This window comes from Quercus robur, chromosome 2 (assembly GCF_932294415.1).
Source record: "Quercus robur chromosome 2, dhQueRobu3.1, whole genome shotgun sequence".
Lineage (NCBI taxonomy): Eukaryota > Viridiplantae > Streptophyta > Magnoliopsida > Fagales > Fagaceae > Quercus > Quercus robur.
In genome coordinates this window covers 1,511,381-1,641,650 of record NC_065535.1, presented here as the reverse complement: position 1 = coordinate 1,641,650, position 130,270 = coordinate 1,511,381, and the positions used below count along the sequence as shown (strand labels likewise).

The 130,270-nt window shown below is 37.8% G+C and overlaps 5 protein-coding genes and 4 pseudogenes across 5 annotated transcripts; 2 read left to right on the top strand and 7 right to left on the bottom strand.

The window, feature by feature from the left end:
• Positions 1-4,735: 4,735 nt before the first annotated feature.
• LOC126716165 (uncharacterized) lies at positions 4,736-13,945 on the bottom strand. The gene is made up of 3 exons (XM_050417195.1): positions 12,686-13,945; positions 10,555-10,605; positions 4,736-5,128 (listed from the first exon to the last, which is right to left on the bottom strand). The coding sequence occupies exons 1-3, from the start codon at positions 13,943-13,945 to the stop codon at positions 4,736-4,738; spliced, it is 1,704 nt and encodes a 567-aa protein (XP_050273152.1).
• Positions 13,946-30,701: 16,756 nt separating this feature from the next.
• On the bottom strand, positions 30,702-32,833 carry LOC126716164 (probable serine/threonine-protein kinase SIS8; annotated as a pseudogene).
• An 11,704-nt stretch (positions 32,834-44,537) lies between these two features.
• On the bottom strand, positions 44,538-45,797 carry LOC126716163 (uncharacterized). Its single transcript, XM_050417193.1, has one exon. The coding sequence runs from the start codon at positions 45,795-45,797 to the stop codon at positions 44,538-44,540; it is 1,260 nt and encodes a 419-aa protein (XP_050273150.1).
• A 5,399-nt stretch (positions 45,798-51,196) lies between these two features.
• Positions 51,197-52,929, top strand: LOC126708785 (uncharacterized). Its single transcript, XM_050408723.1, has 2 exons — positions 51,197-51,441; positions 52,307-52,929. The coding sequence occupies exons 1-2, from the start codon at positions 51,238-51,240 to the stop codon at positions 52,595-52,597; spliced, it is 495 nt and encodes a 164-aa protein (XP_050264680.1). The 5' UTR covers positions 51,197-51,237; the 3' UTR covers positions 52,598-52,929.
• Positions 52,930-56,091: 3,162 nt separating this feature from the next.
• LOC126708774 (glycine dehydrogenase (decarboxylating) 1, mitochondrial-like) lies at positions 56,092-68,394 on the bottom strand. Its single transcript, XM_050408711.1, has 7 exons — positions 68,329-68,394; positions 67,408-67,526; positions 66,766-66,961; positions 57,506-57,583; positions 57,300-57,425; positions 57,105-57,211; positions 56,092-56,457 (listed from the first exon to the last, which is right to left on the bottom strand). The coding sequence occupies exons 2-6, from the start codon at positions 67,470-67,472 to the stop codon at positions 57,107-57,109; spliced, it is 570 nt and encodes a 189-aa protein (XP_050264668.1). The 5' UTR covers positions 67,473-67,526; positions 68,329-68,394; the 3' UTR covers positions 56,092-56,457; positions 57,105-57,106.
• A 1,619-nt stretch (positions 68,395-70,013) lies between these two features.
• Positions 70,014-78,261, bottom strand: LOC126708753 (vacuolar-processing enzyme-like; annotated as a pseudogene).
• Positions 78,262-83,982: 5,721 nt separating this feature from the next.
• LOC126716162 (vacuolar-processing enzyme-like) lies at positions 83,983-102,657 on the bottom strand (annotated as a pseudogene).
• A 6,082-nt stretch (positions 102,658-108,739) lies between these two features.
• Positions 108,740-115,266, bottom strand: LOC126708747 (vacuolar-processing enzyme-like). The gene is made up of 9 exons (XM_050408666.1): positions 114,954-115,266; positions 112,695-112,859; positions 112,451-112,607; positions 111,278-111,363; positions 110,990-111,189; positions 110,525-110,573; positions 109,911-110,120; positions 109,457-109,663; positions 108,740-109,150 (listed from the first exon to the last, which is right to left on the bottom strand). The coding sequence occupies exons 1-9, from the start codon at positions 115,191-115,193 to the stop codon at positions 108,968-108,970; spliced, it is 1,497 nt and encodes a 498-aa protein (XP_050264623.1). The 5' UTR covers positions 115,194-115,266; the 3' UTR covers positions 108,740-108,967.
• A 4,171-nt stretch (positions 115,267-119,437) lies between these two features.
• On the top strand, positions 119,438-120,890 carry LOC126716161 (uncharacterized; annotated as a pseudogene).
• The last annotated feature ends 9,380 nt before the right edge of the window (positions 120,891-130,270 follow it).

The following is a 130,270-nucleotide window of genomic DNA, read 5'->3' as shown; positions in this document are numbered from 1 at the left end:
ATTTGAAAATGTGAATATAAGAAAATTTGAGCTCAAATGGAACTCATAAATTATCTGACATGAATGGAAAGAAAATGATGAGTAAATACCTTTTTGAGTGGCTTCCTCTAGCACGTAGTCACCTATTACTATTATTGCTCTAAGTATAAAAAGCAGGGACTTGAGGGTGGACGGTGGAGATGGGAAGTATTTTCTTTTTTATGGAAGAGATGGGAAGTAATTTGATAACATTATAACTGCTTAATGATAATGGAGAGATTTAAATTTGTTAGGTAGAAGTTTGGAGTTGTGTGTGACTAAAATGTGGGTGTACTTTTTAATAAATGTAGAAGTTTGGAGTTGTAGTTTTTCTTGACCCTCCGCCGAGGTGTCCTTTTGAATTTAAATTCGGCTGAAACTTTGTATGATCGCAGCATTGCTGCTTCTATTTTCTCTGCTTAGTTGCTTTTAATAAAACTCCAATTTACCCAAAAAAGAAAAGAAAAAAGATGTGTTTAAACACCCACATTTTATCAGTACTTGACAACTTTTGTTAGTTTTTTAATCAGTACGTGTGTTAGCTTTTTATTTTTTATTTTTTTATAACTATTTAGTTTATTTTTTATAATAATTATCAGTACGTGGGGTGTTTTTTTAAAAAAAAAAATAATAATAGTATTTAAAAAAAAATAAACGTGTAGTTGCTTTGAAAAAGTGGGTTAGTGGGAGAATATTCCTATTTTGTAGGCAATATTTTAGTACAAGTTAGAAATGTATTTTTACTAAATTATCCTTTAATTTTATCTCTACTTAAACTTAGAAAAATAGGGATATTTTGAAACCCAAAAAAAAAAAAAAAAAATCCGGTCCAAACAAGTGCAGCCCTTTAAACAGTAGTATAGATTTGCTTTTAATAAAACTCCAGTTTACCCAAAAAAGAAAAGAAAAAAGATGTGTTTAAACACCCACATTTTATTAGTACTTGACAACTTGTGTTAGTTTTTTAATCAATATGTGTGTTAGCTTTTTTTTTTTTTTTTTTTTTTTTTTATAACTATTTAGTTTTTTTTTTAAATAATTATCAATACGTGGGGTGTTTTTTTTTTAAATAATAATAGTATTTTAAAAAAAAAAAATGTGTAGTTGCTTTGAAAAAGTGGGTTAGTGGGAGAATATTCCTATTTTGTAGGCAATATTTTAGTACAAGTTAGAAATGTATTTTTACTAAATTATCTTTTAGTTTTATCTCTACTTAAACTTAAAAAAATAGGGGTATTTTGATTAAAAAAAAAAATATCCAGTCCAAACAGGTGCAGTCCTTCAAATAGTAGTATAGATAAAGAAAGAGGGCCATGGCCCAATTACTAAAGTGAAATTTTATTTGAATGAGGTAATTAAGTTTTGGAATAGGGAGGCCCAAAAAAGGGAGCATAAGTGAATAAATGGGCCTTGGTTTGCATAAAAAGTAAAAACCCTAAATATGCTAGGGTAAAACCGTACTTTGACATAAGCTAGCCAACCGACGGTATATAGGGCTCTCTTTCTCTCATTCAACAATTCGACACATCTCTCTCTCTCTCGCTCTCGCTCTCAGGTACGTTTGTCTCTCTTTCTCGAAAATGATGTGTGCATATACGTGCTCTTGTGATAAAATCTGTACATATATATAGGTGATAAAGAGGGACTTGTAACTATATGTATGTTTTTGCTGCTGGAATACAAACTTTATTTAACCCCTCTCCCTTTTGGGTTTCGAAGTTAGGAATCATGGCAGATGTGAAGTATGAGGACTATGGGATTGTAACGTTTCCATTCTACGACGAAAACTTTCCTGAAACGCTAACTGAAATAGACGAGGACTATGTGGAGCTACCTACCCTTAAATTCACTGACTTTGGCTACCCTGACATAGATATTAGAGGTTGCCCTCCACCAGCATGGACCCTCGCCTCGGAGGTATATATGTACTGCTGTGCTACTACATTGTGCGTTGTGAGTGTAGTGTATGTCTTTCTTTCTTTTTTTTTTTTTTTTTTTTTTTTTTTAATGAGGAAATAATTTGCTTTTTCCTCAGCTTTCTGAGCAGAAAAGAATTGAATTTACCTCCCATGCACAGTCGATGTTAGATCATTACAACAAAATTAAGGTTTATTTCTTCTTCTTCTTCTTCTTAATATCCATCATCTATATATGCTTTATTTATATCTCTTCTTAATTCTTTGATTTTGTACAATTGTTGTAGGATACAAATTTTGAATTTGTGAGACTTGTGAGGGTGCAGACATACCTTGGCAGAGGAGATGATCATTATATTCAATTCGAGGTCAAGCCCAGGGGTGCTGCTGACCACACTTTGAAAACATTTGAAGCTGTAGTATACGAGCAGTCTTATCCTACTCCTGAAGTTTTTCCCCTTACTTGTCGACTAGTTGACCCCAATTATGGACGCGATGTGGAGTATGAGGACAATGGGTTCATAACGTTTCCATTCTACGACCAAGACTTTCCTGATATGCAAAGTGAACCAGTGCAGCTACCTGTCAAAAAATTTACTGACTTTGGCTTACCTGACTTGGATATCGGAGTTCGCCCTCCACCAACATGGACCCTCGCCTCGGAGGTATATATGTACTGCTGTGCTACTACATTGTGCGTTGTGAGTGTAGTGTATGTCTTTTTTTTTTTTCTTTTTTTTATGAGGAAATAATTTGCTTTTTCCTCAGCTTTCTGAGCAGAAAAGAATTGAATTTACCTCCCATGCACAGTCGATGTTAGATCATTACAACAAAATTAAGGTTTATTTCTTCTTCTTCTTCTTCTTAATATCCATCATCTATATATGCTTTATTTATATCTCTTCTTAATTCTTTGATTTTGTACAATTGTTGTAGGATACAAATTTTGAATTTGTGAGACTTGTGAGGGTGCAGACATACCTTGGCAGAGGAGATGATCATTATATTCAATTCGAGGCCAAGCCCAGCGGTGCTGCTGACCACACTCTGAAAACATTTGAAGCTGCAATATACGAGCAGTTTTATCCTACTCTTGAAGTTTTTCCCGTTACTTGTGGACTAGTTGTCCCCAAGCGATGAGTAGTTGTATCCTACTCCACTTCTCTCTAAATAAATTCAAGATTAGCTTAATTTTTGTGCTTGGGTCTGTTGGATCTTATTTTATTGTAGTGACGTTCTGTTTTCTGGTTTTATTCCAGTGTATAATATAATATAACATTGCAAATTTGAATATAATCAAAATTATTTGTGTCTCTATCTTTCACACGTATTCAATTGGCTGTTTATCTGATTGTTTGATTCATTTGACTCGAGCATATCTAATTTTTTGGAAAGTGGTATTCAATGTGTTGTTTGTTTGTCACTACCTCTATGTCAGGTTGGTTAAGGGGGAGTTCATGGCTTTCTCCCATTACACACGGAGATATAGCTCTCTTTGAATGAAATTAGTAGGCAATGTTTGCATGCTTTACTCAATTGCACTTGCCTTGCCTTAAGCTACCATAATTGTAAAGGACTGCATGATCAACTAGATTTATTCCTGGTTGAATCGTTGTTCTTACTAGATCTATTAGTCACCGGAGTTCCATTTAAAACCCAAAATTATGGACAGATGGATATCAAAGAAGGTGATGCATCAGATTTAGGAGCTAGATTTAGGAAAATATTCATTCCTTGATGACAATTGAAAACATTTTGTGCATCAGTAAAAACCTGGGATGCACGGACGCGGCTCCCAGGCCAGCGCACCCGCGTCCGACGCGGCGGGACGCGGCGACGCGGGAGGGATGCCGCAGACCGCGCGTCCGTGCCGCATCGTGCCACGTGGCCGTTCCCGAATCGAGCTGACGCGGCTGAAATCAGCGTCGACGCGGCTGAAATCGGGCCAACTCGGTCCATATCGGCCGTATCGGCCTGTATCGGCCGAAACGGCCGAGTCAGGCCGAAATTCAAAAAAAAAAAAAAAAAAAAGGTGCAAAATGCACCGTTTGACTTAACCTAAATACCCAGACCCCCTCAGACCCTCACACGTCGTCCAAAACTCCCAAAGACCCTCTCTCACTCCGTCCCTCATCTCCCTTCTCTGTGTGCTCCGTCCCTCATCTCTCTTCTCTGTGTGCTCCGTCCCTCATCTCTCTTCTCTGTGTTCTGAGCTCTCTGTGAGTGCTGTATGCACACTGCACTGCTTCAGCCTTCAGCCTTCAATCTTGTGGATTATATTTAATTTATGAACATCATGTTTTAGTTATTATCTACTATTGCTCTTAAATTTGGTATTTGTTTATATAATGTGAAAAAGTAAAAGTATGCTTAGCAATATATTAAACATATATTGTAAAAATATTTTTAATAATTTTTTAATCGCCGAGTCCTACCGCACCCGCACCCACCTTTTTCAAAAATTGCCGAGTCCCGCACCCGCACCTGCACCCGAGTCCCGAAACGCACCCGTGCTTCATACTAAAAACTAGAAGGTAAGTTTGTGAGTTCTTATGAAGCGTGGCAACAATTGCTTTTGAGAAACTCTTTCCTGGCTGAGTATCCTTCACAAAGGTGTTGTTGCATCATAAAAATACATCAGTGCCCTGATAATAGAGCTCAGAAGTGTAGGAAAATTAGATAGTGATGCCCAAAAACCTAAACCAACAACAGAAAAGGCTCTTTGGAGTAAAAATAAAACCAGGATAGACCCAATCTCAGAGTAAAGTGCAATGAATCTGCTTACATTAGAATCCTCAATTTCAGCAGCAAACCAATAGTTTTGTATCAACTGCATAGCTAAGAATGTGAAGTGGCATATAGTTGCCTAGAAGAGACAAGAAGCCCTTGCTCTTACTCATACACAGTATGTAAGGATGTAGACCAGTGTTTCCTGTTTCCCTTTCTTCTTGCTTAATCAATTGATATAAAGTCAATATTAACTGTTCCTCACAAGTTTTTAAAATTTCCCATGTAGAGGTTTTGGACTGTTGAAAAGAAGCATACTTGGCATGTTTCTGGAAACCAACAATGTCATTGTGTGCATTGACAAGGTTCTGAAAGTCTTGACTTGAAGGTAGCAGCTGATGCCATGTGGAAGCTATTAGAAATTTCCCTTCAGACATGAATTGCCAAAAATTTATGTTAGATTTCTCCTAGAAAAGGCAATATTAGTAGCACAAATTGCATCTTTAAGAGACGTCATTACATTAAATAGACTAGTTGCAGTATGTGCATCAACATCACTGAATGGATCGGATCATCCAAGAGATAAATATCTGCATCCTGATGGAGTGCAGGGGCAAGTTTAACCTGTTGCTTCTGGTCACCACTTAGAGTAACACAACTTTCTCTTATATCTTTTTTATCACCAACTGGAAGCATCTCAAGGTCTTATATAGGAGAACACTTTCTAATTACTTCTTGGTATCTTTGTGAATCGAAGGGGGCCCAAAAAGAATATTTTCAATTTTATTAATATTATCAATTTTATAAACACTTACAAAGTGTCATGATGATAAATTTAATTGAGGTCCCACCAATAATATAATATATAATCACATTTTTTTTTTTTTTGGCTTTATGTCTAAAGGTTAACCTATTAGAGCATCTCCAATAAATACTCTATATCTATTTTTTGGAGCAAAAACACCACTGTTCACACTCCAACAGATTCTCCATCTCCATTTTTTAGATTAGATTTGCTACAGTGCTTCTCTACAAATAGAGAACACTGTAGCTTCTACTATTTGTACTTTAAATGTTTTTTTCTATTATAATAAACAAGTATTGAATAAAAAAATGTTGGAAAATGTGTAGTTGTTAAAAAAAGAATAAAGAATAAATGAAGAAATAATATTTAAATGGGATGGAGAAAAGGATAGAGAATCTGTTGGAAAGTGCATTTGAAAAAATAGGTAGGTAAAAACTAAATGTTACTGTTCATTATCCAAACAGTACAAAAATTTGGCTAATCTGCTAGAGATGCTCTTAGCTTATAAGGTTTATGTAATGAAAATCGTGTCATCCTTAATAATACTCCAATTTTTTATTTTTTATTTTTATTTTTTTATATATATATACAAGATATAGAAATTTTACTCTAACCTAATCTAATGGTCCATTTGGATTGAGGGGGAGTAGAGTATATTTGGCCTAAAATTAGCCTATTTTCAGTCAACTTTACTTTACTCCTCTCCATTTCCCCTCAATCTAAACAAGCCTTAAGTGTATATGTGTGTAAAACTCTCTCTTGGAGACTTGAACCCCAACCCTTGCCCCCATCACCCCCACAAACACTTATACTTGTGAAGTGACCACTACATCAAAGGTATGCGATGGTATAATACTCCAAATTTTAAGTCATGAAAAACATATACTAATTGAGATGGTATGAATTCATAAATGCTAGTTTTTATGTCACAACTCACAAGTTAAAAGATTGGTTTAGGTTAACGCTAGGCTTGATTTTTTGAATTATTGAAAATTTAGAGAAATGATAAAGATTCTTTAGAGCTATTAGGATAATTCTACAATGGAGCTCCTCAAATATTATCCATTCATTTTGAAGTCAATAAGATTAATTTTGTCATATTATCAACATTTAAGCAAATATTGACTATCATTGTTTCTATATTTATTTAAACTAGCTGTAAACCCGCGCGATGCGCGGGAAATTTTGACGTTTTTATTTATTGATAAGTGAAAGAAGAAATAAGTACATGGAACTTGTAAGTGTTAGTCTTAAACTCAAAATTATATAATTATTTTTCTAATGGAGTATAATTTATGAGTAATGCTACATCTACAAACTATTTTACAATATTTTTACAAAATGTTGATGTGGCCAATCTCTTATTGATTTTTATCTAAGCCAATCATTAATATCACTTTTTCATTTACCAATAATTACTCACAATATTAGCAATTTGTAAAAAAATTTATAAAATAGTTTGTATCTCTAGCGTTATTCATAATTGGTATAATGTAATATATATTTGTAAGCTAAGCGGTTAATAATTGTTAACCTGCATAATAAACAATTTGCTTTTATAAACTCCATTTATAAACAGTTTACTTTTATAAAATGCAAACTTATTCAAGACAAAATTGTTTATAAATGTCCATTTTTTTAACCTGAATTGTTCTAGGAAAGAGAAATGACACCATGGTCAAAGTAACATTTAGATGTGTACATTTGAACATGATTTAGTTTGCAATTTATCATACAGTCTATGCTTTTGTAAAAAAGTTATGTAAATTATCTAAATATCTAGATCATGCATATGCTTAATGCTCATATGCTAAATCTGGTTTGACACCAACGTTTGTTTTTGTGATACCATGGAATAATGAAGAATCACTTCATTATGCTGAGGTACTGATTGGATTATCATCTTAATTTCAAAAAAATCACATAATTGGAATATCATACATGTGCAATATGGAAATGACAACTCTTAGTGGGCTAATTTTCCTGGAAAATTTGTAACTATATGCCAAATTCCCATCTCACAGAGAAGTCAGAGGGAAAAATATGAAACACCTATGAGCAAAAAAATTTATACATTTTACTCATTGCTTATTGAAATTTAGTTACATGGACATTGATTGATTTTAATAAAATCATGGTTCTTCCAAAGCAACCTTACTACTCTTGTTCTCTGAAGATTCATTTAGTAGCTTTGGAACCGCCTACCTCTTCAAGGTATTCGGCTTTCACCCAAAGCACAACATTTAAACCTGTGATCATAGAAAAGGAACCTAGCAACTTAGCAAGCTAAAGACAAACACGTCTTTTACTACATAAAAGGAAAATGGTTACATTGATTGTGAATAGAGAGTTGGACATTGTTAAGAAGAGGGGACCTCTTTGTGATGCACCAAGCCTAAACAAAAAAGTTAACTACAGATCCAATTCAACATCTGTAAGAATAATTTTAAGTAATCAAAATGTGTACATTGCAAAGAGTCATCAGAAAACATCCAAGTGTGGCCATGAAAAACTTATTCCTTACTTCACATCAAAATTCCTACCAAAAAAAAATAAAAAAGAGTTATATGCATATACCATTTTTCTGAGTCATACCCCAAGAGTAATGCAGTATTGACTGATTTGCTAAAACTAAAGATCGTCCCTATTATCTTGGCAACACTTCTTGAGCTTCATGTATTAACCTTCTCCATTTTAATCAATTTAAAGAGTTTTTTAGAACATTTAAAATGTTTATATAATTGAATATAAAGAGAGACACAAAAGAAATATGCATAAACATTGACATTTTATAAAATAAATCAACATGGTCTAGTTGCTTTCCTATTTTATCTATCTATGTTATTTTTATAAAAAATTTTAATATTCCAAATGAATCAGGAATTGAACAATAATATATCATGCCGTGAGCCTTGTAAAACAATAATAATATATTTTTGAAAGACCCATTACACAAAAAGCCACCTACAAACGCTTTACACTTGCATCCTCTGTATTACCGCAACACTTTCCTTTGTCTAGAAGCGAGCAATTAGAGTTTTTTTATAATGTTAAAATCAAACATTTAATCTTCTGCATAATGGGCGGAAATGCAATTTGTACCAAACAAACCAATGAAGATGGAGGGGAAAACAGAAAGGCAAAACCCACCTCAAAGGGACTTTTCAACTCTGCTTGTACTTTGGCGACTTCTGTAGGGGTGGAGAGAGAACTGGAAATCTATATATAAATAAATAAATAAAAACAAATGAATGGGTTTTAATTCCAAAGGGGCAGACATTGAAGGTTTTGATAAGGATAGGAAGAGCCCGAGTTAAAGGAGGGCCAAAATGATGAATGTGATTTAATGGGAAAGTAAATAAAGGGAGAATTGTTAACCATTTTGTGTTTTGATAAGGAGATGAGAAGTCTTGTGAGTGGATGGATAGTATATAATACGTAGGACACTTGAACAGAATTAATAGAGAGTTGAAGTAATAAATGAGGAAGTAGAGTTTATTGGAAATATTAGAGGGAAATACTTCAAAAGTAGAGTGTCAATTTGATCTCCATTAAAAAAAAGTTGAAAATCTGAAGAATGATGAGACCCTTAGCTATAGTATTACCCAAAAGCTGCACCAAAATTTTGGGTGCAAGCAAACAAAAAGGCAGACAAAAAGAAAAGCTGTTGAGTGAGTTAAGCCAGCAATAAGAAACCTCGAAAAAGACCACGACCACCCACTATATACTTTCCATTTCTTCCCACCACTTCTCTTTCTCTTTCTCTCTTCCAAGATCTTTCTTATTTAATTATTTATATCATCTTTTATTTTTCTCTCACAACCATACAATACTGGACAAAAACTACCAAACAATTAGCGCCTTTTTTCTTCTCAAATTCCCGGTGGGGTTGTTGAGGAAAATAGCGGGCTTCTTAGGGTTTGCTAAAGACGACAATCACGAATCCAAAGACAAAGACGACGGCACAGAAAATTTACAGAGTTATACCTCTCCAGTATGAGCGAAGTAGCTGTGGAGGTAATTCTCTTTCACGGAGTGTATGGACTGAACATTTTTCTCTCTACTTCTGATTGCTTCCTTCTTTCTCATCTGCCTATTTTTGGAACTTTCTCTCACGCTTGAATTATCCTAATCAAATACCTTGTCTGAATATTGGAAAAAAAAAAAGGAGAGAAGAAATTAAAGCCCTCTAATACATGATTAGTTTCAGCCTTTGTGTGTTTTAGAGTTTGAGAGAGGAGTAGAGGAGATATAGATGAGAGAAAAATATCCAAGTTTCTAAGTCCATGAAACAAAGAAACTATCCTCATCAATTACCTTGCATATTGAATTACTGGGTTGAAAGCTAATGAAACAATCTATGCTTGATTTGCCAAAAAAAGAGAGAGAAAATTAGAGGAGCAGTGAAGCGTGACTGGAGATATAGATGAAAGAAGTGGATGATAGATGGGTGAGGAAATACCATTTGATGTGAATGTCATAGGCAACAGAGAAGATTATAATTTTTATATATGTGTGAAAAAAAAAAGTAAACTTTCTTTAATTGCTAAGATTAGCATTATTTTTCTTCTTCTTTTTTTGATGAAAACATTCCTAAGATAAGTATTTGAATTATAATAATATATATATAAAAAAAAAAAAAAGGTCGCATCAAATACCAAGCATAAAATTTTAAATAAGAACAATAGTAAAAGCCCTAATATTGTTCACATTTATTTTTTTCCAGTACAATTCCAGCAACAAATGAAGCATCAAATTAATAACCTTTCACACATTTTTTTACTGTTTAGTTTCTAACAAAACCAAAAACTCAAACTTTGCTCATTCAATCAGTCCCCAAATGAACAACAAACAAATTCCAATTTCCCTCATCATTCCCTCACTTAATCCTCCATTTTCTCAACAACCAATCAAAAACCATATTGTTTCTAATTATGCAAACTGAATAATCCCTTGAGTTATATACTCTTTAAAGAAAAATAACAAATAACAAAGCATATATAATCACAACTTTCTAGGGAAAGAAACAGAGATGGAAAGCAAGAGAGAAAAAGTGAGTTAGGGCAAGAAGGAAAGAACCAAACAAACAATGTCAAAATCTGAAATCCTTGGATGGCTTCCAAGGATTTGCCTATCCACCTGCAAACCCAGAAAAAGAAAAGTTAAAGAAAAACCCTTTAATTTTTTATTACATAGATTTGAAATTGAAACCAATCATTTACAAATGAAATCTACAATTGAATCCAAGAGAGAGTTAAATAAATCCAAAGCAACACATATACCCTACCCATAAACCAAATTTAATCCTATAACCTTGAACAAAACCAAATCTAACCCAAATACCTAAATCAAAACACTCAAATATAAATCATAGTTATCTCTTTAAAAAGAATAAAGAAAACCTTCACCGGTAACGGTTCCGATTGCATGACGGTGGTGGCTGCCTTGAAATTTATCTCTTTGTCGATCTCTGTTCTACATTTGTTTAAACGGGTTCATTATCTCGACTGAAGGCGCTTTCGATCTCTCTTTCAATCTTTGTTCTTCTGCAGTTTACGAAATCTGTCTCTCTCTGCTCTTTACTTCTTTTGTGTTTTTCCTCTTTTAGCAAACCGTCTCTGTAACTTTAAAACCCTATTGGTGTGAGAAATGGATGGCTTTTATTATGTTTGTTTTGGCTGAACAGGTGTAACATGCGGGCCAATTAGTGGCTTTTATTATTATTTTTTTTTTGATAAGCAGGTTACTGTCTGAAGATGAACCACTCCAAACGCACCGTCCGGTTTTTTTTAAGTTTAAACTCTATATGTGTCATTTTTTTAGATAGGCATTTTTCCTAACGTGTCAGCACCTCATTAAAGGCTTCTGCTATTATATATAGTATTAGATTAGATTAGATTAGATTTTGGATGATATGGCAAAATACAACTTGCTAGTTTCATATGGATAGTGAGATTTTAGAAACTACATGGTCAGTTACCTTACAAAGTCTAGATAATCTTCATCCCATGAGAACTAGTTTTAGAAACCCTATAAAAGTCTAAGTTTATTGGGAAGAAAACGACCAATGTGACCATTTATAGTAAGTGAAATCTAATACAAATTTTTAACTTTGTTCCAATTGTAATTAGTGCAAGATGTATTCCTAAATTTTAGCTGAGATTTTAGGACTTCATTAATTGAAGTATATTGAGATTTTCAAACCCCTACAAATATAACATAAGTCAACTGATCATCTATACTTTTTGGTGACTTTAAAAAATTTTCAATTCTCAACTTAAATTTATACCAAATTAACACAATATATATATAAATATATATATATATATATATATATATATATATTTATATTTATGAAATTATTAACACAACAATAATAAACTTCATGCAAGCAACCAAGCTCATCTTAATAAACTTCATAGTCTCCTCCTTTATCATTTAGGAAAAAATTTATATATAGACAATACTCGAGAGGTAAAATTTTGAAGTATTGTTCGGCACATAACAACTTTTACAATTGTTGATGTGATGGATTTTGATTCGAATAATATCACTTTCACATAAAATCAACCATTTTTTTTTTTTTGATAAGTAACGAAAATTTTATTAAAAAAAGAAAAACAGCCAACCCGAGTACATTGGGAATGTACTATGGGGGCATAAATCAAAAACCAAGATTACAACGATCAAGTAAAGCAGGAAGGGAAGAACAAGAAAAATGACAAAAAACCACACTCCAATCGAGTAGAGTGTGTAAAAAAAAAAACTTAATCTCTAACATAGATCGTTCACAACCCTCAAAACTTCTAGCATTCCTTTCTCGCCAAAGACACCATAACAAGCAATGAGGCACAATTCTCCATAACTCTATGTTTCTATGTCGACCAAACTTCCCCTGCCAAGAGTCAAACAACTCAATAACCTTCTGAGGCATAACCCAATGAATTCCAAACAAACAAAACACCAACGACCACAACTCACAAGCAATGGGGCAATGAAGAAGAAGATGATCCACTGACTCCCCACAATTCTTACACATATAGCACCAATCAAGAACGAGCACATGTCGTTTGCGAAGGTTATCTGTTGTTAAAATCTTACCTAAGGAAGCAGACCATGAAAAGAAAGCTACCCTTGGAGGAACCTTCGATTTCCAAATCATCTTCCAAGGGAAGGATAAGATGGTAGGAGGGTAGAAGGAAAGATAGAATCCTCTAACCTCAAAACCTTTACTCCTTGCTGGCTTCCAACACACTTGATCCGGACCCAAACCCCGTACTGTTGAAGAGTACACCATATCCATAAACAGATCAAAGGATTCTTGTTCCCAATCTTGTGGAGGACGACGAAATTTGGCATCCCAATGAATCCTCCCACCTGACCAACACATAACCTCCGCTACTGAAGAATCCTTTGTTCTACTAATACAATAAAGTTCCGGAAAAGCCTCTTGCAGAGTACGATCTCCACACCACACATGCTTCCAAAACTTCACTCTAGTACCATTCCCCACATCATACAGAAGTAATTTAGAAAAACTCATCCAACCACTCCTAATATGTCTCCACAAACTAACACCATAAGCACTGGTCACTTTTTTCGTGCACCAACCACCCCAATCATTCCCATATTTCACCTCGATAACCCTCCTCCAAAGAGCATTAGTCTCCATGCCATACCTCCATAACCATTTTCCTAACAAGGCAGAATTAAAACTCCTCAATCGTCTAATACCCAACCCTCCAACCTGCAGCAGCTTACAAACCTGAGCCCAACTGACTAAATGTAATTTAGAATCACCATTAATACCACTCCACAAAAAATCTCGTTGTAACTTCTCGATACGATTTGCCACCTTCCCAGGTAAAGGCAGAAGGGAAAGGAAGTATGTAGGTAAGGAGGAAAGAGTACTTTTAATAAGAGTTACCTTACCCCCCTTAGATAGATACAACCTCTTCCACCCTGCTAATCTCCTTTCCATCTTCTCCAAAATAGGATTCCAAATTGATAACTCCTTAAATTTAGCTCCTAGCGGTAGCCCCAAATATCTCAATGGAAGAGAGGATTGCCTACACCCCAACATCCCCACCAGAACATCCATATTGTGCACCACCCCTATAGGAACCAACTCAGATTTCCCTAAATTAATCCTTAAACCTGATACCTCCTCAAATCTAGCAAGAATTGCTCTCAAACAAGCTATTTGTGTAGGAACAGCATCACAAAAAATAAGAGTGTCATCAGCAAATAAAAGATGAGACACCATCACCGAGTTATCAGCCGTACTACCTACAGAGAAGCCTGATAACTGACTAGTAGTGGCAGCCACATCCAACATACGACTCAAACCCTCCATAACAATATCAAATAGCAACGGAGACAAGGGGTCCCCTTGCCGAATCCCCCTAGAACTACCAAAGAAATCAGAAGGACTACCATTAATCAAAATGGAGAATTTAACCGTAGAGATGCAACACATTATCCATTTTCTCCATTTCTCAGAAAACCCACAGCGTTGCAGCATATACATTAAAAAAACCCCAACTCACATGGTCATATGCCTTCTCCACATCCAACTTACACAGCACTCCAGGAACACCTGACTTCAATCTACTATCAATACATTCTGAAGCAACTAAAAAAGAGTCCAAAATCTGTCTACCTTTCACAAATGCATTTTGAGAATCTGAAATAAGCCCATGTGCCACCCTTCTAAGACGATTGGCCAACACCTTAGAAATAATCTTATAAATCCCACCAACTAAGCTAATAGGCCGAAAATCCTTAATCTCCACAGCATCCACCTTTTTGGGAATAAGAGCAAGGAAAGAAGCATTAAGACTCTTCTCAAAGACAGCCTGAGTATGAAAATTTTGAAACACTGCCATAATTTCAGCCTTCAAAATACACCAGCAAGACTGAAATAACGCCATAGAAAAGCCATCCGGGCCAGGAGCCTTATCACCCTTAAAATCACTAATCACCCCAAACACCTCTTCCTCATCAAATGGCCTATCTAGCCAAAGTGCATCTTCCTTCGAGATACAAGAGAACTCCACATCATCTAATAAAGGTCTATGATCCACAGTTTCAGCATATAGTTGCCTATAAAAATGAGAAATACAACCTGCTATAGCCTCTGGATCTGAAGACAATTCTCCATCCACCATAAGCCTATCAATGGAATTAAATCTTCTGTGAGAATTAGCTATACGATGAAAAAATCTAGTATTCCTGTCTCCTTCCCTAATACAAAGGACTCTAGACTTCTGCCTCCAACAGATTTCCTCCATCAAAGTAACTTTTTCTAATTCACTTCGAACTCTCTCCAACTCCAGCCTTTCCTCCTCCAATAAAGCTCGACTATCCTCCATCATCTCTAAATCACTGAGCTCTTGCCACAATTTTCTCACCCGATCTTCAACATTTCCAAAGACCTCCACATTCCATTTCTTCAAATCATTTTTCAAGAGCTTCAATTTATTGGCCAGAACAAAACTCGGAGCTCCTATGATATTATAAGATTCCCACCAAGACCGCACCCTCTCCACAAAACCCTCATCTTGAAGCCACATATTCTCAAATCTAAATGGCCTCCTACCTCTCTGAAAGGAACCCCCCTCCAGAACAATCGGGAAGTGATCAGATAACAGCCTAGGCAAGCGTTTTTTAGAAACAGATGGAAACTTATCCTCCCAATCTGCCGAAAACAAAAATCTATCCAGCCTAGCCTTCGAAGCAACTTCACGAGTATTAGACCAAGTGAAAGATCCCCCTTGAAGCGGAATATCAATGAGGCCTTGCTCAGAAATAAAATTGGAAAACTCCCGCATAGCAGCAGTAAAGGAGGTAGAACCAGAACGCTCGGATGGAAACCTTACCACATTAAAGTCACCACCCACACACCATGGAACATTCCACCAACTATTCAAACCAAACAATTCCTCCCATAATAACCTTCTGTCTCTCACAGAATTAGGACCATAAACACCTGTAACTGCCCAGACAAACTGATCTGACACATTTGTAAATCTACAAGAAACCGAAAATCGCCCCACAGCTTCCTCCACTTTATTAACAACCCGTGTATCCCACATCAGTAACACCCCTCCAGAAGCTCCACAAGAGCCTAGATAAGACCAATCAACATGTTGACCCCTCCACAAACTGCGAATCACAGCTCTAGTTATCAACTCCATTTTAGTTTCTTGAAGACAAATAACATCTGGCCCCCATCTCCTGACCATATTACGAACCCGAAGCCTTTTATCCCTATCATTCAGCCCTCGAACATTCCAGGAAATAATCTTCAAATTCATTGATGAACCACCACAGCCCGCTCCTTACTTGCAATCCTTGATTTCATTGAACCAACCTCAACATTCATAGAGGTCAATAAATTTTTCAACTCCCGCTGACCTTTCTGCCCCGACTTGCCATGCTTCATTTGATCATCTACTGCCTTGAGCTTTTTATTCTTTTTCCTAGCCTCTATAGCTAGCAGTAGTCCCGTAATCTGCTCCTCAAAACCTTCCAAAGAAGTGCCCACTGATTTTCTAAAAGCCTTAATCCGATTTGTTACCCATTGTGATAAATTATTCCCATCAACTGACTCCTTACACCCAACCCCCAGCTCAGAACTACACTCCAACTCCAAAGGAGCTTCTGTGGCCAAAGGTACCACAACTAAAGGCTTGCCACTACACTCCCAAATCATCGACCTCTCATCAAAATCACACAACTCCTCCTCTGCCTCATTAACAATAGACAACGAATCAACTAACCCATCACAGTCCTCTGCCCAGCTAACCATCTGATCGTCATTGCTAAAAGAATCATTGTCTGTTCCAGTCTCTAGATCAGTAACTGAGCAATCCGACACACTCTCTGGAGATCGATATAGAGATAGCGGAATCACTATTTGTCGACCATCCCGCAATTGTAGCATCCACTCTTTGGAATTACCCCATGATTTATCCAACTCACTGACCAATTCCCTAATAGTAGGAGAGGCATTAAATACCACCTTACAGTCAGAATCCTCATGCCCCGTCACCCTTACCTCCTTACCCAATAATTCATCAGCCTCAACTATCGTCGCCGCCGGAGATGACAACTTCTCCACTAGCTTCGTCACCGCCGGAGATGACGAGTTCTCCACCATCTTATCTACCGGGTCCCCTGAAGGCAACACCCTCGTCTCCGCCGGCTCCAACGAAGGGCATATCGGAGCTAAAGGTGAAGAACCCAGCTCGTCAGTGGCCTGGACCACTTCCGTTGCCGTTACCGGCAAGGTGGGGGACTGGGTAAGCCAGCTCGGGCTCACCTGAATGCTAGACCCACTCCCGCCAGGAACTACCGGTGTCGATACGGAACAGCTCGAACCCAATTCACCCATCGGAGCCATTGCCGTCGACCTTGGTGGTAGGGACTCAAGCACCGAGCTCGCCAGAAACATACTATCACTCGCACCAACCGAGATTGAGCTCAGGTCTGAGGATCTTGACTCTACCTTACCATCCTCAACAATTGGGCCCGTAGAACCTGGGCTGGGCTTATATTGGGAATGCTTGGAGCAAGCCCCTGCCTCAAAAGAAAAAGGGCTATGCAACAGTGGGCCTGAGCAACCCAACCCAGGAGTATGGGCTTCAGAAAGCCCATTTCCCGTTCCCTTAATACCAACCTGGGCAGAAAGTTCCTCACGTGCCACCCACTTTACAGCTTGCTTATCACCCTTGTAACGTTGCCAAGACACCCGCCTCTTACCAAATTCATTTACTTCCACAATCAAACCTTTCCTTAACCAGCTAGACCTCCTAATTTGATGCTCCCTACCAGAACCAAACTCTTTCAAATTCAAATTATTCAATCTGAAATTATTTTGTTCCGGGATTTTCTCCTTAAACTTAGCATCTCCATTAATACCACGGTGGCTCCCCTCCTCACCACCCATGGCAATCGGTATAGTATTATCAACCGGAACTTCAAAAGCCACCACCTGCATCCCAGCTTCGTCTGTCGGAGGCGGCGTTGTGTTCTCCACTACTTTAATCTCCTCTGTCTCTCTAATGGAGGGCTGGTACAAATGCTTCCTTCCTTGCATAGACGCTTTAACCGTTTCAACAAAAGACCGAGAAGGGTGAACCTCTGAACCCAACTTAGACTTGTACGGGAAAGCTTTTGAACCACCCAACGCATAATGAGAAGGTTCCAACATTCTCCTTAATTCAATTCCAAAGGCCCTCCAACCTTGTTGTGCCTTGCCTGCAGGAATAATGATCGATCTTCTCCTCCCGCCAACTTTTAACTCTGTTACTAACAAGTATTGCCCAAACGAGTTAAAGCCCCGTTGCACTGTGTATGCAACGTCTCCTTCCCTGAACGTGAAGAAGTGTTTGGGGTTGACCCCAATCACCGTGTGTTCCAAGCTTTGCATTAACCAACGTGCTGCATTCCTACCCATAAAAACTGATTGCATGAAATACTTCCCCCTTTCAACAATCTTAAGGCAAAAAAAGTTCCCCCCTTCCTCAACCACCAAATGAAACAACTTCGATTCAATAAAAAAACTACGAAATCCACCCATGTCGATCTAAAACAACAATAAAAATTAACCGGAAACAATATTTCTGACTAATTTGAGGTAGCCGGGCCTCTCTTCTTCATTGAAATCTTTAATAAGTGCTTAAACAAGGTGGGACACAGGCAGATATGAGTGCTTGTCCTCAAGCCCTAAACCAGTTAGGAGCATCCTCTTTTTCATTTCAATAAAAGTTTTACTCCAACCATTAATATCATTTGAGAAAAGGTTTCCTTAATGTGGGTCCCACTTAATAAAAAAAATTAGATAAATGAAAAAAAAGGACATAAAGTAGCTCCACAATTTATTTTAATATTTTTTTTTCTCCCTATGAAGCTGGCATCACAGTTTCTAAAGTTCAAAAAAAAATAACATAAAGCTGTAAAAAAGATATAAAAAAAAATTGCCAAAAAAAAGTCAAAAAAGTTGTTGTTAGCGGGCACTTTACGGTGCCTGTCAACGCAACCTCATATAATTTTTAGTAAGTTGCCTGTTAACACAACCCATTAGCACAAAACACAACATGTCACTTTAAAAATCATGAAACTTTTTGCATTCCTAAAGTTATTGGTGCATTTTTAGTCATGGAGATGCATAAAAGAGGAAACCAAACAAGAAAAAGAAAAAGATGAGGGGGGAGGTGATGTTAGGTATGCAAAAAAAAAAAAAAAAAGTTGTGTAGTATGAAGTACCACATCCAAGTTTGTATGTGGAAAAATCAAGATGTATGGCTATACATAGTAGTCTAGTAGAGAGAGCACATTGTGAGTTGTGAATATTTATTTATTTTTAATTTTATGGAAATTGTGAGTTGTGAATTGTCTTTTGAATTGATTGTACCTTCCCATTTTTGTTTTGATTTTATAATTTTTTTCCCTTGAATTGTGTCGCGCAACCACAGGTCCACAGCTAATTGTTATTGTATTTATATGAATTCTAAAAATATTTTAGAGGAAACAATGGACTAAACCAACTAGAAGTTGGTACCATTTTTTAATACATAATTCTTGTAACAATATAATTATCACAGAACTATGAGATATCTTCCCTACTCTACAAGGTTGATAATATGATTATCACCCAGTTTAGTTTTCCAATGAGCTCTAACTCAAATCGCACTTCCTAGCCCTCCAAAAATTGGGGGTGTGGTCAAGGGTTCAAGGGGAGAGAGAGAGAGAGAGATGAGAGATCTATTAGAAATACAACCAGATCTGTGAGAGATCTAAAGCAATTAATTTAACACTGACTTTTTGATAAATAATTGATGTAAAACTAACTTATAGGTTAAGATGGCAATTCCACCATTTTAGTCGCAGTTTGTTTAAAGCATACACATGTATCAATATTTGTCTAGGACTAGGATTTGAACTTTCACTTGGAGAGTTCAAAAGTAGTTAATTGTTTCGACCAAGAGAGCAATAAGTAGCCAGAGAAGATCTAAAAGCAAAAGCAACACCCTTTCAGCCACTGGTTTTGATTACATCCAACATTCCCATGTGGACTGATCTTCACATATTGCATAAAGTTGAGTTTGGTATCATTAATTAGAGACTAGCTTTAAAAAAAAAACAATTATGTTCTTTTATCGCAATGGTGATTTGGCTCAACTGGTTGGGTAGGTCTTTGGTTCAAATCCTAACGAGTGTGCAAGAGAGAGAGAGAGAGAAGTATCCTAAAATTGGTCCTCTAACCAAAAAGTTTGTAAAAGGATGCATCTATATATTACTAAAAGCTGAAGCGTGGCATTTATTGTTGTTGAGCTCCTATTGCGCCACCTCATCGCCACGACATTCACCATATAATTATTATTTATTATTTATTCCTTTTTTTTTTACAAAAAATATATATATAAATAGATTATTGACTTTACATATTCATCTTTGTCGGTTTTAACATCTATATATATATTTTCCAATTTTCCTATAATTTTTTTTACATTCACTTATTTTTTAAATATTTACACTTTCTACAACTTTTCTTCTTTTCTTACCTTTTCATCTCCCCACTACCCAATACTTTAATATTGCTATTCATCTTTCCCTTCATCTTCCTTTATTTGTCTTTTCTTATCTCTTCCCTCTTACTATAAATTTGTCACTCTTTTCCATTTTTTGCATAGTTTTCTCTCACAAAAATGTTCTCTCTCTCTCTCTCTCTCTCTCTCAATGTTTTGGTGGATTTTTATTTTTTTTATTGCATCTCCGCTTTAAGTTGATAAATTTTTGTGTTGTTAAGAACTCTAATATAGGTTGATACGATTTAGTTTTGTGTTTTACGCTATTATTATTATTATTATTTTGCTCTTTGATTGTTAAATTTTATCCGATTACATTATAAAAAATTAAAGATAGTAGATACAAATAAAATAGTATTCCATTACATAGCATAATTTGGATGATTTAGTGTTTATTGTTATATCTTTTAATTTTTTTTTTCTTCTCTTCTATTTTACTCAATATTGAAATTCAACCACATCCTCCTTATCATTAAATTATTTATATTTTCTCACTCTTTTTGCTTTAAAAAAAAATGTAATATCTCACTTAAATTCAAATAAAAGAAAATTGTGCTCATCAAATTGTACTCATTTTTTTTTAACATTTACACTTTTTCCAACCTTTCTCCTTCTCTTTACCTTTTCATCTCCCCAAACATTCTACCTTGATATCACTCTTCCTCTTTCCTTTTATCTTCCTTTATTTTGTTTTTTTTATTATCATCCTCTTAGTATAAATTTGTCATTCACTCTTCCATTCTTTACATAATTTTCTCTCACAAAAAAGTGGTTATTTCCCACTCTTTCTCTCTCAATTTTTTGGTGGATTTTTATTTTTCTTGCATCTCTTTTTTAGCTTGATAAAGTTTTGTATTCTTTAAAAATCTATTTTGGTTGATGGGATTTAGTTTTGTGTTTTAAGTTTTATATTTTATTTTTTTATGACTTTAATTGTTAAATATTATCATATTGCATTATAAATAATTAAAAATAGTATATAAGAATGTACTATTATTATATTACATAGAATTATTTGGATAAGTTAGTGTTTATTGTTATTGTGAGGGCCAGTTAATCAGGAGGTACTGTTAAGGCTGTACTAACTGGACCTATGGCCCAATCCGATGACATTAGACCATCCAAGGATGACCAGATAAGATTTTAAGGGGAGCGGAGTAAAGAGAAAAGTAGAGATAATATGAGATAAGTCTAACGAATGTCTGAGGAGAAAAGTCATCTCGGCAACGAGGGTCCGAGGTCAGTAAGAGTGTCATATCATCATGGACTTTCTTCGAAGTTACATCACAACTAAGAGTTAGATGTTGGACAAGGGGTAAGAAAGGAGAAGGGCAACAAATATCTTCAAAAGCTACTACATCCGCATTAAATGCCTCTCAACCAACTCTTTGGCCGCATTAATGTGGAGGTGATGCCTGAACAGTGGTCAAGCAGCCTTATAGCTATTAGTTGATGGTTCTGGGAGGTGTTGAATGGGACAGGAAAAAGTTCCCAGAATCTGACCTACACGTGTATGGTAGGGATGATACCAAGATTGTAGTATATAACATGGAAAGATGTACTAAAAAAGGGATCAGAGGAGAAATCAAGCCAATTTTGACAATAAAACTGTGAACTCTTGTAACTTTGTTGATAAACAAGACAATATAATATAAGCTCCTCAGGCCGCTCCAAGGACAGACTTTCTCATCTTACTTGTGTTTAATAACCTTAAATTAGCAAATTTTATCGTTTTTCTTCTGGAGTAGATCTAGTTCTTTCATCCACGCTCTACAAATTTATTGTTTGGGCTTCTTGGGCTTAAACCCAATCCTATATTGGGTCCAATCCAATTTCAGTCCTTACAGTTATGTATTTTTTTTTTTTTTTTCTCATATCATTTTATTTAACATTTAAATTCAGTCACATCCACCATATATATCATTAAATTATTTATATTTCCACTCCTTTTTTATTTTAAAAAATTTAAAATATAATATTTTGCCAAAATTAAAAAAATAAAATTGTCCACATTAAGTGGAGTAATGCTAGGGAAACACTCATTCTCACACCCAATGCATCAAAGAAAGAATGAGATACAAAACAAATCAATTTAGAAACACTAAATTAAAAAAAAAAAAAAAAAAACTAATAATGCATATTTAATGTCATAGAATCATCGTCAAATTTTGGAAAACGATAGGTTGCCAATGGAGAGAGAGAGAGAGAGAGAGAGAGAGAGATGGTATAGAAAAAAACCAATACAAAGTAATAAAGAGTAGATAAAGAAAAAAAACTAAACGTCAATTAGTAATTGTTGATTGGAAAACAAAGAGGTTGTAAGGAGAAGTAAAAAATAAAATAGAGATTACCGTGTGGAGAACATTAAAAACTTTACAGTGTAGTAACATAAACCATTAAATTCACTTAAGAAATTAAATCAACAATCAACAATTAAATACAGTCATAGTACTAAATTTAAATTTAAAACTAATCAAACTCTAACTATGGAAACCATATTAATCATAACTAAAAAAGAGGTGTTCTCTGATAGTAGTAGAAATTAGGCGAAACTACACTATTGGTCCTTGAAGTTTGCCCTGTGTGCACAATTGGCCCCTTAAGTTTGAAGCGAGCACAATTAGTTCCTTAAGTTTTAAAACTGAGTTGTATTAGTCATTTTACTAACTGCTATTAGTGGTGTTACTTATGTGGTTAACGGAACAATGACTTGGAATTTTTTTAACGATGTGGCATGTTTTTAATTAAATAGTTAAAAAAAATAGTTTCCACATTAGATGAAATTGAAATCATATTGACCCGATTAAAAACAAATCCGATATTTATTTTTCCACAAAAATTTAAAAAAAAAATAGTTGATATTTAAAATCAACTAGGTGTTCATGGCTAACGGAACTCTCTGTTTTTTAATAAAAATACACCAATCCTACCATTCAATATGAAAATTTGGCAACTGGGTGTTCATCAATAACTGGGATAGTAATTGAGAAAGAGTCAAAAGGGCATCACAAAATTCATCTTGATAATTATTCACCAATCCTATGATTCAATATTAAAATCTGACAAATGGGTGTTCATCAAAAACTAGCAGAGTAATAGAGAAAAGGCCAAATGGGCATGGAGTACGTACCCATGTTGATCGTAGCCCACACCCATTTCCACGAACAAGAGATTCATGGGTGGGCAAGAGCCGCTACTGCTTGTGCTTGTGCTGGTGCTCGTGGAGGTACTTTGGTCGACTTCCATGGCTACTGATGTGGCTTTGGATTGCGGAGTTGGAGGAGGTTGGATTTTAATTTTGGAAACTATTTTTTTTTTTAATTTTTTAATTAAAAACATGCCACATCATTAAAAAAAAAATGTCAAGTCATTGTTCCGTTAGCCACGTACGTAACACTGTTAACAACAGTAATTAGTAAAAGAACCAATACAACTCAGTTTTAAAACTTAAGAGACTAATTGTCAGTTTTAAAACTTAAGAGACTAATTGTGCTCATTTCAAACTTAAGGGACTAATTGTGCACACAGGGCAAACTTCAGGGACTAATAGTGTAGTTTCACCTAGAAATTACATAAGAAATAAAGTTAGAAAATTTAAAAATCCTTTTTTTGACATTTCATTTAACCTTATTTATAATATATATATATATATATATATATATATAATTTTCATACACTATTACTTTCGAAAATCTAATGAACAATGCTACCTCTCATTTATCGTCTTTGTTATGCAGATCATCAGTTAGTAAATATAAGATAATAGAAAGAAGCGTTATAAATGAGATCACTAAAAAATATATATATAATTAATTAGCTACTATCATTATGGAGTAGTAGTCTATAATTTTACTCATCCAAAAAATGGAATATATAGAGTTTTCTTAAAGGTATGTGTAAAGATTCATTATGTGTGTGTAAAGGTAAAAAAAAAAAAGAAGAAGGTATATTTAAGGTTTTTATTAACTTAAAAATTAATGAAAAACTAATGGTTAATAGCTAAAATTATAGTATTAATAAAATATTTAATGAGACCATCCTAAAAAAATTATCACGCGCAACGCGCAGGTATGTGACTAGTTTTAATTATTCTGGGAAAAAATTAGCTAAAGAATAAAGACATTAGGTCAACATCAGTACCAACTAAAATGAAAAAGATCATATATAAACCTACACATAAATGCCCTCAAGGCTTCTTCCAAAATGTAATGTCTAACATGATAATACATTGTCTAAATTAACAATTCACTGTCTTTTTCCTTCTATGAAATAGAACAAATTAAGATAAAGAAAATCTTACCAATACCAATTCGTTCACCAATCCGTAGATCCTCCCGTGGAATTTCCCATTCTGCAACCTCCCTGAGCACTGGGTTAACACCCTCGCTGTGAGTATCACATGCAATGCGGAGGCAACTGCTGGCCATTTCTATTGCAGATTCTTCGCCTGATTCAATGTCATTAAATAATCCTCCAATATTATCCTGAAAACACTGTTTATCATCACTCGATGGTGCAATATTACGTTGTCTTTTGCAAGATTCAGCTGCAGTGGCCAAAAAGATTCATGAATTTGTCAAAGGCCAAGTTTTAATTATTCAAGAGAAAAAGAATCAAGATATTCAGTCAACTTCACTACCAATGAAAATGGAGGAAACACACACACACGTAACAGTAACATGTCTTCATGGAAAAAGTGAGAAAACATGATATTTTTTTTCTTATTCCAAAACTCCATGTCTACCATGATAATTCATCATCTAAATTACCAATTCACCCTTTTTTTCTCCTCTATTAAACTAAATAATTCAGATAAAGCAAAATCTTACCAATACCAATTCGTTCACCATTTCGTATATCCTCCCATGGAAAATCCCATACTAGAACCCCCCTGAGCACTGGGTTAATACCCTCACTATGACTATGAGCATCAACACGGGTACCACTGTTGGCCTTTTCAATGAATTTCGTAGCAGATTCATTTCCCAAATCAATGTCATTAGAAAATCCTCCAATCTTATCCTGAAAGCAGCGTTTTTCAGTATTGTCACTGAATGGGGCTGCAGTGTCCAAAAATGATTCAAGAATGCGTTCCTCATTCAAAGCTCTTGCATCCATTTGAAACGGATTAGAAGTAACCATATTTACACCTGTAGCATCGGTCCGGAATTTTTCATTAGTTCCAGTACCAACAAGCACATATCCCTCAGATGTAAATTCAGAGTCGGATGGAATGGTATTTGTCTCCAATTCTTTATTTTGTTTGGCTAACCTCTCTGCAGACAGTTTTTGTTTCCCATCACAATTAACATTGTTCAAAGGCTCCAGCTCATGGCTTGACAAAACCTTATAAGGATTATTATCTACATTTTTACCAATTGCCATATCAATATGTTCAAGCATTTCCTGCTCACCCAGATCATGTGGATTTATGTCCAAAAACAAATCTGGAGGAGGAGACGCACCACTCTCTAACAGAACTGCATGTAGTTTCTGTTGAAATATCAGTCAAGCTGTCAAGCTGTTCAGTCAAGTTGCAAGTCGTTTAGGTGTTTTTTTTTTGTTGTCACTACTATGCTACATGCAGTTTTATATTTACTGTTATTTGTTGCTTAATTCATCACGTGTTGATCATGTGAATTAGTTATTAATTTGTTAAGTAATTAATGACTCAATGTATATAAACTAATCAATTCTTAATAATATTCAAGCAGAGCATTATTCATTCAGTTCTCTCTCTTCCAAACTTCTCTCTCTCTCCCAATTTCAATATGGTATCAGAGCGAGTTGGCTCGGTGTTTTCCATCGATTCCTAACTCATCCTCCATTGTTGGGCTTTTCTTGAAGCTTTCTTCACTCTGTATTTCCTTATTCTTTCATTGATCTCTCTTGCAAAGTTTCTTTAATTCTTTGCTTTCTCTGATTCTTGAAACTGAGTTCTCTGTAAAACCTAGTTCAAGCTTCTTCAATGGCTTCCGCATCTGCCAATACAGATTCTGTATCATCAACCATGGATTCAATCGATCCAATTTTCCCTGCTTGGAAGAAATGCAACAAAATGGTCCTTTCTTGGTTGATCAATTCGATGTCCAAGGATTTGATTTCAAGTGTGATTTACTTGAATACTGCGCAAGAAGTTTGGACAAATCTCAAAAACCGATTCTCTCAGAGCAATGGCCCTAGGGTTTTTGAATTGCGAAGAATGGTGAGTACTCTCTCTCAGGATAATCTCTCTGTGAGTAGTTATTACACGAAATTCAAGGTAATCTGGGATGAATTGGTCAATTATAAGCCAATTCCCTCATGTTCTTGTGGTATTTGCACCTATGGTTCAATGGTTGCTCGGGTTGAGTATTAAGAAGAGGAGTGTACTATGAATTTTCTGATGGGGCTTAATGATTCTTTTGCAACTGTTAGGGGACAGATCCTACTGATGAAGCCCTTACTTTCACTGAATCAAGTCTTCTCTCTCATCACTCAAGAAGAGAAGCAAAGAAGAGTTGGTTCCAATGCCATTGCAGTTGAATTTGCTGCACTCTTCTCTAGAGGTCCTAATAATTCATCTAACAAGGGCAATTATACCAACAAGCCTAATAGAAAAAGGGAAAGACCAATGTGTTCACACTGTGGGATTCTTGGCCATGTGGTGGACAAATGCTACAAGATTCATGGTTACCCTCCTGGGTATAAGAACAAAGGCAAGGGGCACTTAGCCAACCAGGTTTCAATGGGTTCCAATCTAAATCACACAGATACTATGGAGGAGTTGACCACAGTGGCGCTCACTTCTTCTCAATGTCACCAGCTCATGTCCATGTTGCAAGCCCATACCTTGGGATCACAAGGAAATCAAGATTCTTCTCTTGGAACTCATCAAGCTACCACACTCATCAGTCATACTGCTCCTATCACCAAGTCCTTGCCACGTGGTACTTTTCACACTGCAGGTATTTTACCTACACCTAATAGTGACATTTTAGATAAACCTGAATGCTTAGACTCTATTAATTCCCTGCCTCTTTGTTTGCATTCATCCACCAACTTAGATCACTAAATTTTTTCTTCCAATCTTGTCATTCCACCTACCTTGTTACCTAATGAATGGATTATTGATAGTGGTGCTACTGACCACATGGTACATTCCATTTCATATCTTACCAAAATTACTTCTGTAGCTCACATCTCTGTCAAACTTCCTAATGGTGAATCTATCTTAGTCACTCATGTTGGTCAAGTGCAGTTATCATGTGATTTGGTCCTTGACAATGTCTTGTGTGTTCCTTCCTTTTCATTCAATCTTATTTCCATTGGGAAATTAACACATTATCTGAGGTGTTGTTGCATTTTTCTCTCTCAATTCTGCTTTATACAAGACTTACTCCAGTGGAAGACGATTGGTTTGGGTAGAAAGCATGGTGGCCTATACATACTACAGCAAACCAACTCTGCCAAACTTTCTATCCCAATTCAATTTTCCAATTTCACGCCCACTGTTCTCTCACATCCTGGTGTTTACTCTCCTTCCTCTGTTGTTGCTGATTGTAGTCTTGTCTCATGTAATAACACTAATGTTTCAAATTCTTTTTTGTGGCATAATAGAATGGGTCATCCTTCTTCATCTAGGTTGCACTTGATTAGCTCAATAATTCATGATGTAATTTTTTGTGATAAAGAGCTTCCTGTTTGCACTATTTGTCCTTTAGCCAAACAAAAAAGGCTTCCTTTTCCTAATGAGAATAACATTTGTTCTTCCATTTTTTATCTTGTTCATTGTGATATTTGGGGACCATTTTCTGTTCCTTCTATTAATGGTTTTAAATACTTTCTGACCATTGTTGATGATTGTAGTAGATATACTTGGGTATATTTGCTGAAATTCAAATCTGATGCTAGAACTGTTATTCAGTCCTTCTTTTCTTTTGTTGAAACTCAATTTCACCTCAAAATTAAAACCTTGAGATCAGATAATGGTCCTGAATTTCATATGCCTCAATTTTTCTCTTCCAAGGGTACCTTACATCAACTGAGTTGTGTAGATACACCTCAACAGAACTCAGTTGCTGAAAGGAAACACCAACATATTCTAAGTGTTGCTAGAGCCCTTAGGTTTCAAGCTAATCTGCCTTTGAAGTTCTGGGGAGATTGCATCCTTACAGCAGTTTACCTTATTAATAGGTTACCTAGTCCTTTGTTGAATAATTAAACTCCCTATGAAATCCTTTTAGGTACTGTTCCTTCTTACTCTCATCTTAAAGTCCTAGGTTGTCTGTGCTTTGCATCTACTCTCTCTAGGAATAGATCTAAATTTAATCCTAGAGCCCCTCCCTGTGTCTTTCTTGGTTATCCCTATGGTGTCAAGGGATATAAATTGTTCAATCTTGACACCAAATCCATTTTCTTGTCCAAAGATGTTGTCTTCCATGAACACATTTTTCCTTTTCATTCCATGGATTTTCATCTTAACTATGCTTCTAACTCTCAACCACTTTTTGGTGGTTCTTTGTTTCCACCTCCCACCTTCATTTTTGATGATTCACCAATGGAAGTTTCTGACACAATAATTGACACTTATACACCTCACATACCTCCACATGCAATACCAGACCATCCTATCAATCCTAACCCTAGTCTAGTCACACTTGCTCCACCTGACCAGCCTGTACAACCTATCCAATCTATCCAGTCTATCCAACCTGCCCAACCAACACCCAAAAAATTCTCCAGACCTCATAAAGCACCTGCTTACCTTCAGGATTTCCATTGTCAACTTGCCTCAACCAAACCCCTACCCTTACCTACTACCCCTTTCCCTATTGAATCTGTCCTTTCCTATGATAGGCTATCTACCCCTCATAGAGCTTTCACTATTGCTCTCTCTGTTTGTGATGAGCTTAAGTCCTATGCTGAGGTTGCAAGAGATCCTACGTGGCAGGTAGCCATGTCTGATGAGATACAGGCACTTGAAATAAACAATACTTGGCAGCTTACACCTTTGCCAGCTAGTAAGGTTCCTATAGGTTGCAAATGGGTCTATAAAGTCAAACATAGAGCTGATGGGAGTATTGAAAGGTTTAAGGCTAGACTGGTAGCAAAAGGTACACTCAACAGGAGGGTTTGGATTACTATGAAACCTTTAGTCCAGTTGTGAAGTTTGTCACTGTTAGGACTATACTGGCTGTTGCAGCTGCTCTTAATTGGCATTTGGTCCAGTTGGATGTTAATAATGCTTTTTTGCATGGAGACCTTGATGAGGAAGTATACATGCTACCTCCACCTGGTTTTGGTAGCAAAGGGGAGCCTAATTTAGTCTGCAAACTCACCAAGTCCTTGTATGGACTAAAGCAGGCCAGCAGACAATGGTTTTCAAAGCTCTCAATCACAATCATCAACCATGGATTCACTCAGTCCAAATCTGATTACTCTATGTTTACAAGAGTTCATAATGATGTTATCATTGTTATCTTAGTGTATGTTGATGATATTTTGGTAGCTAGCAACAACCTTGAAGCTGTTTCAGAGTTCAAACAATTTCTTCATGATCAATTTAAGCAAAAGGATCTTGGTCCTTTGAAATATTTTCTGGGATTAAAGGTGGCTCGATCCTCCACAGGCATAAGTGTTTGCCAAAGAAAATATGTTTTAGAGCTTCTAGCAGAAACTAGACAACTAGCAGCCAAGCCTATTAAATCACCTATGGAGCAACAAACCAAGCTGTCAAACTATCATGGAGACTTGTTAACAGATCCTTCTCAATATAGGAGACTTGTTGGGAAACTGTTGTATCTAACACTGACCAGACTAGATATTTCATATAGTGTGCATCAACTGAGTTAGTTTCTTGCATAGCCTAGACAACCACATCTCCAAGCAGCCAACAAAATCCTTAAGTATCTAAAAGGGACTCTTGGACAAGGTCTCTTTTTCTCAACAAACTTAGATTTACACTTGAAAGGTTACTGTGATGCTGATTGGGCCAGCTGTCCTGATACAAGGAGGTCTATCACTGGATTTTGTGTATTTTTGGGTGAGTCCTTAATTGCTTGGAAGTCCAAGAAATAGCACACTGTGTCCAAGTCCTCTGCAAAATCGGAGTACAGATCTATGGCTGTTGTTGTCAGTGAGTTTGTATGGTTAAAAGGCTTGCTTAAAGACCTGTCAATCAACCATGATCATCTTGCTCTTCTGTACTGTGACAGTAAAGTTGCAATCCACATAGCAACCAACCCGGTCTATCATGAGAGGACTAAGCAAATAGAGCTTGACTGCCATTTTGTGAGGGAGAAGATACAAGATGGTTTAGTCAAGACCTTTCATGTTTCAACTAAGCACCAATTGGCTGATTTACTTACAAAACCTCTGGGACATCAACAGTTTAGCAACTTACTATGCAAGATGGGCATGAGCAACATATATGCTCCATCTTAAGGGGGAGTGTTGAAATATCAATCAAGCTGTCAAGCTGTTCAGCCAAGCTGCAAGTCATTTAGGTGTTTTTTTTTTTTGTTGTCACTGCTGTGCTACATGCAGTTTTATATTTACTGTTATTTGTCGCTTAATTCATCACATGTTGATCATGTGAGTTAGTTATTAGTTTGTTAAGTTTGTTAATGACTCAATGTATATAAACTAATCAGTTCTTAATAATATTCAAGCAAAGCATTATTCATTCAGTTCTCTCTCTTCCAAACTTCTCTCTCTCTCTCCCAATTTCAATAGTTTCTGCGCAAATTCTGGGTTCTTTGCTGCACTAATTACATACTTTGAGACATTCTTAACTTTCTTTTTTTGTGCACACGATGCTTTTCCATATTTGCCAGATAAGCTTTCACATGATTAATGCGGTGATGGAAGAAGCTTCTCACACTGGTGTTCAAATCCCTCACTTTGGTTTTCTTTTGTTTGGAAGCCTACAACAGAAGCTTCATCTGACTTTGAACTGCCATCTTTGAAAACTCTATCAAGATCAGGTGGTACAGCTAGTGTTCTAATTCCTTCATCATTCACTGAACATATATCTTTGCGTGTTCCTATGACATCTGCAAAGCTCCTTACAGCAAAGCCTGGATTTGGAAGATGACTGCTCAGTACTTCAGCAGGAATTAGGGCGCCAGGAGCACCCATGAGATCAATAATATATTCACTGCATTGAATCAGCAAATTAATTACATACTGACAAATTGTTCCCTAACATCTTAAAGCTTGTTGTATTTTCTTTAGTTAGGCAGCATATATGCCTGAATTGGTTGGAGAAAAATGGAAAACATAGAGCATACACCTTTTGAAATCAAGAGTTCAAATCGAACAACTTAAGAAGAGTCAACAATCTGAACCCGAATCACTGCAGTTAAAATACACAACTGGTAGATGAATGTAATTTGCCAGAAATATTTATTGGTGCTTTGTACTGTATGAGAAACAGCAGCAGCATGTATCAAAGGAGTAATGTCAATAGTAATTTTGAAGGGACCATCTAAAAGGTGTGCAGCTACTATCCAAAATCTAGATGTTAGCTTGTATAGGGATGCATGTGCTACTTCATTGCCTCATTTACCCCTTTCTTTTCCTGTTTTGACCCTAAAGCACAATTGGGTACAAAATAGGGAGGAGCAGTCACATGCCTATAAGCCCTCTGCCACCCCCACCCCAATGAACATGGGCTTCATCCCTTGCCCCAAGTACAACCCCCCCAAAACCACCCTAAAGATTTTACCTGCACCTTATGCAGTCACTCTTGTTCAAGTTTGACACAGCATTATGGGTTTAATAACTATAACAAAAACAAAATAACAAAAAAAAAAAACATGCATAACATATGTGATACCAATTTAAAGTGCCCACATCAAAAAAAAAAAAAAAAAAAAAAAAAAAAAAAAAAAAAAAAACTTTATCTTAATCCTCAGAAAATTTTATATTTGAAGAATTGAAACATCATGACTGGAGGTTATCACCTTCCATCATCAATTTTGACGAATCACAACTCCATCATCAGTGCCAGTGTAGTAGCTTCCTTTGACCCGCATACATGGAAGATTAATCCTATCAGCTAGTACCTGGCACCACAAGCATCAAATAAATAACTTCTTGCCAAAATTCTTTCCCAGAAGATGAGACACATTCTATAATCTTAAAAAAACAAGTAGTAACTAAACAGGGAGCATTTTCCAAATAAAAGAAGAGGGCAATTTTGATAAAAATTAAGCAATCAAGAGCCTAAGGTTAGTTAACAGGTGCAAATATTTTATTCATAATTCAGTAAATATAAGGTAAGTCCATGAATTCATTAAAAAAATAAAAGGTAAGTCCATGATGTTTAACCTTAAATAGCAAGGCCCTGTGGCGGGAAAGTCCAATATCAAGACGTCCAAGGGGAAGAATAATAGTGTTAGAGAATTCCGCAACTCATAACTTCTCATGATCCACCTTCTCAACATTTGATCAGCATCGCCAACCGGACCACCCATTCTATCAACAACAAGATCAGCAATTTTCTGAATTAGGCCACTTAATATCAGACCATGTTTAGAAACTTGACACTCCAGGGATATGGCATATGCTGTCTTCTCAAGCTTTTGAAGTTCAAGATCAACCAAGCGGTTTACTAAAATAACTTCATAGTCAACATTATCTGAAATGTTTATTGCTTGAAGATCCACCAACAACGGCATCGTCCCTTGTGTGTCCAAATTTGAGGTAATGCCATATACATCATAAAATCCATCCATCACTTTTTCATGATAATTTACAACATTATTGCTCTGCAATGCAATAGATATAAAAATTTAGTAAAAACCTCTCCCCACTTATCAAAAAACAATATTGAAAATGAACCATCCAATCACATGGGAAAGTCATGACAAGACATTGATATTTGACTAAGATTTTCACAATCCAAGTTCCTATAAGGCAAGAACTCCACTGAAATAGGTGCAAAAGGCAAGCATATTTATAATGAAGAAGCCACATCAATGCGAAACTCAACCTCAACTTCTCAGTGACCAAAGTTTAGAAAAAAGAAAACAACGAGCCCATTGAAAAAAGCTTCAGTTACCATAACCAATCTTTTCCCGAATACGGATATGACGAATTTTTTTACCAAGGTTTCTCTTGCGGCTAGGGTTAGGGCTCCTCACCCTGTCGCTTGTAGAATTTGTCCCTAACGCCGTTTAGGTTTCTTGTTCCCTTCAGTCCCCTGGTCTGGTAGGACGGTGAGTTCCGTTGTGTTAGTGGGTTTCTCTCTTTGTTCTAATTCTTGTTTCCCTCATGGCAACTATGGAAGACCTGTGGGTTTGTTTTTCCCTGACAGAGGAAGAGGAGGGTGGTGCTGAAGTACCAAGACAGAAAGAGGAAGTAGTGCATCGACTGGCTGGAAAATTCTTCACGAAGCGGGTGTTGAACGTAGACGCGGTGGCTCGGACTTTCAAACCGCTGTGGAGAGTTAGTGGTGAACTTAAGATTAGAGACTTGGGTGAGAATATACTGCTGTTTGAGTTTAATGATAATTTAGACATGGAGCGCGTACTTGAGTTCAAACCATGGTCCTACGACAAAAGTATTGTGGCGTTTCAACGAGTTCAGAGTATGGAGTCAATACCTTTTCTTGAATATGCCAATGTCAATATTTGGGTGCAATTCCATAATATCCCATTGAAGAACCTAACGTATGAAACCGATGAACTGATTGGTAGGACGATTGGAACAGTGATGGCAGTGGCTGACCCGGAGGATGACAGGTTCGGTGGGGAGTTTTTGAGAGCTCGTATAACCATGGACATAACAAAATCGCTCCCTCGATGCTTAAAACTGAGGTCTGAGGGCAAGCAACGGCAACTGGTGGGCATTGTAAGGTTGAATTTTATCAACCATTTTGTTGGCTTTATTCCGTGCCAAATTTGCTTGTATTTCAGCAATTAGTAACCCTGTATTTAGGTGGGAATCATGTAAGGGTAGTGAGTGAGAGAGTGTGAAGAAATGCTCAAGATTGTGCAAGGATACAGAGACTCACGGCTGGACTCGCGAGTGACTCGTGACTGGCAAGCCGCCAAAGTTGGCACACGTGTGAAGCATGCAGGGGAGTTGAAGAGTCATGCCAGCTATTGCACTACAAGACAAAAGTTCCAGGCTGGCCAGGCCGTTAGCTCACGGCTTGAACTCACGACTCAGCCCAGTCGCGAGGCCAAGTTGCCAAACCACCCAGTTTGGGAAAAACTAACTCTTCGCATTCCTTTCTCACCCTACTATATATAGACCCTTATACCCACGAAATATAGAGAGCTTCCAGAGAGAATTTTGAGAGAGAAACCCTAGAGAAAAACAAGATTGATTCATCCACAATCTTCACATAGAGACTCTTCAAATTCCTCTACTCTCTTCCTCTCCATTGTTAAATCCTTGAGAGGTACATTACCAAAACCTTTTCTTACCATACCCATATCTATGAGAAAGCTATTTGGTGCTTTGGGAAGCAGTTAAGAAGGGACCAATTTCATATTGGTAGATACTATGGTCAAGTAGCGGAATCCGGTAAGTTAAAGAAGAAAGAGGTTCGGCGTAACCTCGTTGGAGTAGGAGCTTGGAGGACTTAGGTACATTGGGTAGATTAGGCTTGGAGGGTCTTCTGCTGTTCATATATTCCAAACTACATTCTTTAGTGGATTATTTACTGTTTAGAGGGCGGCGGAGAGGTTTTACGCCGAGGGCTTCGGTTTCCTCTTCGATAACATATCATGTGTTGTCCTTGTGTTTACATCTCTCTTCCCTTAATCTTTGCCATTTAATTTCTGCTGTGGATGTGATTTTAATTGGTTTAGATTGTTTATCAATTCTATATTAAGCTTATGTTCATATTCCGCACATTAATTGTTTAATATTAAGCTTAAATTGGTAATTTGTTAATTGGGGGTCTAAACGTTCATAGTGTTTTATACACTAATTGAAATTTCAAGCATCAAATATGAAAGGTTGCCCAACTTTTGTTATTGGTGCAGCCGGGTTACGCATGGAGAACGGGACTGCGATGTTTGGCTCTGTGGTAAAAATAAACTTCATCGAGAGGACCAACAATATGGAGAATGGCTGCGAGCCGACCCCATCCGCCCAAGCCAAAAAACAGTGGCAGTGATTTCAGGTGTAGTCCGCAACCGAGCTCCATGGTGGAGAAAAAATACTTAACATGATCTACCAAGTCGCCAAGCTGACACTAAGGGTTCTGGGTCGATGGGTAATGATCAGCAAAGAGATGGTGATTCGAAAACTGGGTAAGAAAAATCAATGAGTAATCTTGAAGTGATGAAAAATAATGCTCCCATTGAGGATCAGGTGGTGCACCAAGCCAGCGATACAGATTCTACCAGACAGCAAGGTGAAAAAAGGGGGGTGGGGCCACATGTGAATTGTATTTGGGGTTTGAAAATAACTCTGTTATGGAGCAAGGAATTCCAACTATCCTAACTACCAAGGTGCCAAGTGCTTCCCCAAAGCCACAGAGTGATTTCTTGATTGAGAATAGTTCATCCCTTAGCCCAAGAAAATGGAAGAGACTAACTCGTCAAGTGGGCACCCCTAACACAGACAGTGATCCTATGCGTATTGATAGATGCCTTACTCTTGACGTGAATGAGGTATCTGGAGGTAAAAAACAATGCATGGCTTTTAGTAGCAGTTTTGATAACGAAAACTTTGAGTTGTTTAAGCTGGAACTGTTGTGGGCTTGGGAACCCATAGACAGAAAATGAAATCATTGCTCTAGTTCGCAACAAAGATCCCAGGTTGGTTTTTTTGATGGAAACAAAGGTAGATAAAGCTATCTTAGGAAGAGTTGGTAGAAAAATTCAATTTCCTAATCTTTTTGTGGTTCCTCATCATAATTTAGGGGGCGGTTTAGCCTTGTTTTGGCCAGAAAATATGAAAGTTGATGTGCAATCCTTCTCGAATCACCATATTGATGCTATTATTGACCTTGGAGAGGATGACGCCTGGCGGTTTACGGGTTTCTATGGAGATCCTGACACTGCCAACCAGGAAGACTCCTGGTCGTTGCTTAGAACCTTAAGTACTCGGTTTAGTTTTCCATGGATTTATATTGGTGATTTTAATGAGATTTTGTTTGCATACGAAAAACAGGGGTAGCTAGATAGACCAGAGAGATAAATGCATGGATTCCGGGATGCTTTTGATTTTTGCAAACTAAAGGATTTGGGGTATTCTGGTTTCCCTTTTACTTGGTGCAATAGGCGACCTGGTGACCAAAATGTTTGAATTCCCTTAGATAGAGGGGTTGCCTTGGTGGAGTGGATTTTGTGGTTCCCTTCTTCTCGTATCCACCATCTGGATGCTTTTCACTCTGATCATAAACCTTTGTTATTATGTTCTGACTCTGAGTTTAACAGGTTTTATAAAAAAGGCAGGCCTTTCCAGTTCGAAGCCATGTGGTTGAAAGAAATTTTTTGTGAAACTGTGATCCGGGAATCTTGGGGGGTAGTGCAACATGCAGCCACGGCTAGAGATTTTATCCAAAAAATTGATGCTTGTTAGGAAAATCTTAAAGTTTGGAACAGGAAGACTTTCAGCCATGTCCGAAACACACAAAGGATGAAATTGGCTCAATTGAAGGAAGCCGAGGAGGGTGGGCTGTATAAAAGCTGTCCAAGTCAGATTCAGGTGTTGAGAGAAGAAATTCAAAGATTACAGTTTAGGGAGGAATGTATATGGAAGCAAAGATCTCGAAATGATTGGCTGAAAGAGGGCGACAGAAATACTAAGTTCTTCCATTGTAGAGCAAATCAGAAGAATCGACATAACTTGATCTTAGGATTGGAGGATGAGGATGGCAATTGGCTTGAAAGGGAGACCAACTTGGGGGGGCGGGGTATTGGAAAGGTATTTTAAAAATATTTTTACCTGTACAAACCCTTCAGATTTTGACTAGATTCTCAATGGCATTCGCATCAACCGCCGGGGGGGGGGGGGGGCGGGTGGGAGAGGAATCCAATGGTAGTATGAGAAGAGAATTTCATGCTAGTGAGGTTCAACAAGCACTAAAGCAAATGGCATCACTCACTGCTCCAGGTCCGAATGGTATGTCGCTTATTTTTTATAAAACTTTTTGGCATATTGTGGGTGATGATGCCACTACAGTTGTTCTTAATGCGCTAAATTCTGGTGTAGTGCCCGAAGCTATTAATACCACTTTTATCTCTTTAATACCAAAAATTAAAAAACCAAGGAAAGCCACTGATTTTAGACCTATTAGTTTATGCAATGTTATTTATAAACTAATTGCTAAAGTAGTGGCTAACCCTCTAAAGGAGTTTTTGATGAATACAATTCCAGACTCTCAAAGTGCATTCCTGTCAGGGCGACTTATCATTGATAATATTTTGGTGGCTTTTGAGACCCTTCATTACCTGAAATAGAGAACCGAAGGGAAGGAGGGGTACATGGCCCTTAAATTGAACATGAGCAAGGCTTACGACAGGGTGGAATGGAGTTTCTTGGAGAAATTAATGGTCCATGTGGGTTTGGATAGAAAGATGGTCTGTATTATCATGTCATGCTTGCAAACTATATCCTATTTTGTGCTTCTTAATGGTCAACCGGTGGAAAATATCAAACCTTCAAGGGGTCTCCGCCAAGGTGACCCCTTATCATCCTACTTGTTCCTTTTGTGTGCCATGGGTCTTCAAAGCTTGATTCAATAGGCGAAGGTTGATGGGAGTATTAGGGGGGTTGCTATATGTAGAAATTGCCCTCGAGTTTCTCACTTATTTTTTGCAAATGATAGTGTGCTATTCTGTAGGGCTTCAAAAACAGAATGCCAACGAGTTTTGAACATCTTGGCTACCTATGAGAGAGGGTCAGGCCAAAAGATTAACCAGGAGAAAACCAATAGGAGTTCGAGCAATTAGGCAATATGAGAAATATTTGGGGTTGCCAGCTTTAGTGGGAAGGGCGAAGAAGAGAAGCTTCATCTACATTAAAGAGAGGGTGTGGAAAAAGCTTTAAGGATGGATGGAAAAATTGTTATCTCAAGCAGGGAGGGAAGTACTCATTAAGTCAGTCATCCAAGCCATCCCAACTTATACAATGAGTTGCTTTAAACTTCCAAAAGGTTTGATTAAAGAAATTGAAGTTCTCATTCACAAATTTTGGTGGGGCTATAGTGGAGACGCTAGAAAAGTGCATTGGGTGAGTTGGGAAAGATTATGTGAAGCAAAGGAAGTGGGAGGTATAGGGTTCAAAGATATTGAAAATTTTAATAATGCTCTCTTGGCAAAACAAGTGTGGAGAAAGATGAATAATCCAGATTCTGTGTTTTTGAGTTTTCATACGCGTTTCTTTCCCAATTGCTCTATTCTTGACGTGGATGAAAAGGCCTCGGGGTCCTATGCATGGAAGAGTATCCTAAGTGCGAGAGATGTCATTAGGAAAGGCATGGTCTGGCGAATTGGGGATGGTCAGTCGGTGTAGATTAAGGAGGATAAATGGATTCCAACAAGGCCTGGTAGTGTCCCTGCCTCACCGCTGTCTGCTGCGCTACGTAATCCTATGGTTGGTGGTTTAATTAATCATGATCTGGGCATATGGAAATCTGATTTGGTGCATCAACATTTCCTTCCCCATGAAGCACGGATGATTATAGGCATTCCTCTTAGCCCTAGATTTCCATCTGACCGTATGGCTTGGTCCCTCACGCCCTCTAGTAAATTCTCCACTAACAGTGCTTACAAATTATTGGCTGCCACGGCTTCAACTAGCCAAGCAGGGAGCTCCAGTTCTGAATAGCTACATCTCTTTTGGAGAAGAATTTGGTGGTTACGTGTCCCTAATAAAATAATAAACTTTATTTGGAGAGCTTGTAACAATGCTCTGCCAACCAAGTGTAATTCAAGGAGACGGTAAATCATTAGCTCGGATACCTGTGAGCTGTGCCACAGTGCTGCCGAGGATGCCCTCCATGCGCTCTGGCTTTGCAAAGGGGTAAAGGAAGTGCGGAAAGATTTCCACTGGGCTCAATCCGCGGCATCTGCCCCTCCCCTGAATTTTTGCGAACTAATGAATTGGTTTTTGCAGGTACAAGATGACTATCGTAAGGAAATTTTTGCAATTTCTACTTGGCTAATATGGAATAGGCGTAATGCCTCTCATTTTGGTCGTCCTTCTCAACCTCTAGAGTCGGTCAGCATCAGAGTTGGTGCCTTGCTGCAGGAATTCATAACGGTCCAAGAAGATGATCTCAGCTTGCCCCAATTAGCTGTGATGCACCAGTGGCGCCCTTTGAAACATGGAACCTATAAAGTGAATTTCGATGCAACGGTCTTCAAGTCTTTGAATTCAGCTGGAATAGGAGTCATTATTCGTGATTGGGGCGGCCAAGCCATTGGAGCATTATCCATGTCAATGTTGTTGGCTAACTCAGTCTCGGAAATGGAAGCCTTAGCGTGCCGTCGGGCGGTTCAATTCGCTGTAGATCTTGGTCTTCACAGAGTTATCTTCGAAGGAGATTCGGCGATTGTTATCAATGCGGTTTCTCAGGAAAATGCAGCATTGTCTTCGTATGGTTTTATTGTGGAGGATATTCTTAGTCTTGTTTCTTCTTTTTTGTCCTTTGAGTTTGTTCATGTACCTCATAGTGGTAATATTGTTGCTGATGCCTTGGCTAAAAAAGCCAAGGAGTTGGTTGGTTATCAGGTATGGTCTGCTGTTATGCCTGCTGACAATCTGACATTGCCCCTCTGGTGGGTTTTGATGTTCATTAACTATTTGTTTTTAATATATGCCCAGACTGAGGGTCTGGTTTCTCAAAAAAAAAAAAAATCTTTTCCCGAATACGAAACATGAGGCAACATGGAATTAACCTACAACCTATGATGCACCAACGCAGCAAAATGGCCACCAAACCCGTGTCCACGCAAACACAAACACAAACACAAGTTGAAAGACTTAAATTAACCGCTCACCCATTCCCTCCAATACACTGTTGTGTATATCTTCTTCTCTTCTCCCAAAAAAAAAAATTTTTATTATAAAATATTACTAAATAACAATGTTTATATTGGATTATTATAGTATAAAAAACTATATAATATAAATAATTTTGCTAAAGTAAAGGCACCAAAACATTAATTCTAGTGTACGACTAAGTCACATTTTTTTTTTTGGGTAAAAAAAAAAAAAAAAAAACTTCTTATCAACTGCACTTAATCTTTGCCGTTTGATTAATGTGGTAAAGATTTAAAAAATGTTGATGTGCATTTCTATCCATATTTGAATGGATAAATCCTAATATGTATCGGATATATCTAACCACCCTCTTATACATAATCCATTAGAGTTATCTTTTTTTTTTTTTTTTTTTTTTTTGAGAAGCCCCTAACAGTGGGGATTGTTATTGATTAATAAAATGGAGATCAAAATTGTAAACATCGTTCGTGTCTGGAGGAACAGACTCCATCCAAACGTCTAAGGGATTTGTAATAGCTCGTCTAGCAAGTCTATGAGCTACGCCATTACCTTGTCTCTTAACATGCTGAAAGGATACAAAATTAAATAAAGAACAAAGGGAAATAATGTCTTGCAAGATATGCCCAAACGCGGAGTGAGACATATTGCCTTCCTTGATAGAGTTAATAATCACTTCGGAATCACCTTCAACTACCAATCTGTCAAATTCCAGCTCCATAGCAAACCAAAGAGCTCGGCGTGCTGCTAACACTTCCACCATCTCCACCGAAGCGGGTAGCGGAATCTGCTGTGTCATAGCAGCCATAACTAATCCGACATCGTTACGGATTATAATGCCAAGGCCAGCCTTGTTATCTTCTGCAAAGGAAGCTCCATCAAAATTAATTTTGAGAAAACCTGTCGGAGGAGGCCGCCATCTCACAGACCTCGCTGTGCGTGGAAGCTTCATGTGAATAGGACGCAGCTGCTGATATTCTTGTAAGCCGTCACTAGCCAAGGAACTGATCTTAGCCAACGGGAAGGTCTCCTCCTCTGCCCGTAGCTTGTTTCTTCGCATCCAGATGAAAGAAAGCGTCCAAGCAAACAGAGCAAAACGTGATCTGTCCTGCTGGGCAAGCTGAATCACGTCCAGGAAAGTTGAGACGGCGTTAGTTCCAGCCACCAAGTCAGCGAAGGATACCTGCCAAACCGTTGAGAGATGTGGGCACTTCCATAGGGCATGTAGTGTATCTTCAGGTTCCAACTTACACAGTGGACAAGTGGTCTCTATTAACAACTTACGGCGGGCCAGATTGACTCTTGTAGGCAAGGAGTCATTCCCAGCACGCCACAGTAACAGTCGAAGACGGTTTGGAACCTCCAACTTCCAGATTCCACTCCATATACTCTTCATTGGACCCATGTTAGACGAAGTAGCAGTAGCACCATTTCCACACTCCATCTCCATGATCAGCTTGTATCCTGACTTGACGGAATAGACCCCATCATGGTTCCTCGGCCAGAAAATTTTATCACATCTATTAGAGAAACTCAAGGGAATAGCTTTAATAGTTGAAGCTTCCATGGGCAGAAAAATCCTATCAACCTCTGCCTCTTTCCAACTAGACATTTCATGATCAATCAAAGTGGACACCAAAGCTTCTGAGTTGGAGTCCGAATAGGGAGACATGACTCTGCCACTATCACTACCTGGTAGCCATCTATCATGAAATATCCTTACTGCAGCACCGTCACCAATCCTCCATCTCATACCTCGCAAAATGACATCCCGGCCTTTAAGTATACTTCGCCAAGCATAGGAACCATTTTTTTCCTTAGCTTCAAAAATTGATCCAGTAGGAAAAAATTTTGCTTTAAAGAACCTATAAAATAGGGAGTCTTGGTTTAAAGCCAATCTCCAAATTTGCTTGGCCAACATAGCCTCATTAAACTTCTCCAACTCGCGAAAGCCCATGCCACCTTCGCTCTTAGGCTTACAAAGTTTAGACCATTTCACCCAGTGAATCTTCCTTCTATTACCTCTTTGTCCCCACCAAAACCTCCGCGTCATGGATTCAAGCTCATTACATAATGATGTTGGAAGCTTAAAACAACTCATAGAATATGCGGGAATGGCTTGTACCACCGCCTTCAAAAGAATTTCCTTACCAGCTTGAGATAGGAGCTTCTCCTTCCATCCCCTAATTTTAGACCACACACGCTCCTTAATATAGAGAAGGCTAGCTCTTTTGCTTCGACCCACAAAGGAAGGGAGACCCAAATACTTCTCATATTGCTTGATTTCAGGCACACCTATCATAGAAATAATTGTGTCTTGCATCTCTTGGGGAACGGCCTTACTGAAGAATAGAGTTGTTTTATCTCTATTAAGTTGTTGACCGGAAGCTTTCTCATATGCCATAAGGATGTTTAAAACATGTTGGCACTCTTGGCTAGTGGCCCTGCAAAACAATAGACTGTCGTCTGCAAAAAATAAGTGGGTAAGTCTTGGGCCATTCCTGCAAATGGAGATACCCCTTATTTGCCCTGCTGTTACAGCTTGATTGATCAGGCCATGGAGTCCTTCGGTGCAAAGGAGAAAAAGATAAGGTGAAAGAGGGTCACCTTGTCTTATCCCTCTGCTAGGATAAATGGTACCTGTAGGCTCACCATTGATTAAAATCGAGTAAGAGACAGTTGTAATGCACATCATCATCAAAGCAACCCACTTCTCATGAAATCCCATCTTCTGTAATAACCCTTCCATAAAACCCCATTCCACTCGGTCATAAGCCTTGCTCATGTCGAGTTTCAAGGCCATAAACCCTGTTTTGCCGGATTGGTGATGTTTCATATAATGGAGAGTTTCAAAGGCCATCAAAATATTATCTGTAATAACCTTTCCTGCTTGGAAAGCACTTTGGTTTTCAGAAACAAGATAAGGTAACACTTTTTTCAAGCGATTAGCTAGAACCTTAGACATCAGTTTGTAAATGACATTGCACAAACTAATCGGTCTAAATTCCGAAATAAATTCCGGGCATTTAACTTTAGGGATGAGGGTAACATACGTATGATTAAGATCATGTGGGATATAACAATTATTAAGACAGTCAAGCACAGCAAAAGAAACATCATCACCCACCACAGACCAAAAGGATTGGAAAAAGAGTGGAGGCATACTGTCCGGGCCCGGTGCCTTCAATGGTTCCATATGCTTTAGGGCAACTTCAACCTCCTCCCTAGTGAAGTCTTTAATGAGCTCCTGATTCATAGCTGCTGACACCTTGGGTTCTATTGTCTCCAAAACTACATGCATATCAGAAGGTTGCGATGAAGTAAATAAAGATTCATAGAACCTGACTACTATCTCCTCGACTTGGCTTTCTGATGTGCACCACTCATTGTGATTATTCTTGAGTCCATAGATTCTGTTCCGCTTGTACCTGTGAGAAGCACGGCAGTGGAAATACCGAGTGTTTCGGTCCCCAGATTTTAAGAACAAGGATCTTTCCCGCTGCTGCCACATCAAACTCTCTTTATCAAGTAACTCATTGACCTCCATTTGAATTGTTCTTACTGCATTAGTATCACTCCCCCTAGCTGCTTCACTTTCGGCCCTAATCAACTCCTTTGTTTTTTCCTCCAATTGACGTCTAATGCTCCCAAAAGACTGTTTGCTCCATTCCGTCAACCGAGTCCCACACTCCTTAATTTTTTGCTCTACCAACGGCATGGACCTTACTACCGAACCAGCTTCCCAAACCTCCTTAACTGTTTCACCACATCCACTCTCTTTCAACCACATTTGTTCAAAGCGAAACGGTTTATTCCGGCGTGCCAAAATACCTTCCGGTTTAATAATGATAGGGTTATGGTCGGATGAGTGGGCTCTAATGTGTTGCACTCTAGTTGCTGGATTATTCAGCAGCCAAGAATCACTTGCAAAAGCCCGGTCAAGTCTCTCTAATACTACACCACCAGCTCGTCTTCCTCTCCATGTGAACTTATGACCAACAAATCCCAGGTCTACAAGCCCGCACTCATCAACCACATCACGGAAAGGATTCATCTCCGATTCTCTCCTTGGTGCTCCACCAATTTTTTCATGGCTTCTAAGTATCTCATTAAAATCTCCGGCGCAAATCCACGGTAAGTTAAACTTTTGGTTCAGACTTCTCAACAATTCCCATGTTTCACCTTTTCTCCCAACTTCAAGAAAACCATATATGCCGGTGAATCTCCATGCATCAGCCTTCCCTTTATTAATGATGGCGTCGATATGATTAAGTGACGCCGAATCAACCTCCATGTCCACTGAGTTCTTCCAAAAAAGAGCTAAACCGCCTGCTCTCGTCACCCGCCTTACCACCCACACTTCATCAAATTGTAAATCATTACACAGTCGTTTCAGCCTCGCTTCATCCGCCCAAGTCTCGGCCAAAAACAGGACGGAAGGATCTTGCGCCCGCACGAACTTTGCAAGCTCCCGAACAGTGCGTTGGTTCCCAAGCCCCCGCACGTTCCAGCACATGAGACTCATAGTTCTCGGCGGGGCTGAATAACAGCCTCCACCGTTGAATGATCACCACCATAGCTCTGTGTATCTTCTGAAGTTTTACGCTTCTGTATCGGGTTTGTCTCTGCTGGAGTTGTGTTGAAGCGCTTTCCCAGTTTTACTACAAGCTCAGACTCCTCTTGGAACGTAACAGGCCTAGCAACTCTTTTCCATTTTGTGGGCTTGCTAGAAGCAATGTTGGGCTTATTAAGAACTTTAGTTGGGTCCACATTCGGCCCATCAGGGACAGGATCTACTGTCTCATTAGTGACTATAGTAACGTCTTCCTCTGTTAGCTCAACACTCTGCATACCCATATCAATGCCCTTAAATTTCTCCCTATAATTCTCTTGACCGTTGTCCACCGTTGCAGGAATAGCGCCAAACACGGGATTACAATCTTCTGTAATTGGTAAATCATTAACTGCTGCCTTTCCGTTACCTCCTGGATTCACGCTATCCTTCTCCGGCGATACCGGAGTTGATGGCCGTGAGATTGGTGGATGCCTCGGGGCTGTTGTTCCACTGCTTCTGTAAGTTACCGATTTTTCTGGTACCTTTTTCCTCCCCTCAAAGTATCCTGGAACATGAACCACATGCCTGCTCGAAGGGAAAACTGGTTTCGCCCGTATACTGGAGTCATATTTCTTGTTGCTCTGGTCCAAGCTTCCTTCACTTTGGAGCCAAATCTCGCAATTTTTATCGTCGTGATCTAGGCAGCCACACCAATAACACAGGTTCGGAAGTCTTTCGTACCTGAATGAAACCCATGTTTTCGTACCATTTTCAAGGGTCACCACTCTTCCTCGACACAGCGGCTGGGTAACATTCACTATCACTCTGACCCTAATGAAGCCTTCCCCCCCCCCCGTCTCTTTAGACCCGGCAGACTGCACCACCTTACCCACCGTCGAGCATATTTCTTCTGCTGTCTCTCTATCCATATAAGCCAACGGTATGTTATGGACTTGCACCCACAATGCAGCTTTGTTCAGATTATAATCGTCAAGGACCTTATCCTTATTGAAGCGTTGGAACACAATAAGGTGTTTATCAAAACTCCACGGCTCATTTTGCAGCACCCTCTCTGCATCTGATTCATTATCAAAAACGAAAAGGAATTTATGGTCACCCAGATTCCGTATCTGGAAGCCATTGCGTGTTTTCCAAATGGGGGTGAACGTTCTTGCTACCGCATCTATACTCAATGCTCTACTAGTTACAGGGGCGGCTTGATGCATTTGGGGGCCTAAAGCGGAAATTGATCATCTTATTTAGATGCAAAATTACTACTAATTAACATGAACTACATAGAATTTTTTTTTTTTTTTTTGAATTTTTAAGACAAAAAAAATTTGACAAAATTTTTCATACTTGTTGATATGGTAGATTGATAGTGGTAAGTAAAACAACGGTGTTAGTGGTAGATTTAGATGAAAACTAGTAAAAGTTTGCTAATTAAACTCTTATTATTATTCTTTTTTTTTTTAGAAGTGCAACATTCACAATATTTTTTACAACAAATTCTAGATTTTAAACTGCTTTTTGTTTTTTATTTGAAAATATCACTATAATTATTTTTTTGCCATCAACAATAGGCTGTAATAACTTGCTACTTAGCATTAGTTGTAAAAGTGTTGTGAAAAATATTGTGGACGACGTTGCATTTTTCTCTATTTTTTTATTTGTTTTTCATCTAATAAAAAAAATTATTTTATTTATTGATTATAAATAATCCTTTTGGTTAAAATTTAGGGGCCTTTTTTTTACTTGGGGCCTTAAGCGGTTGCATTTTTTGCTCCACCATAGAGCCGGCCCTGACTAGTTAAGAATCTAGCCACCAGCGAGAATTCTTGTATAGGGCACCTCTTCTTCAATTTCATATCATCACCCTCTCTATCCAGGAGAGAAAGGTTATTCCATCCATGAGTGATCTCGTCCATGACTGAGGGACGGCGAGAGACCTCACCTATTTTCTCACTCTGTTTCCCTTACCCCAAAAAAAGGAACCCAACAAGCCCTACCAATACACTTGGTATTGCAGGGAACAAACAAATGCCTTCTGTCGAAGGTACTTCAATTCTACAGTCGCACAGTAAGCAGGAAGCAACGCCCTAGCTTGCTAGACGAGAGAGAAACCACTACCTAAGGAAAATTACCTAGATTAGAGTTATCTTTATATGAGAGGGTGATTATTTATATCGGATATACTATATATATCATCTAATTTGAATGCTTATAGAAGCGTATATAAGGAAATAAGCTTAAAGGTTTTTTACTACCTTATTAGGTATTCCACTTATTTGCGGTAAAGTCTTTTATAGTACAACTTATTTAAACCTCAATCATTATATAGGGTTTTTTTTTTTTTTTTTTTAGTGATTGGATGGTTACGGTAATGAGTGACGAAAGACAGATTCGAACTTTAGTTGTGCTAATAAAGGAGACCAAGCTATGTTACTGAGTTACAAGGTTGTTGACTATTATATAGGACCTAAACAAGTTGCTTCTAGAGTTTGATTTGTTTGGATAAGTATGTAATTTTAGAAAAAGTGTTGAATATATTATCAATTTTTTTTTTTTTTGAGAAAGTTATCAATTTTATTATAAACACTTACAAAGTGACATGATGATAAATTTAATTGAGGTCGCACCAATAATATAATATATAATCACTTCTTTTTTTCTTTTTCTTTTTTGCTTTATGTCTAAAAGTTAACATATTAGTTTATAAAGTTTATGTAATGAAAATTGTAGCATCCCTAATAATACTCCAAATTTTAAGTCATGCGAAACAGATACTAATTGAGATGGTATGAATTCATAAATGCTAATTATTATGTCACAACTCACAAGTTAAAAGATTGGTTTAGGTTAACGCTAGGCTTGGTTTTTTGAATTATTGAGAATTTAGATCCTAGTGTTCAATAGGTCATAGGAAATGATAAAGATTCTTTAGAGCTATTAGGATAATTCTACAATGGAGCTCCTCAAATATTATCCATTCATTTTGAAGTGAATAAGATTAATTTTGTCATATTATCAACATTTAAGCAAACATTGACTATCATTGTTTCTATATTTATTTTATTTAAATTTTGGATGATATGGCAAAATACAACTTGCTAGCTTCATATGGATAGTGAGATTTTAGAAACTATATGGTCAGTTACCTTACAAAGTCTAGATAATCTTTATCCCAATTATAGTAAGTGAAATCTAACACAAATTTTTAACTTTGTTCCAATTCTAATTAGTGCAAGATGTATTCCTAAATTCTAGTTGAGATTTTAGGACTGCATTAATTGAGGGAATTGAGGTATATTGAGATTTTCAAACCCCTACAAATACAATATAAGTCAACCGATCATCTATACTTTTTGGTAACTCTAAAAAATTTTCAATTCTCAACTTAAATTTATACCAAATTAACGCAATATTTTCTTTATGAAATTATTAACACAATATTAATAAACTACATGCAAGCAACCAAGCTCATCTTAATAAACTTCATAATCTCCTCCTTTATCATTTAGGAAAAAAATTATACATAAACAAAACTCGAGAGGTACAATTTTGAATTATTGTTCGGCACATAACAACTTTTACAATTGTTGATGTGACGGATTTTGATTTGAATAATATCACTTTCACATAAAATCAACCATTAATATCATTTGAGAAAATGTTTTCCCAATGTGGGTCCCACTTAATAAAAAAGTTAGATAAATGAAAGAAAAAGACATGAAAGTAGCCCCACAGTTTATTTTAATATATTTTTTCTCTCTATAAAACTAGCCCCACAGCTTAGAAAGTTGAAAAAAATGACATAAAATTGCAAGAAGACAAAAAATTGCCAAAAAAATTGTTGTAAAGGGGCACCGCAAAGTGCCCATTAACGCAACCTCATATCATTTTTAGTAAGTTGTCTATTAACACAACCAATATCATTCTTAGTAGCACAAAACACAACATGTCACTTTAAACATCATGAAATTTTTTGCATTCCTAAAGTTATTGGTGCATTTTTTGTCATGGAGATGAATTAAAAGGGGAAACCAAACGAGAAAAAGAAAAAGATGAGGGGGGGAGGTGATGTTAGGTATGCCAAAAAAAAAAGGGGGTTGTGTAGTATGAAGTATCACATCCAAGGGTGTATGTGGAAAAATCAAGATGTATGGCTATACATAGTAGTCTAGTAGAGAAAGCATATAGTGAGTTGTGAATTTTTTTTTTTTTTTTTTTTTTTTTTTTGGATGGAAATTGTGAGTTATGAATTGTCTTTCAAATTGACTATACCTTCCATTTTTGTTTTGATTTTATAATTTCTTCCCTTCAATTCTGTCACGGCGCGCGCAGCCTGGCCTAGGTCGCGCACGGCACGCTCGGCCTGGCTTGGGTCGTGCACGGCGCGTGCGACTTGGCCTGGGTCGCGCACGGCTCTCTCTGCCTGGCCTAGGTCGCGCCTCTCTCTCTCGGCCTGGCCTGGGACAACATGTCACTTTAAACATCATGAAATTTTTTGCATTCCTAAAGTTATTGGTGCATTTTTAGTCATGGAGATGAATTAAAAGGGGAAACCAAACGAGAAAAAGAAAAAGATGAGGGGGGGAGGTGATGTTAGGTATGCCTAAAAAAAAGGGGGTTGTGTAGTATGAAGTATCACATCCAAGGGTGTATGTGGAAAAATCAAGATGTATGGCTATACATAGTAGTCTAGTAGAGAAAGCATATGGTGAGTTGTGAAATTTTTTTTTTTTTTTTTTTTTATGGAAATTGTGAGTTATGAATTGTCTTTCAAATTGACTATACCTTCCATTTTTGTTTTGATTTTATAATTTCTTCCCTTCAATTCTGTCACGACGCGCGCAGCCTAGGTCGCGCACGGCGCGCCCGGCCTGGCCTAGGTCGTGCACGGCGCACGCGACCTGGCCTGGGTCTCGCACCTCTCTCTCTCGGCCTGGCCTGGGTCGCGCCTCTCTCTCTGTTTCTGGTTTTTTTTTTTTTTTTCTCTGGGTTCTTCTGGGTCTGAGTTCTTCTGGGTTGTTCTTTGAAATTTATAAGGTTTATAAATCGAGTCTTAGAGACTCGATTTTCATGTGTTCACGTGGAAAAATATGCCACATCGGAAATTATTAGACCATGAAAATCGAGTCTTTTAAACTCGAGATGTTAGTAAATAATATAGTTTGATAACTAGAACTACTAACTAGATAGTTAGGATTTTATGCCATTTTGGCCCTAGGCATGCTAAATGCCATATCTAAAGTAATTTTACAATTTTCACACAAAAAGCAAGCTGTATATGGGCTTCTAAAATTCAACTATTGCAAATTTTTTTTACAATAGTGCTTTTAAACTTAAATAATAATATTTAATTCTCTCTCTCTCCTACTTTTTATTAAACAAGTTAGAATTGGTTCTCTCTCTCTCTCTCTCTCTCTCTCTCTCTCTCTCTCTCTCTCTCTCGCGTTATTTCTCTGCTCTCTTCCTTCTCTCTTCATACCCAAAACCCATAGCCACCACACCACAGCGAGCCACTTGCAAATCGGCCTGGCTGACAACGGCGACGTGGCATGCTTTCTCTCTCTCTGGTTGACGGCAGTGACATGGATCGTTGCAGTTGTGGGTTTGGGTTCGGCGTGGTGGTTGTTCAAGTGGGTCGTTTTCTGGTTCTAATGCGTGAAATCTCAAGTTTTGATGGTTTTTCTTGGATTTCGTTTTCTGGGTTTGCTTCAAAACTTGATGGCTTTGTTAGATTTGGTTGTTTTGTGAAGATTTGATCCTTGAACCAACAATAATCAAAGAGCTCCATGAGTTCCTCTACGTTCATCAATGGTTGTGGGCCTGCTGAAATTAGGGGTGGCAAAATTTGACACGACCCGCTAACTCGACACAATTAACCCGTTGATAAACAGATCATGGGTTGAGGCTAAACGGGTTCGGGTCGACACGGCTGACCCGTTTACTAAACGGGTCGTGTTCGTGTTGAACATGTGAACCCATTTGACCCGATTAGCTTATAAGGGTAATTTTAGGAAATTACCCTTATAAACCTAGGTATATAAGGTTACCTATTCTCTTATTCTCCTCCCTCACTACCAGATCTCAATCACGCCTATCTCACTCTGTCTCTTTGTTTTTATCATCAGCCTTAACTTTCTGACTTTTCTTCTTCTCCTCAATACTCCAACCGCTCCTCTTTCTTATCTACAGATTCTACATTATTTAAAATCAAAACTCTAGCCATCCCCATGTCTCTCAACCCTCTACTCTATCTTCCCTTCAAATCCCTAGCCGCCTCCACTACCATCTCCTCCTCAAAACCGTAGCTGCCTCTCTGCTCTCTCTTTGTAAAAAGATGAAGGCTCTCTCTAAATAAAACTCTGTGTTTTATTGAAGAAGACTGAGCAATACAACTTTCTAGAATGAATAAAAAACAATCGCCTAGCTATTTATATACAAGAGCTATCTAATAAAACTAAAGAAAAAACTAATTTCCACTTTTGAAGGGAAAAGTGGTTACAAGCTTATACTACAACTACCTCGATTACAAGAATTTATATCACAACCTTATCTCCCCAAGCCACGTGGCAGCAATTCCTTATAACTGTGTATAAATAAGTTATGGTAAGGTATGGCTTCTATTGTCTCCATTAAGTAACTCATGTCCATTATCTCATGCTCTACCCTTGGGATCGTGGTCTTGCCTTTCACTGCACTGGTATCAATTCTGGACTTATCTTCCACAGCACTAGCATTAGTCCTAGCATCACCAGCAATGAGATTGATCTCATCAAGTTTAACACTCTTCTCCTTCACGGGTTCACAGCTTCACCAGTTCACCTCTTTTTTCAGCTTTCAACAGACGAATCCACTAGCAAGGTATATGAACAATGTCTATTTCTCACACTCATTTACAATTTTACACACAACTTTTGCAAAAAAAATTGTTACTTTTCCAAGTTGAAATTCATGAATTATTTTAGCTCAAAAAAATTGAGTGAACTGTTCTATCATTGCCAAAAGCTTAAGCCTTAAATATCAGATCTGTCATTGCTAGATCAACTTGCTTAGAAAGAGAACTGAAATGGGAGGGGAGATTTGCTTGGTTCTATTTTTTGTTACAGAGACAGAGAAGTGAGATTCTCATAAAGGAAAAACAAAAAAGAGACAGAGAAGCGGGGAAGGAGATGAACTGAAAAGACTACAAGAACTGTGGTGTGTTTGTGTTATCTGTTTGGCGGAAGAGATTAAAGCATGAGATATTTTATATTTTTTAAACAAAAAAATTCCACAGCCACACACCTGTTTCTCATCACATGACTTTCTCTTGTTTAATTAGATGAATGTCTACCACATTTCAAACTTTAACGAATCTTTGTTTTGTTTTTATGAAATAAACTTTTTTGTGATAAACTATCATGTTGATTGTTCAGTACTAATATTACATCTATTTTTTTTAATGTTGATTTTAAAATAATTGGGTCTTGCTCTATGTCTATGATTACTTTTCTAGTTTTTCTGTTTTTGTCCTTTTAAGATAAAATAATTGAAGATCCTTTTTTTTTTTTTTTTTGTGTGTTAATCACTATACTGTTAACTATTTAGTACTAATAATAGACTTGTTTCTTTTTTGTTGATTTAAAATTATTTGTCATGATTTATGATTTCTTTTCAAGTTTATTTATTTCTGTCATCTTAGAATTACTAATATTCTGCTTAATAATTTCTCTTCAAATTTTTCTAGATGGATAAAGATGAGATGCAGCATATTGACACTAAAAATGAAGGTGAAGACATTGACTTAAAAGATAAACTTGATGAACGGGCTAAACTTCCTCCGCCAAAGAAGTCTAAGTCTAAGACTAAGACAAATAATAAAAACAACAAAAGGAGGAGGACTTCAAGTGTTTGCCATTTCTTTCAGATGCTTCCTACAAAAGATGGAGAAAAGCCTATTTGCAAATGCAAAAAGTGTGGAAAGGAATATATTGCTGTTGGAGTATATGGTATTGGAAATTTGAAGCGCGCCATTTGAACGTATGTTGAATAAGAATGAGCACAAAGAAGACACCTCTTCAATGGAACCCTCAATCTCTTCTAATACAATCTCTTAATTTGGATGTCTTTTAGTTGGACTTAAATTTTGCCATCATGCATATTTTCTTATGCCATGTAATCCTTTTGGTTTTCTGATCTTAAACTATGATTTCTTTTAGTTTTTGATATGGCACTTGGATGCCATGTAAAAAATTGTTTTTTTTTTTTTTTTAAATATATTTTATTATGGAACTTTGACATATTATTGAATTTGATAGAATGGATTGGAACCTTTTGGACTAGTAATTTGATTTTGAAGGAAGAAAAGAATTATTTGCTTTTATTATTATTACAAGATTTATGATTGTCAGTTGTAACGGAATGTTTATTACTTGATTTATGGTAATAATATAATTTTAGATATATGAGATTTTTTTCTTTTTGTTTTTTGTTTTTTTTTTTTTTTTTTTTTTTTTGAGAAAGAGATATATGGGAATTGATAATAGGTTATTCAGGTTAGACATGACCTTTTAATCAAACAGGTTAATAAATAGGTCATTTGTGTCGACCCTAATATGACCTGCTAATTAAACAGGTTAAACATGTCGTGTCAAGTTACCCGTTTAATAAACAGGTCGTGTTAGGGTTAAGGAATCCTAACTAGTTTACTAAATGGGTCGGGCTTGTGTTGACCCATATAATATAATACTCATAACTCAACATAACACAAACCCGACACATGAACATAAATTACCACCCCTACCCATTAAATAAATAGGTCATTTGTGTCGACCCTAATATGACATGCTAACTAAACGGGTTAAACGTGCCGTGTCGGGTTACCCGTTTAATAAACAAGACGTGTTGAGGTTGAGGAATCCTCACTCGTTTACTAAATGGGTCGGGTTCGTGTTGACCCATATAATATAATATAATACTCATAACTCAACCAGACACAAACTCGACATGTAAACACGAATTGCCACCCTCAGCTGAAATATGTTTGGATTTTCTAATTGTGTAATGTGTATGATGAGAGGCTGAAGCATTTGCGTGGTGGTGTGGTGGAGGTGATGTGGTGATTGACAATGGTGGAGCCGTGGGTGGTGAAGGGGTGGGTTTACTGGTATGGGTTTGCCATGGGTCCAGGTCTGCGTTTGCCTCCATGGGTTGATTTTTTTTTTTTTTTTTTTTTTTGGTCGAAGAGGGTGGTGTTGATGGTCGGAGAGGGTGGGGTTGTGGTAGTTGTTGAACAAAAAGAATGAGAGAGAGAATAAATAATGTGTTGTATTGTAAATGATGGTGATTAGTTATAAAAAAAACAAAATGATGCTATAGATAAAATACTTGTTTGGGGAAAATTTATTTTATTAAAAATAATTTTATGGAAAACAACTTGATTTATTGTATTTGATCAAAAAAAATGTTGATATATATAAAATATTTGTTCAGGGTAAACTATTTTATTAAAAACATTTTTTTTTTATTTTATGGAAAACAACTTGATTAATTTTTATTAGTGTAGTTCTGGTAGTGGTGATGGCAATAATGATCGTAATGGTGGTACTGCAATGACATGACAGCATCCAAGGTTGTGGTGGAATTGGTAGAGCAGCAGTATGACAACATCCAAGGTGGCGGTGGTTCTGATTGTATAGAGGAATTAGAATGGAAGTGACGAGAGAATGAATACTATGAGGAACCAAAGGTTTATACATTTGTTCAAGTCTCGTCTCAAAGTGAATATTCTGACATTTAGACATTTTAGTGTGTATGGTTACTATGTCATGGGACTTCAACCATAAAAGTTGCAAATACCACCACAACCTTGGATGCTGTCATGTTACTAATTATTATAATTTCACCACCGGGCCTTGTAGCCCAAGTGGTACCCGGTTTACTATGAAGCCGTTAGCTCGGGGGTTCGAGCCTTTGCACCCGCATAAACAATTACCTAGCAAAAAAAAAAAAATTATTATTATAATTTCAAAATTAACAAATTAAACACTTAAAACTTAACACGGTAAACTATAGGCATGGGGTCAGGATCTCCCAAGATCAAATCCCACCACCCTAATAGTTTTCAAATTATTAAAATAAAAAAAAAAGTAATTGCCAAATATATAACCATTTCAGATAGACATATTTAGAACAATTACATCAGCTGGTGGAAAATTATGTAAAATTGTGCAAAATGGAAAAAGATGATCCTTTTACACAACATGAGCAAAAAAAAAACCTACATCAGTTTGGGTAAACTTGTATATAAATGCAAGTTGCTACAGTACCTGTGCAAATATGCACAAGTATTGTAGCACTCCTATCTATTATTTTAATGTTTTTTTTTAAGTATTATTTTAATGTTACATTGGCATAATATAAAAACCATTTTTTTCACACTTTTTCTCCCTCCTCTCACTGAGAGGCACCCATGCAGACCAGTTTGTTCCTCCCTGTTTCATTCTTGAGTTAATCCTCTCATCTTCTCTCTTCCGCTAGTTCTTTTCAACTCTTGCTCATTGTCATCATCACCGGAAATTATGGGATCGGTTTGGAGTTTTTGCAGCACCGTGAGGAGGGCGAATCAATCCGAACTGCCACCGATTTTGAGCTTCATCACCTTTTCGCGGATTTTCTTTATCGTCATCAGGATTCTGAGATTCTGGTCGAAACACACTGAAGCGACATGACGATACAATGAACAAGTGCTTCGCTAATCAACCTTTGCAGCCGCAACAGAGGAGGATCAACCTTCGGAACCCACTGTAGTGACGAGGCGATGAACGAGTGCTTCATCGGAGCTAAATTCTTAAGGATTGTGCGGTGGTGGTTTGGGTCTGTGAGAGAGAGAGAGAGAGAGAGCTGTTCTAATGGAAAATCTTAAGGTTTGTGTGATTGTGGTTTGGGTCTGTGAGAGAGAGTTTCTAAGATAGATGGGTTTAGGTTTCGGTGCTTTCAAATTGAGTCTGTGAGAGAAAAGCGATGAGAGAGAATAACAAAAAATGATAAAAGAACGAATATTTTAATGAATAAATGTATAGAACAGATAAACTGATGTACGTATTTTGTAAAAATGAGTATAAAATAGAAAAAGTAACCTTTTATTTTGTATATATAAGGCAAATTTGCATCAACATATGTAAATGCTCACAAGGGCATAAAGTGCAGAAGTGAAGCTTGGGCTTCAAGATAATCCTACGTTTGGTAAAGAGGAGTTGAGTTTGGACACAGTCCACTCCCGAGTTTTTTTAACAACATTTTTTAAAGAAAAAATTTGCCGTTTTTGGTCACAAGTCATTCTTTCCTTATAGAATATTTTATCATACCAGAGCCTATTGGCAGAGGATCCTAATAGATTCAGCCACAAACAGCTACCGTTCATTTAAACACTTCCTCTTTTTATTCTAATTAAAAACTCTGGATTCAAAGCAGTAGGTTTGTATCTCATCCACGCCAATTCTTGGCTTTGGGAGCTATGAATTACAAGTAGCATTAACATAGGTTGAGCATTTAGCTTCTGCTTAATATTGGCAAAGACCCAAAAGAGGAGGGAGAATGATGTAAATTACAATTACAACACTTTGGGTTGCAATCAGAAACAATTGTTATTAAAACAGCGGATCATTATCAATATGGTATTAGGAAAATGAAAGTCACCAGCTGTGAAGGACTTTAATGAAGGAAACATTTATATACAATGAGAGGGAGATGTGAACGGTTTCATAGAGAAACATTGCAGCAAGAAGCATGATGAGGAAGACTTGGCAGTGGCTGCCGCTGTGCTTGTTCAACAACATGTGATGCTGGGAGAAGGGTGACAAGGTTGCAGTCACCATGCACATACAATATCCACACGCCCTGATATAACGGTGCAAAAGGTTTGTCACAATTTGTAGCATTTTGCATCTTGCAAATAATCATGGACTAAGTAGGGTAGATCTTGTATCAATGATTAAAATGCATGTGGTGCTTGAATGAGAGTAATATTGCAACTATTAATTGATAAAAGAAACTGTTAAGTTCCTCAATTATAGACAACAGATCAACCTGCAAGAACAATGGTTTATTTGAAAAGCAAGCAATTAAGAGATGGGGTATCAAGGCAACGATATAACATCCAAAACTATAAGGCAACGATATGGATAACAGTAGTAGGCCAGAACTTCACAACACAAAGCCCAGCAGCTGGGAAAGCTGCATATTCCCGAGAAAATGGTTTTGTCCATGCATCTCCAATGAGCAAGAACAATGGATGGGGAGCTCCCTGCATAATATGTTTTTAGATAATTGCTTTAAAGGTTCACAACTGGATTATTTTTAAACATGTGTCCATAACTGTGCAAGGACAACAACCACAACTTTATCCCAAAATTTTTCAGGTCGGTAATGGATCCTCAATAGACTAGTCAAAGTTGGGACACATGAATTCCTGAGCAAGGACAGCAATCAATTTAACAATATCTTATGTGAATAGCCAAAGTGAGCAAAAAGAATAGTCATTTCACCTTCAGGACATTGTTGTGGACCACTGGACCTCTGCTTTTCCATTCTCAATCTGAGCAATCTGTTCTCTAATGGAAATAAGAGCATCACAAAACCTGTCTATCTCGGCCTGCAGATAATTTTAAATTTACTCAAAACAGAAAAAAGAAACAAGATGAGGAGGGTTCGTTACGTGGAAGGACTCACAAATGGCATACCTTGCTTTCACTTTCAGTGGGTTCAATCACAAGTGTGCCCGGAACAGGCCAAGACATTGTAGGTCCTTGAAACCCAAAGTCCATTAAACGCTTGGCAACATCTTCAGGCTCTAACCCAGCAGTCTTCTGCAGCAATAATTGGTTACAATTGCTCCCAAAAATGGAAACGGTAGGCAAATTAAAAACCTAGAATTGAACAAATCTACCTTGAATCCTCTTAAACCAACAATGAATTCGTGGGCAACTGTTCCATTTTCACCACGTAAAAGAATGGGGTAATAGTTCTGCAAAAAGGCAAAGCAAAATACGGAAGCAACATTAGGAACACCAGCACAAACATCATTGAGACTTCAGCTTCAGAAGGGAGAAACATCAGTAAGACCACGAACCCGTTGTGCAATGGATTTAAGGCCTTCAGGTCCATGATAAACAACATACATAGCGGCGATATTTGCATGCAATGCCTTGATAAAACAGGACAGAAATTCACACTGGAAAACCAGCTCCTTGAACACTAAGAAACCTATTTCAGAATTTGGCCAAGCAAAAAAAATTAGCTGGAACACAGTTACATAATTCATAATTGTCAAAAACATAATGATTCACAAGATTTTCAAATAACCATATAAGCAGCTCTATTAAACTGATTAGAAAAGTAATAAAACAGCAATAACAACCAAGCCTTAGACCCAAATATTTGGGGTCAGCTATAAATCCTCCAGAGACTAATCAGTGTTAGAAATACTATAGTACCAGAGCAGTGCAAATATTGCTTGTTGCCTTATCCCTACAGATATGCTTCTCCCTTGTCTGCATCGCCATTCACATGCTGGCTACCCTAAAAAACCAACACTTACACCAATGATTCTTCCTAGCATCATCCTCTTGTACTCTTGTGATGTGGCCAAAAACGCAGCATGAGGACCCCCACACCCCAAACCTCTGAGCAGAACAAACAACAATATCAGGCCACAATTCATCTGGTGGCTTCAACAATGCTAATAGATCCAACGCCATCACAACCTTGACCCCATGACCATGAGCGTTCTTAATAAACTCTGGAAGTATTTGAAATTTGTATTCTCCTACCCTCCTTCAAGCAAATAATTGTGCATGCTTTCTTCTATTTATTATTGTTATGCTTTAAATGTTAGGCTTTAAATTTGTTGTTTATCAGAAAGGAGCTTGACCACTGTGATTTGAGAGATGGACCTTGCGGCACTATCCTTCAAAGGGTTCAAGATCAAGGTCAAAGGAAAATATGTTGGACCATAGCAATGCTTTCTGCGATGGAATACAATGCTAGCAAGGAATAATGTTGTGAATGACGAATTGCCATTAGAAGTTCTTGTTTACACATTATGAGAGCATCTACATAATAGGAATCTTCTTCGAGCTGTATCCAATTGGAAGAATGGCTATGAGGTGCCACTTTTTACAGCTCGAATAAGATTTCTACTACGTACGTGCTCCAATACTGTATAAACAAGAACTTGTAATTACAATTCATCATCCACAACGTTAATCTTTGCCAGCATATACTCCATTGCCTAAAGCATTGCAATAGCCCAACATATTTTCCTCGGGCCTTAATCTCGAGCCCTTCGAAAGATACCGCCACAAGGTCCATCACTCAAATCGCAGTGGTCATGGTCCATTCTGATAAACAACAAATTTAAAGGCTATCATTTTAAACATAACAATAATAATTGTGATTGTTGATAATTGAAACATTATAACCATTTTCATATTGATTGTTTATAATTGTAATTGTTTATAATGGTACGCTGAAACATTTTCATATTGATTTGCATAGCAACTTTATACAACAGTCAAGGTAACTAATGCTCCGAACATGAATAAGTCAAACAAACAACAGAAATTAAATGGCCAATAAGCCTCCTTTTTATCATTAATCACAGACTCAATTTCTAAGCTCCAAGCACTAATAACAAAAGTTACCCAATGATGAAATAAGCATTTTTCTTCAGTCAGATATAAGTTCTCAAAGTTCATTGCAAGAGAATGATTAGCCAATTGCCATCAAAGTCAAGCTATGAAAAACAGAAAATCCCTTAATAAAGAACTTAATAACAAAGCATAATCGAAGGCAAAAGATTTACTAGATGAACAGATTCATCTTAAACCAACTTAAGTAACTTCCTGAGAATAACATCATTCCCATGACGTAGCATAAAAGAGAAATAAACAATAGTGCAATCAATCAAATAGAAGAAAGCATGCACAATTATTTGCTTGGAGGAGGCTAGGAAAATTGAACACAAATTTCAAATGCTTCTAGAGTGCTCTCGTTAACCAGGTTTGGATCTAAATAACAGCCAGAAACATGAGAAAAGCCCACATTATCAATTATAATTTCAGAGGAAATAAATTTAAAAGTAAGATTTATCTCTGTTGAGCCTCCCCTTAATTGAGAAAATAAGTTACAAATAATAGTACATCAATAATGCACAGTGGAAAGTTGAAACTTATTAAAGTAAAATAATTGGGAGCAGGCAAAAATGAGATGGAAGGGGTAAGCCCTAGGCAAGCAGGTAAGAAAAATTACAAATATATAAACAGAAAAAACAGGAGAAGAACAAGAACTAATGATAAAGAGCCATACCATAAGCCCGCCCAAAAAGCCATCAAATAAAACCCAGTTCCAGCTATCAAAGTATGAAAACTGTAAACCCTGCCTTCGCTAGCCCAACTGAAGTTCGAGTAAAAAAAGTGCAATCTTCACGGTAGGCCCTCTAGGCATCTCACTCAATACCTTGCGAAATATCTTTTCTCTCACTTGGGTTTTTCCTAAGGTTCAATTATTTAAAACCCAAAAAAAAAAAAAGAGTAAAAAGTAAAAAGAAGAGACATTTCCATTCTAGCTGCTATAATTTAGGTGGAATGTAACTTTAAAAAAAAAAAGTATGGTGTTCTAAAGACAAAAAAGCAAAGAACCTAACATAGCACAAACTGCTACTATCATTTAGTAGCATAAGGAGAGTAGTATCATACCTATGCTGGCCTAACTGACTAATCAAGTGACCCAACAACCAGCTATGTTCCTAAGAAAACAGTGAACTTAAACACATACAAAAGTTATCAACACATTTGATAACTATACCATCATTATTAGCAATATTCTTTAGGAAGGGACATCTCTTTAAACAGCCCCTAAAATGAATTAATCGAATAAAAACAACTCAACAAGAATCATCAAATATTACACAAAACAGTCAACACTCCCAATTATCATCTAAAACCACCTTATATCTCCATGCAAGCCACCTGCTTGCCCCAATTCAACAGCCCACAACAAACAGAGAGAGAGAAAGTACCTTAAGTCTAACTCAAACAAGTTCACTTGCTTTGTTCACACGACAGATCAAAAAGGCCCAAAAAACGCCTATTCTTTTTATTACCTGTGGTCAAAACAACACACCAAAAAGCCTTCTTTTTTTATATCACCTGTGTTCCGAAACAAGAAGCACCTATCCTGTACGGGTTTCAAACTTGAGGGCAGAAAATGATACTTGGAGACGGCTTTCAATGCTGAATAAAATTAAAACAGGATCAAAATTGATTAAAGAAGAGAACAAAGAACAAAAGTAAAATAGTTAGGGTTTCTATGTTTTTTTAGTTAGGGTTTCATAGTATGAATCTTTGCGTTTATTTGATTTTAACATTTGATTTCCGTAACAAATGAAACCAACGAGACGAACAAAAAAGAAAGATGAGAAACAGAGAACAATTACCTTACTGACTCAGTGAAGATTACACAGCGGCGGGGTGAGGACTAAACACCGGCAGTAGCTATGGAGAGAGGAGTGGACAGCGGCGGCGGCGCTAGGCATTGGAGGCGGAGAGGGGAGTGGGCAACGGCATTGGAGGTGGCTAGGGTTTGGACTTTGGGTTTGAAAAAACGGTTTAGAGTTAAGACTTTATAGAGAGTGAGACTGTGAGAGTTTGAGAGAGCCAAGTAGAGAACTGACTGAATAGGTGAGGAAGAGTGAAAAGAGGAGGAGGCGTGAATGGCAAGCCATGACCATCTGAACTCTGTCTCTTAAGTGAAAACTGAAGAGTGAAGAGATTCCTGAGAGGAAGTGAGAGACATCAGATCTTTCCCATTTAGTTCTCACCGTTAGATTGGCTCTTCATCTTGGATTATAACCGTTGATTTAGAATGGGTTATTGTGCCACTGCAATCGCCGAATCGGTCTTATCATGCTCAGTTTTACACTCATCAATACCGTTGATTTTAAATTTAAATTTGAGATGAACGGCTGATATGCATGTTGAAATGGTGTGTAAGAAAAAGTTGTTTTGAGTCTCGGGCTGGCATTGCGGGGCATGGGCTGTCCCAGGCATGTGATGTCAAATCCTAGGCAGTATTTTTTTTTTATAAATAATTCGGTGGTTCGGTTGTGTAGCTCCAGGCTTCCAGCTGGCTTCAAAGTTGGTGCAAAAGCTTTAATTTCAACAATAAATGCATTTATATATGGTTGAGGATTCATTTATAATACTAATAATCCAAAGATAATCTAGATTTAAAATTGTATAAAATATTTATATTTGATTATTCACTTCTTTTTATTCTATTACAATGAATTTTTTTTTTCACCATTATAATCGAATTCTATCAAATATAAACAATCATCCCTTAATAAAACTCCCGCCACTCAAATAAAAATATATCCACATTACTTAAATACTGACATTATTAGCTTTGAGTCCAAATCTTCTATTTTATCAATTGTGTTTCACTCTATCCTCTACTAATAAAACTTGAACAGCTGGCCTCTCCCATTAGAATAAAAAGAATCTCTATGACAGTAGACAATAAAACTTTGAGAAAAAAATAAGAATACAATGAGACAATAGAGAAAAAAGTCTAAATAAAAAACTAAAACTACGACAAGAGACAAAACTCAAAAGAGTTCTTATTAATGTCAGAAGATTGATGAAGTGAGTCACAATTGATGAAACAAAAAATTTGGACTCATTAACCTTATCTCTCCCTTTCTCACTGTCTATCCATCTTAAATAAATAATAATTATGATAATAATAAACTTCCATTACTGTATTCATTCAAATCAATTGTGATGGATGCTTCTTTACTGTTGAAATTACATGATTTTCAATCAGCCATAATCCTTTTGCTAAAAAAAAAAGGCGAAAAACTCATTTTTGTCCCTACATTTTCACGCGATTCCCACTTTGGTCCCTAAGTTTTTTTTTTACCACTTTTAGTCACTATTTAGAAAAACGCCTTCTGTTTTAGTCCTTTCCGTCAGTGCCGTTAGGGCAAAATCCTAGGTGGCAGACGGAAAACCCTATTAGCTGACATGGCGCCGATGTGGCGTTGATGTGGCGATTAAGTGGCATTTTTATATGCCACATCAGCATTTTAAAATAAATTAAAATTTAGTTATTATTTAATTATTTAAATAATAATTAATAATTAACATAAATTTTTTTTTCTTTTCATTATTTTGTTGGAATATCATCTTTGTGTTCTTCGTTTTCTTACCGTTCATATTCTTCATGTTTTTAGTAAATTAATTCCTAGTTCTTGTCTTTTCTTTTCTTTGCCTTTCCAGTACGTTCTTTGTAACCAAACAAATCGAAATTCAGAACTTAGATCAAACAATAATCAACATACACCAACCAAAATCTAGAAATCAACATACACCCACCAAAATTGAAAACCCAGAAATCAACATACACCAACAATCAAACCCAGAAACAGATCTGCACATTCAAAAATTTTAACCCAACATACACCCATTAAAATCAAAAGACCTGCATCCTCTTTGTTCACAAAATCAACACCAATCTCCAAGTTGGAAACCCACCAATCCATCGAAACACAAAATCAAATCCAACTTGAAAACCCACCGATCTCCACCATCCTCCAAATCCCACCATTCTCTCAAACCCAGCCTTTGAATCATAACCCACAAATTTGCCACAGATCAGTGCACCAATCTGCCACAAATCCACAAACCCAGATCAGCAAAACTCACAAACCCACAACAACCCAGGCCAAGAAAATCAACCCACAACAACCCAGGCAAAAGAACTTGAGAGGATCTTGTTTCTCCAACCTGAGCCTCAGATCGGCTTTGGCTTGGCTAATCTCTTCCACTTCGTCCCACGCCACTTTGCACTCGTCCGATCTCCCGTCCTCACCGCACACCTCCTTCGCTTCTATCACCTTCTTCTCTATCATCTCCGCCAGCCACTGCTCTTTCCTCTGCGTCCCTATGAATTTCGGCGCCACCGCCATCGCCTTCACCGTCAAACCCTTCTTAGCCTCACCCATCCGTACCAGTACTGATACCTTCGAAAACAACAAAGCCTCCGATCTCGGCGACAACGACGAGCCTCCTCCTCGTACTGTGAGAGGACAACAACCAACGACCCTTGTCCCTGCCGCTAAACACGCCATCTTGGTGGTCTTCGATCGATCTCTACAATGGAAGCGTGAACAACAGTTTTAACTTTTAAAAAAAGTGTCTCTCTCTCCGTGATCTCTCTCTTGTTTTCTTCGTGCTTTTTCTATTTTCTATTTGTTTGTTTGTTTTGTAGAATTTGTTGTGTCTCTCTGATCTCTAACCAGGGTTACTGTTTTGTTTGGTGAGCTAATTAAAGTGATTAGTGAGTTTGTGGCTGTGGGTTGATTTTCTTGGCCTGGGGAATTTCTGGCTTTGGTTAGTTTTTTTTTTTTTTAAATAATTTCTGGGTTTGTGTTCTTGGATCTGGGTTTGTGTTCTTATTGTTCTTGTTCAAGGCACACTTAGATCTCAATTCATAAGATTTTTAGTTTTTAATTATGTTTTTAAATTTTTTTATTTAGTTAAAATTAATAAATTAATTTTTTTAATTTAGATGCTGATGTGGCATTAAAAAATATTTTTTATTATTAATTTAGACCACGTGGACATTAGTTTATTATTATTTAACTTTGCCGTTTGCCACGTCTGCAATATCCGTTTCAGATGTAACGGCAGGGACTAAAATGGAAGCGTTTTTCAGGAGAGGAACTAAAAGCGGTAAAAAAAAAACTTAGGGACTAAAACGGAATCGGCTGAAAATGTAGGGACCAAAATGTGTTTTTCGCCAAAAAAAAATAGTCCTTTTGCTAAAAGCGACCATTTTATTATTTAAAATTCAAATCTTTCTTTAGATTTAACTCTTTGAGTCTTTTTTTTTTTTAATTTTATAGATGATTGTACAAAATGAAAAACAATTTTACCCTCAGAGTTACAATTACTTGAATTTTTGAATTTTCATCCATTCAACAAAACCTTGATGTATCCACATATGCCTTTATGGAGTCTATCAAACAAGGTTGGGTGTTTAACACCTTCCTAATTTAATAACTAACTTTGAATTTGAACATCCACATAAAGGAGTTAAAAGTGGCTTAAAGAATTAAAACAAGTGGTAACTCATCACTAAATTGCCACTATAACATGTACATATATGCAGTAAAGTCTTTCTATTTGTTTACAAAGTAGTAAACCTTCATCTTCATGCTTATTACAAATAAGGTTATATTTTTCTTTTAATTCACGAGTATTTTGACATCTCACAAATATTGACTGAAATGCAAAATCCAAAGTGCAAACTCAATTTAAAAAAAAAAAAAAAAAAAAAAAAAGGGTGTTGCTGAGTGTAAGGGTTCGTTTGGTACATGTGTTTAAAAACTGAAAATTATTGTTTAAAAATTTTTGTAGAAATACGTATGGATAAAAAAGTGTGTGGAAATACGTGAAATGTTGTTTAAAAACTAAAAATTGTTGTTTGGAAACACTCACCAACACCCCCTAAGCCATTGTGCTGAGCAGCTTTCATACAAAATTTCCTACACATCATATTGCCAGCTATAGTCAACCGCTCTTAACGCAACTCTCTCCAGCCAAATAGTATTCATGAAAACTTAGATAGAAGAAAAATGAAGAGGCAAGATTAAGGTACACCTGGGTTAACCATATAATGTCATAAAAACTGATGCAAAAATATCAAATCCATCTCCAAGCCCCATGTAGAAGCATCACAGCAACAGCATAGCTTTCCTCCGCTCCCGTTTAGCAATAAATCGATCAGAATATGTGCACCAAGTCATAGGCAAATCTTCTTATGTCAATGAATGCAGAAAATATAAAACAAAAAATCTACCAAAAAAATGATACAATAACAAGAATAAAAAACTGGAGCTAATACTTGGGAATCTTTAGTAATTTCCAGAGCATGTTTCAGTAAGGTATCAGTTGCAATTAACTGACATGTGGCTCAAAAAAGAAAAGTTCAGAACAATTATGCCAAATGTTTAATAGCACGAATCAGTTGCTACCAAAAATATGACTTTTTCATATTTTTCAAAATCGATTCATGATGAATTGATGAAATTGGTAGAGAAACTTTACTCATAGCCCTCTCTCTCAACAACCCCAACATTAATTGGGCTGTTACAATCAGGTCGTCTCGCACAAATTTTTTTTTCTCAGAGAGGATTAGATGGTACATAATCTAGTTCTATAGTCTCAGTACTATTGCCACTGTCATTACTAGAAGTGTAAAAACAGTGGCACTAGTCCAAAATTTATTCCATTACTAGTAAGTGTCTCAACATTTAGAAAGGATACGTCCAGAAAAGCACAAATGACTGCAAAAGATAAGAACAAGATGTCAAGAAGATCATAGAAAGTTGGAATTACATTGTAATGTTGATATGTATACATGAATAAGTCAAACAAACAACATTCTGAGCTCCAAGCACAAATAACAAAAGCTACTCAATGAGATAATAAGCATTTTTCTTCAATCAGATATAAGTTCTTGAAAATTCATTGCAAGAGAAATGATTAGCCAATTGCCAACAAGGTCAAGCTATGAAAAACTAAAAATCTCTTACTAATGAACTTAATAACAAAGCATAATCAAAGGCAGAAGTTTTACCCTATCAACAGATTCATCTTAAACCAACCTAAGTAACTTCCTGAGGCTAACATCATTCCCATGAAGTCGCAAAAAAGAGAAATAAACAATAGGGCAAACAATCAAATAGAAGAAAGCATGCACAACTATTTGCTTGGAGGAAGCTAGGAGAATTGAACACAAATTTCAAATACTTCCAGAGTGTTCTCGTTAACCAGGTTTGGATTTGATCAACAGCCAAAACGTGAGAAAAGCCCACGGTATCAATTATAGTTTCCGAGGCAATAAATTTAAAAGTAACATTTATCTCTGTTGAGCCTCCCCTTAATTGAGAAAATAAGTTAAAAATACAAGTACATCAACAGTGCACAGTGGAAAGTTGGAACTTTAAGTAAAATAATCAGAAGCAGGCAAAAACGAGTTGGAAGGGGTAAGCCCTAGGCAAACAAGTAAGAAAAATTACAAATAAATAAAGAGAAAAAACAAAAGGGATGAACAAGAACTAATAATAAAGAGCCATACCATAAGCCCGCCCAAAAAGCCATCAAGTAAAACCCGGTTCCAGCTATCAAAGTATGAATGAACTGTAAACCCTGCCTTTGCTAGTAGCCCAACTGAAGTGATCACCATTATTAGGAAATAAAAAATAAACCCAGTCAAGCTTGTGAACCCCATAATTCCAGCAATGACCCCGCCAATAATTGACAGAAAAGTCTGGCTGCACAAAAATGTAAATACTTAGATTCTACCTACAAGAAAAAAATTTAGAAATGATTTTTTACTTCATATATTATTGCATTTTAGAATGTCCTGAGGCACCACAACCAGGAAAGTTCAAATCTGCCATATGATACACCCAACAAGCCTTATATTAAAACTCAATGGGTACAGTACACAATTGTCCCCTCCATCATTTATTAAGTCACGCCTTAACGTTATTAAAGCCTCATATTTTTATAAACGAAATTAATGAATTCAAACACGAAATAAGGCCTTAGTTCCCCCTGTAACAATATTGTGTATTGGCCTATTCCTCAAACTACAAACTAAAAACATAAAATTTAATCAACCACCATCCAAAAGTATTCGACACCCCTGTGTAATGTATAGTCTATAATTCAGTCAATTAGACTAGTTCCACTTCATCAAAGGTTAAAAACAAACCTGTAATAGATAGTCTTCATATTACTTTGAAGATGCTCAGCATTGAAGGTTGGCATGCTATCCATGGCCTTGCTTGATTTTTTTCTCTGCTGCAATTGAATCTTTATGTCCCGCCACACCTACTTTGAGAAAGATATTAATCAATTATTCGTGATTGTAAATGAACCTTCAACAAACTTTTGGGACATTTTTAAATATATAGCAGAGAAGTAACGAATAAATGTTCTATGGAGCACTCCTAATTGTTTCTAAATCACATAGTTGAATAATTTATACCGAGAAGGACAATGCTTTCAATATCTCGAGTACAATATTTCAATACAAAAATGAACCTATTCATTCATAGCAAAATGAACATATGTGAGTCTTAATAAATTGGGTAAAACTTAGCTACAGTTCCTTAGATGTTGTAGCTTCGATTCGACTATGTAACTGACAAAGCTGATTGACTATTAATCAGTGCAACACATATAGTTTTGTAAAGATAATTAAATTCAACAATGTGGTTTATTGGTCAATGTAACTACATGGTTTAATTTATTTGGATATCCAAATAACCTAAAATACAGTAATTAAGGAACTGTACCCAAGTTTTGTTGATCCAAAACTTTGGGGTCTCGGTTATGGATTCACAACAGAGTAATCAAAATTGACCACATGAATTTATATTCAAAATCAAATTCTGTGCTAAACCATATTGGTTCTAATTTTCTAAGTTGTTAATATTATAATGCATGAACTGCACATAACCAGCTAAAATAAATTACACCCTACGATCCCCAAAAAAAAAAATCATATACAAAATTTATACACATAAATCCGTCAAAATCGAGGGACAAACAAAAAAAAAAAATCAGAAGAATCAGAGAAAAAGAGGTCGGCATCGATGAGAAATTGAACGAGAATGGAGAGGAAGAATACCGATAATCTGGTGGCAAAACGGCGACGTAAAAGGTTTGCTTTGCTAGTTGCTACCTCTGCCTCTGGCTATTGGCTATTTCCAAATTGTTCATTGTTTTAGCTACGTGTCACTACAGGATTGGCTGACTTATGAACCCAGTGGAATGAATCAATCAATCTTATTTAATCAGAGCCCAGAAGGCGTAGAAGCATAGAAATCTCCGCTGAATGGACTTTGAGTCACTGGGCCGTTTCCGCTCACTTTAAAAGGCCTAATTTTGGGCTTGACAAAATTTTCAAGAGTAAAGCCCATAATAGTGAAAATGGATGATGTTTAGAATTTTCCTTATTATGCGGTAGGAAAAAAAAAATCCTATTCAGCAGCAAGGAAAATTGAAACCTCTCTAATTTAGCATGCCTTTTCTACCCAAAAAAAAAAAAAAAAAACCCTACGATGAACGGAGTTGATGATTTTAAAGTAGAATAACAAGATCCACAAGGAGGGTAGGTTAGAAAAGGAGAGAATATAAGCAATATGTGTATTAGTGTATGATACTTATAGTTTGTGGTGAGATATTTATAGTTTGTGGTGAGACACTTGGGTTATTGTTGTTTGAGGGATGAGATGGTTTTGAGAGTAGAATGGTAAATTGTGGATCTAGTGAGTGTCTTCTTAGTTCTTTGGTGTGTGTGTGTGTGTTTCTTCCCATTTTATAAGGATTAGCTTGATTTTGTTGAAAGTTGCCATGATTTTATCATCGAGAAGTCAATATCTTGTTTTTGCATTAGGACAAAGAAAATGCACAATCTTCAAGGGCTAGTTGCGTCATTAGTTTTGGAGAGGGAAAAGTTTCGGGTGCATTGAATGAAAATATGATGTTAACAAATGACCAATTTTAGACATATATTCACATTGTGTTGTGTCCAATGCATTAGACATAAGCCAAACCATTTTTAAAAATAAGATTTACTTGAGCAATTTCTTTTTATTCAAAGGCAATAGAGATTGGGCATCCCACTAAATTAGTTGGCTATTCTATAAAGTTGGTGAATCAAGGCAACCTAGGGTAGTTATGCATTTTCTTTATAAAAAAAGGGGTTAATATGCATTTGCTAAAAAAGTGAGTAAATTCAGCACCAATGGATCTTGGGCATTAATGCATGCACTCGTGGTCCGTATAAACCATCCATACAGACCATCCCTCCTTTAGTTAGGCTTGGAATTTTCCTTGGGCTTAGGCCTAGTCCAATCGAAACACATGGATTTTATGGGTTCCTTATTCAGCAATGCAACTGCCCAATTGGTGGGCCTATTTCTTCTTGGGCCATATCAGATTGACAAGCCTATTGCATTTTCGTCTATTTGCTGGGTTTAGGGTTAAATTCTAGCCTAGGTAGTTAAACCTCAACAATGTATATTAGCTTATCAACCAAAAAAAAAAAAAAAAAGTATATTAGAAAGGAAGAAAAAGCACATAATGGAACACTGCTCTGATCTCTCAAAAAAAAAAAAAAAAAAAAAAAAAAAAAAAAAAAACACTGCTCTGAAAATTAACCAAAATGACCATTGCGCTCATTTTATTCATATTGATATAGGTTCAAAACAACATAACAAGATTGCCTTCTGTTTTATTAGTATAACAAGTGAAGTTTTATTTCTGTTAACGTGATGTGATCTTAAGAACTATGATAAAAAAGCAGTATGGTTATAAACTTGTGTATAGTATAGGTTACTACATTTCAAGTTTTGGTCTTTCAAGTATAGTATAGTATAGTATATGCACTAAATCCATTCTCCAGAGAGCTATAATGCCCAGAAGGAACGCTAACACAAACTTGAGCTGATGCTGCATCCATTTGATCCCTCTTAATCCCAGCATTACAGATGTTTGCAAAGGAGCGCATGTGTTTCATCCCATATTGGGATAGTGATCCACAATGTGTTTCAAAAGTCCTCACCTACACAGATATGATTGATCATAACACACTACTATAGTCGGAGATTAATGACTATTATTAATTTAAGTTAAAATCCTCTAAGTTGGTACCTAGATTTTTTTTTTTTTTTTTTTCCTTTGAAGTAATTGAAAATTTTAAAATTTTAATTTACCCTCTTGTAGTTTGGTCCTATTACAATTTATAATTAGTTCATAGATTTTCTTTTTTTCTTCTTTTTTTTTTTGGTAAACTGGAATTGCATTAAAAAAGAACTACACAGCAAAGGAAGGGGCAGGACATAGCCTGTTTACATGCACACCGATGGCATCATCCTCCAAAATACTAATTAAGTCCACAGGCGGACTATGAAAAACAATAAAATCACCCTCAATAGAGGTACCTACTTTAGCTAGGAAATCTGCACATCTATTAGCCTCTCTATAAACATGTCTACAACGAGTTTGGGGAATCCGGCTAATCATGTATTTGCAATCCTCCATAATAGAAGAGACAATAGATTTTGAGTAGTCTTGTGAATTCAAGGCATCCACAATGGTTTTCGAATCTAGATCAATAAGCACAACTTGGGCTTGGTATTGTAAGCAAAGTTGAAGTCCATCACGAAGAGCCCATAATTCTGCCTGGAAGCTAGAAGTTTTCCCAATCTTCCTTGCAAAACCCGTGACCCACTCACCATTGGTATCTCTAATCAAACCTCCTCCTCCAGCTACCCCAAAGTTTCCTGCAACCGAACCATCTGTGTTCAAAGTTAACCAACCATACCCCGGTTTTTCCCATTTGACACTCTTCAGAACCAGCCTTTTCTCTAAAGAAATGTTTGCACAGAAATGATACTCTGCAGCACGGTCAACAATTTCCTTTGCCAAATTTGGATTCTGGTTTTTGTTATTGAAAAGGAGCTGATTCCTACCTTTCCAAAGAAGCCAAATTCCAAAAAGAAAAACTAGGTTCCAAGGAATCTGACCTGTTGTATATTGCTGACCGGAGGTAGCATTAACATTCAACCAGTCATGCAAATTCATGGAGTAATTTACTTGTCCAAAAAATGCAAAATATATTAATTTGCTTGGAACCATAATAATTTCATTTTAATTCAGAACTAATTGTGACCATGCCAAGCCATAAATTTTCCCCTTCAAAAAATGTTTTATTTTCTTAAAGTAATCTTGGTGTAGTCAATGACTAGCATGGTAGTCACTCACATGTCTGGCTTTTCTAATAGGAATTCAAACTTAGAGTTAGTACTTAGTAACGTTACCATTGCCTTAAGGCAGTCACAGTCATCAACAAGTGGTTGCCCAGTTGGTCGAACAGTGTTGAGCATCTCGTCACTTTTCACGATTCCAAATAAAAGCGCCCCAATAAGTTTCACGCTGCTATCTACATGCATTCTATGTGACATTGCTTCAACAAACTGCTTCTGAGCTTCAACTTTCCTTGGAGAGCCTTCGGGAGCCTTTTCGAACTGTGAAAAGATTTAGAAAGAAAAGTTCAAGCATGGGTATTTCACATCAATAAAGAAAAGCCTATATCTAGTGGCCTATGTTCCTTTCAATCAAGAGCTGCTTGTATATTGTTGTGAGGGAGTAATGCTTCGGTTCCAATAATTTGAAAGTTAATGTAGTAAAATTTATAGTATTCTTAGGTTCATTTCTATTTTTTTTTTTTTTTTTGGTATTGTGTGTAAGACGTATGTAGTAAAATTTTTAGTATCCTTAATATTACTCAAGAAAAATTCAACAAAAAATTAAAAGAGTTGAAGAATAAACCTTATTTCAAAAATGGACGAGATCAGCATCTCGTTGGTTGATAATTTGTGAAGGTGACCACAAGTAGTCTTCAGATTGATCCACAAAAGTGTTGGTACTATTTGCACCAATATACAAAGAGAGATTGGCTTGGCTAAGACTTATATCACCAAATCGCATGACATGAGAGCCACGATCTGAGTTGTTATTTAATGTCCTCACTTTAATCTGTGAATGCAGCATATTGAAATCATAAAATGCTATCAGCAATTAATATGAGCACGAACAATATCTGAACACCTTTGATTTGAATTGATCAATTTCATGGTTCAAATTAACAAGATTTATCCTTTATTCATATTTTATCCTTATATTTGTATCCATTGTTGACATGAAGGAAATTTGCAAGATATGAAAAATAATTGATCGTGATTTTGACTTGTTCTTTCTACAAGATGAGAGATTTAATGATTAAAGTTAAAATCTATTTGATTTAATCATGCTGATGGGTCATAAACTCACATTACTCTTCATTCTATTATTAAGCGAAGAGGAAGTGTCACTCCAACTAGAATTTATTGACCTTAGAATTTCAATAACAATATATTGCAGTTGGTTCTTACCAATTCGTACTGCTGTTCCAAAGTTTCTGTTCCTGGATTGTGTACGTCACTGCTTACAAACTCATATTGTTAGAATTCGCACAAATTAAACATTATCAAGGTGTACACTTCATTCAAGAGCAAAAAAACAAAACAGTGTATACAAATAATTTTTGTTCTGCCTAATAAAACACCTAAACAGAAGTGATTAAATTAAGATAATCAGCCCAAAGTGAACCTGATATTTGCAAGCTGCTTTTTTTTTTTCTCATATAACTAACATGATTGATACAAATTAATGCATCTATTGTGCATACCTGTCTTCCATCCAAGCCACACTATAAAGTCACCCAAACATGTGTAATATTCTTTGGGGGGAGGATTTTGAGAATTTCCAGGGCAATAAATTGCCCAACCAAGCTCGCGCGTCTGGTTTCGTTGATATAGTTGCATAGATATTCATACCTTTTGGAAGAAGGCCATCAAAGTTGCTTCCAGAATCACAAGCTTCAAGATAAAAGACCTACAAGTTCACAAGTATTTTATCTAAAAGTTAACATCCCACCAAAGAGTGATGTGCCTAAAGGAAATGCGTGATGTGTAACACTAAAAATAGGGCACATGATTTTTTTTCTTCAATTAATAACATACCAAGCTTTTATAGGTCCCAGTAGAGTTCTTCTTCAAAACGTCGTTTAGATCACGAGCATAGAGCTGAGGAGGGGTAGGCATCCCATAAAAATGACAATATGAAAAAGAGATTTTAAAATTACCATGTGATCAAATCATTATTTTTAAAGCAACATAAATTCTCCATTTTTCACAACTCTCTCTTAAAAGTCGACAAGCTTGAAATAGCATGTTGTAATTGGAGTAACATCTATTTTCCCTTGTTTCACCATTGACTCCATTTTTATGATGTACTAATCACAATAAGACATGTTAATAATTTAAAAAAATAGTTGAGAACATTTGCATTCTTGGAGTTATTGTTGAACTACATTTGGTCGCACTCTCAAGAGATTCCGAGGCTTAATTATAGAGACTTCTACAGTTCTACCTATGTAATTTTTTGAAATTTATATGAACAAACTTAATGCAAGAAGTTTAAAGCATATTTCATTGACTTGAAATATCCATTATTATATATATTAAATTCATTATTTTCTAATAATTTAAACTTTATAATATATGGACTTAAAAAGAGAAGATCATATTCCCCATGGAAGCAATGAACAAATTTTTTATAAGAAATATATTCATAGAAATTCCACTAACCAAGAACACCAGGGCCCCCATGATCAGTGTAGTAGATGAAAATATGATCATTGGGACCGCTATCCACAACCTTCCCACTGCCTCCTGTAAGAGCAGATCTATTTCCAAGGATTACGGCAAAAAAGTTGTTGACAGTAACATTTGCTCCAGTATAATCCTGCATGCAACAAGAATATCTACCACATGATCAGCTGGAAGATCACATAGAATTATCAGCAATAGAATAAGACCTCCTTTATGGAAAGAAATCTTATATAACCTTTGGCACTCCATGATACACATCGCTGCCATTAGGATTGTTAATGATAACTCCAGGCCTAGGGTTCTCTTCATTGAAAGCAATGTCATCATACATGAAAACAATAATGTTTTCATCTTTCAACCCACTTCTTTTCAAGATTTGATAGGCATGACAAACATTAGCCTGCGAAGAAGAAGTAGAAGAAGTTATATATAAAAGGGAAGCAAAAAGAAAGAAGAAAAATAAGATCACAATTACAAACAAGAAACAACGACAAATTAGCTCGCGGGTGACATTAAATTTTGACACGAAAACCATGCAGATGGCATGAGGAAAAAGTTTTTGAATAATAATAATAAGTATTAATAGTAATAGAAAAAGTAAAAATAAAAATCATGAACAATACAATAGTGTAATATTGTGATTGGTGTAAAATAAAAGTTATATAAGTGATAGGGTTATGAGAAAGTAATATTGCACCATTTACAATTTAATACCCAACAAATTGTGCTAAAAGTCATTTATCACATATTATTGTTTGAATATTGAAAAATAGAAAAGATTTTACAAAATTTTATTATATAAATGTAAGGACTGGATTCGAATTCCCAACCCAAGAGGTAATAGGATTCAAGCCCAATAAGTCCAAAACAATAAATTTGTAGAGAGCAGGTTGAAGAACTGGGTTTTAACAAATGAGACAACAATTAGACTAGGTTTACAAGATCATTAAACACAACTGAAGTAAGTTTGAATAAGAAAATCTGTCCTCGGCACAGTCCGAGAAGGTTTGTTCTAGTATATATTGAATGATAATGGTTACAAGAATAATACATATTGCTACAGTGTTCTCTCTTACAATTCTCCGATCTTTAATTCTAGAGTTCCTTCTACCTTATATACTATATTTCCCATTCATCTCCACCATCCACATGCAGGTCAGATTTGCTAGTGTTGATCTTTGTCACATCAACCCCTTTCCAAAGTTTTTAGGTAGTAGCTATAAGGCTGAAAACCACTATTTAAATATCACTTCCTCATTAATGCGGCCAGAAGATTAGTTGTATGACATTTAATGTGGAGGTAGCAGCTTTTCCTGGAGATATTTCATGGCCATACTCTGTTCTATCTATCTTTAGCACTTATCTTCCTCTATGGTATGGTCTAGAATGTTGCCCTTGTCGGTAAATCACTTCTTCAAACCTCGGCTATCTATAGCCGAGGAGGAACTCGTCCTCAACATCACTTCCTAGACCACTATGATCAACATCATCCTCTTCACCTGTTACCCAAGGACCCCCTTGACAATATTCTCCCATCTTCGAATGACTCCTCATCCTCGGCCTGGGCCTCAGGCCTAATACATATGTGGATGTGTATTCTTGGACTTTCCGCCCCCACAATAAAGTTTACAAATTAGAGTGGTAGTAAATGTAATTGATGAAATTTAGTAACATAATAAATGGATATATATGCTTGAAGTATATTTTCATGATTAATGATACATGCATTTATAAAAGTTATGTAATAAACTTATAGTTACTTGTATATCACTATTGAATAATTGTGTTTGTACAAGCAAGAGAGTGCTGATGTATTATTTTTATATTTTTTTTAATCAAATCAACGCCTTTAGATTTCAAGCATCTTTGTTTGCCACCTCAGTTAATTCATCTAAATGGAGAGAAACTAAAAGATGATATTGATTCTGTTAAATATTAGCATAGAGATGTGTTATACCATGTTGAATATGCTAGAGTAGATGCGGAAGAGGAAGCATAGAGGAGGAACACTGAGAACACAAGGGTTATGTGGTTCAGCTTTACGGCCTACATCCACGGAGGAATCCCTTAAGGGCTACATCTTTATTGTATGAGAGTGTAGTACAATAACCTCCTATGTTACAATGAACCCTAACATGAGTATATATAGGCGACTAAATCCTAGACTACTAGTACAAGCAGGAATGGGCTTGGGCCTATTATATTGGGCTAATATGTCTAATATATATCTCTAACACCCTCCCTCAAACTCAAGGCGGAAGCTTGATGAAGACTTGAGGTTGGATAAGCATGAGAAGATCACTTGAAGATGCCTTGTAGAATGCCTTTGAAGAAACCACAATGAAGAATGTGCCAATTGTCCAATTTTGAAGCTTCAAATGAAGAAACGGAGGCCAAAATCGGAATCTTCGCGAAAAACTGAGCAAGATAGGCCCTTTTGGAAATTTTGACTTTTGGTCAAAGGTCAACGCAAAAAGTCAAAGTCAACTGGTCCAGAGTCAAAGTCAACAGTCAAAGTGCTCACGGGTCAGATCCGGGTGGTCCGGGTCGGGTCGGTCCGGTCAACGGTCAGCTAGGTGACGTGGTGCTGACGAGACGACACTGCTGATGTGGCTGATGACGTGTCGCTGACGTGGACTAGGGCTGACGTGGACGTGCTTGCGTGGTTGCTGACGTGGAATGATGATGTCATCCGATGACGTCAGATGACATCAGCAATAGTTTTTCGGTGCGTGGAATGCACGTGATAGCGTTACCGGCGCGTGGAGGAGAAGCCAGAAATCCTGGAAGCGCGTGAGAGCGCGTGTTATCTCAGATGAGGGCCGGAATCGCAGGTTTCGTAGATCGGCGGACGAGGAGGCCGACAGGGCGGCGCGTGCGCCCAGAAGACGATCTAGAAGTAAGGATTCTATGGCGGCGCATGGGAGATTTTCCAGAGTCTACGGAGGCGCGTGGAGGCGCGTGGCAAGGCTTCGGGTGACCGGATTTCTGGGTTTTGGTCGCAGGAGATCTTGGAGCACGTCTGTGGTGTTGGTTTCATCAGGCGAAGCTTGAAGTTGCATAGATCTGAGATTGATGTCACGGGTTTGCTTGAGTTTGTGGATCTTGGACACAGCACTGCGCCACGGTGGCTGCAAGATGCCGTGGAGTCTAGATCCAGCAGAGAAGCATGCGTGACTTCTGATGGTGGTGTGCATGTGATATTCTTCTTTGTTGTGTAGAGATATTTGTTTGATGCCAAGAATGAAGTTTGGCTCTGATACCATGTTAAGAATATAAAGTGTGAGAAAGACTGAATAGTCTGTATATTGATGTGTTATATCATGTTGTGTATGCTAGAGTAGATGCGGAAGAGGAAGCATAGAGGAGGAACACTGAGAACACAAGGGTTATGTGGTTCAGCTTTACGGCCTACATCCACGGAGGAATCCCTTAAGGGCTACATCTTTATTGTATGAGAGTGTAGTACAATAACCTCCTATGTTACAATGAACCCTAACATGAGTATATATAGGCGACTAAATCCTAGACTACTAGTACAAGCAGGAATAGGCTTGGGCCTATTATATTGGGCTAATATGTCTAATATATATCTCTAACAGATTCTATATTGAACATTGAAGATATATATAAATATATATATATATATATATATATATATATATATATATATTGGCATTATTGAGAAGCCATAAACTGAACGTCTGAACCTCGCCCAACAATTCGATTATTACCACCTTCTCAAAAAAATTCGATCACCAAATTAATAGTTTAACCTATCAAGAAAATAACCAAATTAGTTACTTGTGAAATAATAAGCTCATAAAGATTTCAGCAAAAAAAAAAAAAAAAAAAGACATTTAAATAAAGAGTGACACTAAAAACACTACAAATTTTGTAACATAAAGCTTATAAAATATAAATTGATATATCATCAATTATGCCAAAAATTAAACATTCATTTATATTAATGAGGTGGTTGAAGCTTGTTAATCACATTCAGTATTATATCATTTTGTGCTGTTGAAATTTGTTACTCACATTCAGTATTATATCATTTTGGATGTTTGATGTGCTAAAATTTGTAATATCTCTAACATATTTTATAAATAAATTTATTGGAAGGAAAATAAAAACCTGGTGCCTGTAATTAGAGTAGGATCTAGAGCCAGCAAGCAGAACCGCCCATTTGGTCCCTGATGTTAGTGATATATCATCAGCAATTATACGATTACTATTTCCACTGAAGAATGTCGAGCTTCTGGGGGCAACCGGGCAAAGGCCGAACCAGAGATGCCAGCGAAGAGGAGGAGGAGGAGGACACTGGAGGCCATGCAAGTCATAGCAATGAGGTGTGTTGGGGCTTCTGTTTGGTGATGCTGATTAAATAGAGTTTAGGCGTGGACTTTGATGGTGGGAAATGCTTCTTTTTTTTTTTAAATAGTATTTCGTATATTGGAAGATACATACCTCTCTGTGCTAACTGCTAAGTACTCCTTGTTTTCGATGACATCTATGGTGCACACGTTTGCATGACTGTACATGCATGGTGGTGGTTCTTATTTGCTTTGTATGGGGTGTATCTGCAGCTCGTTATGATTGAGGAGATTTTAAGACAGAAGGATTTCGAGTAAAATGGTAAAAATACATTATTTTTCACAATTATTGACATGGTCTATTAGGGGTGTCCACGGATCGGTCCGGGTCGGGTTTGTGCCCAACCCGGAACCGACCCGATGACATCGGGTTTCCGGCAATAAAATCCGCCGCCGACCGCAAACACCAACGGGTCAGGTCAGATCGGAGTTGTTTGATCGGCGGTCGGATCGGTTGAAGCCGATGATGATGTTGCCGGAGATTCCATTTTGACGGCGACTGTATTTTTCACCGGATCTTCGCCGGATTTGTGCAAAAATCACCAGATCTAAGCAAAAAAGCATCAAATCGTCACTTGATTTTTGCAAAACTCACGAGATCTGAGCTAAAGTACACCAAATCGTCGTCGGATTTGAGCAAATTCGATCGGAGTTTCGCCGGATTTAAGCAAAACCCATCATATTTTCAACGGATCTAAGCCTTATTTGAGCAAAATCCATTAGATTGTAGCTAGATCTGAGCATAAACGACGAGATGTCGCCAAATCCGGTGGGGATTTCATGGATCTAGTTGAAATCTCGCCGGGTCTAAAAAATCTCGTTGGAAAATGCTATAGAGCTCGGTCAATTCGGGTTTCTTCAGGTTTTGGGGAGAAGATCCGAGACCGAACCGCCCAGATCAGATTCTGGGGAAGAAAACCCACCACCGACCGCCGGAGTAGTCGGGTCGACCGGCGGCCAGTCCGGGTCCGGTCGGATTTACCAAGTGGGTTAGGCCACCGGTTGAGTTGGACACCCCTATGGTCTATTGTAATTAGAGTAACATCATTTTATTTCTCAAAAAAAAAAAAAGTAACATCATTTTCATTTGAACCCATCATTGTAAAAATAAAAATGCGTAAATGCACTTTTAGTCCTTACATTTTGGAGTCATTTTTATTTTGGTCCTTACATTTTCATTTTACCACTTTTAATCCTTAAACCAATTAGCGCATGTCATATCAGTACTTGTCATCAGCCAACTAACAAAAAAAGCTAACGTGGCTGACGGCACTATTAAAATAATTAAAAAAATTATTTTGGCATTAAAAAAAGCCACATTAGCGTTTAAATTAAAAATTAATTTTAACTAAATAAAAAAATTAAAAATAGAATTAAAAACAAAAAATAACGTGACCTTAAACAAGAACAATAAGAACACAAATCCAGATTTAAGAACAAGAAGAAAATTTTCCTTTATTTGACATTTTCTCTTTTTTTTTTTTTTTTCTTAGAAAACAAACACAAGATTAAGCAAGAACAAATTCAGATCTAAGATCACAAACCCAAAAATTAAAAAATCTCAAAATCACAATTTTCTCCGACCCAGCAAAATCATTAAATCCTAAAGCACCAAAGTACCAAATCAATCCAAAAAATACAACACAACCAATCCAAACAAAAAAATCTCAAACTCAGAAAAACCCATCTCAAGTAAGTTGAACCCAGCAAACCCACCTCACTCTCAAAAACCCAAACTAAAAACAACAAAAACAAAACATAAAAATCAAAACATAAAAATTAAAATCAAAATGCTGACTCTAAAACACTATGAAGATTTTTCTGATTCTCTCATTAACTTCAATCTTCTGCTTTTCTTTAAGCAATTCCATTGAAGACGATGTGATGTGTTTGTAAGGCGTGAAGAACTCTCTCTCCGACCCGACCAACAAATTGAGTTCATGGACCTTCACGAACTCATCTGTCGCTTCAATCTGCAAGCTCCAAGGAGTTGTGTGCTGGAACAAGAAGAAGAACCGACTCATCAGCCTTCAGCTTCCAACGATGCAGCTTTCCGGCGAGGTTCTGGAGAGTCTGAAGTATTGCCGAAGCCTCCAAACCCTATATCTCTCCAACAACTCCATTTCCGGTCCAATCCCTTCTCAAATCTATAACTGGTTGCCACATGTCTCCTCATAGATCAGATTGCTAATATGTTTCACTCCACCCCTACGAGTCAAACGACGAATCGCAGGCTTTGTGATCCCCTAGATCTGGGGTTTGTGGACTCATTTTTGCTCTTTGATTTTCTGTAGTTCAGTTTCATAGATCTGGGGTTTGTGGACTCATTTTTGCTATTTGATTTTCTGTAGGTTTGGATTGTGGTTTCTGTACTTTGGCTTTTTGATTTTCTCTAAGTTGACTTCTCGTGCCTGGGTTTTGATTTCTATGTTCTTTAGGGCTGGATTTCTATGTTCTTCTTAGGTTTGTGTCAATCTTCATTTTCCTGTGTTTGCTTTTGTTCATGCTCTTTGATTTGGTGATGTTCATGTTTTTTTTTTCTTGTAGGTTTGATGTTCATGTTCTTTTATTCTGGGTTTGCTCTTTGATTCTGGATTTGATATCGTTGCTAGGTTTATTTCTTGAGTTAAGAAGAACATATCATGTTCTTAGATCTCACTTAATGTAATTTTTTATTTTTTATTTTGTTTTTAATTTTTTTATTTAATTAAAAGTAATTTAAATACTGATGTGGTATTTTTTAATGTCAAAATAATTTTTTTTATTTTAATATTGTCGTCAGGCACGTCAATTTTTTCTATTAGTTGGCTGACGGCAAGGACTAATATGATACGCCCTAATTAATTTAGGAACTAAAAGTGGTAAAATGAAAATGTAGAGATTAAAATAGAAATGACCCCAAAATATAGGGACCAAAAGTGCATTTACACCAAATAAAAAATAAAAATGTTTTTAAACCAACTAAAACACTTAAGGGGAGCCCAAGGTGGTTTTGTGCTCCTATTGGTTAAGTTATGTTAATTGATTGACTGTCTTCCTATAATCGAATGTTAAAATGAATAGAATAATGTTAGAATTATTATAAATTTTATTATACAGATTCTTACAAACTGATATGTCAACAACTACAAAAAAGATAATTCATACTTTATTTTTTGAAAAAAAAAATACTAAAATTACTGCATTGTTTACGAACTAAATAAGGTTAGGATCTTCCTAAGTGTTTTTTTGGTTCTTTGGTTCGAGCTTCTTCCCATTTTATTATGGGGAGTATAGCTTGATTTGGTTAAAAGTTGTCATGACTTTATTACTTGCAAAGTCAATATCTTGTTTTTGCATAAGGTAGAGAGCATGCACCATGATTGATGTCATCTGCCAACCTTGGCTTGGGTGCCCCTAATTAAGTTGACACATTGCTAAAACTAGAGATAATATCTATATAATATTTAAAAGTCAAAACATTGCGTTTATTGTTGCTACGCTCTTTTTGAGCCACATTAACGTAGTGTTTCGGTCCATTTTAGTCAACTTAGACCCAAGTTAGTCCACTTTAATCCAATCGGTATATTTGGTTCATTTCGGTCGAATTTGGTCTACTTTGGTCCATTCAATCCAATCCAATCCAATTCACTTTGGTCCACTTCGTCCATTTTTTACTAATTGAGTCTTAAATTAATTCTTTTTGTAGATTTCCTTTCAATTTTAGGCTCAAAAATTCATTTTCTTCCTTAATTTTTTGGTTAAAAAGTATGAAATTTTATTATATTTGACCCAAACTCTTTAGTTTTGGTCTAAAAAATACAAACAAAATAGGCATTCAAAATTAGAGATATGGCTCTAAAAAAGCAATAAAAACAATAAATATACAAAAGATTACCTTATTTTTAATACTATAGTCATTATACTTATATTTGGAATGAAAAAAAAATGTTACAATTCTAAACTTATATAAAATTTTAAATTTAATATAACATTTTACGTGTGTTTCATAGAATAGGGGTGTACATTTAAAAAAAAAAATTTAGATATTTTCAAATTATTCAACCGATTATGGTATATTTAAAAAAAAATCATTTTAATAACATCTTCTCCTTTTATATAAAAAAATATTATAATTATTTAATTTAAATATTTTTATTAAATTATGTTTTTCATATATTGTAAGGACCAAAAAATCCAGTAGCCTAAGCCCACTTAGAACAGTGAGTTGTACAATTCAACCTTGACCCAAATCAATAAATTTGTAAGAGAAGGAAATAAACAACAAGAGGATGCTCTACTTGAGGATGAAAATAAAGGAGAAAGGGCTAATATTATTGAACAAATGAGGTAATGTCCCGATACAAGTTAGCCCGAGAAGGCCAATGTTATACAGAAAAAAGACACTATTCACTCTATTCTCTCAGTGTTCTTCTAGTCTCTTTTCTATTTCTTAATACTTGTGTCTGGATCCCTTTCTTTGTGCACCTTCCTTTCCTTATATACTCCTCCCTTTGTTATATCTCAACCATCCATTCTCATCTAACATCCCTCCACTCATGACACTTGTTGTTTTTCACATCTGAAAAAGGTGGTGGAAGGAGTCTGCTTAGCTGTAACTTATACTGTTTAAGTCACTTCCTCATCAATGCAGCTGATAAAATTATTGCCCACCATTTAATGCGGAGGCAACAGGCTACACTAAACTAGAAACTTCCCTGATGACCACTGATTCTCTCTCTTTAGATTCTCATTCCCACTTGGAATGCCTCAGAGTACTTTGACTCATCCCTTCCTCTCCTCGGGTGACCTTCCTCCTCGGGCCCGTGTCTCGTGGCATTCCCACACCAATGTTGCAACTCTTCAACTTCATCCTCAGCCCTCGAACACCCCCCCCCCCCACACACACACACACACACACACACACACACACATATATATATATATATATATTTATTTATTTATTGTTATTGTTAAATGCAAAAATACATTATATGTTCCATTACATAAAACTTATAAATATATAAATACTATTAAATAATACATACATTATTTAACCTATAAATTTTATGTTATATTCTTATAAAATAATTATATTACATTTTCCACGCAACATGTGAATTTGCAACTAGACCATTCCTCCTTTGGTTTGGTTTTGAATTTTCCTGGGGCTTGGGCCAAGTTCATTGGAAATACATAGGTTTTGGGGCTCCTTATTCAGCAATGCAATTGCCCCATAGGTGGGCCTACGTCATCTTGGATTGTATTGGGTTGACAAGCCTATTGCGTTTTCGTCCATTTTCTGGCCCAAGCTGGCCTTGTCAAGTCCATTTTGGGCCTCGACTTTCAAGCCCAATTGCGTTAGATGTCAAAAAAAGCCTCTTAAATGTTCTTAGCAGTTTTTTTTTGGATAGTTAAAAAATTCAGAAGAAAATCTTAACCAAGACTTGGATTTGGGCCCAAAACAACCTTGAAGGTTGATACATGGACGGTCTGGCTTTAAGGTTAGAGCTCTGCTCGCTAAATAGCAACAAAATATATTAAAAAGGAAAAAGAGAACAAAAAGGAACACTGTTTAGAGAAATAACCAAAATGACTATTGTGCTCATTGTATTTATATTGATACAGGGCCAAAACAGCATAACAAAACTGCCTTTTGTTTTATTGGTATAACAAGAAAGGTTTTATTTTTGTTAACGTGAAGTGATCCTAAGAACTATGATCAAAATACAGTAAGGTTACAAACTTGTGCATAGTATAGATTACTACATTTCAAGTTTTGGTCTTTTCAGGCTGTGCATTATGCTTTATTTATACATTGAATCCATTCTCCAAAGAGCTATAATGCCCAGAAGGAATGCTAACACAAACTTGAGCCGATGCTACATCCATTTGATCCTTCTTAATCCCAGCATTACAGATGTTTGCAAAAGAGCACATATGTTTCATCCCATATTGGGATAGTGATCCACAATGTGTCTCAAAAGTCCTCACCTACACAGATGATTAATCAGGACACACCATTATAGATGATAGATCATCTAAAGGTTAATAACTACTATTAATTGAAGTTAAAATACTCAGTCAATGATTCCCAGTTATTTATTTTTATTTTATTTTTGAAGTAATTAAAAAATGAAAAATTATAATTTACCATCTTGTATTTTGGTCCTATTACAATTTAATTCACAGATTTTCTAATGTTACTTTGACCTCTTAAGATTTGGATTAAAACAAAATCGTTGATACATCAACTACCTCTAGAATTTCATTTTTAATCCAAACTTTTGAGGTCAAATTGAAAATTTTTGTTGGATTAAGTTGTTATTGGGTCAAACCACACGGACTAGGAGTAAAAAAAAATGCAAAATATGTTAATTTGGATGGAACTCTTAACATTTTCATTTTAATTCAAATTTGAGAAGATCAAATGTAGCAATTAAAAGTTTGTGTACTAAATTGTGGGTTGTCACTAACAAAATGTGTAGCTTTTCTAATAGGGGATTAAAGCTTAAGTTCAATCCAAGGTATCATCCTTAAAAAGAGAGGCTGAGGTTTGGTAACATTACCATTCCCTTAAGGCAGTCCCAGTCATCAATAAGTACGTGGTTGCCCAGTAGGTCGAACAGTGTTAAGTATCTCATCACTTTTCATAATTCCAAATAGAACATCCCCAATAAGTTTCACACTGCCATCTACATGCATTCTATGTGACAATGCTTCAACAATCTGCCTTCGAACTTCTACTTTCCTTAGAGAGCCTTCGGGAGCCTTTTCATACCGTAAAAAGATTTTGAAAAGAAAAGCTCAAATCACAAAGGCCAACATTAAACGATTGCAGCTTCCAAATATAAAATGTTACATGTAAGCTTGGCCACTATATAATAGAGACCTAGAGGAAGAGAGCTCATATATTTACAACTAGGGCATGAATATTTCACTTCAAGAAAAAAGGACTACATCTAGTTGCCCATGTTCCTTACAATCAAGAACTCCTTGTATTGTATTGGAAAATATTAAGCTACCATCAATTTTATTACCTAAGGTTTAGAAACTCTATGATTAAATTTGATTTATGTCATGTAAAAAATATAATTTAAAAAAAAAAATGTCAAGTTACTATTATTTTAATATAAAAATTGTACAAATTAACTTGACAATGAATATGATTGATAACAAATCAACAACATAATAATTAAATCTCTTACTTTTTTTTTTGTATTGGGTTTAAAAGTTGACACATCAATTTGTAAAAGTTATGTAATAAAATTTGTAATATTCTTAGCATCATTAATTCTTATCTTTTTTGTGTTGTGTTTAAAGGTTAACATATAAATTTTTTAGGTCTATGTAGTAAAAAATTTAGTATCCTTAGCATCACTTAAAATAAATTTAGCAAGAAATTAAAAGAGTTGGAGAACAAACCTTAACCCAAAAATGGATGAGCTCGACATCTCGCTGGTCGATAGCTTTTGAAGTTGACCACAAGTAGTCTTCGGATGGATCCACAAAAGTGTTGGTACCATTTGCACCAATATACAGGGAGAAATGGGCCTGGCTAAGACCTATATCACATATTGCATGACATGAGAGCCTTCTGCAAAATTGTTATTTAATGTCCTCACTTTAATCTGTGAACAAACATATAGAAATAAAAAATGTTATCAGCAATTAATAAGAGAACGAACAACATCTAGACACTTTTGATATGATAGCAAGATTTATCCTTATATTTGTATCCATTGTTGAAATGAAGGAAATTAGGAAGATTTGAAAAATTAATTGATCGTGATTTTGACTTGTTCTTTCTACAAGACAAGAGATCTAATGATTACAGTTAGAATCCATTTGATTTCTTCATACATATTTTGTCGGTTAGATTAGGTCATGAAAATTTGAAAGGTACTCATTTCTTTTCATTTTAAACTTAATAAAAAAAATTAAAGCTTTAATTTTTTTTTCTATTAAGTGGTTAGGTTAGTTAAATTATCAAGGTCGAAAGAAGAATGAACCTAATTAAAAATTTCAATCTCAAATGAGACTAGTAAGTTACACTAACTAGCTTAGTAAATTAGACATGCACACGGGTGTCAAACTCTCATTTTACTCTTTATTCCATTATTAAGGAAAGTGGAGGTGTTACTTGAACTAGAATTCATTGACCTGAGAATTTCAATAACAATATTGCAGAATTGGTTCTTACCAATTTGTACTGCTATTCTAAAGTTTCTGTCGTCGGATTGTGTCTGTCACTGCTTACAAACTCACACTGTTAGAACTTAGAACTCGCACAAACAAGTATAAATTGAACACTATCAAGGTTTACACAGTACACTTCTTTCAAGCAAAAAAAAAAAAAAAAAGTGTAGACATATAATTTTTGTTTTGCCTAATAAAACACCTAAACAGAAGTGATCAAATAAAGATAATCAACCCAAGGTGAACCTGATATTTGCAAGCTGCTTTTTTTTTTCTCATATAACTAACATGATCGATACAAATTAATACAAATAGTGTGCATACCTATCTTCCATCCAAGCCACACTATACAAGTCACCCAAACATGTTTGATATTCTGGGGGGGGGGGGGGGGGGGGAGGATTTACATGATCTCCAGGGCAATAAGTTCCGGCCCCAACTGCTCTCATTTGCGTTTGATGCTGTAGTTACATAGATATTCATACCTTCAGGAAGAAGGCCCTCTAAGATGCTTCCAGACTCACAAGCTTCAAGATAAAAGACCTACAATTTCATAAGTATTCTAGCTAAAAGTTAACATCTCGCTAAAGAGTAGTTGTGATGTATGCCTCAAGGAAATGAATGATATGTGTTAGGTTTTAAGACTTTAGAATCTAAATGTATTAGAACTTCAATGTGTAATGTTGGCAAACCATGATCAAAACTTAGAGTATAGATTTAGGCTGCTCAAAGTGTGTTTATGTGTAAAGTTAGAATCAAGTGATTGCAGAATTTATTGGACTAAATCTGCAAGGCTCAATCGATCGAAAATTAGACTTGATCGATCGAACCTTGTGGAAATTGTTTTTTCTGTAGAATTTCCAACTCAACCCAAGCCCATATGACGTGTAGGGTTTTATATTTTGCTTCAAGTATAAAAGGAAAAACCCTAACCATGTTTTAGAGGTTGTTGATATGCTGTGTGTGTGAATCTCTTGTGAGATCTAGAGGTATTTACCTTTATACACACTTAGGGTTATCAAGATCAAGATTGATGTTGATAATTTGATGATCTCTTCAGTTGCTGTTTCAAGAGCTTAAAGAAACCTTTGAGTGGAGTTTCAAAGTCACAAGGAGTCTCAAAGTCACAAGTAGGAGTACTTGTGGTTGTTGTGGATCAAGGAAAGAAATAGTCCATGGACTCGGAGCTATCACATGGTCGTGGTAGTAAGTTTTCTACTTGAGGTAGCAATAGGATGTTAGTGATCTAAGTTCTATTGTATAAATTTCAATTCTTTCATAGTGGATTTATTTTACCTTGAGGATAGTTAGGTTAAATCCTTCCCAGATTTTTTACCAGTTTGGTTTTCTTGCGCTATCATATCGTTGTGTTCTTTATATTTCCGCATTATTTACATGATATGATTTACTTGTGTTAACCTAGATCTGAATAATTTATCTAAGTAATCACTTGACTAAATAACTAAGTTAAACAACTTGTGTTTTAAGGGGTCTAAAATCGTACAATATGCAACACTACGAATGAAAGACAAGATTTTTATTCTTCAATTTATAACATACCAAGCTTTTATAGGTCCCAGTAGAGTTCTTCTTCTTCAAAACGTTGATTAGGTCTCCAGCAACAAGAAAAGGAGGGGTAGGCATCCCTTAAAAATTACAATATGGAAAAGAGAATTTCAAAATGATCATGTAATCAAATCGTTTATAATTGCCAGGAAAAAAAAATTCTCAAAAACATAAATTCTCCCCATCATACAACACAGATTAATTTCTTGAGTTGCATGCCTTTGTAACAAGTTTAAGATCCGACCAACTGCTTAGGAAGACAAGAATAATGATTTGAAGTTTGAAACTACAAGTAACGTAAGGACTCAATTTTTTCTTCATAGTTGACATGTCGTGTTGTGATTGAAGCAATATCTCAACAATTGAGAAAAAAAAGTTGAGAAAATTTGTATTCCTAGAGTAATCGTTGAACTACATCAAGTTGGACTTCTCAAGAGATTCCGAGGCTTATAGAGACTTCTATGTAATTTGTGAATTTTCTATGAACAAAATTAGTGTTGCTGAGTTCACATCATAGGAAGTTAAATTTGTTTTGGTGCCAAGATTAGGGAGAAAAAAAGTTACAGTTTTGTTAGTATTAGTGGAATGACTTGAAGACTTGGGATCTACTTATAAACGTCCTTGTACCCTTTCATGAAGAGTTGCACCCTCTTGAAGGCAAACATAACAAATTATAAAAGTTACATCCATTCAGCTACCAAAGTGTGTGGGTGTATCATTATAGTTTGTTTTTATCACCCCTACAATTCGAACAAATTGTCTAGTTTAGTAATCAAGTGTGTGTGGGTGCACCATTCTTTCCTTCTCTCTTCCTAGTAGCATAATAATTTAAACTTTCTAAGACATGGACTTAATAGAGAAACTCATATTCCCCAGTGGAAGCAAGCAGCTACAAATTCTTAATAGGTATATTCATAGAGATCCCACTAACCAAGAATGCCAGGACCTCCATGATCAGTGTAGTAGATGAAAATATGATCATTGGGACCGCTATCCACAACCTTCCCACTGCCCCCTGTAAGGGCAGATCTATTTCCAAGGATTACGGCAAAAAAAGTTGTGGGCAGTAACATGTTTTCCAGTATAATCCCGCATGCGCAACAAGAATATCCACCACATGAGCTAGAAAATCACAACTCATAGAATGATTAGCAATAGAAGAATAAGACCTTATGGAAATAAATATGATCACCTTTGGCACTCCATGATACACATCACTGCCATTAGTAGGGCTGTCCACGGGTCGGTTCGGGTCGGGTTTGTGCCCAACCCGAAACCGACCCGATCACTTCGGGTTTCTCATGCACAGACCCGCCGCCGACCGGTGAACGGAGTCGGTTCGGGTGGTCGGATTTTCATCGGGTGCAGATCGGTCCTCGGTCGGTTTCGGGTTGTGAGAAAAACTGCCGAATTTTGCCAAAAGCCACCGGATTTGGCGAGACCTGACCGGATCTTGGCGAGATTTCGGCGGATCTCGAAGAGATCAAGGCCGAATCTCGACGAGATCTCGCTTGAACTCGAACGGATCTCCTCAGATCGGACAAAAAATCAGCGCTTTCCAGTCAGTATACGGTCGGGTCGGTTGAAAATCGGTTTCTCAGCCTCAACCCACCAACCGTCCCGCCATTTTCGGGTTCAGAGGGCAAAGATCCGCCGCCGACCCGTCACCGGCGTCGGGTCGGCCGGTTCTCGGGCCGGATCGGACGGTTTGGCCGGGTGGGTCGGTTCCCGGTTTTGTTTGGACACCCCTAGCCATTAGGGCTGTTAATGATAACTCCAGGCCTAGGGTTCTCTCGATCGAAAGCAATGTCATCATAATGTTTTCATCTTTCAACCCACCTCTTTTCAAGATTTGATAGGCATGACAAACATCAGCCTGAGAAGAAGAAGAAAAAGTTATAAAAGGCAAGAGGAAAGAAAGAAGAACTAATAAATAAATAAATAAAAATATCACAATTAATTACAAACAAGAAATGACCTCGCTTGTTTTCTCCCTAAGCTCTAAAGCTAACACAAGAACACTGGCAACATTCTTGTCACGAAAACCACATGAAGAAGAGGGATTTTGAATCATGATAATTGATGAGGATAAAATTAGGTAGACAAAGGTGACGGTACAGACTTGACAAGGGTGACGAGATGGTTTTGCCATCACCATTCCTTCAAGGCTGACGGGGACCTGAAGTAAAGAACTCCACATAAAGCTGAACATCCTGAAGTTGACGGGATAAACATAGACTGACGGGATAACATAAACTGACGGCGTCAGTCTATGGAATGTTTGTTCTGCACGTTTACGTGTATAAGTAAATAACTTGCTCCCCACGTTTCATGAAACCTAAGGACTCCTATATGGAAATAATCCCGTAAAATACGCCCAAGAAGACTCCTATAAGGAAAAGACTTCTACTCCAAGGAAAAGACTTCTACTCCAAGGAAAAGAGGGGTAGCCCTCGCTACTATAAGAACCCAAGCACCCTCACAAACCAAGGTACACATAATTTACCCTCTCTAGCACTCTAGAGCAGTGAGAATAATTCTAACTTAACCTTCGGAGGGTGTTTGGCCGGTACCACACCGGTACTCCCCGCTAGGTTATTCCTTTTTCGTTGTGCAGGTGCCATTTGCGATCGTACGAGGAACGTGTGACTCACTAGTGGTATTATTTCCGGCATCATCAGTTGGCGCCGTCTGTGGGAAACGTTTTAGCACATTTTCGCTTCCCAGACAAAAGAGTTACATGGTACTCACTCGCTCAATGACGACCACCAACGACGTTCAAGAAGAAGAAGCCCCTACGACCGCGCTTGAAAGACAGGTGAGGACACTCGCCGCCGCCGTGGAGCGCCACCAAACAAAACCACGACCTAGAAGAGCAACTGAGACAAAAAAATGCAGCTCCCAACGACCATGAAACAGATCAAGAAGGAACCAGCGCCGACAGAAGAAACCAGGAAGGACCCCAGGCCAGCAACGCCCCGAGCAAACCAGAACGACAAAACACAAGCATCCCCTCCCTCGCAGAAACCACTCCGTCGCTTGTTATCGCGGAGATGCAAGCCATGAAGGAACAAATGGAGGTTATGATGAATGCTCTCAAGGGACGAGTATCAAGCGACCTTGACGACCTTGTCAACCGAACTGACTCGCCGTTCACCGCCACCGTCAACACCTACCCTTTACCAAGTAAGTTCCGCATGCCACAGATAGACAGTTATGACGGGGTCAAGGACCCACTGGACCACCTGGAGACCTTCAAGACCCTAATGCACCTTCAAGGAGTTGTGGACGCCATCATGTATAGGGCCTTCCCTACAACGCTGAAGGGCGCAGCAAGAATTTGGTTTAGCCGACTGATGCCAAACTCCATCAGCACCTTCAAAGAGCTCAGCGCTCAGTTTACCGCACACTTCATTGGAGGCCATCGATACAAGAAGTCTACGGCTTGCTTGATGAGTATGAAGCAGCGAGAAGATGAAACTTTAAGAGCCTACATCTCCCGCTTCAACAAAGAGGCACTCTCGATCGACGAAGCCGACGATAAGATACTTGTTGCGGCATTCACGAATGGCTTGAAGAAGGGTAAGTTTTTGTTTTCCCTATACAAAAACGACCCAAAAACCATGTCGGAAGTACTTTATCGCGCCACAAAGTATATGAACGCTGAAGATGCGCTGTTAGCTCGGGAAGAGAGGCCCAAGAAAAGAGAAAGGCAGGAAGACAATCGGCAGGACCAAGGCCGAAAGAAGGCAAGAATAGGAGACCGAAGGGACGAAAGGCGCCCTAAGCCCCTAGGGGGAAGGTTCACGAGCTTCACTCCGCTAACAGCCCCGATAGATCAAGTCCTTATGCAAATTAAGGACGAAGAGGCTCTGACGTTCCCGGGAAAACTGAAAAGCGACCCCAACAAACGTTCCCGGGATAAGTATTGCCGATTCCACCGCGACCACGGCCACGACACAACTGATTGCTATGACCTCAAGCAGCAGATTGAAGCCCTTATCAGACAAGGAAAGCTGCAGAGATTCGTTAGCAAGGAGAAAACGGATCCCCCCGAACAAGACCAACGTCCCCGACGAGACAATGAGCGTCCGAGGCCCCCGATCGGAGATATAAGGATGATCGTAGGAGGAACGACTGCCGCCGGGTCATCCAAGAAGGCCCGCAAGACCTATCTTCGGATGGTACAAAATGTTCAGCTGACGGGAGTCGTACCAAAGATAGCACAGAGAGAGGGTCCCATAATCGGATTCTCGGAAGAAGACGCGCGACGCCTTCACCATCCACATGACGACGCACTCGTCGTCAGCTTGCGTGTAGGAGATTACAATATGCACCGGGTGCTGATCGACAATGGCAGTTCAGCAGATATCTTGTACTACACAGCATTCCAGCAGATGAGGATCGACAAGGAGCGACTGATCCCAACAAATGCCCCGCTTGTTGGCTTTGGCGGGAGCCGAGTATTCCCACTGGGCGCAGTCACATTATCCGTAATTGTAGGTGATTACCCTCAACAGATAGCCAGGGACGTGACATTCTTGGTAGTTGATTGCTCGTCAGCCTACAACGCTATCCTCGAGAGACCCACGCTCAACTCATGGAAGGCGGTAACCTCCACTTACCACCTGATGATAAAGTTCCCAACTGACTACGGAGTAGGGGAGCTGCGCGGGAGTCAGATGGCCGCGCGCGAATGCTACATAGCCATGATGGAAATGGAGGATCAGGTTCAGGCTTTAAGTATAGAAGAGCACCGGACGGTAACGGAGCCGGTTGAGAAGTTAGAAGAGATACCCCTTGACAGTTCCGATCCTGGCCGGACGACCAAAATTGGAACGCTCGCTAACCCCACGATCCGTCAGGAGCTCATAACCTTCCTCAGACACAATCAAGACGTATTCGCATGGGGTCATGAAGATATGCCGAGAATAGATCCTTCAGTCATGGTGCACAGGTTGAATGTGTCGCCCGCCTTTCCACCTATCAGACAAAAGAAGAGGGTGTTTGCCCCCGAGCGAGACCGAGTCATAGCAGAGGAAGTCAGAAAGCTCCAGGAAGCGAGCTTCATTAGGGAAGTATACTATCCCGACTGGTTAGCAAATGTAGTAATGGTCAAAAAAGCGAGCGGGAAATGGCGGATGTGTGTGGACTTCACCGACCTTAACAAGGCCTGCCCCAAGGATAACTACCCCCTCCCGAGGGTTGATGTCCTAGTAGACTCTACAGCCCGACACTAGTTGCTGAGCTTCATGGACGCTTTCTCGGGGTACAACCAAATCCGAATGCACGAAGCCGACCAGGAGAAAACGTCGTTCGTGACCAGCCAAGGCCTCTTCTGTTACAAGGTCATGCCCTTCGGCCTGAAGAACGCAGGCGCAACGTACCAAAGGCTCATGAACAAAATGTTCGCGCAACAGATTGGGAGGAATGTCCAGGTCTACGTAGACGACATGCTAGTCAAAAGCCGAAGGGAGGAAGATCATCTAGGAGTTCTCAAAGAAACATTCGACACACTTCGCTCCTACAACATGAAGCTCAATCCGGGGAAATGTGCCTTTGGAGTGACGGCAGGAAAATTCTTGGGATTCATGGTATCTCAAAGGGGAATCGAGGCAAACCCGGACAAGATCCGGGCCATTATGGATATGGCACCACCAAGAAATGTGAAGGAGGTGCAAAGCCTCAATGGAAAGATAGCGGCGCTGAATAGGTTCGTGTCAAGGGCGATGGACAAATGCTTGCCCTTCTTCCGAACATTAAAGAAATCCTTCGAGTGGACTGACGAATGCTAGCAAGCCTTCGAAGAATTGAAGGCTTACCTCTCCTCCCCACCATTGCTAAGCCCGTTGCAGCCAGGAGAAGAACTTTTCCTCTATCTAGCCGTCTCCCCCGCAGCCGTTAGCGCGGCCTTGGTCAGAGAAGAAGAGAAAGTGCAAAAACCCGTGTACTACGCAAGCCGAGCGCTTCACGGTGCCGAAGAAAGATACCCGCCCATGGAGAAACTTGCCTTCGCATTAGTTACGGCAGCCCGTAAACTCAAACCATACTTCCAAGCTCATACTGTAAACGTCCTGACTGACAAGCCCTTACGACGGGCAATGAGCAGTCCCGAGGCCGCGGGACGATTGGCGCTATGGGCTATAGAGCTGAGCGAATTTGACATTCTGTATCGCCCGCGGACCGCCATCAAGGGACAGATCGTCGCCGACTTTATAGCTAAGTTCACTCATAACGAAGACAAGGGGGCAGCAGAGTCCCCTCAATGGAGCATATATACGGACGGATCGTCCAACAGGCAAGCCGCAGGGGCCGGCATTGTGCTACTATCTCCCGAAGGAGACACCATCGAATGTATGGTCCGTCTCGACTTCCCTGCCACCAACAATGAATCGGAGTATAAGGCTCTGATAACGGGGCTTGACCTTGCTAAAGCAGCAGGAGCCGCGAGGGTAGTCATCTATTGCGATTCACAGGTCATCACTAACCAAATAAACGGAGACTACGATTGCAAGGGCGAAAAGATGAAAAGGTACCTTGATGAAGTAAGGACGAGGGTGGGCGACCTAGAAGCCAAAGTCGTCCAGATTCCCAGAGAAGAAAACGAGAGAGCCGACCGTCTCGCGAAGGCCGCTTCAGCTGAACAAATGGTCATCCCTAGTAATGTACTCTCTTTCGTACAGCTTTCCCCGCTAATAGATCTCAACAACAAGCAGGAAATATGCTCCGACAGTAGCTAGACAGCGCCGTTAGTTTCGTACCTAAAAAACGGGGTCTTACCAGACGAGAAGGAAGCCGCAAGGAAACTTAAAGTCCAGGCGGCGAGGTTCGTCCTGATAAAAGACGTCCTGTATAAAAGAGGTTTCTCCCGACCATATCTGAGATGCTTGGGTACGGAAGAGGCAGACTACGTCATGAGAGAAGTACATGAAGGAATCTGCGGAAACCACTCAGGGTCTAGATCGTTGGTACACAAGCTTGTGCGAGCAGGGTATTATTGGCCCACCATGCAGAAGGACGCCGAAGCCTATGTCAGGGCCTGCGACAAATGCCAAAGGTTCAGCAATATTATTAGACAACCAACCGAAGAGCTGACCCCGATGACAGCCCCATGGCCGTTCGCACAGTGGGGATTAGATATTATGGGACCATTCCCTACAGCCGTACGACAGCTAAAATTCCTGGTAGTAGGCATCGACTATTTCACAAAATGGGTGGAAGCTGAAGCTTTGGCAACGATTACAGAAAAGAACGTGCGGAGCTTTGTCTGGAGATGTATCATATGCAGGTTTGGCATTCCTAGAGTCTTTGTCTCGGACAACGGGAGACAATTCGACAACGACTCCTTTCGGGATTTTTGCTCACAGTTAGGAATAAAGAACCACTACTCCTCCCCCGCCCACCCTCAAGCTAACGAACAGGTCGAAGTCACGAACCGATCCTTGCTCAAGTTTATCAAGACTCGGCTCGAGGGGGCAAAGGGTATATGGCCCGAAGAATTACCAAGTATACTATGGGCATACAGGACGACGGCAAGGACACCCACGGGAGAGACACCGTTCCGGCTAACGTACGGAGGCGAAGCAGTTATCCCAGCCGAAGTTGGACTCACAAGCTACAGGGTGCACAACCATGATGAGAACAAAAACGACGAGGCTATGCGACTACAGCTCGACCTAGTGGACGAGATCAGAGCAGCAGCAGAACAAAGGCTCGCTAGGTACCAGGACCGCATGGCCAAACACTACAACTCTCGAGTCCGACATAGAGACTTTCAAGTTGGAGACCTTGTTCTTAGAAAGGTCATGGGTGTCGCTAGGGACCCTACTCAAGAGAAACTCGGCCCCAATTGGGAAGGACCTTACCGAGTTACATCATGGCAGAGAAAAGGTACTTACCACCTAGAGACATTGGAAGGACAGAAGCTACCACACCCATGGAACGCCGAACACCTACGGAAGTATTACCAATAGGAGCGACAGCATGAAGACCGACCTATTTTTTTATTCCAGCAAACTTTAGTTTTACTCCTTGGATTTATCATTTACTTTAGTTTTTTCTTTTTTTTGCAACAAATACTTTTTAGCCCGAAGGGCAGGATTCGGTTTTAATTACTTTTATTTAAATGCATGCCAATAAGAGGAGTTTATTCAGAAATTGCTGGAGTATTTATTCTTTCTACGGTCCACTAATTTCACATCCTAACACGACTAAGTCCATAACACAAGGTCCTAAAAACTGACGGACCAAAAAGATGTCAAAAGACATCAAGGCCAAGGCCAAGAAGCTAACGGTCCGAAAATGCTAAAAGCTAAAAGGCTGACGGTCCAATAAGATGGAGCAACCATCATATGGACAAGGTCCTCAAAACTGACGGACCGACAAAGATGTCAAAAGACATCAACGCCTAAAAACTGACGGCCCAAAAAGATGTCAAAAGACATCAAGGCCAAGGCCAAGAAGCTGATGGTCCGAAAAGGCTAAAAGCTAAAAGGCTGACGGTCCAATAAGATGGAGCAACCATCATATGGACAAGGTCCTCAAAACTGACGGACCGACAAAGATGTCAAAAGACATCAACGCCTAAAAACTGACGGCCCAAAAAGATGTCAAAAGACATCAAGGCCAAGGCCAAGAAGCTGACGGTCCGAAAAGGCTAAAAGCTAAAAGGCTAACGGTCCAATAAGATGGAGCAACCATCATATGGACAAGGTCCTCAAAACTAACGGACTGACAAAGATGTCAAAAGACATCAACGCCTAAAAACTAACGGCCCAAAAAGATGTCAAAAGACATCAAGGCCAAGGCCAAGAAGCTGACGGTCCGAAAAGGCTAAAAGCTAAAAGGCTGACGGTCCAATAAGATGGAGCAACCATCATATGGACAAGGTCCTCAAAACTGACGGACCGACAAAGATGTCAAAAGACATCAACGCCTAAAAACTGACGGACCAAAAAGGTGTCAAGACATCAAGGCCAAGGCCGAAAAAATGACGGTCCGAAAAGGCTAAAACTAAAAAAAAAAAAAAAAAAAAAAAAAACTAACGGTCATAAGAGATTGACGACTTAAAAAGGTGTGACCAACCAAGAGCTGTAAACCGACGATCATAAAGCTGACGGAGTTTTCAACAGTTCAAAGAACTGACGTATGCCAAACAGACGGGAATTTTTACCAAAATTTCGTCTAAAATAAAGAGAGATAAAAGCTACGGAAATGAAATACATGTGCAACTGTACATAAACGACAAGGGCACTTAAACATGGTTTAAAACTACAACTGTTTAAAAATTACAACTGTTGTCCAAAAAATTTAAAAAAAACAACTGTTTTGTACATAGCTACAATTAAGCAGCAGGAACGTCAGCAGGGTCGCCGTCAGCCTGATGGTCTTCAACATCCACGATCACAGCTGGAGAATCAGAAGCTGTAGGATTAGCAGCAGGCTGTGCCAGGACTACACTGCCGTCATGCTCCGGAGTAGGGTCGGGCTGAGGAGAGCCGTCGTCTCCATCATCCATTGTAATCCCAGACAAGTCCAGCTCCGGGAAGGCCGACGCAACCTGTCGAAGGCAATCATCAAACCCAGTGCCGTAATACTGACCACATGAGTCGATAAAAGACTGCGACGCTTTGAAATCTCTAATCGCGTCAGTCTCCGCCGTCTGTAACTTCTCCCCCAGAGCCGTCACCTCTCCTTGGAGCTTGTCATTCTGGCCACTGACCGCCGTCAATTTTTCCTTAACCTCCTGCAGCTCCTGGTTAAGGATACGGACGGCTTCCTTGTACTGAGCCTGCTGATTCAACAAGTTCGTGTTGTGGCTACGAACTCGGCTGACGACCCCCTCCTTCGCCACACAACGGTCACGAAGGGCCTTGACACGAACCAAGGCCTAAAAGAACATATCCGTCAGTTAAAAAGTATACCAAAACAAGATAAGGCATGTTCAACCCAAAAATGTGAGAAACCTACCCTGGAGAGATCAAAGAGGGCCGACGCCCCTAAATCCTCCGTCCCCACCTGGTCACAGGGCTCCACGTCCGTCGGTTTTATCAAAGATTCAACCTCCCCGACGGCATATTCCTTGTGGGTTAGGAGACGGCACGGACCCTCGTTAACGGGACCAGTGGAAGTCATCACCCCCTTTCCCGCGCCATGGCTAGGCTTCGGAGGGGACTTTTCCTTCAATGGTTCGTCTACAGGAGTGACGGCAGTCTTTTTTGATGGACGGCCGTCACTCCCGTCGGGTTTCCTCTTCACCGCTTTGGCGACGGCCTTGGGGGTTGACGAGGCTTCCCCCCCTGCCTCCTTAGCCTTCCTCTCTTCCTTCTGACAAGCTGCGGCGGCCCGTATCCTTTGCTTCGCGGATTCCATCTCTGCAACACAAGAAAGACTGTTGGGGAAAGGGACGGAAAAATTAAACTGACGGGAAAATAAAAGTCTACTCACGTCGGCGCGCAAACTCTTCCAACCTACGAGCTTCCGCTGACGGATCCGGACCCCCACAGTATAAGTGAAGGGTGTCAAGGGTGATCAAATCCCTGCACTTACGGTCTTCCAAAGGGATTTCTAGAATCCGTTGGATGAACTCCTCCTGCTCGTCAGTTATGTGCGAACGGGTATAAGCTGAAAGAAATAAGAAGTGTTAGTACCGTCGCCTCAAAAAACACACGAGCCTTATAGTTGACGGGATTAACCTGAATCCCTGACAAAGGCCCAAGTGTTGTCAAAATAATCGCGGGGCATCGTCGCCCACTCCTCCTGACGGCAAACCCAATCCGTCCCTTCAACAAAAAAATACCTATTCTTCCAGTTCCTATTTGAGTCTGGCATATCTGACACTAGCCGTAGCCCTTTCTCCCGGGCATTAAAGTGGTATGTCCCCTTAGACGAGGCGATGTGGTAAGGCCTATAACAATAAAAGAATTCTCCTAGTGTAAGCTGACGGTATCCTCCACTAAGACTGCCCCATAGGATTTCAGCTCCTATAAAAGTCCTCCAGGCGTTTGGGGCAACCTGGGTGACGGATATTCCAAGGAAATCAGCAAGTTGACGGTGTAGAGCCGTCAACGGTAACCTCAGGCCCGCAGCAAACATGGCATCATACATGTCGACGTCAGCTGTCCTCCCGGAGTAACACCTCTCACCCTCTCTAGGGAGACAGATAGGGATGTGGTCTGGGATTTGATAACGAACCCGTAACTCCCTAAAAACTTTACCACTCATCCTAGGCAAAAATTTGTTGACGGCCCAATCCTCAGGAAGAATGAAGGGACGGTTATCTCCGGGACCCTCCGAGGTTCCTTCACTAGATCTCTCATCCCCGTCACTATCCTCTCCGTCAACATCCATTTCACCCCCGTCGTTTTCATCCCCTCTTCCCTCATCCTCATCTCCCTCAGCAAAACTCTCATCGCCGTCAGGAGATTTGGCTGACGACTCTCTCTCTGACGGGAGGGAGAAGTCTGACTCGTTTCCAGAACCAAAGGTTTCATCGTAGCCCGCTCCTTCGCGGACTGACAACTCGTCACAAGACGCGTTACTTGACATCTGACTACCTACAAGTGACGGGTTGAAACTAAGTACCTAGGTTAACGGCCTCACTAATGAGGCAAAAAATAAAAAAGAAAAAAAAAAGGAAGGAGAGAGAAGATGAAAACTTACCGGTATGGAGGCCTTCTAGATGACTCTAAAGACAGCAACGGATAAAGCCGACGGAAGTGAAGCTGACGAAAGGTGGGCGACGGTCTTTCTCTCCACAAGATCAGCAAGGTTGAAATAGTGAAAAATGACTGGAAAGTGCTATTTATATATGGAAAAAATGGCGCGGAAGACGAAGCGACGTCTCATCAGAAGCGAAGCCAATAGGAACGAGCCACCTGTCCAAGGCATTAAATGCACAGAACTACGCGAACGATATCCCTGCCTCTTTTGAAAACAAACTCCATAACCCGTCAGTGCACAGTCTGACGGAGGTATGGAGTAGGGGGCAAGTGATGAGGATAAAATTAGGTAGACAAAGGTGACGGTATAGACTTGACAAAGGTGACGGTACAGACTTGACAAGGGTGACGAGATGGTTTTGCCGTCACCATTCCTTCAAGGCTGACGGGGACCTGAAGTAAAGAACTCCACATAAAGCTGAACATCCTGAAGTTGACGGGATAAACATAGACTGACGGGATAACATAAACTGACGGCGTCAATCTATGGAATGTTTGTTCTGCACGTTTACGTGTATAAGTAAATAACTTGCTCCCCACGTTTCATGAAACCTAAGGACTCCTATATGGAAAGAATCCCGTAAAATACGCCCAAGAAGACTCCTATAAGGAAAAGACTTCTACTCCAAGGAAAAGAGGGGCAGCCCTCGCTACTATAAGAACCCAAGCACCCTCACAAACCAAGGTACGCATAATTTACCCTCTCTAGCACTCTAGAGCAGTGAGAATAATTCTAACTTAACCTTCGGAGGGTGTTTGGCCGGTACCACACCGGTACTCCCCGCTAGGTTATTCCTTTTTCGTTGTGCAGGTGCCATTTGCGATCGTACGAGGAACGTGTGACTCACTGGTGGTATTATTTCCGGCATCATCAATAATAATAATACAAAATATATTCATATCATTCTATGATTGGCGTGGCATACCATAAAAATGATGCAAGTGGTAAGAGCAACGAGAAAATGATGTTGCAATTACAATTTAACCCCTCTACAAATTATGAAAAGGCGTCGTTATAAAGATTATGTCCCGAGTTGTGTTGTTTGAATAAATGGTAAAGGTCGATACTATAATTTTTACTACATAAAGTCTACAAACTAGTGTACCAATGAACGTGAATATGTGATTAATGGATTTCAACAACAATAAATACGTTGTAAAATTTAATTTTTTTTTTTTTTTATAATTCAATGGCTGGGAGAGGGGAATATTTGAATCCTATATATCTATGTTGAAAATACTAAAATGTATATTGATTTTATTTAGTTTCTAAAAAAATATATCAATTTTATTTAAATAGAGAGTGAAAGATGATATTAATCTATATATATATATATATATATATATATAAAACCGAAGTCTCTGCTGGCACCACATTTTTTCACGTCAGCACAATATTTAAAAAATAAAAAATAAAAATAAAAACATTATAACACCTCAAAACCCTAGCAACCTTACCCCTCTCTCAAGTTAAGAAATATAAAGCCACAGTTTCTGCAAACTCTCTCTCTCCAAACATAAATATCAAATTCAACTCCTTTAATTTCTCTTTATATTTTTGAGGCTTCTATAGAGTTATAGTGAGTTATGCTGATTTTGTTTTGTGTGTGTGTGTGTGTGTATAGATGGTCATAATACTCCGATATTCCAAGAGAAGTTTGTGTTTTCGTTAATTGAAGGCCTTAGAGAGATAAGTGTTGCAGTTTGGAACAGCAATACAAAAGACGATTTCATTGGCAGCGGAAAGTAATTACTTTGTCTCATATTTTTGTTTTTGAATTGATTTTGTGTGCTTTTTAGACCCTTTTGGATCAATTTTGTTAATTGGGTGTTTTTTTTTTTTTTGATAGGGTCCAATAGGGGAAGGTTCTTTCAAAGGGTTACGACGACTGCACTTGATGTCTGTATACTAATAGTGGGGGGTAAGTGCTATAAATTACTAACCCTTTTAAGTGTATAATCTGTTTCTAAAATTATCTATAGTATTTTATCCTCCGAAAATTTTATCTCTTTAATTTTAGTATATTGTGTTTCTTAAACTATAGATAGATTTTCTTTGTTTCTTATTTTCAATAATAAATCATTTTATTGCAATACCGGTAATTGTTTGAGAAATCCAATATGTTCATATCTCTATAGAATAGAGAATAGTATAAGCCAATTTTATTACAACTATTTAAATTGAGTTGACTTAATTCCGTACAATTACAAAGTATAGCATGAAAGATAATGGAATTAATTGTTGTAATTTTTATTTTCTTTCCATGTTTTGAATTTCCATGTTTTTATTGTTGATGAGAAATTAAGGCTCAATTGCACAATATGTGTAAATTCTTCAAAAGACTACTTTAAATAGTAAGTCAATGTGTCTCTTACATTTGGGTATTAGTTAGAATTATTTTCAAATGATTGTACCAATAAAAGTGAATGTTTATAAATTTTGTTTAACTATCCCGTGCATCGCACGGGTTAGCGACTAGTTTTATATTAAAAATTGAAGAACTAAATTGACATAATTATTGATAAGCCACATTAAACCTCGCCCAACAATTCGATTACCAAATTAATAGTTTAACCTATCAAGAAAACAACCAAATTAGTAGTTCCTTGAGAAATAACAATCTCACAAGTATAAAAACAATAGACAAAAATAAATTTATTGGAGGGGGAAAAAAATAATAATAATAACAACCTGGTGCCTGTAGTTACCGTAGTCACTGGAGCCAGCAATCAGAACCACCCATTTGGTCCCTGGAAATGTAACATTAGTCACAGTAACAGGAACAACCTCATCTCCTTCAAGGGATGTCCAAGCTTCTGGGGGAAACCGGGCAGAGGCCGAACCGGAAAGGACGACGAAGAGGAGGAGAAGGTGGACGCTAGAGGCCATGGAAGTCATATATAGCAATGAATTGTTGAGGCTTCAGTTTGGTGATGCCGATTGAATATAGAGACGTTTATATAGGTGTGAATTGTGATGGAGGGAAATACATTTTTAATACTCCTTGTTTTCGATGACATCAATGGTGCACACATTTTCATGACCATACATGCATGGCGGTGGTTCCTATTTGCTTTGGAGGGGTGCAGCAATTGAGGAGCTTTTATAAAATGGTAACAATATGATACTTTTCAAAACTATTGACTGAGTCGGGATTAGACTTTAACATATGTCTTCATATATCTATAAACAGAAACATCTATAAATTAATGTTTTTCACACGCACAATTCATATATATGGACAATAAACAATATTTTTATGTAGAATATATTCTTTTTGTAAATTTTTAATATAGGAATAAGACATATTAATTGTAATTTTTCTATAGTCAAAATTTTACTTTGTAATTCTCATCTAATTATATTGTTATTTTGTGCATATAAAACTTTAGAGTTTACTTGAAAACAGTATTAAATATTAAATTATGGAGCTTGTTATGTAATAATTTTTAAATTTAATTACTTTACACTCATTTCTATGAAAATAATAAATTACTACATAATAATTCGAAAGGTAACAATCTTTCTTCTTACTTTTTTTTTGGTTTTTTGTTTTTTTTGTTTTTTTGTTTTATTTTTTATCTTCAATCTAAAATTTTGCTTCTTTTTTTTTTTCCTTTTTTTTTCCTATCCTTGTTTTTCTTTTACAAATTTTGAAATTTAGAAAATATTAATAAAATAGGAAATATTTTCTTTTTATATTTTTTCAATAAAATTTATACTATAAAAGATATATATATATATATATATATATCAAATTATCCCTTAGCTTTGACATTGCTTGTTGTGATTAAAGTAGCATCACTTTCACTTAGATTTACTATTGACATCATTTTTATTATACATCAATCACAATATACTATATCAATAATTCTATTTAAAAAAATTTGTAAAAGATGTGTTCTTATACTTATTGAAATATTTAAGGGGAGCCCCATGGAGGTTTTGTACACTTTTGGTTGTTAAGTTTTGCTCGTTAATTGATTGCCCTCCTATGGCCATATGTTAAGTAAGAGAGTAATGCTAGGTTTATAGTAAATTTTAGTATGTTTTGTAAACCGATGTATTACCAATCCAAAGAAGAAGAAAAAAGAAAGAGGTAATTCATATATTTTTTTAGTATTTTCCTACAATTAAAAAAAAATAAAAAAATAAAAGTGAACTAGTATCCAAACTCTTTGCATAGCATTTTGAGAGTTTGACTTAAGATTATATTAATAGGTTTGGCTTATCTCAAGTACATTTTTAACTGAACATCTCCTATTATTTTAAATATACAATGGCAAATAGTAATGAGTTTTTCTCCACATTTTATTTAGGTAGTGGGTAATGTGGCGATTTCTCATTAAAATAAAATGAGATTTTAGTTAAAAAAAATATCGGAGGTAAGCGAAACCCTATATTAATAAAGTATTTCTCCTCATTACCTACTTTAAAAAGGAAAAACATATCTTGCACATTAAATTTTTATTTTCATGATATATTGACTTTGCTATAATTGTCCCTAATTTGTGAAAACAATCCGCTTTTATAGTCACTATTCATATATGCGTGTTCATTTTGCCATCTTAATGGTATTCCTTAAAAAAAAAAAAAAAAAAAAAAAAAAAACACAACAACAACAACAACAACAACAACAAAAACAAAAGGATCAAAACAAGAAGAAGCGTTAGTAAAAGCTTTACAAAAAATAGGAAAACTAATACCAAAGGAGTCAAGGCCAGGATATGTGCCAAAAATCCTTTGAGGCCACATCCTTTGAGGCCACATTAATTAGTACAAGCCTTGGTTTTTTGCTAGAACAGATCCACTGATTTTCCGATGCAAAATGCCTGAAAGGACTTCAGAGTTCAGAGAAGAAGCGCTCCATACGTGTGCTAGCACACGTACCCAATTGGTCATCTGAGCATTTCATTTTTTTATTAGTAACCAGTAAGTTGATTATCCACACCAAAAAAAAAAAAAAAAAAAAAAGAGCTACACGCATAGCTAATGGATTTTGAACTGTTAGAGATATATTAGACATATTAGCCCAATGTAATAGGCTCAAGCCCACTCCTGCTTGTACTAGTAGTCTAGGGTTTAGTCGTCTATATATACTCATATTAGGGTTCATTGTAACACAGGTTATTGTACTACACTCTTATACATAATAAAGATGTAGCTCTTAAGGGATTCATCCGTGGATGTAAGCTGTTAAGACTGAACCACGTAACCCTCGTGTTCTCGGTGTTCCTATTTTATGCATCCCCTTCTGCATCCACTCTAGCATATACAATATGGTATAACAAATCGTGTTGCTAATAATATATTTTAACATGGTATCAAAGCCAGGTTTCGTTGTTGGCATCAAACAAACATCTCTAACAAGCAAAAGAAGATTCTCACATGCACATCACCATCAAAAGTCACACATGTTTGTCTGTTGGATCTAGACTCCATGGCATCTCCCAGCAACCATAGCTCTATGTTGTGTCAAAATCCAACAACCAAGCAAGCCGTGACTTAACTTTTCAGATCTGTGCACATCAAGCCTTCGCCTGTCGAAACCGACCCCATAGACGTGCTCCTCAGCCTCCCGTGAGGAAAACCCAGAAATCCGGTCAACCGAAACCTAGCCACGCGTTGCAGTTAGTCCAGAATATCTCCAACACGCCACATCGGAATCCTCACTCGTAGATCTTCTTTAGTGACACGCACCACCCTGTCGGCCTCCTTGTCCACCGATCTACAGAACCGGAGATTTTGGCCTCCATCCGACCTTACACACGCCTCCCTAGTTTTGGGCTTCTCCTCCACTCGCCGGTAAACATCGCACACTCCTGCCACACGCTGAAAAACTGCTGCTAATGTCATCCTGACGTCATCTGATGACATCATCACTCCACGTCAGTAGCCACACAAGCACATCCACATCAGCGACACATCATAGGATGACATCAGCAGCTTTGCTACCTGGTTTGTGACCCGACCCAAAAACCCAAAACCAACCCGGACCATGTATCCATTGACTTTGACCCTAGACTAATATGTCTAATATATCTCTAACATGAACCAACAACCTCACCTCCCACCTAGCCTTATAAGAGAAAGAGGTGCCAATTGAACTAAAGTTCATTTGTCACCCAAGCATACTTGCAAACCCTATCACTACTTGTTAGGATCAAAATAATTCCGACACGCACAAGCAACATCTCAATTATATAACGCACTGTGCTAATTACCTGACAAATGACCCTATTGGTGCAATGGTGAAAACTTGCAGTAAACTCCAGAAGCTTGCATTTGCAAAATTATTGATCCACCTGACTTTTGAGTTCATTAGGAATTAGCAATGACAAAAATCTATGAGAAAATACTAAGTCCGGGTTTACAATGTGTATTAGGAAGTTGTCCAAAACTAATTGAGGAAACTTGAGATAAGGAGGAGGGGTGGTCCGTTTGGGAATGTGGTGTTTCTCTCGAGTTTCAAGAAATATGAACCTATGAGGTCACGGCAAAGTGACAATGAATGGCTCTAGATTGTCAGCAAAAGATTCACATATTCCACTATGGAGGTAATGAAGTTCAGAGTGATGACAGTCGACAAATGTTATGTTTGTTGCTTTGATAGAGGATCCCATTACTACACTTCAATTCCTTGGCTTTTGTCAAGGGACATTGGTAAGGATATAAATTATGTTTGTCCCCACCACCCCCCCCCCCCCCCCAAACCACATAGGTAACCATAATTTTTTCAGCACCTGATTAATTTTACTAAATGTGTGTGATTCCTTAGTGTCCCTCCTTCCCCCACCCCCCAGCCCCTCCTGTCACACATACCCACCCATCAAGTAATTAGAGGGAAGAATCTTTTGGTTATGGATGTGTTGTCTCAAAAAGTTATCTCCACGGTTTGATAACCCTTCAAATTGTGCGTGTTATGTTTTACTGTGTTTGTGATGTGTTCATACCTCTGATGTATGTTATTAGAGGGTATTAAAGATATTGACGTGTATGTCCAAACATAGTTTTCAAAAAGAATGAATTTTTTCATTAATTTGACCAAAAAGTACCAACAAATAAGGTAAGGTATTCGTTACAAAAAGATAAGGAGAGAACATTACTAGATTTTAAACTAAATGAGGACATTGCAACTATCCTATATTTAAGGGGGGGGGGGGGGGAAGTCCAATTTGCCCTTACAACAATTGACATGATTCAAAAAATTTAACCAACCCACGAAAGAGCCACAGTCACCTGGCCTACCATAATTACTCAGAGCCTGTTTGGATGAGAGTGTTTTTGGATCATATCACTTAGTTTTCATAATTGAGTTCTCAAAACACATGGATCCCACAAAAAATTCTTGTTTGGCTTGGTTTTCAACCCTTGTTTCCATCACTTAAAACTCAAAAATTTGAGTTAGAGTGATAGAAATAGGAAACAACAAATGGGCATTTTCAAAAACTGAGATAGGAAACTCAGTAGCACCAACGTAAATATTCGGACTCTGTGGGGCCCATAGCTTGTGTGTTGTCATGTCAGTTCAGAGCCTGTTTGGTATTACCATTGCAAGCACCACCACAACAAACCCAGTGCCACCAACAACCACCGTGAAATTGAAACTCAGCCACCGCCAAAACACCAAAATCAACCCACAAAACCAACTGTCGATCCACACTACCAAAACACAAAACCAGCACCAATCGATTTAACCCAACCCCAACCAATTCAAGCCACGCCTCCACCACTGGAACTGAGACCCAGCCAACACCCAAATGACCACCACCAAAACCCACCATCACCAATCCGAACCTAGCAACCACTAAAACAACCCACCACTTTAAACCCAATAACCACCGATTTAAACCAACCAAAAACAACTAAGAAAAAAACAGAAAAGAGAGAAAAAAAAAAATCAAATACAGATTGAGGAGGGGAGATACAGAGAAAATTGAGGGTATGAAACTAAAACTGAAATTGAAATTGAAAAAAGAAAGAAGATCAAACAGAAGAAAAGAACATGTCGTGCACGTGCATTGATGTGAGAGGCAAGGGAAGTATGGCATGGTTTTCACTGCTTTGTGCTCACTGCTCCTGACCACAATCCTAGTTCAGCGGAGGGTTTTGACGTAAAATCATGGTTTAGAAAGAGGTGTGTTAAATGGGTATTGTGGGTAAAAAACTGAAATTGAAAAAATGAAGGAAAATCAAAAAGAAGAAGGGGACCTATTTTGCTGTGCTTGTGCGTTGATGTGGGAGGTGAGGGAAGAAGAAGGTGGTTTTCTGATGGGATAAAATGAGAGAGAGGAAAAAAAGAAAAGAAGAAAAGTATGTTCATGTGGGTAGGGAACAGTTTCACCACTGTGTAATGTCAGTGGGTGGGGTCCACAGCTTTGACAAAAAGTTGAGTTAAAAAAATGAGATATGTGATTGAGTTTTTAAACCAAAAAGGAGTTTTGGAGTTTTTTAGTGAAAGAGGGAATTGAGTTATGAGGGATGAGTTTTGAGTTTTAGTTATAAGTTTTGAAAACTGAGTTAAGAAAATTGAGTGATGTGGAAACCAAACGGGCTCTTAATTTGATGATTGCCATGTTTCTACTTTATTTTCCCAATAAGCCTAGAGACTCAATTTTCTCACAATATTTGTAACAATTATTAAGATAGTACGTTTCTACTTTCTTTTCCCATCAAGTCTAGAGACACAATTTTCTCACAATATTTGTTACAATTATTAAGGCCACACGTTAATGGTAAAATAATAAAGCGGTGTTAGTGCCATGTTAAAATTAATAACTTGCCATCTTAATAAGTTGATATAACTGTTTTGTATGTCACATACTCTTCTTTTCTTCTTTTCCTAGAACGAATCATACGTGCATACACGTATGAATAAATCATTTGGAATTGCAATATCAAGGACCCACATGCAATAGTTTGGAAGCACATTTAAAGCTCTTACCCCTTCTGTTCATGCGATAGCTTATACCTGTTCAAGTTACATAAGACAATCGGATGCATGTTCATATAATCACAACAGTCACTGTCATATTAATTACAATTTATGACAAGTTCTTCAGTACAGAGCAGGATAATGAAGGAGCCGGATTTCTATTTACATGAGGAAATCATGAGAACCATCATCAAATTACAAAACGTTTACAAACCTATATATAGATTATTACAGTCCAAGTTTTGGACTTTCAAATTGCGCATTATGATTCAATCATGCGCTGAATCCCTTGTGCAGAGAGCTCCACGGCCCAGAAGGAATGCTAACACATGCTTGAGCTGATACCTCAGCCATCTGATCCTTCTTAATCCCAGCATTACAGATGTTAGCAAAGGAGCGCATGTGCTTCATCCCATATTGGGATATGGATCCACAATGTGTCTCAAATGTCCTCACCTACAAAAATGATTGATTAGGACACACCATTATAGATATAGCAGCAAGAAAATAATTCACTTAAGAATCCTCAAGGAAAATGGTCCCACAGATCTTTCATTCAAAATGATTAAAAAAAGGTGGTCTTGCCGTTTTTGTTAAAACTAATCTTGGTGTAGGCTTTGCCTAGAAGCAATTAGGTGCATTAGTTTAGTCGTAGCCAGATGAGCCACAAGTAGATCTGGTTTGTTTTTGTTAAAACAAGAGGGAATACAATAATAAAGGCTTTCACGGAGGTAAAGGGGAGGCTGAGGATTGGTAATATACCAGTGTCTTAAGGCAGTCCCAGTCTTCAACAAGTGGTTGCCCAACAGGTCGAACAGTGTTGAGTACCTCTGGACCTTTCTCAATTCCAAATAGGAGCTTCCCAATAAGTTTAACACTGTTATCTATATGCATTCTGTGTGACATTGCTTCAACAAACTGCTTCTGAGCTTCAATTTTCCTAGGAGAGCCTTCAGGAGCCTTGCGGAACTGAAAAAAGATTTAGAAAGAAAAGCTTGAATCACGGGCTAAAATTTAAGGCTGAGAGCTTCCAAAAAAAAAAATGTATTAGGTGTTGCCAATATATAATGGAGAGCCCCTTATATTTACAACTAGAATTTCATAGCAAGAAAGAAAAGTTACATTGATGGCCCATTTTCCTTATAATCAACAGGTCCTTGTATTATTTGGAATTAAGGACAGTAACAGATAAATAACAACAGTTGGGAGAACAAACCTTATCCCAAAAGTGGACAAGATCAGCATCTCGCTGGTTGATAGCTTTTGTAGGCGGCCTCAAGGAGTTTTCATCCACAAAAGTGGAGTTTTCATTTTCAGGATTTGTACCCAAATACCAGACGAGATTGTCCGTGCTAAGATCTATATCACCGTATTGCATGACATGAGAACCATAGGCAGAATTTTCATTTGCAGTCCTCGTTTTGACCTGTGAATGCCAGCATAATGATATCATTAAAATGCTATCAGAAATTAATAATTGCACAGATAGCATCTGGACACTTCTAACACAACAGATCCCAAAAACACACATAGTTTGTTCTTGACTCCTTGTATATGTCCCATTGTTGACATGAAGGAAATTTGGCCCACATTGCCCAATCAAACAAAAATATTCTAAGTACATGGTATCTCTCTCTTTGCCCTTTAGAATTAGGTGTTTGGCTTGGGTCTAGTGCATTGCAACCGACACGATTCAGACACGTGTCTGCATCATGTCCCATCCAACGCAATGGGGCACTGGATGGAAGCTATGCCCAAGAACCCAATGCCTCCCCCCCCCCCCCCCCCCCCCTCTTCTTGAAATTTCATAACAATGCAATTGGTTCTTACCAATCTATACTGATCACGCAAAGTTTCTGTCCGCAGATTGTGTTTGTCACTGATCACAAAGTCATACCGTTAAAACTAGAACAGAAAAATAGAAATTGAACAGTATCAAGTGTATACTTCTAAATTTTTGTTCATCAGCTTAGTGAAATACCTAAGCAGGAGTGATTGTATAAAGAGAAGCAACCCAAAATAAGTGTAGAGAAAAGAGATTCATGATGTGATAGATTTCAGTCAACATTCACTTACCTTTCAATTTTTCTATGTTTAAGACTTATTTTTCTTTTTTTTGGAGGACAGTGCAGGTGCAGAGTCTACTCAACCAAGTAAATTGGAACCATGTTGGAGATAGTTCTTCTATACGGTTGAGACTAATCTTAGTATAACTGAAGTGAACCTGATATTTGCAAACTATTGTTGTTTCCTTCTCATATAACATGCATAAAAATACAAAAATATATTGCATACCTGTCTTCCATCCAAGCAACACTATACAAGTCACCCAAACAAGTTTCATATTCTTCGGGAGGACTAGGATCCTCTCCAGGACAATAAGTTCCCCAACTGCTCTCTTCTGCATTTGATGCTGTTGTTGCATAAATATTCAAACCTTCTGGAAGAAGGCCCTCAAAGATGCTTCCAGACTCACAAGCTTCAAGATAAAATACCTACAAGTTCACATGGTCCAGCTAAAAATTAACATCACACCAAAATGTAAAATGCCTCAAGAAAATGATAGTTCAACTCGTAACACACCAATCTTTTATAGGTCCCAGAAGCATGCTTCTTCTTTAAAACTTCAATCAGATCATCAGCATAAAGGTAAGGACTGGTAGGCATGCCTGAAAAAAAATCATACTACAGATAAGAAAATATAAAATTCATCATCTAATAAAATATTTTAAATTACAAGAAATAATATTCTGAACAATGTTTACAAACTAATTGTATAAAATGTATTCAGACTTATTTTCCTGAGTAGACTTTGAACAAGTTTAAGCCCTGGCCAACTTCTTGGGAACTCAAGACTGGTTTGAACTACATCAGGTTGGACTACTCAGGAGATTCCAAGCCTTGTAGTAGAGATCTTGCCTTATAAGATCGTGGCCAACTTTTAAAAGGATGGTCATCAATATAATCAGGGGAGAGGGATTGAAATTTTTTCTGCTGAACAGATACTTCTATGGTTTTAGCCATGTAATTATAAGAAAAGAATTAGTGCTTGAACTCCTACTTCCATCATTTCTTCCAATATCTTCTTGTCATTTATTTATCCACGCTTCCTTTCTTCTTCTTCTTTTTTAATTTTTTTTTTTAAAAAAAAAAGAGAGAGAGAGAGAGAGACTAGGTGCACTGAAATAGAAATAAATAATTGTTCCGATGGAACCTTCGTTTCTATTGATTTAAATTGATCCTTTCTGGAGAATCAGATGGTCTTCCTAAACAGGCTTAAGGGTGCATATCATAGAATAATTTGTTTGATTGCCAAGATGATGGAGAAGAAAAGCACATACAAATTTAAAATCTTATACCCATATTGGATAGTAGCCTTACACATGTGTGCTTGCGCACACACAAACACAAAAATCTATTTGCCAGAACTCTTTAGCAGACCCTGACTCCTCTACAGCTAGATGGGAGTATATCTTCAAAATCCCATTCCAAAACCATCCAATTATTAATATGTGATGCATAAGTCATAGTTACACACCAAGAAAGATATGTTTGACATGGGAACCCATGCGTCACAGCTTCAGTTTGAGGAAACTAAAAGGTACCTAAACCAGACACAAATAATAGGAAAGCCACACCAAAACCTTAAGAGACTTATAGCCCAAGCAAATGAGAACTAAGCAAACTGATGAACTCCTGGAACCAACAATAGCAAGTACTGAAAAAAGTATATTATATTTCTAGATCGCTACTAACCAAGAACGCCAGGACCCCCATGATCACTATAGTATATGAAAATATGATCGTTTGGACCGCTATCCACAACCTTCCCACTACCCCCTGTAAGAGCAGTTTTATTTCCGAGGATTACAGCAAAAAAGTTGTCAACGGTAACATCTTCCCCAGTATAATCCTGCCACAATAGGACCCACTGCATAAGTGAGAAAATCACAACTTACAGTATCAGCAGTAATTAAGACCTTAAGGAAAGAAATCTGACCTTTGGCACTCCTTCATACACATCATCACCATCCGGTTTGTTAATAATAACTCCAGGCCTAGGGTTCTCTTCATTGAGAGCAATGTCATCATACATGAAAACAATTATGTTCTCATCTTTCAACCCACCTTTCTTCAACAGTTGATAGGCATGACAAATATCAGCCTGTAAAAGAAGTTATAGAAGGGGGGGAGGGCGGGCATTAACAATCTCATCAAACAATAAAATCACACTTACAAACAAGAAACAATGGTTTATTGCTAAGCTCTAAATAGGACACGAGCATGCCCTAGACATCCATAGCACAAAAAACAATAACAAATGATCTCATTACTTTATACATACAATAGGAACTCAATAAAAGTCAACATAACTGCACTATGCTACAAAACATACAGTTTTCTTTTCTTGTCTCAAGGCGAATAATCTTTACCTACCCTATAGCTTTTTGTTCATTAATAGTAATTTTATCCCCTAGAACAACTAAGAAAATGGCAAAGTTCAAGTTAGATTGCAACAAAGAGTCCTAATAGGGGGAAAAAGTTATGAATACTTGTGGAACCATGTGAGAGCATAACATGGCACTCAAGAAGAGGTTGAATAAATACTTATTAAGTGTACTCACACAGTGGTCCTCCCAACTCAAGATATCAAACTGGAAAGTCCCTGTTATCAATCCATAAACTCACTTATAAAACAAATTGGTCCATAATTGACAATTCTATTTTCAATGTGATTATGGCAGGAATGATTAGATCAATACAAGGTCCTTCCAAATACAACACAATAGTAATGTTTATCCCAAACAAAAACAAAAGTAGGATAATATGCACATGCACTCTGCCCAACACTGCAAACGTAGAAAAAGAGGGACCTATGAATGGGGGATATTCCCGAAACTCACAAAGAAAAAGACGCAAAAATCGGTTGATAATCTCATCTGATAAATCGGCCCAAGTTAGCTTACTAATTAGATGCCCTAATGCTTTACAAAATTTCAAAACACACACACATATATATACAAAGGAAGACATCCAGTGTTCAAATCCACCCTCCCTCGATCGAATTATCAAAGAAATAGAAGTTCATAAAATTTAATTTGCTATATTTATATTTGTCAATATAACATGTTATCAAAGGTGCTAATTTCGAACCCTTTTCTACTCTACCTCCCAATTTACGAGCTTAAATTCCCAATTGTTGGGTCCCACTTATTAAGGGGAGTCTCAAATTGCATCATCTCCTAATATCTTATGCTTTCGCAACATATGATCAAATTCACCGTTTCCTAATAGCTTATACTTTTGAATCAAGTGAAAGTTCATCAATTGGGACCGACAATAAGTTCTAATCTTTATTGTTACACAAAAATCTCACTTATTCAATTCAAACTCGCGCACCTATTTATTGAAAACACTAATCCTAAGTGCTGACTGATTCTTAGACAAAAGCCATTAAATAAAGTACTTTGAAAATTATTAGAAGCTTTAACCCAATAATAATTCCATCAAATTTTTACTACTTTTAGGCAAATCCATTATGATCATTTAGCTTCTTAACACACCACTCAAACAAAAAATATATATAAAAATAAATAAAAACAAACAAACGAAAAAAAAAAAAAACAAACAAACAAAACAAAATCAACCCAGGGGTAAAAAACAGAAATCAAGAAAACACAGTTAAAATTCCCAATTGTTGGGTCCCACTTATTAAGGGGAGTCTCAACTTGCATCATCTCCTAATATCTTATGCTTTCGCAACATATGATCAAATTCACCGTTTCCTAATAGCTTATACTTTTGAATCAAGTGAAAATTCATCAATTGGGACTGATAATAAGTTCTGATCTTTATTGTTACACAAAAATCTCACTTATTCAATTCAAACTCGCGCACCTATTTATTGAAAACACTAATCCTAAGTGCTGACTGATTCTTAGACAAAAGCCATTAAATAAAGTACTTTGAAAATTATTAGAAGCTTTAACCCAATAATAATTCCATCAAATTTTTACTACTTTTAGACAAACCCATTATGATCGTTTAGCATCTTAACACACCACTCAAACAAAAAATATATATATAAATAAATAAAAACAAACAAACGAAAAAAAAAAAAAAAAATCAACCCAGGGGTAAAAAACAGAAATCAAGAAAACACAGTTAAATTAAATATTTGTGAAATAACAAGTTCAGAAAAATTGAAAAAACAAAAATTTACAGGAAGGTAAAAAAAATAAATAAATAAAAGAATAACCTGGTGCCTGTAATTCCAGTAGCCATTGGAACCGGCAATCAGAACCGCCCATTTGGTTCCGGACGAGTCATCATCAATATCATCAGCCACATCAGCCCCATGACCTCTTCCGAAGAATCTGGAAGCTTCTGAAGGCAACCGGAGAATATCTCCGACTAGGTCCCTACCGGCGGAGACCGAACCGGAGAGGCCGATAAAGACGACGACGACGACGACGACGCTAAAAGCTATGCGAGTCATGGCAGCTATGAGTTTTTTTGGTTTGGGAAGGAAGGAAGGTTTCTTAAGTTTGATTGGTTGGTGGAGCTGAGATTTTATAAAGAGAGAAACGTATTTTGGGGTTAGGTGGGGGTCCAGTAACCCTTTTTTTTTTCCGTTTCATTAAAAATGGGTGTGAGTGAGATATGGCCTATCTGGCCGTACACGTCACCGTTGAGCTCAGGGACTGTGAGACTTTTGGTGTGATTAGGGTGGGACCCAGTGCCTCATTTTCTACTGGTAGGTACTATTACGTTTTCTACGAATTAGGCTTTAAAACTTGAAAAGGACCGGTTAGCAAGTAGTTTTTTACAACTTTTTGCTACGAGCGTATATCATGGCAAAATGTGATGAGTAGATAAAAAATAATAATATATCCATGATTCCATATATAAGTGATTGTTAATCCTTTATAGTTTAGATCATATTAAAATTATGATATAAAAATTGTAAATTACTTTATAATCCTAAAATTACTCAGAAGTGAGTGGTAAATACACCTAAAGTAATGAGATATGCTATATTTACAATATTTTCACAATATTTTCACAATAAATTCTAAGTGGCAGGTTGTTATTGGTTATTATTGTTGAGGCAAAAAAGTAAACTTAGTGGTAGATTCAAATTTGAACCAATAACAACTAACTACTTATAAATTGTTGTAAAATTTTATAAAAATATTATGGACGTAGCACTTAATATGTTGTCCAGTACAATTTGTTACATAAAATAATTTTAAAAAAATTACTCTCTTTTTTTCTTAGCCAGAACAAAGCAAAAGTGGTTTGGTTTACAATATGGAAAAGATCTTCTTTTTTTTATTTTAAGAAGAAAATAGCCTACTAATAGAAAATGTATCTAATATTTATTATCAAATGTTGTCTCCTATTAATTAGCTCCACCAATAAAATTATTTCTTCCCTCTCATTTTTCTCTAAAATTGGGAGGTAATGGGCAATAGAGGAAAATAAATTCCTCCACCCTCCCCCCTTTTCTCTTTCTTTTGTCACTATTCATCCCAACCAAACACTTAATTTACTTTCCTTTCTCCCATGTTCTTTCCTTTTTCTCCTTTTTTTTTTCTTTCAAATCAAACGTAAAAAAGTCTAGATTGCTTTCAATTTTGGTATTATAATTTGTTATTTCATTTATGTTTGTGACTAATCTAACCATTAAGAGAGAGGAGAAAGGCATCATTTTTTTAGTGCTTAAATCAATCGCAAATATGAACGGAATGAATATTTTGAAAATGGAATCAAATTTGATAGACCAAAATAAAAACAACCTTAAACTTATTGTCAAAAGGAAAATATAGTTTTTTCCTTTTTCTTTTAACACAAATATACTTTCTTTTCCTTTAATTTTGGTCATATTCTATTTTAACCCTTGAAATTTGAAAATTTTCCCTTTTAATCCTCTAAAAATTACAAAACATATCAAGCTTATCCTCACATATCCTTTTCCTTATAAATTAGAATTATTGAAATTCAACAAAATCACATGAACTCTGTCACAGCAGTAAGGTTATGAAAATATTAACTTTGTACTTTTACACTATTTTAGATTACAGCCAATACTTTTCAAATTTCAAGAATTAAAATCAAATATGACCCAAATTTTATTAATAAATTGTATATATTCACCTCTTTTTACTTTCATAATATTGTTTGAATCAGTTCAAAACTAAGTAAGATATATTTTCATAAAATATAATTTCTTTTATTTTAAAGATAAGTGTAAGGACCAAAAAATCTTGCGGCCCAAACCCACTTAGAAGAGTGAGTTACACAATTCAACCTTGGCCCAAATCAATAGAATTTGTAAGAGAAGGAAATGAACAACAAGATAGGACTTTGCCCGAGGATCAAGATAGAGAAGAAAATGTTAATTTTATAGAATAGAAGGGCATATATCCCTCCACAAACTTGGCCGAGGAGGCTAAACTTATACAGATAGTTACACTATTCACTCTCCTTTCTCTCTCTCTCTCTCTCTCTCTCTCTCTCTCTCTCTCTCTCTCTCTCTCTCTCTCTCTCTCTCTCTCTCTCTCTCTCTCTCTCTCTCTCTCTCGTGCTTATGTCTCTTTTTTATATTTCTGTTTCAGATCCCCTTTTCTATCTAAACCCCATTTTTTTATATACTTCTCCCTTCCTTATATCTCAACCATCCATCCCTACCTAACTAGCTTCCTCTCCTGACACTTGTCTTTTTCTTCATCTAAAGAAGATGGTGGAAGGAACTTGCTTAGCTATGACTTGCACTGTTCAGGTCACTTCCTCATCAATGTAGCTGCTAAAACTGTTGCCCACCATTTAATGTGGAGGAGATAGGCTACCCCAAGCTAGAATCTTCCTCTATAGCCATTGATTCTCTTTCTCTTGTAATCCCTTTAGAGTACTTTGACTCATCTCCTCCTTTCCTCAGGTGTCTTTCCTCCTCAGGCCCATGGACTGTGTCATCCCCATAGTCATATTGCAACTCTTCAGATCCATCCTCAGTTCTCAAATACCCACAATAAGTATTTTATTTTATCCTCATTGATTCATTAGTCGAGTTTACATTTAATATAAGTATTAATCAGGGTCAACACTAAGTCTATGTCACTTAGCTCCCTATTAATTGTTTTTTTTCTAAAAATGTCATAAAAAATGGGTCAATAATTGGTTTTGCACATGTGAAGCATGCGACCCCTGAGCAATTTTATTTTAAATCCAAAAATTTTAAGGATAAAATGTAGCAACTAAAAAATTTAAGACTAAATTGACATAAATGAAATTACAATGAGGTAATTGTAATTTATAAAATAAGGATCTCGAAGAATAAATTTGTCTATAAAATATATAATTTGTTCATTTGCCATTGGTCTCTTAGACCCTTAGTTAATTTATATCCAAACTTTAGGGATTCAAATACCCCAACATTACTAAACATGCAAGACATGTTAGCAAGTTCACGGTGTAGATGGAGGGTGTTCCTCCACACATTTCCGTTGTAATTCAAGCCGATTCAGTTATCCCTTAAATAAAATTACAGTTGTGAGTGTCCGAGGACTGAGGATGAAGTTGAAGAGTTGCAGTATTGGTGTAGGGATGCCACGAGCCCCAGGAGGAAGGTCACCTAAGGAGAGGAAGGAATGAGTCAAAGGACTCGGAAGCGCTCCAAATGGGAAGAAGGATCTGAAGAAAGAGAATCAGTGATTACAGGGGAAGTTTTCAGTTTGGAATAACTTGTTGCCTCCGCATTAAATGGTGGGCAACAGTTTTATCAGCTGCATTGATGAGGAAGTGACCTAAACAGTGTAAGTCACAGCTAAGTAGATTCCTTCTACCACCTTCTTCAGATGTAAAAAGAGACAAGTGTCATGAGGGGAGATTGGTTAGGTAAAGATGAAAGGTTGAGATGTGAGAAAGGGAGGAGTATATAAGAAAAAAAAGGGTTTACAGAGAAAAGGATCCAGACACAAGTATCAAGATATAGAAAAGAAATAAGAAGAACACTGAGAGAAGAGAGTGAACAGTAACATTTCTTGTATAATTGTGGCCTCCTCAGGGCAGTTTGTATTAAGAAACGAGCTCATCCATTTAACTACTTTCTTCTTTTTCTTCCTTATTTTCATCCTTGGGCAGAGCCTCCCTCTTGTTGTTTGTTTCCCTCTCTTACAAATTTATTGTTTTGGGCCATAGTTGAACTAATCTAGCCACTATTCTAAGTGGGTCTGGATCGCCAGTTTTTCTGGTCCTTACAATTGGCACCGTCTGTGGGAACAACAAGGTGTTGTGGATTTGTCCTAAGTAGTTATGGCTAATGTAGGCCAGGATAAGGAAGAATCGGTTGGCTCACAAAGGTAGAACCAATTTGTTAACTTGAAGCAAAGGAGAGATAGACAACATACCCTAAGCGTTATGGTGGAGTCTTACCACACTAAGCATACTGAGCAGAGTCATTCAAGGATTATGAGTCATGTTTCACATGATTAGGAGACACAGAAGTTGCAACAGAAAGTAGAACGCCTGCACAGGAGGTTGAGGCGCAAAGAGCGTGATAAAAGGAGTCCATCCTTTCCACCAAGTGATAGGTCAAGGGAAAGCAAGAATTGCTCATATCGTCGTAGGTCTAAAAATCCATCTGGTGAGTCTTGTTCAGCCTCTTCGTGCTAGAACAAGTTAGAGAAGAGCAGTAATAAGCGTGAAAGAAGGTCCTCCCACCGTGGTATGGGGAACAATGCAATGAGTAAAACCCTATAGCAAATTTCTAAGTCACCTTTCGTCAAAAGGATTAACAAGGCCAAACTTCCTCATCGGTTTTCACAGCCAACGTTTACCATTTACAATGGGAGGACTAATCCCATAAAGCACGTCAGCCACTTTAATCAGAAGATGGCAATTCATGCCAACAATGAAGCCCTTATAGGCAAAGTGTTCCCCTCCAAACTCGGACCAATGGCTATGCGTTGGTTTGACGTCTTGGAGGAGGGGTCAATGGGGTCCTTCGAGGAGCTGACAAGGGCTTTCGAGGCAAGATTCATAATGTGCAGTAAAGTCCCCAAGTCAGTAGATTATTCACTGTCTATGGCAATGAGGGAAGGGGAGACCTTTAAGACATATTTGAATAGGTATTGGGAAACATATAATGAGATAGATGGGAACTTTAAGGATGTGGCTATGAGAACTTTTAAGGTTGGCCTGCCTGCTGAGCATGAGTTGAGGAAGTCGTTGACGATGAAGTTTGCTTTGAACATGCGCTAACTTATGGATCGCATAGATAAGTATAAGCAGGTAGATGAGGACCATATACAAGGAAAGGGTAAGGTTAAAATGTTCCCAGAGAAGAGGGATCCTCGAGGAGGTGGATATCAAGGTAATCGCCCTCGAATGAAGTTTTCTAATCAAACGTCATTCACGGGAGCTCAATTGGTCAATTTGTTGTTTAAAAAGCCAGTGCATCAGATACTAGAAAAAATTAAGAGTGGGCCTTATTTCAAATGGCCCAATAAGATGGGTGGGGACTCATCCAGGAGAAATCAGAGCCTCTATTGCCACTACCATCAGGACAAAGGACATATTATAGAGGATTGTAGAACCCTGTGAGATCACCTGAACCAATTGGTAAAGGCGGGGAAGCTCAATCGGTTTTTACATCAAGCTACGGAGTAGCTTAGGCACTTAGAAGTTGAGTTTCATAGGGATGGCTCTTCGGCCAGCGTTGGGTACTATCAATGTGATATTTGCCAAGCCAGGTAATAATGGAGGGCCGAGTACCAGGGTTATATCCGTGGGTGGAGGTTATGACTTGGAGGCCGGTAATCAGACTCCTAAAAGAGCTAGGGTGATGGTTACCCCTACCCAGGGTTTCTCTAAGGAGGATAAGAAGGGAACTCTCCAGCCACATGATGACACTCTGGTGGTTACCATTAAGATTGGTGGTTATGACGTAAAAAAGGTGCTAGTTGATCAAGGAAGCGAAGCAAAGATCATGTACCCTGATTTGTACAAGGGGATAAACTTGAAGCCCGAGGACCTAGAAAGGTATGACTCACCGTTAGTGAGTTTTAATGGTAGGATGGTGGTCCCCCGAGGAATGATAAGGTTACCTATACAAACTGGGGATAAGGAAGTGAAGGTTAACTTCATTGTGGTAGAAGCTTTTTCCCCCTACACAGCTATCCTGGCCAGACCCTAGCTTCATGCTATGGGTGTTGTGTCCTCAACCCTACATTTGAAGGTTAAATATCCTACTCAAGGGAGAGTGAGAAAGTTGATGGGTAGCCAGGCCACGGCTATGCAATTCTTAGTGTTGGCAATTACACGACAACCTTCAGATCCTACTGCGGTGATTAAAGATCTAGTCTCATAGCAACTAAAGGGCCCTACAGGGGGGCAGTAAACCAAGGCGTTTTGAGAGTTATCCGAGGAGCTAGAGAAGGTGGTAATAGGGCAAGATCAAGCGCGATATTTCCAAGTGGGATCCTAATTGCCACCCTTGGAAAAAGCAGAGTTGGTGAAGTTTCTAGAGGTCAACATTGATGTATTTGCATGGAGTACTTATGACGTTCTAGGGATTGACCCTAGGTTTATATGTCATCAACTGAATGTGAATCCCAAGGCTACACCACGTAAGCAGCCTCTTCGGCAATAATCCAAAGATCACACCGAGGCAGTAAGGATAGAGGTAAACAAGTTGAAATAGGCTAAAGCCATTAAGGAGATCTTTTATCCCGAATAGTTGGCCAACACTATGGTGGTTAAGAAGAAGAATGGGAAGTGGCGAGCCTGCGTGGACTTCACTGGTTTGAATAGAGTTTGCCCAAAATACCCATTTCCCATCCCTAGAATTGACTAGTTGGTGGATGCCACGATGGGACACCCTCGGATAAGTTTTCTGGACGCCTTCCAAGGTTACCATCAGATACCCCTGTCATTACCAGATCAGGAGAAGACAACCATTCGAGCTCCTAATGGGAACTACCATTATCGGGTGATGCCTTTTGGCCTCAAGAATGCAGGATCCATGTATCAAAGAATGGTGACGCAAATGTTTGAGTCCCAAATTGGAAGGAATATGGAGACATACATTGATGACATGGTAATAAAGAGCAGGCAGGTAGAAGATCATTTGGCTGATTTGGGGAAGATATTCTCGGTTTTGAGAGAGCCTAAGTTACGCCTGAACATTTCTAAGTGTTCTTTTGGGGTCAGCTCGGGTAAATTTCTAGGCTACATGATTACTCATCGTGGGATTGAGGTCAACCCCGAGCAGATTAAGGTTATTAACAGTTTGCATCCTCCTCGGAATCCCAAAAAGGTGCAAAAATTTACTGGAATGGCAGCAGCCTTAAATAGGTTCATTTCTCAGTTTGCAGGCAAGTGTCGTCCCTTTTTCCAGCTTCTTCACAAATGGAAGTGTAAAGTTGTAATTTACAACTAGTTTATGTTGGCTTTAATTGCATGCAAAATTTGATTGTAATTTTGTTCAATCTTATTTACCCTGTATTTCATGTGGGATTTATTTGTAAGGGTTGTGTGTAAAAGAGAGAGTGTATGTGAAGACTCAAGGCAATTGAAGACTAAAGCTGTTTTCGCAAGTAGCTTGTAAGTAAGCTTCCCGCAAAGTGAAGCATGTGCCTTGTACATGATTGGAATGCGAAGAGTCAAGACAGGATGGAGACAGCTAGTTTTTGCGAGTGTCTCGCTAGTAAGGTCTTCCTGCGAGATACCTGCGAAACATTCTGTTTTGCTGAATTGTCATATCTGATACACACTTTCTGTACCCACACTATATATACCCCCATTACCCACATATATTGAGGAGTACTTCAGAGAGAAAACCCTAGCCACAAACATTAAGAGTTAGAGATTGTTATACCCACAATTCTCTACACAATTACTTGTGGATTTTCCTCAACTCCTACCTCTCCATTTCCATACCATTGAGAGATTGATAGCCTAAACACTTACCACACCCATTTTGAGTGTCAAGTGAGGTTTTGGTGCTACTAGGAAGCATTAGAAGAAGCCAAGCTTTGGTGGATGTAATCAAGCGTATTGCGGGATCTAGAGAGCTAGACAAGACACGGTTCCGAGAAGTCTTGTTGGAGTAGGAGCTTGAAAGGCTCAGGTGCATTGAGTAGATTAGGCTTAGAGGATCTCTTGCTATTCGTGTAACCCAACTGATTGTCTAGTGGATTGATTACCGCTTAGAAGGCGGCGGAGAGGTTTGTCTAGTAGATCTCTTGGTATTCGGTTTCCTCTTCGATAACACATCAGCGTGTTATCTTGTGTTTGCATTCTTCTTCTCTACTCTTTTACCTTTCATTTTACTATTGTGTTATAATGATTATGGGTTAGAGTAGTATATTTGTTTATCCGGTCGCATTTACTCTATTCCATACTTAGTTTAAATTAGAGTAAAATCAATCGAGCCGTAATTGTAATTTGGGGGTCTAAATAGCTCTTGTGTTTTCATACATTTTCGAGCTTTCAAGAAGAACTTTCAGTGGACCGAGGAGTGTGTAACAGCTTTTGAGGATCTTAAGCAGTATTTGTCAAGCCCTCCAATACTTTCCAGGCCCGATAAGGAGGAAGTGTTGTATGTCTATCTAGCCGTTATAGATTATGCTGTCAGTATCGTCTTGGTCAGAAATGAGGATGGAGTCCAAAGGCCCGTCTACTATATCAATAAGTCCTTACAGGAGGCTGAGATACGCTATTTACTCTTGGAGAAGGCAGTGCTGGCCATTGTGCATGCCACTCGGAAGCTTCCCTATTACTTTCAGGCTCATACTATGGTGGTGCTTACACAGTAACCTTTACAAGCTCTTCTAAGAAAATCAGACTATACAGACAAAATTGCTAAGTGGGGAACCATGCTAAGAGCCTATGATGTTAAGTACATGCCTCGGATTGCTATAAAAGGGCAAGTCCTAGCAGAATTTGTGGTAGAATTTACCGATAGTACAATGATTGAGGAAGATAAAGCCTTAGGGGTTATGGTCACATCGGCCATTATTGTTCTCCCTTGGGAAGTTTATACTGATGAAGCAGCTAATCGAAAAGAAGCAGGTGTAGGGGTTGTGGTAATCACTCCTGAGAAGTTGGTAATGGAGAAGTCGTTGCGGTTGGGTTTTCTAGCTACCAACAACAAGGCCGAGTATGAGGCTCTGTTAGCTGGAATTGCCATGGTCAAACAGTTGGGGAGAGATGTGGTGGAGTTGTATTCTGATTCTCGGTTGGTGATCAGCCTGGTCAATGGGGAGTTTAAAGCCCTTGATGAGAGGATGTAGGGATATCTTTCTAAGGTGCGATGTGCTCAGGCTTAGTTTAAGAGCTTTGTTCTAAAACAAATCCCTAGGGGACAAAATTCCCATGTAGACTCCTCTGCAATGTTGGCCACTTCTTTGGGGTCAAATCTTCCTCGGGTTGTTATTGTTAAGGATATGGATAGCTCTAGTCTCATAAGGGGACCCTTGGTTGGGGTGTATAGCCTTCAAATGGGGCCGAGCTAAATAGATCCTATAGTAACTTTTTTGAAGCAGAGATTATTGCCCGAGGACAAGGGTGAGGCAGAGAAGGTGCGTAAAAGTGCTCTTTGCTATTGGCTATCTGAAGAACATAAGTTGTACAAGCGCTTTTACTCAGGACCATATTTATTGTGTGTGCATCCAGAGGCAGTGGAGCCCTTGTTGGAAGAGTTACATGAAGGCGTATGTGGGAGTCACATAGGGGGTAAGTCTTTGGTGCATAAAGCCCTCACCCAGGGATATTGGTGGCTAAGCATGCAGAGAACGTCCCAGGATTATGCGAAAAAGTGTGCCAATGTCAGAGATATGCCCCACATATTCATTAACCAGGGGGACTCCTAAATCTACTATCTAGCCCTTGGCCATTTGCTCAGTGGGGCTTAGATATAGTGGGATCATTTCCCCGAGCTATAAGGAACCGAAAGTGGCTCCTCATAGGCACGGATTACTTTACCAAGTGGGTAGAAGCTAAGCCACTTGCTAACATCAGGGATGAGGATGCTAAGAGGTTCATCTGGAGGAATATTGTCACAAGGTTTGAAATTCCTCACACACTAATCTTGGATAATGGTCTTCAATTTGACAGTAAAGCCTTCTGAAAATACTATAGGGAGTTAGGGATTAGGAACAGGTACTCTACACCTGCTTATCCTCAGGGGAATGGACAGGCCGAGGCCACCAACAAGGTTATAATATTTGGGTTGAAGAAAAGATTGGACGGCGTTAAAGGGAAATGGGTGGATGAATTGCCCTATGTATTGTGGATAACGCCTTAAAATGTATACTTGTTATATATTTATGTGGGCGTTATCTCCTAATAAATATGCTTAATTTGTATAATTGAGCCATGATTTGCATTAGTCCCAATTATTTATTTTTACATAATATCTTGAATAAGATGATATTCATTGTGTGTAATTTTCTACTTTCAGGAAATCATGTGAGAAAGATGAGTTTATAGAAATTTGTGAGAGAATGGAGGCCAAACTAGAATTAAAGTGGAGCTAAAGGACTATACTTAAATGTTTAAGGAGGTGCAACTGGAGTTCTTGGATTGTCTACCATGATTGGAAGTTTCAAATAAGGAAAGAAATCAAAGAGGCAGAATCTGGAAAGGAAAAATCTGATTTGAGCACTGATCAGTATTTTGGGCGTATCTCTCTTCTCAAAAATCCAATTGACACAAGGCTAGATGGGTTGGAACCGTGACTTAAATATCTACAACTTTACAATTTTTAGTTTTTTGAAATTCTCAATTTTTGAAGGCCGAAATTAACTCACAAGTTACTGCTGTAAACCTGAATGAAAATTAAAATAGTAAAAGTTTTATTTTCTTTGGACACTTAGACATTAGGGTTTTGAAGGGAGGCTAGTAGAATGAATTTTGGCAGAGAAAACCTTGTAATTTTCTTTCTCTAATGGCAGCCTAAACTCTTTGCTAGGGCAAGGGGTTATGTTTCTTCTATACGGTATGAATATTTAATATGATTCTTTCTAGGATTTTATCAACGACATATTTGATTGTTCAATTAGATTTCTTTTGATGTATTAGTTCTTCCATGCTTTCAATAAGTTAAATCATGTTTTTCTTATTGTTTAGATGAATTTCTAATAGTTTCAAATAGAAATCAGGTTTTAAAGTGAATGGGTTTTTCTGAAAACTTTTCTAACCACATTATCAATCGAGGTTATCATGCGTTCTTGAATTGTTTCAGTTCAACCGAATCATAAGTGTTTAATTGTATAACAACAATCAATTATGAAATATATATTTTTTTAGATCACAAAGAATTTCATATCGATATAGGGAAACACCCCGATGCCCTAGTATTTACATTATTAATTTAAATTAGTTTTTATCATTATTCTTGTGAACACTCACCAAGCAAAAGTATTTTTCTTCTTCATCCAAATTGTTATTTAATTATATTGTCTTTGAATTTACCCTGCTCCTTGTGGTTCAACCTCGGTACTCTGAGAATTATATTGCTACGATCTCCTGCACTTGAGAGTGAGCAAGTAGACCTATCGTACTACACCCTGAAGATCAAGAGGGGAAACTCATTTTTCAATGACTTATGGGGCGGAAGTTGTAATCCGCCTTGAGTCAGGGTTCCCAACTCTAAGAATTGATCAGTTCAATGTTGAGGAAAATAACCGTTTACTTCTTGATAGCCTGGATGTGGCCGAGGAAAGGAGATAGGTGGCTACGATAAAAATGACATATTATCAACAGAAACTTAAATAAGAGTATGATAAGAGGGTGAAGTTGAGACCATTAGCTCCAGGAGACTTGATCTTAAGGAAAGTAGGGATAGTAAAGAACCCCACCTAGGGAAAGCTAGGCCCTAACTGGGAAGGGCCATATAGGATAACCTCCATTGCTGGCATTAGGGCATATTACTTAGAAGATTTGGGTGAAAATGTAATTCCTCGCCCTTGGAATGTAAACAATCTATGACATTATTATTAATGCTATGAACACCTTTGCCATTCATATCTTGATTAGTTGTGTTTTACTATGGATGTATTTGCTGAAGTAATCAATGTGCATGAAATGTTCTAAGTGTTAAACAGAACCTAGGCTTTGTTCGGCTCCTCGGGTCACAAGCTTAGGGTAAATTAATATTGCATGAAAAATTCTAAGTGTTAAACAAAACCTAGGCCTTGTTCAGCTTCTGGGGTCACAAGCCTAGGGTAAATTAACATTGCATGAAAAATTCTAAGTGTTAAACAGGACCTAGGCCTTGTTCAGCTCCTCGAGTCACAAGCTTAGGATAAATTAACATTGCATGAAAAATTCTAAGTGTTAAACAGAACCTAAGCCTTGTTCGACTCATTGGGTCACAAGCCTAGGGTAAATTAATATTGCATAAAAAATTCTAAGTGTTAAACAGAACCTAAGCCTTGTTCGACTCCTCGAGTCACAAACCTAGGGTAAATTAACATTGCATGAAAAATTCTAAGTGTTAAACAAAACCTAGGCCCTGTTTGACTCTTCGGGTCACAACCTTAGGGTAAATTAACATTGCATAAGAAATTCTAAGTATTGGCTAGAATTTAGGCCTGATGTGGCTCCTTGGGTCACAGATGAGGAACAAGTTGATCTATGCAAGAGTTTGTCTAAGTGAATAGTGAAACTAAAAGCCTTGAGTACTTCCTCGGGTTTCAAGATCAGTGCCAATGGGTTTGCTTTGAGATTCCAAGTCCAATTTAAGGTAAGTCTTAGTTGGAATTTTTCTTAAGTTCTATGAGTCAATCAATTAATTATATGTCTTAGTTGGAATTTTTCTTAAGTTCTATGAGTCAATCAATTAATTATATTACAAGTCATTCCAGATTGAATGAAGTGATAAGAAGTATTTAATAAGTGAGTCACAAGTTAATATGTTGTATTCGTTACCAAGGAAAAGAGAATAACGTAAGGTATAAACTGACAAGTACAAATTAAACAGTTGAAAAAGCATAAAATAAAGTTTAACTTTTTTCATTAATGTTTAAGGAGTACAATGGAAAGAGGGCACCAACTATACTTGAGCCTAGTTACAAAATCAGCTATCTATTTCCTAGCCTAAGGTTGAGCTATGCCGAGGCTTCTTTTTCTTTTCCTGCTCCTTCTCTTTCTTCTTCCTCTTCAGTGGGGCCACTTTTGTTGCCTCCTCCATCTCCACCTCCACCATTTCGGTTGGAAGGGGTTGTTCTTTCTCTTTATCTATAGTTGGGGCAATAGGTGGAGTAGAAACAAGCTGGGTTGAGGAGGAGGTGGGGCGGAGCTAGGGTCCAAGGAAGGTTGAGAGAAGCTGAGGGCCAGGCGAAGTGCAGGAGGGTAGTACACCCTGTCAAGAGCCCTAAGCTTTGAATCATCGCTGACCTCAGCTGCAGTTAAGGCTTGACCCCACACCTCTAGGTAGAAGGCCCGAGCAACATCCCTAAGTTGGGCAGTAAGACTTTCAGCCGTCTTAGTCATACCCGCATCATAGGCCGTTTACTTGGCCTTCGCCTTCTTGGCATCCTTAGCCTTTAACTACTTCTGCAATTGCTTCAACTCCACCATATTAAGTGCAAGTTTATTCTCAGCCTTCCTCTAGGCCTCTAGGCACTCAGCAGCCTGTTTCTCGTAGTTGGTCAGGGTAGCTTCGACATTTTTCTTGGCCCTTTCAGCCTCGGTCAGGTGGGTAAGAGACTCCTTTAGCTTTTTTTCCACCTCCGTGTGGGCTTTTTCAGCTACTGTCAGCTTACCTTCAACTTGCCTGGCCTGGTCCAACACGTGGTCCACCCACTCCTCGACTATGAAGGCAGCTTGGATAGACTGCAAGATTGGTACCAGTTAGCTTTCGTGTATGAATGGTTTAAATGTATAAAGAAAGAAGGATAATTATATACCTTTGCTAGGTCCTATTTTAAAGATAGGAAAACTTCATGTTTCTTGAAGGACCTAAGCTCCTACATGTCCTCAAGTAAGCATAGAGCTTTCTCTAAATACTCTGTTACCAAGCCTAAGCTGCCTTTTTATGGTCCCTTAAGTTGGCATCACTCAGCACAGGACTGCTTGAGCTCAGGGTGAATATAGGACTCCAAACAGAAGGCTTGGGTGGTCGGTCACTCTCCTCCTCCTTAGAGGTTCCAGTGGAGGCGCTTTTCTTCTTTGGCCCCTACTTGTTCTGGCCTCCTTGGCTGGGGGCTGGTGTGAGGAGTGGGTGACTTCTCCCTCTTTGGCACCTTCGGTGCCCTTGCCTCCTTGGGCCTCCTTCCTCTTCTTGTCTGCGACATCAACAAAAGATGCATGCATCACTGCAGGAGTGGGTGGTCAGGGCACCACTGCCACAGCTGGGGAAGAGCCCCCAGTATGGGCCGTGAGTAGGGAAAATAGGTCTGGGGTCTTCTCTTCAAAACCCATCCTTTCAGGAATGTTGGTCCCCTATTGGCTGGGACTGATTTAGGCGGGGCGTAACGAGCGGTGTGAGGTGCTGGGAGTGTCTTCGGGGTCTTCTTGCTATTAGAAGACCTCAAAGTCTTTATCTGTCACTTCCTGCTGGATAGGATCTGGTGTGGGCTCCTTAGCTTCGTCGTTCGAAAGGATGGGGGGTTTTTGTGAGTAAAGGAGCCTGACTGCAAGGGGGGCTAGGAGTAGAGCATCCTAAGTTCCCATAAGAGGAGGTTCAGTTAATAGGAAGCCTGGGACAGCTACGTCTATTAAAGCCAATCGAGCGTCTCTGGGTTTAATGACGTTCTTCGAGCTCTAAAAACGTTTGGTGGAGGGCTTGTATCCAAGGATGACGTGAGCACCTTGGAGTTGACCATCCTTGTGCAAGAAGATCTCTGACCTGAGGATCCGGTTTAGGTCTATGAAGTTCACCAGGTGCTTGGCCGGGGCGATGTGGTATTCGTTTGCCAATGAAAACAATGAGAGTTGTAAGTTAAAAAAAAAAAAAAAAAAAAAAAAAAAAATATCTTTTCAGATTTATAAAGTTAGGTAGTATCCTATACGCATCTATAGTCCTTAGGAACCCTATGCAATCCATCATACCAGTCTCCCGAGACGATGAGAAAGTCCTCGTCTATACCCTTACTTGAGTCAGGTAGGTAGGAGATTAACCTAACAGCGAGGACTTTACATTTGATGTAATATTTGGTTTTTCCCCCCCTTTTAATAGTTGTATACCCAGTTTACATCGTGCCAAGTAAGGTTGGTCCTTATTTTCCGGTTTAACATATCTACACACCTGAGGACCCTAAAGACAGCCCTAGCCTCGGGAGTATCTACTAGCTTAGCATATCTACCCATGGAGTTTTACAGTATGAAAGAATAAACTTGTGCAAAAAAAGAATTGTGAGAATGAACACACCTACGAGCAAAAGGAAAAGTTCTCCTCAGGAGGTTACTTCAACTCAAATTGCCAGAATGCGTAAATGAACTTCAGCCAACCCCAAACTCTCATATAAAGGCAAAAAGTGAGTGGTAATTTTCCCACTCATAAAATGAGGGAAAATATGGACCATAGGATCTTGATCGAGTCGTAGAACAAGGGGGGACAAGCAGCCG

Excerpts from the sequence above, each read along its gene's own strand:
- LOC126716165 (XM_050417195.1), bottom strand. The coding sequence starts at position 13,945 with ATGTGTTGCATCTCTACGGTTAAATTCTCCATTTTGATTAATGGTAGT. Across the intron at positions 10,606-12,685 it reads CAAGGAGTAAAGGTTTTGAG|GTGGATAGGCAAATCCTTGG; the intron begins GTTAGAGGATTC and ends CTGGGTTTGCAG. Across the intron at positions 5,129-10,554 it reads GGATTTCAGATTTTGACATT|GAGAAATCTAACATAAATTT; the intron begins GTTTGTTTGGTT and ends TGCCTTTTCTAG.
- LOC126716163 (XM_050417193.1), bottom strand. The coding sequence starts at position 45,797 with ATGCATCAAGCCGCCCCTGTAACTAGTAGAGCATTGAGTATAGATGCG.
- LOC126708785 (XM_050408723.1), top strand. The coding sequence starts at position 51,238 with ATGCTCTACCCTTGGGATCGTGGTCTTGCCTTTCACTGCACTGGTATC. Across the intron at positions 51,442-52,306 it reads CAGACGAATCCACTAGCAAG|ATGGATAAAGATGAGATGCA; the intron begins GTATATGAACAA and ends AAATTTTTCTAG.
- LOC126708774 (XM_050408711.1), bottom strand. The coding sequence starts at position 67,472 with ATGGATAGCATGCCAACCTTCAATGCTGAGCATCTTCAAAGTAATATG. Across the intron at positions 57,584-66,765 it reads GCTTTTTGGGCGGGCTTATG|AACTATTACCCCATTCTTTT; the intron begins GTATGGCTCTTT and ends GCCTTTTTGCAG. Across the intron at positions 57,426-57,505 it reads TTGGTTTAAGAGGATTCAAG|AAGACTGCTGGGTTAGAGCC; the intron begins GTAGATTTGTTC and ends TTATTGCTGCAG.
- LOC126708747 (XM_050408666.1), bottom strand. The coding sequence starts at position 115,193 with ATGACTCGCATAGCTTTTAGCGTCGTCGTCGTCGTCGTCGTCTTTATC. Across the intron at positions 110,574-110,989 it reads GTTGCTTGGATGGAAGACAG|TGACAAACACAATCTGCGGA; the intron begins GTATGCAATATA and ends CTTTGTGATCAG. Across the intron at positions 110,121-110,524 it reads TGCGTGATCAGTATAGATTG|GTCAAAACGAGGACTGCAAA; the intron begins GTAAGAACCAAT and ends TGGCATTCACAG.